We start from the raw sequence: 108379 nt of genomic DNA, 5'->3' as shown, positions 1-108379 counted from the left end.
CCTCAGTGACCATCAGACTTGTTGATGTTAAGAGATTAACTAACTTATTACCATATTAATATTGTCCTGCTGCTTCCCTGGAGAATTTCACTCAGAAAATGCTGCCTCAAGGTAAAAGCAATGATGTCTATCTATAATTGTTAAGTACTTTGAAAAAACAGCAGGAAGCAATATAGCAGGCAACACTCTGTCTAAAATAAAGTTATTTTAAATATTATTTAATATATCACATATACTGACCACTAACTACAAAAACGTGGCCTCGTTTTCTGAAAAATGTTCCCAAAGGTTTTGGGTTTTAAGGAAAATGAATACTTAATTCCTTAAAATGAGGTTGGTAGAGCTATTGTAGCAAACACTTTTCCAAATGGGGTAAAGTCCAATCAGCAGTTTTTTTTTTGAGTCTGCCGCTTGATCACTCAGCAAGTATTAAGAGGTTTCAAAGGTTGAAAGTTCAACCTCTTCTTCTTCTCCCTCTGCTAGTTCAAGATGTAGCAAATTGAAAGCCTCAGCAGAAATAAAAAAAAAAAGTTGGGGTAGAGTATAAAGGATTTTCAACAACATCAAAAAAAAAAAAAAAAAAAAAAACCCAGACAAAGCAGGGAATATATAGCCCAAAACTCCACAGGAGGAGATGAGTCACGAGAAATGAAAAATTTTTGAATCACCTCTGGCCTGTCCTGACAACCTTATTAAGCATAGAGGGAAAAACTTGATGGATTCATTTTTAAACATTCTGATCTGAAGACTTCTGCTCACATTTCAACATTAAGGTATAAAACAAATAATCTTTCTGCTTCTCAAATGTGAGTTCTTTCAGAAATGTTTTGTAGTTCTAATTTAAATGATTGAAGACTTAACATGGGATAAAACATGCATATGATGAATTTGAGGTCTCTTGACAAAACCAGTGCAAACTGACAACAATATGGTAAGCTTTAGCCCTCTCAATTTATGAACTAACAAGCAAAGCGGGGTTTATGGGATCAAATACATTCTTGAGATACAGGGTATTAAGTGTGCAAAATTGGAAAGAGTGGTTGAAGATTAAAATTTCTGTTTCTTTAGCGCTTGGAATTTACAAGTGGCTTATGACTATTAGTGGTGCGATGTAAAAGCTAGGAAAGGAATCTCCCTTCCTTCAGAGGGACTAGTATTCATATTAAGTACCATTTAGGTTGGGATCTTTTTGTGATATAAACTCGAAAGTGTGTCAAAATTTGACAGGACTAACATTTAACACAGGAAAGAAAGAAAAGTCTTGGTGTAATGTATGTTGAGAAAAATCTGCAGGAAATTATTAACTGAAGTTCATTAAATTTTGAGCACTTTTTAATGAATTATTTTTATTCATAACTCTATTCTACATTTACCTTCATATTTTTATTCTACTTCTTACATTTAAATAGTGCTTTACAGACTACAAACAGTTTCATGAACAATATCTCAATTTTTTCTCTCCTGAGTAAGTATCTTGGGTAGACAAGGCAGTTATTTTAAAGATTCTAAAGATTAGGAAGCTGAGGCTCAAAGAAGTGTTTTACCTGAGATCAAAGACACTTAATCTAGTCAAAGGCAAGTGGGAGATCAATGGCTTACACTCATCACTTACCAGGACGCTGTAGCTACTGGTCAAAGCCTGACTTTCTTTCACCTGAGGGAAACAGAGGACTTTGGATCATGGCCATGCCTCCGAATTTTTGTCAACCCCTTCACACAGTTCTCAGCGTGGCCACATCCCAGGTACTCTGTTTCCAATATCTGAACAACTGTTTCAGTTGTTTTGGGTGCTTAAGATAGGAAGAAATTGATTTCTTTAACCAGGGAGACGGTGGGTGAAAGGGTCGTTTTCTTACAAATATGGATTTAGCAATAGAAACGCTGTGTGTGGCTGACACCTACTGGACAAACGGGATATGGCATGGGGACTTGCTGCTTAAAATAGTTAAACCAAAACACTGTTATGTTCCAGTATTCCCTTTTCCGAACAATAGCTAAGAAGTGTCTGTTAACGCGAAGTAATAGAGCACAGAGCTCATCCACTCCTTTCCTGATTTTTTTTTCTGGATTCCAGTAGGCAGCGCCTTATTCTTGTTCTTTGTAACAGAGTTGTGAAGTCTGAGGTCACTAACAAAGGACCCACATCTCTCCCCAGAGTCAGCTCACAGTCCATGATCCCACATATCTACATGCCCAAGGTCAGAAGGAAACCCTGCTTTAAATTAAAGCAGAGTCCCAGGGACCACTGCCAATTAGATGGGGGTTTCCTGAGCCAGTGGTTCTAGAAACTTTTATTTCATTTAAAAATGGAAAGCAAATGAAAATTAACGAGAAAAGAGGAAGGAAATAAAAAATAAAAGGCCAAAACAGGTCAGAAAGGAAGGAAGATGAAATGAGGAGGCTCAGTCAGTTAATAAGCTCTTTTTAGTGCATGCTCTTTTTGTCTTTTGGACATATTCGTAAGTTCAAAGGAAGTTGTATATTCTAGGGTTTATGCAGTCCTGAGAATTTGGATGGAGCAGACTCTGCTTTGTTATGATGGTTAATTAAGTCATGCTCTTCTGGAGATAATGACGAATCTATGCTCTGACACTAGAGACAAAAATTCCAGCAGATTACTTACGCCCCGTCTGCTGCACTTGGTCAGATTCCATTGAGCCAGCCCAGTACTAGTGGGAAAGAAATGAAGATGCATTTCCTGTGGTAGCCTGCATTTCTTTGACTCTTTTTCTGGGCCCAATCTGTCAAGGAATTCTTTATTTCTATGGAATTATGCAACTCCTATTATGAGTACTTAAATATGGAAACTTCTACTTCCTAACTGGTTTTTCTTATGCTTACCAAGATGAGGGCTCAATGTCTTTCAAGATGTAGAAGATAAGTTCCCTGAGGGCAGAGATCTGCTTTGTTTACTGTAATAACTCCAGTACCTAAAATGGTGCCTGGCGCTCAATAGATATGATTGAATGAATGAATGTTGATGTACATTAATGCATAATAAATAAATAAAATAATTGCCAAATGCTGGTTAATGTACCAACTAATTGCAGTAAGATGTAGCCCTCAGTGCCTGGTCAGGGGCTAGACCATGGAAAGAGGAGAAAAACACAATCCAAGTTTTGACTTGGAAGATGATTTCATGTAGAGCACAGATCTCAAGCAGGCCCTCAAAACCGCCTAACAATACTACCACAATCTTGTGGTCAACTGAACCTTCCATTCACCTTCTCTTCTCTTCAAACCAACACCACCCCCCAAATCATCACTTCCAGTTGATGTTCTTGACTATTGTTTCATGAAGAAAATAGGACTAGGCAGAAGAGAACTTCCATACCCTCTGTCCACTAAATCTGTCCCTCTGCCTATAGCTTTACACATGTGCTCCACTTTCCCTCCCTCTGGATGGATGTGGTTGTGCTGTCAGTGCTCCTGGTATCTCCCCAACTTGTGCACTGGATCCCCGGTCCTAACTCCCTGCTCAGGGACTTTGCTCCTAGCATTATTCCTCTCTCTCCTGCATCATCAGGTTTTCATCTCTACTGAATTATTTCTATCAGCATACAAACATGCTGTAATAACTCCCATTAAAAAAACAAAACAACACAAACCAGAGCTTCTCTTGACTCCACACTCCTTTTCAGCTCACCCAACTTCCCTGCTCCCCTGTCTCCACTTCCTTGTCTCCATTCCTGCTTGCATTTACTACACCAAAGTTTTTGTCCCCATCGCCCCATGGAACCATTCTTGTCAAGGTCACCAATATCCACCATATCATTGATCATTTCCAATCTAATGATCATTTCTCGGTCTTCATCTTATTGATCTCACAGCAGCATATGGCCAGTCAGTGGCCCCAGAGCACCCACTCTCCTGGCTCTCCTCAACCTCACTGGTCTCTTCTTGGGCTCCTGGCTGGATCCTTTTCTCTTCCCACCTCTTCTCTCCTCTATCCTTCCTCATTACCTGGGTGATCTCATTCAGTCTCGTGGTTTTCAGCAGCATCTATATGCTGATATTTCCCAAATGTATAGATCCAGCCTTCATCTCTTTCATGAACTCTAGAGTCAGCTATCTAACTGCCTACCTGATGTCTCTGTTTGGATGTTTAATAGTCACTTCAAACTTAATATGTCCAAAAGAGAGTGCATGCTTCCCCTCCAAACCTGATCTTCCCCCAGTATTCCCCAAGTTAGTAAATGGCACTAATTGTTCAGGCCAAATATCTTGGAGTCACTCTTCACTTATCTTTTTCTCACATATCCTACATTTGCTTTGTCAGCCAATCCCATTAGCTATAGCTTTGAATCACATCTACAGACTGATCATTTCTTACCATTTCCACAGCTACCCCTGGTTCATGGCCACTTAACCATCAGCTCTCATCAAGCTATTTCAATAGCCTTCTAACTGGTCTCCCTGTTTGCACACCTTCCTCCTACAAATGTTTGTCTATATTCTATTCTCTACACGGCAGCCAGAATGATCCTTTGTAATCATAAATCACAAATAACCTGTTCAAAATCCTCCAATGGCTGCCCATCACACCTAATTAGAATCAACCTGAAATCTTTATCATGGTCTGGGTGACCACTGTAAACTCATGCCCTTCTCTTCTTCCTTTTCCTTAGTCCTCCAGTCTCCTAGGCCTCCTGGCTGGTCCTTAAACATTAAGCTCTGCTTCAGGGACACCCGTCCTGCAGACAGTCACAAGGGATGCCTTGCTCCCTCATGTCATGCACAATCCCTGGCAAATGTCACCTCCTCACAGGGTACTTCTCTGACCACCCAATAGAAAAGCAATCTCTCCATCACCTAGATCTTGCTTTTGATAACATCTATCATTACTTATCTGTTTGTTTGCTTGCTTATTTGTTCCTTGTCTCTCCTATTAAAATATAAGCTCCATTAGTTCAAAATAGGCACTGAAAAAAGTATTCATAAGCTCCAGATTATTTGTGGTTGTCAGTTTGTTTTTTAGGCAGGTTAATGATGTTGTGGTTATTGTTAAAGAGTATTTATCTTTTAGAGATATATGCCAACATGTTTATGGATGAAATAAGCTGACATCTTGGATTTGCTTTAAATAATATGGCAAGGGGAGTGAGTTATCAATAAGAGAAGGCTGAGTTTACACTGTCAAGCTGCGTGATGGGTTAACAGTCCATTATACTGTCTTCTCTACTTTTGCATATATTTAAATCTTTCCATAGTAAAAAACAAACAAACAAAACCCTTGCCTATTTCTTCACCATTATTTTCCTAATGCCTAGAGCAGTGCTTGGCATATAGGAGGCACTCAATAAATACATATTTATTCAATATTGATTGTATATTGAATCAGTTAGGAAAGCAGAGGTATATTTTCAAGATAAACATAATTTTAAAACTTTTTTATTTAAAAAACATTTTTTTTAGAGATAGGGTCTTGCTATGTTGCCCAGGCTGGGCTCAAACTTCTGGGCTCAAGCAATCCTCCTGCCTCAGCCTCCCGAGTAGCTGGGATTATAGGCACACACCACCACACCCAGCCCAAAGATAAATTTTAATCATGTATTTCCAATTATTGGAAATCAAAATTGTAGGTTCCAAATGAATATTTTACAAAGAGACTGCCCTTCCAGGCCACACATCCAAGAATATACTATTATTAATTGTGGGAATGCCAAAAATGTGGTCATAGCTATGCCTTTAATTGTTCTTTGTAAGACCAATTTTTAAATATATAGCTTTATTTTTCTTACCTCTTTCTCATCAAATCATGATAATTAACTGTACTCTCCTATACCTGAAATGTATGGCAAAGTTGGGAAGAAAACACAAAAGTCTAGTTAGGTGAAAATTTATGGACCCAGTCTCTTGAAAATTATTCCAGACTGTAGTTTAGAGGTCATTAATATAGAATATAAAATTCATGGTAAAAGAATGTGGTCTTCTAGGAGATTGCCAATGCTGCACAATTAGAGAAAGAAATTTTAATAGAAATTGGATTGTAAATACCTGGGTGTTGTCAATTAATTTCATTAGCATATTCAGTCATTAATGATCAACTATTTACTGTACTAGACAATGCGATATTGTGGTGAACAAGGACTGCCTTCCAGAAACTCACAGACCTTAAACACAAACAAGATCTTTCTCTTTCCTCCTGAAGTCCAGGTACAGCTTAGTTACCTGGAGTCACCAAAAAAGATCACTAGATATTTGAGGAAAGCTCCAGGATGAAAGCCAAAGATAATAGCAAACATAGATGATGCTAGGAGAAGAAGAAAACTTCCCCCAAATTATAACTGATATACTCAGAGACGTTAGAGAAGGTATTGCTTGTATGAAGCAAAAACAGAAATATCAGAAAACAATAGGGCCGGGCGTGGTGGCTAATGCCTGTAATCCTAGCACTCTGGGAGGCCGAGGCAGGAGGATCGCTCGAGGTCAGGAGTTCGAGACCAGCCTGAGCAAGAGCGAGACCCTGTCTGTACTAAAAATAGAAAGAAATTATATGGACAGCTAAAAATATGTATATAGAAAAATTAGCTGGGCATGGTGGCGCATGCCTGTAGTCACAGCTACTCAGGAGGCTGAGGCAGGAGGATCGCTTGAGCCCAGGAGTTTGAGGTTGCTGTGAGCTAGGCTGACACCACGGCATTCTAGACCGGGCAACAGAGCGAGACTCTGTCTCAAAAAAAAAAAAAAAAAGAAAAGAAAAGAAAAGAAAACAATAGAAGGTTCTCAGAAATTAGGCTGGGCATGGTGGCTCACGCCTGTAATCCTAACACTTTGTGAGGGATTACAAGGTGGGAGGATAGCTTGAGCCTAGGAGTTCAAAACCAGCCTGGGCAACATAGCAAGGCCCTGCCTCTAAAAAATATTTTTTAAAAAAATAGCTGGGTATGGTGGCCCACTCCTGTAGTTCCAACTACTTGTGAGGCTGAGGCAGGAGGATCACTTGACATCAGGAGTTAGAGGTTACAGTTAGCTATGATTGTGCCACTGCATTCCAGCTTGGGCAACAGAGTGAGACTCTGTCTCTATAAGAAAGAAAGAGAGAGGGAGGGAAGGAGGAAGGAAGGAAGGAAGGAATTAAAATATGATAACAGAAGTTAAAATATTCTATAGAAGGTTTAGAAAATAAAGTTGAGAAATCTCAATTTTAATTTAATCTCTTTTTTTAAAAGAGACAAAATATAAGAAAATTAAAGTAATTCAGGAATTCCCAACATCTGACTAATAAGAGTAAAATAAGAGAGAACAGGCCGGGCACAGTAGCTCACGCCTGTAATCCTAGCACTCTGAGAGGCCGACTCGGGAGGATCGCTCGAGGTCAGGAGTTCGAGACCAGCCTGAGCAAGAGCGAGACCTCATCTCTACTAAAAATAGAAATAAATGATCTGGACAGCTAAAAATATATATATAAAAATTAGCCAGGCATGGTGGTGCATGCCTGTAGTCCCAGCTACTGGGGAGGCTGAGGCAGGAGGATCGCTTAAGCCCAGGAGTTTGAGGTTGCTGTGAACTTGACACCATGGCACTCTAGCCTGGGCAACAGAGCGAGACTCTATCTCAAAAAAGAAAAGAGAACAGAGAAAATAGGGAGAAAAAATAACAAAGAAATAATGTAAATAATGCCAAAAAATTTCTTGGAACTGAAAAATATGAGTGTTCAGGCTGAAACAGCACAGTGAATGCCTAGAACAATAAAAAGATAAAAAAGAAAGTCCCACACCAAGGCACATTACGAGGAAAGTTTATAAAACTGAGGACCAAGGAGAAATTCTGAAAACTTCCAGAGAAGAAAAAAAGGATATATACAAAAAAATAAGTTATTGGCTGGGTGCGGTGGCTCATACTTATAATCCTAGCGCTCTGGGAGGCAGAGGCAGGAGAATTGCTTGAGGCCAGGAGTTGGAGACCAGCCTGAGCAAGAGCAAGACCCATCTCTACTACAAAAAATAGAAAAAGTAGCTGGGTGTGGTGGTGCACGCCTATAGTCTTAGCCACTCAGGAGGCTGAGGCCGGAGGACCGCTTGAGCTCAGGAGTTTGAGGTTGCTGTGACCCATGATGATGCCACTGCACTCTAGCCCAGGTGATAGAGTGAGACACTGTCTTAAAAAAAAAAAAAAAAGAAAAGTTATCAGAATGACATTGCCTTTCTCAATAGCAAATACTAGATGTTTGGATAGAACAATGTCTTCAGATTTTTTAAGGAAAGCGATTTTCAATTTACAAAATAATACATAGCCAAGTTATCAGTCAAGTGTGGGTATAGAATAAAATCTCTTTCAAAATACAAGATCTCAAATTTGCCTCCCTCACGTCCTTTCTCAGGAAGCTATTGGGGAATGTGCACCACCAAAACAAGGGAATAAAAAAAGGAGGAGGAAGATCCTTGGTTCAAGAACAAGGTATTCCAAACCAGAAACACTCAAAGGGAAGTCCCAGGATTAGAGTGTTTAGCAGGCCTAGACAGCCACTCCTCTAGAGATGGAGCAGAATGGAGGGAGGACACAAGAGGACGTCTCCTGGAAATGAAAAATGCAGCTGAGGATTACCTGGTGTTTTACAGCCTGCAGCATGGGATACAGAGGGTAGATTTATGTTTTGATCAAATGAGTCTAAGAAGAACTAGTGATAGTGGCATAGAAAACCAAGCAGATGAAAACATTAGGTGAGTATTAACTTCAAGAAGTTGAGTTTGACTCAGTAATGAACAATACTTAGCCATAATAATGTATACTGATAGAAGATTTAACAAAAAGTTAAGGAAAGATGAAAGGAGGGGAAGAATGGGGTAATTATTATAAGTTTTATAGTGTAATGTGACTTTTTGTACTGTCATTTAAAAATTAAAAAGAAAAGGGAAAAATAGATAGCAGACAAGTACGAAGCAAAAAACAATGGTATTAGCAGTCACATTGCAATTTAAACCAAAAAGCATCAATTTGTATAAAGGAGGCCAACATCAAATAATAAAAAGAACTATCAAGAAGATATAGCAATCTACACAAAAATTCAGCCCTCTGTATTATATATATAAAAAAATACAACAATCTTGAACTCCCATGAACCTAAAAATAAGACTTGAAATATATGAAGCAAAAATTGATAGAATTGTTTTTGATTGTCTAGTGGCTTGGGAAAAAAATGATAGAATCAGAAAACAAATTTGAAAAATTTGTAATCATTGGGAGAGATTTTAATATACCTCTGTTAGAAGCTGGTAAATCAAGCAGCAAAGAAAAATTAGTAAATATATAAAGCATTTGAACAACACAATTAGCAAGCTTGGTCTAATAGATCTCCAAAGAACCCTGCATGGAGAAAATAGAGAATATGCTTTATTTCCAAGTATGCATAGAATATTTACAAGCATTTTCTTTTCTTTTGTTTTTTTTTGAGACAGAGTTTCACTCTGTTGCCCAGGCTAGAGTGAGTGCCGTGGCGTCAGCCTCGCTCACAGCAACCTCAAACTCCTGGGCTTAAGCGATCCTACTGCCTCAGCCTCCCGAGTAGCTGGGACTACAGGCATGCGCCACCGTGCCTGGCTAATTTTTTCTATATATATTTTTAGTTGTCCAGCTAATTTCTTTATTATTATTATTTTTTTTAGTAGAGACAGGGTCTTGCTCTTGGTCAGGCTGGTCTCGAACTCCTGACCTCGAGCGATCCGCCCACCTCGGTCTCCCAGAGTGCTAGGATTACAGGCGTGAGCCACCGCGCCCGGCCAAGTATTTTCATTTATTGAGTCACAAAGGAACTCTTGAAATTTCAAAGACTTGGGAGCACACATCTATCACACAGATTCTTGGGTCACAATGCAATTAAATTAGAAATCAATAATTAAAATTAAAAAGGTAAAAAAACACATTTGGAAAATTTAAAAATGAGTTAAATAACTTGGTTAAATAATAATGCAAATTATGAAATAACTAGAAGTTAATCAACAATGAAAGTATTGCGTATAAAAACCTGTGAGATGAGGCCGGGTATGGTGGCTCACGCCTGTAATTCTAGCACTCTGGGAGGCTGAGGCGGGAGGATCGGGATCACTTGAGCTTAGGAGTTCAGACCAGCCTAAGCAAGAGCAACACCCTGACTCTATTAAAAAGAGAAATAATTAGCCGAGCATGATGGTGTGTGCCTGTAGTCCCAGCTTCTTGGGAGGCTGAGGCAGGAGGATCTCTTGAGCCCAGGACTCTGAGGTTGTAGTGAGCTATGATGATGCCACTGCACTCTAGCCAGGGCGACAGAGTGAGACTCTGTCTCCACAAAAATACCCAAAAGCCAAAAACAACAACAAAAACAAACAAATAAAAACCCTGTGAGTTGCAACTAAAGTAGTATTTTGAGGTAAATGTAAAGTCTTATTGATTTAGGAAACATGAAAGATTCAATGTAAATGAATTAGCCTATTGGGGAGCTGCTTTACTTGTAGCCCATCTTCACCATGTCTTCCTTGTCCACTGCTAAGCTTCCTGTCTCCTTGGTTCCTATCATTTACCATCACTACTCAGAGACTCAGTTGTTTTGTCTCTTCCTTCATCATGGTCTCATTTCTATTCAGTAATTCCATTTAGTGCTAATTCTTTCATTCTTCACACACTAATCTCATGTGCTCAGTATCTTCTTCCAACACTCCCTGGACCTCCACACCATAAATGAAACCTTACCCTCCCCTGACAGCAGCACCACCCTCCCAATACACTTAAGTAGAGGTGGGTCCTTGTCCTATTCTAATGAGGCCTGGATGGTGGAAGAGATTAAAGTGTATTGAGCAACCACCCGGGGCCAGACACTCCATGCAGCAAGGCACTTATTATGTTTTAATCTCATTTAACCTCCCAAACAACCTTTCAACGTAAACACTGTTGTTTTGCATTTTACAAATGAGGAACCCGGGGTTCAGAAAGGTTACATGACTTTCCAAGGACACACACAGTGGCAGAGCCATAATCTGACTCTAAATCTTAACTGATGCCAGTGCATTTGCTCTTTTCACTGTGCCATGGGAGAAAGATGGGGCAACATGCCTTTTCATCCCTGTCACTTTCAGACAATTGTCCCATTACTATATCTCAGTTCTTCCCTGGATACTTTGTACTGCTTGGTCACATCCTCAACTGCTGCTGTCTACTGACTTCTGAAAACTTCCTTAGGGACTTGACTACCTGACTTAGCATTTACTGGCCAGACCAGAGCCTACATACTTAGGCACTGTATAAAACTTCCTTTTGTCTGGGTGCAGGGGCTCATGCCTGTAATCCTAGCACTTTGAGAAGCCCAGGTGGAAGGATCACTTGAGACTAGCTTGGGCAATAGCAAGACCCTGTGTCTACAAAAAATAAAAAAACCCCAGCCGGGCATGGTAGCATGTACCTGTAGTCCCAGCTACTCAGGAAGCTGAGCCAGGAGGATCCTTGAGCCCAGGAGTCTGAGGTTGCGGTGAGATATGAGCACACCACTGCACTCCAGCATGGGAAACAGAGCAAGACCTGGTCTCAAAAACAAACACACACACACACATAAACAAACAAAAACCCCCAAAACAAACAAACAAAAAAAAAACTGCCTTTTACCAGGTGCTGAAGATTTTCTTATGATTGTAACTACCAATCCTTTGACTCTCCCATTGTCTCCTTTGTAATAAACCAGCTCTGCATCATCATTCTCTCTGCTCCCTTTTCAACACCCCTGATCCCACCTTCTTCACTGTGGCTTGAGTGATCATGCCAAAATGCATGGCCCAGCCTCTGGCTGGCTTCCAAGCCCACTCTGCGTCACAATGCTCTCTGCGCCACAGCGACACCAGCCTCCTCCCAGTCCTCAGAGGAACCTACCAAAGGGCTTTTGCCCATGCCCTTCTGCCTAGAGGCTTTTCTTCCCTCTTAGCCTGGCTCGCTGCTCTTCATCCTTCTGATCTAGCACAAATGTTACTTTCTCATAGAAGTCACCACCCTCCCCAACCCTGCCCTAGATTGTGTTCTTTGTTTCAGAGTACTCATTTATAATTATACATTAATTATACAGTGTTTGCATTAACTAGAGTTATTTTATAATTAATGCCTACCTCCCCACCTAGACTGCAAACTCCATGAGTGCAAGAACAATGGCTTTTTTTTTGGCCTACTAATGTCTCCAGAGCCCAGTACAGTGCCTGGGACAAAGTAGGCAGTCAATTAAAAATTGCTGAATGAATGAGAGTGAGAAGAATTTAGGATCCAGCTCCAAGCCCAGGACATCCTAGTCACTGGGTTCAAAGCCAAACTGGTCTCAGTTCCCTGGACAAAGCTGTTCTTCTTGTGCTCCCATTTCCAGCCATAGCCACAGCATTGTGCTCTAAATCACTGAGGCTGGAGACTTTCGTCTTTTTCCCTCCCTCTTCCCTTTTTAAGCTCTATATCCAATTAGTTACCAAGTCCTGTTGGTCCTACCTCTCAAAATTGTCTCACAGCTGTCCTTTTTCCCATCCCATAGCTGCCGCCCTGCCCTATTCCAGATCTGCTCATCTCTCTCCTGCCTCACTGCAATAGGCTACCAACTAATCTCCCTGTCTGCAGCCTTCCATCCCTTCATTCTGTCCCCAACATTATGCTTTATAACAGTGGTCCCCAACCTTTTTGGCACCAGGGACTGGTTTCATGGAAGACAATGTTTGCATGGACGGCGGTGCATTAGATTCTCATAAGGAGTGGGCAACCTAGATCTCTCACATGCACAGATTACAGTAGGCTTCACGCTTCTGTGAGAATCTCATGCTACTGCTGATCAGACAGGAGGTGGAGCTCAGGCAGTGATACCAGCGATGGGGAGCAACTGTAAATACAGGTGAACCTTTGCTGGCTAGCTCTCCTGCCGCTCACCTCCTGCTGTGCAGCCTGGTTCCTAACAGGCCACTGAACTATACTGATCAATGGCCCGGGGTTGGGGACTGCAGCTTTACAAAACATGGGGTTGATCATGTTTCTGTCCTATTTAAAAGCCTTTCCTGGCTCCCCATTGTACAAAGCAATGGTCCTAAGTTAGTTGGGTGAGCATCCCAAACAGCCAAAGAACTTTTAAAAATGTCCTTGGCCCAGGCAAGTGCTCAATAATTTCTCAGGTAGACCTTCTCCTGCCTCTGGTGGCAACTTCCTGCAATGGCCAATCTTCATTTTATCCACAAAATTCCCTCTGAGATTCAAGTCAGTGGATCTGCCTTTTGCTTGGGGGAACCACCAACTCAGAAAATAAAGCCTAAGCTTCTGTATGGAGGCTTTAATCCTTCTCTCCAGCTTTTGTCCCATAACATCTTCTCTCTACCATCCCTCTTGATGTTCCTTCAGCTACACTAGACCACCCTATCTTTGACCATATTAATGCTCTACTTATGCTGTTTCTCTGCCTGGAGTGCCCTTCCCCACCATCTCTGTGCGATGAAATTTTCACATTGTTTAAGGCTCATTCAAATACCTGTTCCTGTAGGAAATCTGCCCAAATAGACTTGATCTTTCTTTTCTCTGTGCTCTCACAGTATTCCATGCTTCCTCGGGGAAGTCTTCCCAAATTATATCCTCTCATAGTTCCTGGTGTTTTGTCTTTTATCACAGTGCCTAACATACTTAATGGTTACATATTTATTTGTAAGTTTTTTGAAAAAAGTCTTTCTGTTCTATTCTACTGGAAGTACCTTGAAAGCAAGAACCATATCTGTTACCATGTACAGTTGAAACATAATATAGAAGCACAGTATTTGTTGACTGGGTGAATTAATATTTCTGAAATTATCATATACTCTGTAGTATGTGAAATTGTAATGTACATTTGGATTCCCAATTAGGTAATAGGCTTTTTGAAGGGATAGATGATATTAATATTTTTTATGTCTTTGTACCCCACCCCCACCTAGCTTTGTGACTTGGAGACAGTGGGACCTTAGATAAAACTGCCCCACTAGAACCCTAGGAGAATGTAAACTCCAGGACAGCCAGGACTTTGCTTTCTTTCTTATATTCCCAGTGGTTAAAACAGTGCATGGTCAATGACATCTGCTCAGGAAATATTTGTTGAACGAATGGATTAATTGCTAGATGGATCCTTCTCCTAGGCTACCTAGTGGTGCAACTTTACATAACTGCCAATCTTCTTCATTTTATCCCTAAGCTTCTTTTTCCTCTTGAGATGTATTCCTGTTAGGGTATGCTAACGTGGGTCTGGAAATGGAGTAAGATCCTCCCTAGTCATTTCTTTTCATATTCCATCATTCACCAAATATTTACTGAGCATCTACTACATATCAAACACCATAGAAAGTCTGGTAATCCCAAAATGAAGATATAGTCTCAGTCTGGTTAGAGAGAGATTAATGAACAATTATAACACAGTGAGACAAGAGCTATGATAGAGAATGCAAAGGATATTTTTAGAGTACATCTCAGTTGGGCAGGTCAGAGTAGGCATATGGAGAAAGTGGTTTCTGAGCTGAGCCTGGAAGGAAAAATAGAAGTTAATAAGGGAGGCCAGGCTCAGTGGCTCACGCCAGTAATCCTAGAACTTTGGGAGGCTGAGGCGGGAGGATCGCTTGAGGTCAGGAGTTCAACACCAGCCTGAGCAACATAACAAGACCCCATGTCTACAAGAAATAGAAAAATTAGCTGAATGTGGTGGCAAGTGCCTGTAGTCCCAGAAACTCAGGAGGTTAAGGCAAGAGGATCACTGGAGCCCAGGAGTTGCCCTCATGCCCTGGCAACAGAGCGAGACCCTGTCTCCAAAAAAAAGTAGTTAATAAGGAGAATATGCCAAGCAAAGGAAACCACTTGTACATAGGCACACAGGTGAGAGAGTATGACTTAAATTCAATGTGACTAAAGTTTGGTAAAAGAAGCAAAAAGAAATGTAGATCGTGAAGAGTTTAGTGACATGGTCAATAAATTGTCTTTGAACTGTAGGGTAAGTTTAGGCGGAACAGTGATTAGATCTGGTAGCAGTGGTAGGATGGACTGGGGCTAGGCAATTCTAGGGGCAAGGAACAGTTAGGAGGCCATCAGAGGAATCAAAACAAGGCATAAAGAAGGACTAAAAGAAAGCAAGAGTTGTAAAAATGGAAAGAAGATGGATTCAAGATATATTTATAAAATGTGTATGATCAGTGAACAATTGTGCTTCTAGAAAATTACTTTTAGACATGATTGCATGAGTGCTCAAAGATAAATAAATAAATGTTTATTACAGCATTTTTTGCAATAGTTAAAAATTGGAAAAACTATGTACATCAATATGGGATTGATTAATTAAAGTAAGGTAATTAATCAAATCATGCAACCTGTAAAAAGAATGATGTATAAAGATAAAAATGAAATATTAGCTGTGAAAACAAAGTGTAAATATTATGTATAATATTATCACATTTTTGTTGAAGTGTGTATAACATATATGTATGTTATGTGTTGGTATATGATTGAAAGAATTTCTGAAAGGATTTATATAAAGGCTGTCTTTGGGGAATAGGATAGGGGCAATGGGCTTTCATTTTCTAATTTATGAATTTGTGATTTAATTTTTTTTAAACAACTAAGTGCAATGTGTGATCCTGGATAGAAAAACATTTTTTTTTCTTTCTTTTTCTATAAAGGATATTTATGGAACAATTGGCAAAATTTGAATAAGGTTTCTAGTTAGATAATAGTGAAATATCAATGTTAATTTCTGGATTTTGATAATTGAACTGTGTTTATGTAAGACAGTGTTCTTGTTTATAGGGAGTACACACTGATATATTTAGGGGTAAAGGGGCATTATGTCTGTAACTTAGATGGTACAGAAAAAACAATAATGGGCTGAGTGCAGTGGCTTACTCCTGTAATTCTAGCACTCTGGGATGCTGAGGTGGGAGCTGCTTGAGCTAAGGAGTTCGAGACAGCCTGAGCAAGAGAAAGAGCCGTGTCTCCTGAAAATAGAAAAATTAGCCGGACGTGGTGGCACGAGCCTATAATCCCAGCTACTCAGGAGGCTGAGATAGGAAGATTGCTTGAGCCCAGGAGTTTGAGGTTGCAGTGAGCTAAGATGATGTCACTGCACTCTACCTGGGGCAACTGAGCAAGACTCTGTCTTGAAAAAACAAAAACAAAACAAACAAACAAACGAATAAAATGATCATGGAGAGAGAATAACAAAGCAAGCATGGTAAAATGTTAGCATATGGGGACTGTGGATTAAGGTAAACAGGAATTCTTTGTTCCACATTTGCACTTTTCTGTACGTCTAAAATTATCAATTATATGTTTAAAAAAGGTATAGGACATATAAAGTACGCTATCAATTGTATGTGGGGGAAAATGGAATATAAGCATATATTTGTAACTATATAAATGACCTATAGAAAGATACACTAGAGCTTGTACTATTAATGGTCTTTGGAAATGATAATTTGGCACTGGGGGCAGTGGAAAAAGGAATACTAATTTTCATTGTATGCCCTTTGATATCTTTTGAATTTTCACTAAGTAAATAATTTGCCTATCAAAAATAAATATAATTTAAAAATAATAAACTTTTGTATAATGAATTTCAAACACACCCAAAAGTAGAAAGAATAATACAATGAACTCTTATATCTCAGGATCATCACCCAGATTCTATAATTATCAAGATTTTGCCACATTGATATATTCATTCTCCCCCATATTTCTTGTCTTCCTTCCTTCCTTTCTTCCATATTTTCAAGAAAATTACAGACATCATGCTATTTCATCCTCACATATCTCAGTAAACATTTCTGAGAAAAATCACGGACATTTTCTTGTATAACACAAGGCCATTATCACACCTAACAAGATTAACAATAATTAATTCCTTGGTATCCATTACTATCCAGTTTATAATCAAATTTCTTCAAATGTAAAAAAAGGTCCACATACTATTTATAAACACTGTACTCTACCTGGTAAATTTGTTTCTCATGGGATATGGGTTAACAATTCTCAAACTGCTTTACATGTATAATGTGATTCAACAAATAAGTAAATACATAGTGAACACTGGGAGGCAGGGTTCTCATGGTCAGAAAGAGAAAGTACATATAAGTAAGAAGGGAAGGGTAGAATGAACCCTGTTATACTGGATTAGAGTTGAAGACATTACTATGAACTCAAAATTTAGCTTAACATATATACAGATGTAGATCCTTGTATGTACATAGGTTGGTACATGGACATATACTCCCTCGCGCTATCCACTGAGAGGGCCTAGAAGCAATGATACCTCTGGAGCAATGAATACACTTTGTGCCAAGATTTTGGTTTCAGAATGCCATTCTCCAATAAAGACAACCAGGGCTCCTTAGAGAAATGTCTGATTTTGGAGCTGGAGCAAGGAAAATACAGTATGAGTCTGGAATATTTCAAAGAGGCATAGGCATCAACCTGAAAGTGCTCCCCAATGGCCAAAGCTGGAATAATTTAAGCAACAACAACAAAAAATTATATATCTCTAAAAGTATAAAATAAATAAACATGCATCCATACTGTATATATAAACAAATCATTGAATAAGTAACTAAATGGTGGAGCAGAGACAAATCTTTACAGAAGAATTCCAAATAATATATGTAGATACTTTTCCTTGCAGAAGGTGGTGCTTAACCACCCCTCCCTCACTTTGAGGGTGGGTTGGACTTAGAGTCTCTCTTCCAAAGAATAGATTATAGAAAGAGAAAAATAGTAACTTTACAGTGGAGAAACCTTGCAACACTCTCTTCACCAAGTGATCAAGATTAATATCACCAGTTTGTCCTATGGATAGCATGTACCACGTACCCTCTGAAATGACATATGAGAAGGGCATTTCACCTCTGTAGCATTCTTTTTAATTTTTTTTATTTTTTTTATTTTTTATTTTATTTATTTATTTTTTTTGAGACAGAGTGTCACTTTGTTGCCCTGGCTAGAGTGAGTGCCGTGGCATCAGCCTAGCTCACAGCAACCTCAAACTCCTGGGCTTAAGCAAACCTACTGCCTCAGCCTCCTGAGTAGCTGGGACTACAGGCATGCGCCACCATGCCCGGCTAATTTTTTCTATATATATTTTAGTTGGCCAGATAATTTCTTTCTACTTTTAGTAGAGACGGGGTCTTACTCTTGCTCAGGCTGGTCTCGAACTCCTGACCTCGAGCGATCCACCCGCCTCGGCCTCCCAGAGTGCTAGGATTACAGGCGTGAGCCACCGCTCCTGGCCTGTAGCATTCTTTTTAAAAAATCTGTGACTCAGTTGAACCATGACACAAATATCAGACAAGCCCAAATTGAGGAACATTCTACAAAGTATCCAAACAATTTTCCTCAAAACTGTCAAGGTCATGAAAACAATGAAAGATTGAGAAATTGTCCTTGACCAGAGAACACTAATGAAACATGACAGTGAAGTGCAATGTGGTCTACTGAATTATATTCTAGAATAAAAAAAAGACGTTAGTGGAAAAACTGGTGGAATCTGAATACATTTTGGAGTTTATTTAATAGTAATGTGCCAATTTTGGTTTTTCAGTTTTGACAAATGTATCACAGAAATGTAAGATGATAACATATGGGGAAATTGAAACTGGGTGAAGGGTATAGAAGAACTCTCTATACTACCTTTGCAACTTCTCTGTAAATCTAAAATCATTCCAAAATAAAGTTTATTTTATACAAAGATAATAAAGGAGTGTTATGAACAATTGTATACCAATGAATTGAACAACTTGGATAAAAATGGACAAAGCCCTTAAAAGACATAAACTACCAAAACTCAGGCAAGATGAATAGATAACCTGAATATACCCATAACTATTAAAGTAATTAAATTTGTAGCTCAAAAATCTTCCCACAAAGAAAACTCCAGGCCCAGATGACTTTACTGGTGGGCTCTACCAAACACTTAAGAAAGAAAGAATGCCAATTCTACACAAATTCTCCCAGAAAATTAAAGATGAAGGAAGGAATAGTTTCCAAATGATTCTTTGAGGCCAGCATTACTCAGATACCAAAACCAAAAAAATATGGTACAAGAGAACTACAGACCAATTCTTCTCATGAATATAAACACAAAAATTATAAACATAATTTTAGCAAATTAAATAAAATGATATATAGAAAGGATCATATATCATGAGCAAGTTTATCTCAGGAATACATAGTGGGTTAAACATTCAAAAACAATCAATGTAATTCACCATAGTGACACACTAAAAAAGAAAAATTATATCAACAGATACAGAAAAAGTATTTAACAAAATCCAATATCCAACCCTGATTTTTATTTTATGTTTATTTATCTATTTTAGAGACAGGGTCTCCCTTTGTTGCGTAGGCTGGAATGCAAGTGTGATCATAGTTCACTGAAGCTTTGAACTCCCTGGGCTCAAGTGATCCTCCTGCCTTAGCCTCCCAGGTAGCTGGGACTACAGGTACACATCACCATGCCTGGCTAATTTTTGTTATTTTTTGTACAGAATAGGTTTCACTATGTTGACCAGGCTGGTCTTGAACTCCTGGCCTCAAGCAATCCTCTCACCTTGGCCTCCCAAAATGCTATGATTATAGACATGAGCCACTGCCTCTGGTCCCAATCCTGATTTTTTAAAAAAACTCTCAGCAGGCCAGGCATGATGGCTCACGCCTGTAATCCTAGCACTCTGGGAGGCCGAGGCGGGTGGATCGCTCGAGGTCAGGAGCTCGAGACCAGCCTGAGCAAGAGCGAGACCCCATCTCCACTAAAAAAAAAAATAGAAAGAAATTATTTGGACAGCTAAAAATATGTATAGAAAAGAATTAGCCGGGCATGGTGGCACATGCCTGTAGTCCCAGCTACTCGGGAGGCTGAGGCAGAAGGATTGCTTAAGCCCAGGAGTTTGAGGTTGCTGTGAGCTAGGCTGACGCCATGGCACTCTAGCCAAGGCAAAAGAGTGAGACTCTGTATCAAAAAAACAAACAAACAAACAAAAAAAAACTCTCAGCAAATTAGAAATAGAAAAGAACTTCCTTGAAAAGACATTTATGAGAAAACTATAGCCAACGTTATACTTAACGGTGAAACACTGAATGATTTTTCTCTATGATGAAGAATATGACAAAGTTGTCTGTTTTCACCATTGCTTTTTTTTTTTTTTTTTGAGACAGAGTCTCACTTTGTTGTAGCTCACAGCAACCTCAAACTCCTGGGTTTAAGGGATCCTACTGCCTCAGCCTCCCGAGTAGCTGGGACTACAGGCATGTGCCACCATGCCCGGCTAATTTTTTCTATATGTATTTTTAATTGTCCAGATAATTTCTTTCTATTTTTAGTAGAGACGGGGTCTTGCTCAGGCTAGTCTCGAACTACTGACCTCGAGCGATCCACCCGCCTCAGCCTCCCAGAGAGCTAGGATTACAGGCTGAGCCACCACACCCGGCCTCACCACTTCTATTCAACATTGTACTGATGGTTATGGCCAGTGCAATTAAGCAAAAAAAAGAAATGAAGGTATCCAAATTGGAAAGGAAGAAGTAAAACTGTTTATACTTACAGATGGTATGATCATCTATGTAGAAAATCAAATGGAATCTGCAAAAAAGCTCCTAGAATTAATGAGGAAGTTTAACAAGGCTGTAGGATATATAAGATCAATATAAAAAAAATTGTATTCCTATCATAATAAGCAATCAGAAATTTAAATTTAAAAAAAATACCACTTATAATAGCACCAAAAAATATGAAATTCTTAGGGGATAAATCTGACAAAATATGTAAAAGACTATACACAAAAAATTATAAAACATTACTGAGAGAAATTAAAGAAGACTTAAATAGATGAAGAAATATACTTTGTTCATGGCATGGAAGACTCAGTATTGTTAAGAAGTCCATTCTTCCCAAATTGATCCATAGATTCAATTCATTTCCAACCAAAATTCCACCAGGAGCAAAAAATTAGAAAGAGGAAGTATCAAGGCAATTAATTCATATCCCCCATCTCTCTGGGTGTCAGCAGAGCCCAGTGGGGAGTTGAATTTCCATCCCCACTCAGCAGCAAGGAGGTAGTGGGAGTCAGTGCTCAGCTTTCCCTAGGGAGGTGTCAGTGGGACCCAGTGGGGAGTTGAAATTTTCTCTCTCCCAAGAACTGTGTGCTACACCTAAATAGGGTGACTTCATGTTTAAGATGGAGAGGGAGAGAGAGAGAGAAAGGGATGGAAGCGGGGAGAGAGAAAGGGTGTGAGAGAATATAATTCCGACTCTCACAACATAATACCTAAGATGTCCACTATATAATCAAAAAGCACTCATCATACAAGAACCAGGAAAATCTCAATTTAAACTAAAAAAAAAAAAATCAACAGACACTAACACTGTGGTGACACAGATGTTGGAATTATCTAACAAGAATTTTGTTTTGTTTTGGTTTTGGTTGTTAGAAACGGGGTCTCTCTGTCACTCAGGCTGGAGTGCAGTGGCACGATCATAGCTCACTGCAGCCTTGAACTCCTCGGGCTCAAGGGATCCTCCCGCCTCAGCCTCTGGAGTAGCTGGGACTACAGGATTGAGTCACTGTGCCCAGCAGCTAACAAGGATTTAAGAGGAGCCATCATAAAAATGCTTCAGTGAACAATTATGAAAATATTTGTAAAATAAAGAAAAGAAAGTCTCAGCAAACAAATAGAAAACATAAAGAAGAACCAAATGGAAATTTTAGACCTGGAAAATATGATAACCAAAACATTTTAAAAACCTCATTAGGTAGGATCAATAACAGGATGCATAAAATAGAGGGGAGAATCAGTGAACTTGAGGACAAAATAATAATATTCTCAACAGAGATAACGGGTCTAAAAAATGAGAAACCAGATCTAATGCTTGTGCCATTGTAGTCCTAGAAAGAGAGGAGAAAGAGTGTGGGACTGAAACATATTAGAAGAAATAATGGCTGAAACTTTTCTAAATCTGGTGAAAAAAATAAACCTATAGCCCAGGCACAGTGGCTCCTGCTTGTAATCATAGTACTTTGGGAGGCCGAGGTGGGTGAATCATTTGAGCTCAGGAGTTCGAGACCAGCCTAAGCAAGAGGGAGACCTCATCTTTACTAAAAAAAAATAGAAAGAAATTAGCTGGACAACTAAAAATATATAGAAAAAATTAGCCTGGCATGGTGGCACATGCCTGTAGTACCAGCTACTCAGGTGGCTGAGGCAGTAGGATCGCTTGAGCCCAGGAGTTTGAGGTTGCTGTGAGCTAGGCTGACCCCACAGCACTCTAGCCCAGGCAACAGAGTGAGACTCTGCCTCAAAAAACAAAAAAAAAAAAAAAAAAAAAAGAAAAGAAAAGAAAAAAATAGCTGAGTGAACTTGAAGAAAAATAAACTCAAAGAAATCCTTTCCAAGACACATCATAATCAATACTAATAATTTTCAGAAGAATTAAAGACAAAAAAAAAATCTTGATCGCTAGAGGGGAATGACACATTACCTACAGAGAAACAATGATTCAAATGACATTGCATTTCTCCTTAGAAACAATTGATGGCAAAAGGAAGTGGCACATTTTTCAAGTGCAGCAAGAAAAGAATTATCAACCCAGAATTCCATACCTTGCAAAACTATTCTTCAGGAGTAAGGTGAAATCAAGTCATTCTCAGATGAAGGAAAACCAAGAAAACGTGACATTAGCAGATGTACCCTGAAAGAATGGCTAACACAAATTCTTCTAATAGAAAGGTAGTGATAAAAGAAGGAAACTTGGAATACTAGTATTTAAAAAAGAACAGGAAGAGTAAAAATATGGATAAATATTGACTATCCTTCTCCTCTTGAGTTTTCTGATTATGTTTCATATCGCATTATGTTGCTACCATGAGACTGATAAGTTATGTATGTATAATGTAATATCTGGAGCAACCATTGAAATATCTAGACAAAAGACACACTCAAACATTGTAAATAAAAATGGAATTCTAAAAAATGTTCAAGTAACCCACAGGAAGGCAAGAAAAATGAAAAAGAGGAACAAACAAAACAAACAATAAAAGAGCATACTTAAGCCTTCACATATCACTAATTATATTACATTTAAATGTTCTCAACATATCAATTAAAAGACAGAAATTGACAAAATGGATTAAAAAAATAAACATGACTCAATTTATAATTTCCAAGCAAATACATTATGCTGAGTAACAAAATAAGGCCAATCTCAAAAAGTTACATATTGTATGATTCCACTTACACATTATTATTATTATTATTATTATTATTATTATTATTATTATTATTATTTTAGACAAGAGTCTCACTCTGTTGCCCAGGTTAGAGTGCCATGGCATCAACCTAGCTCACAGCAACCTCAAACTCCTGGGCTCAAGCAATCCTCCTGCCTCAGCTTCCTGAGTAGCTGGGACTACAGGCGCTTGTCACCATGCCTGGCTATTTTTTTCTATTTTTAGTAGAGATGGGGGTCTTGCTCTTGCTCAGGCTGGTCTCAAATTCCTGACCTCAAGTGATCCTCCTGCCTCGGCCTCCCAGAGTGCTAGCATTACGGGCATGAGCCACTGCACCCGGCTGGTACAAGAAATCTTTGAGGTGCTCGAACATTCTGTTTCTTGATTGTCGTGGTGGCTTCACAAACCTGTACATGTGCTAAAATTGTGAACACACACACACACACAAATGAATGCATATAAGACTGGTGAAACCTGAATAATGTCATGATGTCTGTGGATGGTACTAATGTCAATTTCTTGGTTTTGATATTGTATTATAGTTATATAAGAGGTTACCATTGGGAAAAACTGAGTGAAGGGTACATGAAACCTCTTTGCACTATTTTTTGCAATTTCCTATTAATCTATTATTATTTTAAAATAAAAAGTTAAAATCTATAGTATTAGAAATCAGGATGATGGTTACTTTAGGGGGGATAGTATGTAGAAGGGGGCACAAGGGATTTTCTGGGGGCAGGAAATGTTCTGATTCCTGATTTGGGTGCTGGTTACATGGGTGTGTTTGTGAAAATTTAGTGAGCTCTATGTGTATGACATATGCACACTTCTGTGTGTACATTATACATCAATGAAAAGTTTTAAAAATACAAAAGTTTTTAAAAAAATCTCATCAAGCCCCTTTAGAAATTGTTTATATGATTATAAAATTCACTTGGAAATGCAAAGGGCTTAGAATAGTCCAATCAATTCTGAAAAAGAATAAAGTTGAAGGCTCAAAACCATCTCATTTCAAGACTTATAATAAAGCTACAGTAATCAAGACAGTGTGGTACTGACATCAAGACAGACAAACATATTAATGGAACAGACCAGAGAGTCCAGAAATAAGGCTGCATGTGTATAGACAACTGATTTCCCTTTTTATTTTAGTAAAATATACACAACACTTGCCATTTTAACCATTAAGTGTACAATTCAGTGTCATTAGTTACACTCACAATGTTGTATAACCATCACCTCTATTTCCAAAATTTTTCATTACCTCAAACAAAAGGTCTGTAACTATTAAGCAATAACTCTCCAACTCTCTTTCCCCAGCCCCTGGTAACCTCTAATCTACTTTCTGTCTCTATGAACTTGACGGTTCTAGATATTTCATATCAGTGTAATCATACAATATTTGCCCTTTTGTGTCTGGATTATTTCACTTAGCATGTTTTCAGCGTTCATTCAGCTTGTAGCATGTATGAGAACTTCATTCCTTTACACGGCTGAGTAATATTCCATTGTATACATATACCACATTGTTTATCCATTCATCTGTTGGTGGACACTTGGGCTGTTTCTACATTTTGGCTAATGTGAATAATGCTGCTGTGAATATTGGTATACACATGTCTGTTTGAGTCTCTATTTTAAATTCTTTTAGTATACACCTAGGAGTGGAATTGGTGGGTAATATGGCAGGGTAGTTCTATGTTTAACTTTTTAGGGAATTACCAAACTGTTTCCCATAGCAGATGCACCATTGTACATTCCCACCAGCAATGTACAAGTGTTCTAATTTCTCCACATTCTCTATAACACTTAATATTTTCATTTTTAAAAAATTATAGCCATCATAATAGGTGTGAAAGGTTTTAATTTACATTTTCCTAATGACTAAGGATATTGAACATCCATCCTTTCATGTGTCTATTGGCCATTTGTGTAATATATCTTCTTTGTAGAAATGTTTATTCAAGTCTTTTGCCCATTTTTATTTTATTATTTTTTGTAGAGATCGGGTCTTGCTACATTGCTCAGGCTGGTCTCGAACTCCTGGCCTCAATCAATCCTCCTGTCTGGGCCTCCCAAAGTGCTGGGGTTCAGGTGTGAGCCACCACACTTGGCTAATGTTTTCATTTCATAAAAATTGTTCTGAAAGTTTCCTCCTTTTTCTATGACCCAGAACATTTCAGCAGAATTAAGATCATATTCAGGGCTAGGTTGCACCTGTAGTCCGAACAACTTGGCATCCTAAAGCAGGAGAATCACTTGAGGCCAGGAGTTTGAGGCTGCAGTGTGCTATGATGGTGCATGCGAATAGCCATTGCACTCCAGCCTGGGCAACGTAGCAAGACCTCATCTCTAATCGGAAAAAAAAAAAAAAAAGATCATATTGAGGAAAACCATTTTTGCAGTTGTTTGAGTTGTAAGCTGAACAAATCACTTTTTTTCATGGAACACCATTTTTACTTGAAAGAACAACTAATATACAAACCAGTCCTATTCAGACTTGGGTATATGGTAGACATTTTCTCCAAAATAAACAAAATGAGCTTGTCACTTCAAGAAAAACCAGTGATAGTATCTGTTGCCAATGATAAAATTCAAGTTTTCAGATGAAAATTAGAATTTTGGAAAACTTGTATCTGTGAGCTTGACAGCTTCCCAAGACTCAAAGATTTATCTGATATCTGATAAGATAGGTAGTGATATTAACAAAAGTGATTTTTATATTGTATAATGAAGTGTGTCAATACTTAATATTGTATAAGGAAATGCGTCTGTGCCTAACTCAGTGAACCAGTATTTTTCAAATGACCAGTTTTGTCTAAATCTAAATGTATGATGTTACAAAATCATGCATAGGCAAAAGCTCCATTTAAAGTGCAAGACAGACCAATAGGTTTCAATGTAACAGAGTATAAACAGTTCATTGATATGGTTTTAGTTGTGCCTCTCAGCAACTATTAACAGACTCACACTTCCTGAATTTTGGTGTAGTATCAAAGAAAAATGTTCGCAACTATCTGAAAACGCTATTAAAATATTACTCCCATTCCCAACTATATATTTGGCTGAATCCTAATCTTCTTCACACACTTCAACCAAAACAGCATATTGCAGCACAGTTAGTGCAGAAGGAAATACACAACTCCACCTGCTTTCTATTAACCTAGATAGTAAGAGATCATAAAAATGTAAAAACAATACCACACTTCTCACTAAATTATTTTTGTTTTGGAAAATATATTTCCCATAGGTTACTTATGTTAACATTTAATAGGTTTCTTATTGTTTCAAGTGAATTAATAAATAAATATTTTAAATGTTTCACTTTTAATTTCTAATATAGTAAATATTGATAGATAAAATCCACATAAACAAAAGCTCCTGGGGTGGGGGTCATGTTTTCAGCAACTTTTAAAATGTAAAGGAATCCTGAGACCAAAAAGATTGAGAACTACTACATTAGTGTGTGCCTCAGGAAAAGTTCATGTTCATATTTTTTGTCAGTGGCTTTTACACTTGAACACCATATGAGGGGATATAAAGTTCTTGAATCATGGTTTCTTTCCTTGAAAATCTTGAAATGTTTCAGTGTTTGTAGCATAAAATGCTGTTGTGAAGAAATCTGATGCCAATCTCACTTTCTTTTCCTTATAGGTGACTAGTAGTTTTTCTCTGGATGCTCAAAGGGATTTTTTTTTTCCAAGTCCAATAGTTTTACTAGAAAATGTCTTAGTTTTGAGTGCTCTGTGTCCATTTTTTCTTATACATGGTATGCTCTTTCAATGTGTAGAGCTAAAGTTTTATTTCAGTAAAATTTTCTCAAAATTCATGTTAAATATTTGTTCTGCTACCCGCTTCAGTTTTCTTAGGGGAAATGATTGTGTGTAAAATATCTTTTGCTTGTTTTCTATATTTCTCACTCTCTCTTAAAACCTTTTATCTTTCTCTTTTTAAAAACCTCTCTCAGCCCAGCATGATGGCCGGTGCCTAAAGTCCCAGCTACTCGGGAGGCTGAGGCAGGAGGATCGCTTGAGCCCAGGAGTTTGAGGGTGCTGTGAGCTAGGCTGATGCCACGACACTCTACCCAGGGCAACAGAGGGATACTGTCTCAAAAACAAAACAAAACAAAACTTCCCCCTTTCAGCCCTTATTTCCTTAACTGTGCTTCCCCTGCCCCCTCACTTTTTATTTCTGAAAAAAGTCTAAAATCTTTCTTGTAATTTTTGTTAGTTATCATTTAATAGCCAACTGTTCCCTATCATTTTTGACTTCTCTATTTCTGATTTATGCTGTTCTTTCAGAGCATCCATTATATTCTTCATTTCATTTTAGACTATTAGGTTAAAGTTTCTGTCTACTTTGTGACCAGATTTTCTAGTGTGTTGTCATCGTTTATTGGAACACTATTAGATTTATTTTCACCTTTTTGTTTCCACAGTAACATGTCTGGAATTAAATCGTAGTCCTTATTGGTCCCCAATCTTTAAATGAGGTGAATTTTCCTGGACTGACAGGAACAGGCTCCCTTATCTCTTGCAGACCACTGCCAGCAGTGTCCTCGCCCTCCCAACGCCTCTGCGAGCCCAGCTCACGCCCGCCCGTGCGCGTGGGCGTGCGAACGCCCCGGGGCCACGCCCACTCTTAGCACACCGCTCAGGCCCCGCCCCCGGCTCGCACACACCGCGGCTGGCCACGCCCGGCCTCTTGCCTCTCTCGCTTGTGCTGGGATCGCTATTTATTTTCCCGCCATTTCCAGCTCTTCGTGAGGAGAACTGGATGATTTCGGTGAGATCTGAGGCCTTCTGAGAATCACAGCAGCCAAACAGGTAAGGAAGGTAGGTAGAAAAACAACTGGGAAATTGGAGCCTGCTGAATTCCCATTACCCCAGGAAAGCAGGTGAGTTTTGCCCTCAGGGGGTCGTCTTAGCTAACCCTGTTAACTGCCTTTCTTATGTGGGGTTCATCTGGCCAACTCAGGTGATTAAATTGTTGTTGCTGCCCTTAAACCAGGGCAAATATGGTGGGGTCTTTCCAGTAAGTAGTTCTTAGATTCACTTCCTAATTGAAGGTAGCGTATCGTGAGCAACAAATAGAATTCTGAAGCTCATGGCTTGTGGGATACATTTGCGTTGCACTGTTTATTCACTACATTTTTATAGTAAATCTTGCTTCGTGTGACAAAAACGTTCCAGTGTGATGCAAACTACCCTTTATTCATTTAACCTCTCCATAAAACACTTAAAAACTTTTTTTAGGCTGGGTGCGGTGGCTCAGGCCTGTAATCCTAGCCCTCTGGGAGGCCGAGGCGGGAGGATCGCTCGAGGTCAGGAGTTCGAGACCAGCCTGAGCAAGAGCGAGACCCCCGTCTCTACTAAATATATAAAGAAATTAGCGGGCCAACTAAAAATATACAGAAAAACTTAGCCTGGCAAGGTGGCGCATGCCTGTAATCCCAGCTACTCTGGAGGCTGGGGCAGGAGGATCGCTTGAACCCAGGAGTTTGAGGTTGCTGTGAGCTAGGCTGACCCCACGGCACTCTAGCCCGGGCAACAGAGTGAGACTGTCTCAAAAAAAAAAAACACAAAACTTTTTTTTTAAAGGAGAAGACTTTAGCGGGGGAAAAAAATTACCTCCTGTTGGCAAGTGGCATTGTCACACAAAAAAAGAAAAAAAAGAAAAAAATTGCCTTCTGTTTTGATTATTTTCCCAATTTAATTTTAAGGTAAATCAAACCAATGAATATTCTATTCTTAAATAAAATAGTCATTAAATTAAACATGAGTTCATTAAACATATGAGCTAATTATAGCTCAGTTCTGTAGTTTTAATTTTGGGGGGGATCTTGCCATGTTTCCCAGACTAGTCTCGAACTCCTAGTCTCAAGCAATCCTCCCACCTCAGCCTCCCAAAGTGCTGGGATTACAGGCATGAGCCACCATATCTGGCTCAATTCTGTATTTTTTTTTTTTTTTTTTTGAGACAGAGTCTCACTTTGTTGCCCGGGCTAGAGTGAGTGCCGTGGCATCAGCCTAGCTCACTGCAACCTCAAACTCCTGGGTTTAAGCGATACTCCTGCCTCAGCCTCCCGAGTAGCTGGGACTACAGGCATGAGCCACCATGCCCGGCTAATTTTTTCTATATATACTTTTAGTTGCCCAGATTATTTATTTCTATTTTTAGTAGAGACGGGGTCTTGCTCAGGCTGGTCTTGAACTCCTGACCTCGAGCGATCCACCTGCCTCGGCCTCCCAGAGGGCTAGGATTACAGGCGTGAGCCACTGCGCCCGGCCTGTATTTTTGATATGTCAATTTCCTCATTTAAAAATCCTACAAAGTCACATTTACTTAGTTCTGTATTTAACAAATTTTATGAAACTGGTATTGGCAGAAAATACAGAGTGTATGGTTACTATGTCTAACATAAAGGCTATTTAATGTGGGAGCAAGAACTTTACACAGGAAATCAGGAGACTTAGGTTCTAATCCCAGAGCTACCACTAACTAAAGATGGAACTTTGGACAAGTCATTTAATTTCACTGAACATTGGGCATATCTTTTGAAAAATGGTAGAATTGGACAAAACATTAAATGATTTTCAAGGCCCCTTTCATTTCTATGATTCTGAGTTTCTGTAAAGTAGAAGGAAGGTGTACTACTAACAAAGATCATACAAATATTCAACCTGGCTTCTCTTAAATAAAATGTGTCCCAAGCAGCTAATATGTGATCTTCTGTATCTGGTCCACTGGTTCTTGGCTCCACTTCTGCCATATCACAGGAAACTGTTAAGAAAGAAATGGATGGTTTATTTTTTGTTTTTGATTTTTTTGAGGACTATATTTTCTAATTACAAATTGGTACATGAATTCATCCAGAAAAATTGGAAAATAAAGTGTAAAGGCAAAACACACACACACACACACACACACAAATACTCATAACCTCACCACTCAAAAAATCTCACCACTGTCCTCCTATTACTTTTACAGATGTGTGTGTGTGTGTATATAAATAATAGTATAATAGTCTGAAGTCTGCTTTTTTCACTTTATAGGTACTTGTACTTTCTTACAACCAATTACCCACAATGATGTGTCCACATCCCAATAAGCTATCAGAAACTAAATAAACACTGTTACATAGATTTTGGAACTATAATTATATTACCACCCAGGTTATTCTTACTCTTTTCTCTTTATCTGCTCCAGAATGGATTGGTTTCACTGCAATCAGTGTTTCCGAAAAGATGGGGCCCATTTCTTTGTCACCAGCTGTGGCCATATTTTCTGTAAAACGTGTGTGACCCTAGGTGAGTGACTTAACTGTTTTCAGATTCAGGCAAAAATGTTGCTACCTAGATATAATGATTAGCCATTTCTCTGTGTGACTTAGGATGAAAATCACTTAGTAGGCCAATGGTGGTGTGGATACTGTAGGAAACTGTTGATTTTGGAAATTGGAGGGATCCATTAATAAAGAATAGTGCTAAATGATTTAGCAAATCTATTACTTGAGCACCAAAGGTACTTGTTAGTGTTTTGAAGTCTGTGGCAGGGGAAGTAATAAGGGATCAGACTAATCAGGGAAAAGTGATAGAATAAGAATAATGGACAGCAACGTTGGCTGCTGTCAAGAGCTATTTCTAAAGGGAAGTGGTCTATCTTGTGAAATAAGTTTGATTAGAAATGATAATGATGATACCTTTGCAGTTAAAAAAGCATTTTCAGGTGTACCAATTTTATGTAATCCTCACCACAATCCCGGGTGGTAATTATTAGTAGAACCATTTTACAAATGAGGAAACTGGCTCAGAGAGGATTAGTGATTTGACCAAGTTCTTACAGCTATTAAGTCTTAAAAGGAGACTTGAATTTAAGGGTTTTTTTAAAAGCTAAAATAAATACATGGTGTGTAAATGCCCAGAAGAGAGACTTAGGATAGGGTGCTTTGATCAGGGAAGACTTCACAAAAGAGGTGCTGCTTCAATAGGGTTTCAAATAATAAACTGGAGTTTGCCAAGTGGATATGGCAGGGAAGATCATTCTAGTTTAAGAGAACAGCATGTATAAAGATATATTACATCATAAAGCCATAGTGCAGGGGACTACACATAGTTGGGATTGGTATAGTATAAAGAGCAAGGTAAGAAATGGTGAGAGATGAGGATAGTGAAGTAGGCAGTGGCTAGATGATGGAAGGCTGTGTATATCAGGCTAAAGAACCTGAACTTTATCTTCAGGTGATGGAGAGCTGTGGAAGTTTGTTTTGTCTTTTTCTTAAACAGAAGAATGATTTGCACTTGCTAGCTCACTCTGGCAACAGTATGGACAAGTAAAAACCTTTTCCCTGGCCCCAAGGAAAGAACAGTCAGGTTAAGTAGCCTCTGGAGAAGTTTTTTTCTCTGTAGGAACCCATGACCCTTATAAATTATCTGCTAATGTAACAAAGCTGTTTACTATGGTAATAGCAGCTCACTTTGGAGTGGTTTGTCTCTTGAAGCATATGCCATGTGATGTTTTCTCCTGACATGGTATTTATCTTAATAATCAGCACCACTACTAAAATTTCACTATACAAAGAAAGATTAGGAATTTTAATTTTTGCTTGCTTCATATTGGCTTAATTGGAGAATAAGAGTAGGAGAGCTTCAAAGCAAGATCCAGGAATATTGGCAAAGTGATAATAGGGCAGGAATAACTGGAGATTTTCTTAGAGTACCCAATGTATGCCTGCTGTCAGGTAGGTAGAATGAAAGAGAGTAACTTAAAGTTAAGATCATTGGTACTCTTGTTCTTTTCCGAATACTCTTATAAATGTACTCCAGTACTCCTCCTGGGAGTTTGGAATTGTTCCTTCTGACCCACAGAAGAAAACTGGGAATTTTAAAAAATGTACTTTATCATACTAGTTTGGAAATACTGGTTTAGAGAAGAAAGCTTAAGTTGTTGTCCTTTTATAGCACAATGATATTCTAAATTCAGTAAGAACCCTTTTCTTCTTCTTTTGACTATTACCGTATACTCTAAGGAAAATCTTACCTCATGCCCTTTAGAACCAAACTTGTTTTTTCCCCTTTACTTCCCAGAAAAATGTACTGTTTGTGGAACTGCCTGCAAGCATCTGGCTCTTTCTGATAATGTAAGTTTTTCTCCTCCTGCCACAAACCATCTCATCCCATTCCTGGACTGTAGGAAGTATATAAAAAATAGAGATGATGAATTTTTTTAAAAGAAAGAAAGAAAAGAGACAAATTTATAGATAGCAGTTGTAAAAAAGAGGATAAACAACAGAAGAATTATTTGTGACCACCGTTATAGAAACATGAGGCAAGGAGAATTTGGACATATAATCTACATCTCCTAGAGGAGTGGTGATCTCTCTCTTACTTATGCACAGTGGAAATAATACTAGATGCATTAGAAAGGGCGATACAACCTTTGTCATATTTGTCAGTATTTTATTTCATTCCACTGTGGATATTCTTACTACGTGTCTTACTCTCTTCATAGCTAAAACCTCAGGAGAAGATGTTCTTCAAAAGCCCTGTGGAGACAGCTTTGCAGTATTTTAGTCATATCTCTCAGGTATGAGAAACAATAGTGAAGAAAATCTGATTCTCCAGGCAAATCTAATTGCATGTAATTCCTTTAACAAAGATTCTCTTAGACTGCATTTATATACAACAGAGAGAAATTGACTGCTCTCTTTGCTTTCTTCCTTGATAATACAAATCTCAACCAGTTAACTTTTTATGATCCAGAATCTGTGATAGGCTATAAAAATCACCATGTAGCCAACATCTTGCCTTGTACTTCCTAGTTCTACCAAGTAATTTCTAAGACCAACTGATATTCTAGGGGGCTTTATCAGCTTTTTCTGCAGATTGATGCATCGTCTAAAAATTGTTTTGAATATATGGACCTGACTCTGCAAATAATAGATTTGGTGGTTTAACTCTCAACATTGCTTATAGACCTAGGTTCATGAAGGTATTTCTTGTTTCCCATTCTCATTTTTCAATAACCTTTCTAGTAATACTTAACTCTTCATTTAGAGCCCACAACTGGTTGCCTGAATTTTAGAAAATATTTATCTTTTCATGATGCATTATAAGTTGGAATACTATTGACTTGGTCAGGAGCAATAGGAATGCAGAAGAAGGTAGAGAGAAGGCAGGACAACCATTTGAGAGAGTTCCCAAGTTGTAAAAACTTTGGTTTTTTTCTTTGCACTCTCCAGTTCTCTCTCTTTTTTTTTTTTGAGACAGAGTCTTACTCTGTTGCCCGGGCTAGAGTGCCGTGGCATCAGCCTAGCTCACAGCAACCTCAAACTCCTGGGCTCAAGCGATCCTTCTGCCTCAGCCTCCCAAGTAGCTGGGACTACAGGCATGTGCCACCATGTCCGGCTAATTTTTTTCTATATATTTTTAGTTATCCAGCTAATTTCTTTTCTTTTTTTTTGAGACAGAGTCTCACTTTGTTGCCTGGGCTAGAGTGAGTGCCGTGGCGTCAGCCTAGCTCACAGCAACCTCAAACTCCCGGGCTTAAGCGATCCTACTGCCTCAGCCTCCTGAGTAGCTGGGACTATAGGCATGCGCCACCATGCCCAGCTAATTTTTTCTATATATATTTTTAGTTGTCCAGATAATTTCTTTCTATTTTTAGTAGAGATGAGGTCTCGCTCAGGCTGGTCTCGAACTCCTGACCTTGAGCGGTCCACCCTCCTCGGCCTCCCAGAGTGTTAGGATTACAGGCGTGAGCCACCGCTCCCGGCCTATCCAGCTAATTTCTTTCTATTTTTTTTAGTAGAGACGGGGCCTCACTTTTGCTCAGGCTAGTCTCAAACTCCTGAGCTCAAACGATTCACCCATCTCGGCCTCCCAGACTGCTAGGATTACAGGCGTGAGCCACCTCGCCTGGCCTCCAGTTCTCCACTGAGATTATTTTATAGCCTCATGGGATTCCTGTCTTGTCATTTCTTGAGATTTTATTACTGTTCCCTTTCTGTACTCATACGTATTTCTTATTTTTCTGAGAATATTCCTTTTGTAAACAAGAAGATGATCCTTAGTCATCTTCTGTTTGAAGATAGTAGATTTAATTTTTCTTTGGTGTCATACGCCTCAATCCTAACTCCGGAGTTAGAGTAAGGGGAATTGAGGCTTTGCCTTCATCCTGTCTTTAGCTGTTTGGGTGAGCCATCACATTTGAGATATTGTGTTTAACATTATAAGGAGATGAAATCTAACTGAGACTCAAGGAGAAATGTAAACAAGGTCACATGAGCAATAGAACGAGCAGAACTTTGGTTAATAAATAAACCCAGGGTTAGTTAATAATCAGTAGAGAAATCATGTAGTCTGAATCCTAACCTGCTTAATCATGGGACCAATTACACATGGTCAAATAACCAAGATAAAATAAACAGAAAGGGTCAGTTAATCATCACTTTAGTGAGGGGCCAATTTGGTGAAATCAGCAAAGTCTGAAAATGTATTTTCCTAATCTGTGAAGCTGATCCAAGTGATACCTAGATTGTTTCATTCAGGCTTCTGCTCAGAACTTCCTTCCTCAGTCAGGCCTTTACTGACTCTCATATCTCAAGTGATAGCCCTAATATTCTCTACTCTTTACTTTGCTTTATTTTTCTTCATAGCTCTTGTCTCTAACATCATATTATATATATTTGTTTATTGTCTGAATCCAACACTGGAATGTAAGCTCCATGAAGACAGAAATTTGGCCAATTTTGTTTATTGTTCTCTTTGAATAGTTCTTAATAAGTAGTGGGCACTCAAAACATTGTTGTTGAATGAATGAATGGAATGTTGCTCTAAATATTCATTTGTATTTTAACCATTCCCAATCTTTGTAATGACCTGACAAGGGAATTTTTCTGCTGCACTCTGTGCCAATAGTTGATCAACCTGCCCATTTTGAATTCTTTACTCACCTCTAGATAATTTTTCTGAGAGATTGGAAAGCCCCATATAAACCTGTTAACTTTCTTCTATTCCTAGGTCATAGACTGTACCGTTACCCACAACTAGCCATCTTTCAATTGCATGCCAGTAATTGTTCCTTCTTTGATTAAAGCCTTCCGTGATTCCTGTAGGCAGAGTCTTGCTCTGTCCTTCATACTCTTGTCCCACATTCTGTCTTTTTTTTTTTTTTTGAGACAGAGTCTAGCTCTGTTGCTCCAGCTAGAGTGCGGTGGCCTCATTATAGCTCATTGCAACCTCAAACTCCTGGGCTCAAGTGAGCTTCCTGCCTCAGCCTCTCGAGCAGCTGGGATTACAGGCATACGCCACTATGCCTGGCTAATTTTTCTATTTTTTGGAGAGACAAGGTCTCGCTCTTGCTTAGGCTGGTCTCAAAGTCCTGACCTCAAGCAATCCTCCTGCCTTATCCTCTGAGAGTGCTAGGATTACAGGCATGAGCCACCATGCCCAGCTCCACATTGCTCTTAACTCTGCAAAATATTTTACTCTGAACAAGTGTTGTATTTGTTCATATGTTTGTATCTCTCACTAAACTGTGAGCTTTTCAGACAGATTATCATCTTTCTATCACCTAGTGTCTAACTAGGTATCTGGCACAAATTAGGTGCATAAGACATGTTTGCTAAATGAATGAATGTATATTAAGCCTGGTTAAGAGAGAGGGTATTCAAAGTAAGATCAGAGAGGGAGGCTTGATCATATACATACTTATAAGCCGTGGTAAGGAGTTTAGATTTTCTTCTAAGTATAGTGGGGTACCGTTGAAGGGTTTTACACAAAGAAATGGCATTATCTGATATATAATTTTAAAAGAGAATCTGGCTGCTGAGTAGAGAATGGTAAAGTGATAATACAAGGAAAACTATTGGTATAGAAATCTAAAGAGGAAATACCTGCTAGCTTGTAACTTCGTTTGTTTGAACCAGTCGTACTCCTTCACATGTAATGTGAAATAATAATACTTATCCTACTTCTTGTAAAGATCTAATGAGATAATGTGTATGAAAGCTGTAAAGTACTTAGTTTAAAGAATAATGTGGAAAACTCATAAAAGGTTATGAATGATTACAAACCTACAGGAAAATAAATAAAGATCATAAAAGTAAAAAGAAGTTTGTATTTTTATATTGTTTTCAAAGAAAGTAAAAATACTCCATCTACTTTCTAAATAACAGCTTTATTGAGATATACTTTACATACCATAAATCCACCTTTTTAAAGTGTGCAATTCAGTGGTTTTTAATATATTCACAGAATTGTACAATCACTACTCCCTAATTTTAGAGCATTTTCATCACCCCCCAAAAGAAGCCCTGTACTTATACTTATTAACAGGTACTTCCCAAATCCTCCCCTCCCTCCCCATCCCCAGGCAATCACTAATTTACTTTCTGTCCCCATGGTTTTACCTATTCAGGACATTTCATAAATATGGAATCATACAATGTATGGTCTTTTTGTGACTGGGTTCTTTCACTAAGCATAATGTTTTTAAGTTTCATCTATCTTGTAGCATATTAGGACTTCATTAGTACTTCATTCCATTTTATGACCAAATATTATTCCATTATATAGATGGATATACATTTTATATATCCATTCATCAGTTGATAGACATTTGGGTTGTTTCCACTTTTTGACTATTATGAATAGGGCTGCTATGGAACATTCATGTACAAGTTTTTATATGGACATATATTTCATTCCTTTGGGTATATACCTAGGAGCAGAATTGCTGGGTCAAATAGTAACTTTGTTTAACTTTTTGAGGACCTGCCAGATTGTTCTCCCAAGTGGCCGCACCACTTTACATTCTTAACAGCTGTAATAGTCCATTCAGGCTGCTATAACAAAGTACCTTAGACTGGGTAATTTGTAACTAACAGAAATTTATTTCTCACAGTTCTGGAGACTGGGAAGTCCAAGATCAAGGCACCAGCAGATTCAGTGTTTGGGGAGGGCTCATTCTCTGCTTCCAAGGTGCCTTCTTGCTTCATACTCACATCGTAGAAGGGGAAAACAGGCTCCTTCAAGCTGCTTTTATAATGGCACTAATTCCATTCACAAGGGCAGAGCCCTTATGACCTAATCACCTCCTGAAGGCACCACCTCTTAATACTATTGCATTGGGAATTGGGTTTTAACATGAATTTTGGGGGGACAGAAGCATTCAGACCATATGAGGCCAGTAAATATTTTAGGCTTTGCAGGCCATATAATCTCTGTTGCAGCTACTCAACTCTGCTGTTGTAGCATGGAGGCAGCTACAGATAGTATGTAAACTAATGGATATAGTTATGTTCCAATAAAACTTCATTTACAAAAACAGACAGCTGGCCATGGTAAGTAGTTTGCTACCCCTGGTCTACTTTATGGATTTTAAAAACCTTTGAAATCATATGCTTTTGCTAACATATACATAAATAATTACTATATATACTGTTAGAATAAAATCAGGTCAAGACCTGATCTCATCAATAGACCAGAGCTTTTCCATTCCTCATTTGAATTAAAAATTTAAACAACTGAGATAATCAATGGTGCTTTTGAAGAAAATTTTTGTTAGTTTGAGATTATTTTACCTGAAAAGAAAAGGCTAATCTGTCAGTATTTAGGACTTTTGAAACAGTATAGTTGAGTTCTTCATCACTATTGAGCAAGGGGTTGAGGAAACTTAGGCCAGTGTGAGAGGTAATATTGCTTTGATCCCATAAACTGTGCAACCCAAACTATAACTCCCTACCTGGTGGGCCCCTGTGCCTCTCATTCAGAGTGGGGACTTCCGACATCTTATTAACAGTCCTCCAATTGTTTTCAATAAGGAAGCATTTTTAGAGGGTTTTTTTTGTTTAAATCTATTCTTTCTGAGCCACCATGATAATCTATTTAAGTTACAAATATGAACATATAACTCTTTTCAAAACCCTTTGGCAGCTTCCTATCACCTAAATTTCAGACTTCTTAGAGTTACATAGTTCCTTAATGCTCTGGTTCCTCATAACTTTTTTTGGTTTTTTTGAGACAGAGTCTCAGTTTGTTGCCCGGGCTAGAGTGAGTGCTGTGGCGTCAGCCTAGCTCACAGCAACCTCAAACTCCTGGGCTTAAGCGATCCTACTGCCTCAGCCTCCCGAGTAGCTGGACTACAGGGATGCGCCACCATGCCCGACTAATTTTTTCTATATATATTTTAATTAGCCAGATAATTTCTTTCTATTTTTAGTAGAGACGAGGTCTCGCTCTTGCTCAGGCTGGTCTCGAACTCCTGAGCTCGAACGATCCGCCTGCCTCGGCCTCCCAGATTGCTAGGATTACAGGCGTGAGCCACCGCATCCGGCCTGGTTCCTCATAACTTCTTCAATCTCAGTCACGACTACCACCTCACATCTGATGTACCAACACAAGTGATTATGTAGATTATATATTACCTAATCTGTTTGGCAGATTTAGTTCTTCCCAGTTCTTTTACAGACCATATAGTTTCATACCTCTCTGCCTGAAATACCTGACTTCTGTACTAGTTCTGTAATAGTTACCTCTTAATCATTATTTCTTTCTTTTTCTCTTTTTTAAAAAATAGAGACAGGGTGTTGCTCTGTCATCCAGGCTGGAGTGCAGTGGGGTGATCACAGCTCAATGTAACCCCGAACTCCTGGGCCCAAGGGATCTTCCCACCTCAGATTCCCAAGTACCTAGGACTACAGGTGCACACGAGCATGCCTGGCTAATTTTTTTATTTTTTGTAGAGACAGGGTCTTGCTATGTTGCCCAGGCTGATCTCGAACCCCTAGCCTCAAGCGATCCATTTGCCTCAGTCTCCCAAAGTGCTGGAATTACAGGCATGAGCCACCATGTCCAACCTGACTTAATCATTATTTCTATACCTTGTACATACTTTCCTGTTCTGCATACCACAGTTTGTTTTCTTTATTGGTTCACATGTTACAATGTCTTTTCTATTGTACTGTGATAAGATACTAGAGGACAAGAACCCATAGTATTAATGTTAGCATTTCTAGTTCTTGTACCTGGCATGAAGTATTCAATAAAGGTTTGTTAAATGAAAGGATGAATAATCTTCGCACTATAGATTATCTTTTCTGTCTGTGTGTGAGGTGTCTAATACCAATCAGTTCTCTGATACCAACTAGGTATCCAACAATTCAATGCAATTCTGACACTAACTCCACAGATCTAGGGTTCAGTCCAAGACTGCACCCACTTTGGACACCACCCACATTTCAGCCTGGCTAATTACAGACTTGAAGGTTCCTATAAACTCCTCCAAGCTTCGATAATTTGCTAAAATGACTCACAGGACTCAAGAAAGCACTTTACTTACTATTACCAGTTTATTATTAAGGATACACTCAGGAACAGCCAAATAGAAGAGATGCATAAGGCAAGGTATGAGGGGAGAGGTGCAGAGCTTCCATGTCCTCTCCAGGCATGCTACCCTCCCACCACCTCCGTGTGTTCACCAATCTGGAACCTCTCCAAATTCCCTTGTTTAGGGGTCTTTATGAAGGTTCTATTATGTAGGCATGGTTGATTAAATAATTGGTCATTCTTTATTTAACTGAATCTCCAGCCCTTCTCCCCTCTCGAGATGTAGTGGAGAAAGAGAAAGGTTAGGACTGAAGGTTCCTTTGACAACCAGCTCTCCTTTTGAAGCTATCTAGGGGCCCACCAAGAGTCACCTGATTAACAGAAACTCAGGTATGGTTGAAAGGGGCTTGTTATGAATAACAAAAAATACTCCTATCACTCAAGAAATTCCAGGGATTTTAGGAACTCTGTGCTAGGAATCAGGGATGAGGACCACATATTCTTTCTTTTCTTTCTTTCTTTCTTTCTTTTCTTTCTTTTCTTTCTTTCTTTCTTTTTTTTTTTGAGACAGAGTCTCACTTTGTTGCCCAGGCTAGAGTGAGTGCCGTGGCGTCAGTCTAGCTCACAGCAACTTCAAACTCCTTGGCTCAAGCGATCCTCCTGCCTCAGCCTCCCGAGTAGCTGGGACTACAGGCATGTGCCATCATGCCCGGCTAATTTTTTATATATATATTTTTAGTTGTCCAGCTAATTTCTTTATTATTATTATTATTTCTTTTTAGTAGAGACAGGGTCTCGCTCTTGGTCAGGCTGGTCTCGAACTCCTGAGCTCAAACTATCCTCCCCACTCGGTCTCCCAGAGCGCTAGAATTACAGGTGTGAGCCACCATGCCCAGCCTCATTTCTTTTTTAATTATTGTTGAAGAAAATGGTCTTTTGTCCTATAGAGTTGTTCACAATGTGGATTTTGCTGATTATACACTTGGAGTCATTGAATATGCTCCTCTGTCTTCTATTTCCTATAAGGTAGATTTAGGCTTAATCACCATCATTTGATTAGGGAGGAAGGTGGGGCAAGACTACTTTACAGCAGTGTTGTAGTCCACCAAGAGGTACATAAATAGCCTTCTGTCTCTGATTTTGTATGCCAGCAGCCATTGAACTTTGCAGAGATATTACTTTATCAGAAGTTGTAAAATGCTGCTTTTCTAATCCTGTTATTCCTTTCTCATTTTTTTAGTTGGAATATTTCTAAAGAAAAATTTCCTTTTGTCAGCCAAATGATTACCCCAAGATATAGTTCCAAAACATTAAGACCTGTAGATATTGTGAAATATGGGAGTCAGTTTCACAAAAGATAGATAAAGCAAACTATTAGGTTAATAAGTATGGAATATCTGATTTCCTTAAGTACTAAGTTTAACAGTTGATATCTCTGACATTTCACTTTGACACTTCTTTATTTTTTTATTTTATTTTTTTGAGACAGAGTCTCCCTCTGTTGCCCTGAGGAGAGTGCTGTGGTGTCAGCCTAGCTCACAGCAACCTCAAACTCTTGGGCTCAAGCGATCCTCCCGCCTCAGCCTCCCAGAGTGCTAGGATTACAGGCATGAGCCACCATGCCCGGCCCACTTTGACACTTCTTTTTTATTTTTTTTTTTTGAGACAGAGTCTCACTTTGTTGCCCGGGCTAGAGTGAGTGCCGTGGCGTCAGCCTAGCTCACAGCAACCTCAAACTCCTGGGCTTAAGCGATCCTACTGCCTCAGCCTCCCGAGTAGCTGGGACTACAGGCATGCGCCACTATGCCCGGTTAATTTTTTTCTATATATATTTTTAGTTGTCCAGATAATTTTTATTTCTATTTTTAGTAGAGACGGGGTCTCGCTCAGGCTGGTCTCGAACTCCTGACCTCGAGCGGTCCACCCTCCTCGGCCTCCCAGAGTGCTAGGATTACAGGAGTGAGCCCCGCGCCCGGCGACACTTCTTTTTTTTTTTTTAATGGTGAAGGTACATCCTCATTGTTTCAAATGCACATTTTAGCTTGTGATTATCTTTCAAAAAAAATTTTTAGAGCAATTTTTGTGAAACCATGGATAAGTCAAAAATTCTTGTTAGTTTTTAATATGACTTCTGTTGTACCAATGCAGTGCACACAGCTCGAAATATCAATGAAGTGTTTGGGAAGGATGTGGCTAATGAACACACAGTACATCAATGGTTTGAGAATATCCATTCTGGTGATTTTAATCTTGAAAATGAACCATGTGGGTGACCTGAGACCAAGGTGGATGATGAGCTGAAAGCTGTAGCAGCAAGGTTTGACATTACTGTTCCCACAGTATTGGACCCTTTGAAACAGATAAGCAAGGTAAAGAAGCTGGATAGATGGGTACCACATGAATTAAGCGTCAGAAAGGAAATCGTCTTGAAGTTTACCTTTCTTTGCTGTCATGACATAAAGGTGAACCATTTCTATACTGAATTGTTATATGTGATGAAAAATGGATTCTTTTTGACATTCACAAGCATTCGGCACAAAGGTTGGATAAAGATGAAGTGCCGAGGTCAGGCATGGTGGCTCATGCCTGTTATCCTAGTACTCTGGGAGGATCGCTTGAAGTCAAGAGTTCAAGACCAGCCTGAGCAAGAGCGAGACCCCCCCCCCTTGTCTCTACTAAAAAAATAGAAAGAAATTAGCTGGAGAACTAAAAAAATATATATATATGTATATAAAATTAGCTGGGCATGGTGGCGCATGCCTACAGTCCCAGCTACTTGGGAGGCTGAGGCAGAAGGATCGCTTGAGCCCAGGAGTTTGAGGTTGCTGTGAGCTAGGCTGATGCCACGGCACTCTAGCCCGGGCAACAGAATGAGACTCTGTCTCAAAAAAAAAGAAACAAAAGAAAGAAATTAGCCAGAAAACTAAAAATATATAGAAAAAAGTTAGCCGGGTATGATGGCGCATGCCTGTAGTTCCAGCTACTTGGGAGGCTGAGGCAGAAGGACTCCTTGAGCCCAGGAGTTTGAGGTTGCTGTGAGCTAGGCTGACGCCATGGCACTCTAGCCTGGGCAACAGAGAGAGACTGTTTCAAAAAAAAAAAAAAAAAGATGAAGTGCTGAAACACAGTCCAAAACTGAATATTCATCAAAAAAAGCTAATTTTGTCTTTTGACATGTGTTATCAATTCTAAAATGCATAGGAATCCAGAGCATGAAGAGCATGATACTCCTACCTGGTCCTAGTACAGAGATAAAGGAAAGGGATCTGGGGCCAGAAGTAGGTAGTTTCATATAATGTTCTGATAAAATAAACAATATTTAACACTTGCATTATCCAGACAGTATTTAGTGTTATCAACAGAACTACTTTTTATCTGCTCTTTGTTATTGTATTAACCAAATAATAACACCTTTAAAAAATAAGCAAGTGAGGTTGGGTAGGGTGGCTCACACCTGTAATCCTAATCCGTGGCCAAGGCAGGAGGATTGCTTGAGGCTAGGAATTAGACTAGCCTGGGCAACAGCCAGACCCATCTCTACAAAAAAATAAAAAAATTAGCCAGGTGTGGTGGCCTGGGCTCAGGAGGCTGAGGCAGGAGGATCACTTGAGCCCAGGAGTTTGAGGTTGCAGTGAGCTATGATGATACCACCACATTCTAACCCAGGCAACACAGCAAGACCCTGTCTCAAAAAAACAAAACAATAATAACAACAGGCCAGGCATGGTGGCTCACGCCTGTAATCCTAGCACTCTGCAAGGCCGAGGCGTGTGAATCGTTTGAGCTCAGGAGTTTGAGACCAGCCTGAGCAAGAGCAAGACCCCGTCTCTACTAAAAATAGAAATAAATTATATGGACAACTAAAAATATGCACAGAAAAAATTAGCCAGGCATGGTGGCACATGCCTGTAGTCCCAGCTACTCGGGAGGCTGAGGCAGGAGGATCGCTTGAGCCCAGGAATTTGAGGTTGCTGTGAGCTAGGCTGACCCCACGGCACTCTAGCCCGGGCAACAGAGTGAGACTCTGTCTCAAAAACAAACAAAAAAACAAACAAACAAAAAAAACCAATAACAACAATAGCAACAACAAAAAGAAAACACAAACAACAATAACAAGAAAGAGCAAAATTTATTTTTTGGCAAAAAAAAAAGAGGCCAACCTTTTCATAAAGCTGATGGATTTGAATGATTGCTAACTATTGGTATCTTTTTAAAGTGCTGTACTGAGATGCATTACTGAGTTAGGGTTTAGAATCTTCTTTGGTAGATGTGTCTGAAATAGGCTAAATATTTGAACGCTACTATCAGGCAAAATCACCTCTCCTCTAACACTACTAGCTCCTCTAACACTACTAGATTGGTCTTTCTTCTTGGAATGGTCAGATTTGCTATTTGGGTTTCAGTTTTGGAGAATAAGTAGACAGAGTAGGCCTGCTTAGGCCTAGGCAGAAGGCCCTCCAGTGGTCCAGTCTGGCTCCCTGGTGTTCCACAGTGGGGTCTATTCTTTGTGCACATATGACCCTTGGTGATATCAAAGGGATGAGTAACTGGTCTAGGGCAGAATTCGTGTTTTCTTGATGTTAGTTTGTTAAAAATTTAATTTCACTGCAGACTAATCCCAAGGGTAGGATTAGGATGTTTGGGATACTGTGTTTTGGCCATCTATTATATATACTTATAGTATCTATTTCTTCTCACCCCTAGCCCCACCATTTTAGGTAACTTCCAGGATTCTGAGTGAATTTTTTCCTACTTCAGTACTATTCAAATTTTCGAAAATAGACATGTTTTACTTTTATTAAAAACAGCAGCTGCCAGGTGCAGTTGCTCATACCTGTAGTCCTAGCTACTCAGGAGGCTGAGGCAGGAGGATCACTTGAGGCCAGGAGTTCGAGATCAGCCTGGTGATATAGGGAGACCTCATCTCTTAAAAAAACAAAGAAAAACAAAAAATCAGCTTTTTTTGAGAAATAAAGTAGACTACGATAAATTCTTATCTAGAACTAGTTTAGTTTGCCTTCAAGTAGAAAGGAAAGAGGCTATAGACTATATGAACTCTTAAGTACAATTCTGTGGTAAGGTGGCAAAGGCAATTTGCAAATTAAGTGAGAACAAAACGTTTATAAGAAGAGTACCAAGATCAAAGGAAGGACCCTAGACAAAAGGTTTATAGTCTGAGCAGGGAGGAAGCAGATGAGACATAAATACTGCTGTGTACTCAAAAGTAGAGCCTGACAAAGCTAAAATCCTTTCTAAATATTAACTTTTGGTCTGATTCAGCAATCCCATGATGGGCACATTAGTATAGCAAATAATAAAGTGAGGCAAAAGATAAAATTATTGTCCATACACAGAAATAAAATTCAGGAATAGATAATCTCTTTCTGTGCTTTTCAAAGGCCCTTTACTGCTGTAGCAGCATAAGCAGCCTGCAAGTGACTCTGTGTGTGTTTTTAGGGAAAGTAAATTGGTCGCCAGTGCTCTGTAATAGCTAGGAATGTGGAAGCAGGGTCCAAACTAATAGCAGACAAGTTAGAACCAATTCTAAGCCTGAAGAACAGTTTTTTTAGGTATCAGTCTTCTTGCTCAGGATGAAAGATTATATTTTTAAAGGGCCATTCTTCTATGGCCCTTTTCTGTGAACATTCTCATTAAGATGTTAGAAAGCCAGTGTCCTAGAAATGAAAAGCTTCAGCTTTCCCTAGTGCTGAGCTCTTTAGTTTTGGGGCATTATTAATTAGGTCAGGTGTTCCAGAAGAAAATAAGCAGTAATAAAGTATGGATTGATGGATTTCCCTTTGTTACCAGAAGTGAGGGGAAAGGAGTCATGGGAGTGTATGTCAAAGACCTGTTTTTTCCCTAGTAGGTGTGGAGTTTTCAGAAGAAACAAACAAATCTCCTCATCGCCTTTTATAAACATAGAATTACAAAGTTAGAAGCAGCCATGCAGGAGGCACAGCAAACACTGGTCAGCCAGCACAAGTAAGTGACAAATCGAATCCCCAGATAGCTTTTTTCTTTTTTCTTTCAGAGCAGCTGTGGTCCTTATTTCCTGTGGTTGCAAAGCCTGAAAATTGTTCCATATGTATTTGTTTGTCTTGGGAAAATCAGGTCCCCAATTTTTGAATTTTTAGTTCCCTCAATCTCCATTTTATTTTTCTCTTTCTTCCCTCTAGGGGCCCTCCTCAGTGTACAGCTTTCCTCTTCTACTTCCCTGTGTCAAAAACTACTTCTTCTGAGAAATCAGATACAGCTGATTCACACTGATAAAAATGAGAGATAACATTAAAAAAATATTACCTCTGGGAGGGTATATTTTGGAAATCTTAAGCTAAAAGATGGAATCCTTGATGAAAAATTTTAGACATCAGCAGAGCAATGGTGTGTATGGTGGTGGTGGGGGAGGGAATGAAATTCTTTGCAAACTCGCCTGAAATCATACCAAGTAACTGTTTATTTTGTCCACCTGATTGTTCTCACCATCAAAAACCTGCCATTGTCTCCTTGAATCATTAGATCCCTGATAGAAATACCTTGTATAGCTGCAAGCATCTCTCAGTAAGCATTAGCTAGATGTTGATAACAGTAATAATAAAAATCAGGGTTTTTTATCCCACTGACCTGCTGGAGCTGATTGTTTCCATCTTTTGCCTAGAGAGTTGTCAGTCTTAAGGAAGGAGAATGGAGAACTGAAGAAATTTCTAGCCATCCTAAAGGTGAATGAAATATATTTTCCTTACTATTATTTTCTCTCATACTTTTCCCATCTATCTAGCTGACTGTATAGAATAGTGTTTCCTAACCTTTTCCACATCGTGGCACACATAGAAACTGATAATATTTGTACAATAAGCATGCTATAGTAAAGGGATGAGGCCACAGAAGACCTTGGAGGCCTGAAGGATCAATATTTAGCACATTTGTAACCCATTCTCAAACATCAGTGAGTCATGACGTACCAGTTGGGAAGCTCTCTTATAAAAGAGATATCTGTTACAACTTAAAATTTCTCCTCAAAAAACCCAAGACACCTCACAACCCTTCCCTTCCCTCACATTCCATTTCCTAAACATTTTTTTCTTCCTAACAATGGTCTATGTATTTATATAATTTTCTTATTGATCCCAGTCCTGTATCTATTCCAGCACATTATAATCATGTTATTTTCTTTTTTCTCTCCAGAGACTCCATATTTCCCCACATATATTAGTCTACAGGATTCCTACTTGTGCTCTTATGAAGAGGAACTGAAAGTTTATTCCTTCAAAGCTAATAATTTCCTAAGGAAACACTGCTGCTATTTTTTCTCCCACTGGGAATCTTAACAACCATAACTAGGGGGCATTGCAGTTTAGTTATCTAAGAAGACTGAGCCATTGATTAGGGACCTTGATTTGCAATTTCCTTCACTTCCCCCACCTTTTTTTATTTTTTTCACCTCCAGGAATCTCCAAGTCGGTACCAAGGAAGCAGGTCAGTTTTATCAGCTCCCATACTAGTCTCACCCCCTGAAAATTTCTGCTCTTTCTTGACTCCTGGCTGTATGGACTCTGAGATGGACCAAAGGTTGATGAATTTATCTTTTACCTCTCTCAGAAAGTGTTACTCACTGAAAAGTGCTGAAGTAAAATCTTGATTGTAATGCTCACCCTGGATTGTCATCTTATGAAATCCCACTCATCCTTCAAATTTCAACTCATGTCATTTGCATTAGGCATAGTTAGATCTTCTATTCATTCTTTCAATAAATATTAAGTGCCTACTGCTTATCAGGTACTATGTTAGGTGCTGGATGTACAGCACTAGTCCTTTCTGATTACTGATGGCTGTGCTCTACCAACTGTTGCATATTCTTTATACCAGCCCTGCATTGGTGGATTAAAAAGACATGGCCCCTACACTCAAAGAGGTTACAGTCTAGTGTTCTTTTGTACTTCTGTACTTCTGATACACCCATTATAACATATTTAAACATTGCTCTGATTTTTTTGTCTCTCCCAGCAGCCTGTGAGCCAGTTATCTTTATAGTCTCAGAATCTAGGACATGTGGACGCTAAATAAATGCATGTTAGATGGGTAGATGAGAGGGTGGAGGAATGTATGAATAAGTGGACAGATGTAAGGTTGAAAGTACTTGGTAAGACACCAAAGGAAGGAGGAAAGGAGTATTTCAGAACTTCTGTTATGGACAATAGAGAAGTGGAGGTTTCACTTAGGGAGTTGGAGAGCAAAGTCTCATATGTAAAACGTGCTTCCATATTTTGGGGTGATGCCTGTAGTACATGAGAGTAAGCAATTTGTGCTCAGAGAGGAAGCTGTTATTTCCATAAACAATGATCTGATTGATCCTTTAAAGTGGCACTTCTGCTTAGCAAGATTAGAGCTGACTCTTTTTCTTTTCTTGCAGATCGACCACACCTCGACCAGTGGGCATTACTTCCCCATCACAGTCAGGTAGAGAGCATCTTTTTGCCCAAATACCTGTGTGAAATGAATAAATATCTCTCCCCATATGGAAGATGGTTTCCTTTTGGAAACCATAATGTGATTTTCCTAATTTTATGTATGATATGAAAACATCAGACAACCAGATAACCACTTGCAACCAATTGGCTAGGCAAGGCAGGGGGCACCACTGATGGCAGCTTTTTCTTGGGCACTTTATTTTCTTTCAGTTACCCCACGACCCAGTTCCCAGCATAGCAGCCAAGTGGTTAGGTGAGTAAAAGCCTACGCAGCAACATTAAAGCTGTTGGCAAAAGTTGCAAGATGAAAGAAATGTCTAGATGTGGCTCAAATTGGGACTAAAGAGACTTTAAGTCTATGTAAAAGTTTAACACCAGGTTTTTTGCCTTTTTGTCTCTTTGTCTCACCTTATACAGTCGATCCTCCTCAGTGGAGTCTATCCCTTATAGAATGACTGGCTTTGGTAGCTTGGGACAGGTAAGTAGTATTCTTCTCTTTCCAGATTGAGGTTTCTACTGTTAAATGAAAACAAAAATTTAAGTCAAGAATCTTAAATTTATATTGGTTTTGGCATAAATTATCTGATGCTATGCTGGAACCTATTTTCTTTTGGCAATGGAAACTTGATGTTAGAAGCTGACATAGGGAATAAATACGGGTGGAAATAGTGGAAGTGTTCAAGGACCGAATTAACAGTGTCCATTGTGTTCATTTTGAAAGTCTTAAAGTATGGATCCTTCTTAGACCAGTATGTCCACTCTGGGAGAACAATATATATTTGAATATGTAGAACAGAGAAATAGCAGGAGATAGGGAAGCCAGAAAAAAAAGGATATACTTATTAATTGATGTTTATTATTTGTCCATCAGGGAGGCAGAGGCCTGCAGGGAAGGAATACTCCAAGAAACTCTTACACTGGTGAGAGGGGGGGGAAAAGGTGTCAGAAGTAAACAAATTCTGTGCAGAGACCAGCAGATTTCTGGCTTTCTATGTATTGAAAATCTCTGGTCAAAAGATTTAACTCTTGAGTAAAATAATTGACTTGGATTTTTAAATAGCCACAAGATGGCAGTAGAAGTTAGGTATAAAAGGAAGGTTAAGAGAATGCTGTTGTCAGTCTGAAGGGCATCTGACTTCTTCACTGTGTATTCTTTTTTTTTTCTCTTGACAATTGGTAAAGGAAGTTCACTGTGTATTAAACATAAACATATTCCAGTGAAGATATATTTTGGTTCTACTCACTTAATTTCTTATCTATATCCTCTTAGAACTACTACTGTTACTATTTTCAAGAGCATTAGCCAGTCCCTATAGAATACCTGTCAGAGATTTCTCTTTCTTTCACAAGAAGGCAAATTTGAAATTCCCAAATCTCTTTCATTTTTTAAACTCACCAAATAGTGTCCCTCCAATTCTTCCACATGCATCTCTTTGAAAAATGTAGATGTTCTACCCAATTTATTTCTATCAGATTGGTAATAATGTTCCCTCTTTTATTCCTAATTTTAATAATTTGAGTGTTTTCCTCCTTTTTTCTTGGTCAGTCATTTCGAAGAAGCAACTTTTAGTTTTGTTGATTTTCTTTATTGTTTTTCTATTCTCTATTTCATTTATTTCTGGTTCAATCTTATTTCCTTCCGTATGTTTGTTTTGGGTTTAGTTTTTCTTTTTCTAGTTTCTTAAGGTAAAAGTTTAGATTATGTTTTTTTAAGAGAAAAATTACCAAACTTCTTTTGACATGTGTATGCTACTCGGGAACCCTCAGAAAATGAAGATTCTGGATTAGATTGTTGATTTGAGATCTTTTTTAATATAGACATTCCCAGTGAAAAATTTTACTCTAGCATTGCTTTCACTGCATTGTATAAGATTTGGTATGTTGTATTTTGTTTTTATCATCTCAAATTATTTTCTAAAGTCTCTTGTGATTTTTTTTAACCCATTAGTTATTTAGCACTGTGTTGTTTAATATCCACATATTTGTGAATTTTCCAAATTTCCTCCTGTGATTTTGTTTTGTTTTGTTTTACATTTTTTGTAGAGATGGGGTCTTGCTATGTTGCCTAGGTCTCAAATTCCTGGCCTCAAGTGATCCTCCTACGTCAGCCTCCCAAAGTGCTGGAATTATAGGCATGAGCCACTGTGCCTAGCCCTGTTATTGTTTTTCCTTTCTTTTCTTTTTTTTTTTTTGTTGTTACTTATTCTTTTTTCTTCTTTTCCATATAAATTACTAACCCCAGGACCTGTTATTGATTTTGAATTCCATTTCATTGTGGTTGGACATACAATTTTCAAATTTATGGCTTAACATATGGTCTATCCTGGAGAATGCTCCCTGTGTACTTGGGAAGAATATATATTGTGCTATTGTTGGGTGTAGTATTCTATAGAGTAAGTTTAGTTGGTATATTAAATATAATGTGCAATTGGTATGTGTCTGTTTCTGTTTCCTTGCTGATCTGCTGTCTAGTTGTTCTGTCCATTATTAAAAGTGGGGTACTGAAGTCTCCAACTGTCATTGTTAAATTGTCTCATTTTTCTCTTCAATTCTGTAAGTTTTTGCTTCATGTGTTTTAGGACTCTGTTAGGTGCATATATTAGTGTTATATCTTTTTGATGGATTGACCCTTTTATCATTATATATTGCCCTTCTTTGCTCTAGTAACAATTTTGTCTTAAAGTCTATTTTGACTGGTACTAGTATAGCCACTCTTTTGTTCACCGTTTGCTTGGAATATCTTTTCCCATTCTACTTTCAACCTATATGCATCTTTGAATCTAAAGTGAGTCTCTTATAGATTATTGTATAGTTGGACCTGTTTTTTTAATCCATTCTGCCAGACTTTAATCTGTTTACATTTAATGTAATTACAGATAAGGAAGGACTTACCTCTATTATTTTGCTATTTGTTTTCTATATAGATCTTATGGTTTTTGGTTAGCCTATTGTTTGCCCCAACTGATATTTATCTCCTTAGGTAGCCAAACAAGTATTTCTTTTTTTTTTTTTTGAGACAGAGTTTCGCTTTGTTGCCCGGGCTAGAGTGAGTGCTGTGGCGTCAGCTTAGCTCACAGCAACCTCAAACTCCTGGGCTTAAGCGATCCTACTGCCTCAGCCTCCCAAGTAGCTGGGACTACAGGCATGCGCCACCATGCCCGGCTAATTTTTTTTCTATATATATATTTTAGTTGGCCAGATAATTTCTTTCTATTTTTAGTAGAGACGGGGTCTCGCTCTTGCTCAGGCTGGTCTCCAACTCCTGAGCTCAACCAGTCCATCCACCTCGGCCTCCCAGAGTGCAAGGATTACAGGCGTGAGCCACCGTGCCCGGCCTAAACAAGTACTTCTAATTGTTTTCAACATACACTCTTGGGGAAAAGGTTTTTCTGCACTTAGTGAACTCTGAGCTCTAAGTCCTTGGAACCTGGTAAATTCCAAGTCAAGTCAAATTATGATAGCCTTGCAAGTGGGGTCTTCCAAGGAACCACCAGACAGGTCAAATAATGACAATTTTCTGGGAATGAGACTTTGAAGGAACTCTAACCCCATTCCATTCCCTCCAGTGACTGACAGAGTATTTTCACTCTGAGTGTGGCCTATTGGTTTTCAAGACTACCATGGAGCTTAGGAAGGAGAAATGGAAATAGAGCAAGTTAAAATGCCACAAAGTTTGCTGTTTTTCTTGAATAAACATTCTTTTTTTTCCTTTTTTTCTGTCATTTTTCTCTGTATTGAATAAATATTCTCTAGATTGCTACAAGCCCTTTATTAGCTTCCAGAGTTCTAAAAAAGTTGATTCTGACCATTTTGCCAATTTTCTCATTGCTTTTATGGAGGAGAGAATTTTTGGAGGTCTTTGCTCTATCATTTTTGCTGATGTCACTTCTAGCCAATTTAATGACCATTTGTCTATACCTATTCTTTCTGGTAATCTCCATCTTAGATGGGAAGCCAAGGCACAGATACATTAAAGCACATCAAGGCAGTGATGGATCCTGGTCCACAGACTCATGAAAAGGAGAGGAAAGCACCTTTTCAAATACTGCTAGGTGATTTGTGAGCTATTAGTTCCCAAGCCTAATGTATATACTAAAAATCTTTGATCCCCATTTACTTTGCCCTGGGCCCCAGTATACCTAAATCTCTTTTCCAATTCATGGATTATTTCATGGGATCATTTTTATGCTTTTCAGAAACCCCTTCACCAGCTTCAACTCACAGCCTATCTTATAGGTGAGTAACACTCTGCTTCCTTTCTCTTGGGATCTGTTCACACTCTGCCAGCAGCCCTGGGATTACTTCTCCACTGGTCTGTATCACTGAAGTTTACTGTAAACAAAAGAGAAGGTTGAATACCACTGTGTTTAATATACATATGAATCATTTTATTCTCAGTTGCAAGCAGGGGATTTTTTTCCCTCTCTGTTCTAAATGTATAGGCCCTTCATATGCTTTTTACCTTTACCTTTCCTTTTCTGTGCTGATGCTTTTATTTCCCTTCCTTAGATCTTCATCTGCCTCCTCTGGACAGGGGATTTTTTCTTTCAGACCAACCCTAAATGGGGATTCAGGCCACACAAGAGTCCTCACCCCCAACAATTCTGGTAAGTTAAATAACATTCCCAAAGGAGTGGAGCTTCACTCATTGATACATATATTAAAATGAAGGTCTTTTTCTTTTCTTTTCTTTTCTTCTTTCTTTTCTTTCTATTGTCTTAAGAGAAAAGGTCTTGTTCTGTCACCCAGGCTGGAGTGCAGTGGTGTAGTTCATCGCTCATTGCAGCCTCAAACTCCTAGGCTCAAGTGATCCTCCTACTGTAACCTCTTAAGTAGCTGGGACTGCAGGCACACGCGACCACGCCTGGCTAATGTTTTATTTTTTGTGGAGATGGGGTCTTGTTTTGTTGTCCTGGCAGGTCTTGAACTCCTGGCCTCGAGCCATCCTCTGGCCTCGGCCTTCCAAAGTGCTGGGATTGTACAGGCATGAGCCACTGTGCCTAGCCTAAAATGAAGATTTTCAAGGTGACAAGAAGTTGGGATATGCTCCCCAAAGAGCACTGTCTCCAGTTTGGCTCCTTAATATTCTTTAAGAGTCATTTGATTTCCTTTACAGTGAAGGGAAGCTCTGAATTTTGCCTGGATAGCACTCATCTTGTCACGAGTTGAGTCCTATTATTTAGCTACAAGCTTTGCCTATAGCATTAAACTGGCTTTTTTTTTTTTTTTTTTTTTGAGACAGGGTCTCACTCTGTTGCCCAGGCTAGAGTGCAGTTGCATCATCATAGCTCATTGCAACTTCAAATTCCTGGGCTCAGGAGATCCTCCTGCCTCAGCCTCCTGAATATCTGGGGACTACAGACATGTGCCACCATGCCTGGCTAATTTTTTCAGAGATGGAGTCTCACTGTGATGTTCAGGCTGGTGAACTGGCTTTTTTTGGTCCCTTTGTTGCATATGTTGTGAGCTCAATTCTGAGGATTATAAAACCAATATCCTTTCTCTTCCCCATCTTTTTCAGTAAAGGTACCTTGGCTACCAGTCCTCTTGGTAAGGGGCTGCCATCTTCCATACCTCACCTAAATCTTTATATTGCCTATCTTTCCACTTATAGTTAAACTCAAATCTCAGAATTCTCTGCCAGCACCCTGTCCTCATAGGAAAATAATGGACTTTGTAATCCACCTCTTAAATTGCTTAGCTAATAGTTTTTTCCCTTTTGAGTAGTGTTCCTTTGATTAAGAACTACCTAGTTTCCCTGACCCAAAAGTATCACTGCTAAGAAACTGCCCAACTAAGTTATCTTTCATCATTCCATTCTATCCATCAGGTCAGAGGGAGAGCAGAACCACACCAGAGAGTCTTCCTGGTTTTCAACTACCAGTCCTGCAGGTGAGGTCTGGTTTGTCTAACTTGACTGTGCATAAAAACTCACACGGTTAGGCCTGCATACCAAATGCTTCATTCTGGTCTCGTGTTGGGATGGTGGAATCTAACTAGTGCAAAATGACATGAGTTTCAACCGTGGTAATTATATGGTCACAATTTTCCAGAATAGTCTCAATTTTAAAGTTTCTGTCCTTTCAGATTAGCTTCCTGCTTTGGGGTTTTAAAATTAAGTCATATGGCAGTGAAAGGCTTTAAGCTGAGATGTCTTGGCCAGGATAAAATAAGCGTGGACACACTGGCAATCCCAGTAGTTCTACATCAAAGTATTTTCAATGGAACATATCTTTTTAGTGGAAGTACTGCTTGAACTAGGAAAAAAACATGTTTACTTCTTCAGAGATAGCTAGAATAATATGTATATATATATTTTTGAAACAGAGTCTCGCTCTATTGTCTGGGCTAGAGTGCCGTGGCATTAGCCTAGCTCACAGCAACCTCAAACTCCTGGGCTCAAGTGACCCTCCTGCCTCAGCCTCCAGAGTAGCTGGGACTACAGGCATGTGCCACACTACACCCAACTAATTTTTTCTATTTTTAGTTGTCTGGCTAATTTCTTTCTATTTTTAGTAGAGACGGGGTCTTGCTCTTGCTGAGGCTGGTCTCGAACTCCTGACCTCAAGTGATCCTCCCACTTGGCCTCCCAGAGTATTAGGATTACAGGCGTGAGCCACTGCTCTAGGCCTAGAATAATGTTTTGTAAATTAATGGAACTATCATTCTGATCCAAGCAAGAAAAAGGAAAAGGGCATGGTAAGAAGGAGAGGTTTGATAAGGAGCTCTATTAAATAAAAAGTCTGGTCTTGCTTTTTAAGTTAACTTTTTGGCTTGGGTATTGAGGATATTCAGGACCCTTTTTCCACTCCAATATCCTCATGACCCAGGGACAGTTCCTTCATACTAAAGTGAATATATGTTTTGCTCCCAAAAATGCCCTTTATTTCATCAGCAAATATTCCAAAATGCCCTTTATTTTATCAGCAAGAAATTAAGGTCTGAGCCTTAAGAGCCAGCACTGGGGAAATAATATCCCTCCCTAAGATTCTCACAAATGGAGAGATTAACCTACAGATAAAAAATGATCTATAAACCATCCACAAATATATGGCCCCTAATTGGATCTTGCTTTAAACAAGGTATTAAAAAAACCATTTACGAGACAGTTGAGGAAAATCAAATATCTATTGGACATTTGATATTAAATAATTGTTAATGTTGGGATTATTTTAGGTATGATATTGATTATACTTCTAAAAATAGCTTTTATCTTTTGTAAATACATACTGAAATATTTATGGACAGGAAAATAAATGATATCTGGGTTTTGCTTTAGTACAATTTAGTAGAGAGGGGTAGTGAAAAAGTAGAAATAAAAGCTTGGCCATGAGTTATTTGTTGAAGTTGGGTGATGGGTATGTAAGTTCATTATACTATTCTATGTATTTTTTTTAAATGTGAAAGTTTAAAAAACCAGTTATTGAAGAAAGTGCCATTTCCCCAGAGGCATAAGAATTCTGCCTCCCTGGTAATCATCTCTGGGTATGATAGTCATATATTCCAGACCTTCCAAAATAGTTTGATTTTCAAATAGTCAACCTCATTATCACCACAAACAACTGAAATGCTCTAGAGAGTTTCATAAGTAACAATAAAGCCTTTGCACTAAATATATCAAATTTCAGTTTGGAAAAGTTAGTTATCATGCAATGGGGAAAACTAGCAACAGCGGTGGTTAACTTCATATAATGGCTTGAGAGGGACTTGCCCATTTTGTTTTTATAAACATCCATATCTACCTTCCTGTCTTCTGCTGCAGACTCTCTACCAACAACAGAGGCAGATGGGCTTAGCCAGGGGGAGTGAAGCATGGACCACTTCCAGATAGACCTCTTCAAGGTCTGATCTATACATACTGCTGAAGGATGGACTATAGCATCTAGTACCCATCAGGGGTGATAGCCTTGAATAATGTACCCCTTTTTATTCCCTGGTTTTACTCTGTACCTTATTCTCTCTGGATGTTTATTTACCCTGTATTACCTCCCAGGGAAGTAGTCAGGTCTTATGTAAGGCTAGTGCTTCAGGAAGATGTTTATATCTTTCCCAAAACACCATGTAGCTCCCCTCATCTCCTACAATTTGAAACAAAGATTGTAAAAATAATTCTTGGTGTCATGCTTGGGAGTGGGGGAGGTTGGGGGAAGGATAATATACTCATCAACTATGTTTCATTTCTGGATTTCATTTTTTAGCTTTGGATATATTGTCCCATTGCCAATGTCAACAACCAACAACTCTGTTTCTTGTTCTAATTTATTATACTTTTTCTATTTGCCTATAGTTTCTTCTATGCCTAGTTACTATTAAATATGTTGATTTTCCTTTCTGTCAAAATAACAAGTGGAGACACTGACTTTCAGCTTACCAAAGTGTACAGATAATAAAATAAAGATGCCCTTTTATTGTTACTGCAATTCTATTGCCATTACAAACTCCAGAATGGTGGAATAGGCAAAGAACACTACCACTGAAATCAAACATTTATTTTACTCTGGGCACTAAAAGGTAGAAATGAGGAATTAAATAGGTGGGCCATTCACAGGAAGGCCTTTAGCAAAAATATTGGAAAAACATAAACATAGTAGGCATCTGCCAGAAATAAATTAGTTCTTAGGAATGATCTTATATCTGAACTAGGATCCTGCTGCCCTTTCTGGTAGTCTGAATTTATTTTTAAAGGCATTTCTAGACATTTTCTTTTTTGCCCAAGAGCCTATGCTGTAGCAAGCAGAGTTATCTCCAAGACTGTTGTATCCCTGGTCACACATGAAGCTTCAGGAATTTTAATCATTTGATTGCTGGGAAACAATCTGCCTGGTCATAAATGCTGACCTACTGCCTTGTACAGTTTTTGTTCTTCTTTTAACTTAACCCAATAAGCCCTGACCTTTCAAAAAATAAATAAAAAGTATACTAAATCAGAATGTTAATCGATTTGGCTCCATTAGTTTCCTAAACCATAGGAAGTGGCAAAATGGAGGAAAAAGAACCAGTTTTTTTTTTTGGCCTTTTTATTATTGTTTTAGCAATTTGGGGCTTCCATGCTTTTATGGTTAACCCATTGATGATATTTATTTGCTTTATATCTGACCCCAACTGATGAAAACCATTCTAAAACATCAATAATTAATTCAGTTAAAGACCATGGTCCCTCTGTCCCCAAGACAGATCCTATAAAGAGAGGGGAAAATCTCTTTTCTGGACACAGATTGACAGCAAAAAGATGAAAAATTAGTCTCTGTCAGCTGGACAGGTGATAGTGTCAGGTTTGTAAAACCAAGCCTAGAACCTACCTCCACTGCCCTTCGACCAGGAGAAACCATTCCCTCTCCTCTACCCCTCTGTAACATAATTCTACTTTTTAAAAGGACATCTCCCCTAATTCCCACCTCCAATAAATATCCAGTCTAAATTATTCTCCACCTAATTATTAAAACTTGTTCACAAGCTCTGTGGGGAAGATTTACCCTGAGACAAACAGTGAACAGTGTGGGGATTTAAAAAAAAAATTAAAAAAAAAAAATACAAGGCAAAGTGGTCCCAGTAGCAGACATGAAAACATTTTGCTTCAGGTGTGGTTCAATAATGAAGCAGGTGAAATATATAAAGTCAAGCTGGTATGAGGAAGAGGAAGTATTTGTGATGAGACTGGGACACATTGAGATTCCAAGTTGCATTATGCATAGACTTGTGCTCAGATAAGAAGGGGTGCAAGGCAGCCTTATATCCCAGGGAAAATGGTGGGATTGGGGATGCACTGGCATCATCAAGTGAATCAGAATTCTTTGTTCCTCCTTTCAATTCCTTCTGTAGATGTGGGGCCAAGGTCTGGCCTCTCTGTAATACACTGAGGGAAAAGAACAGTGGATGTGAGGAGAGCAAGAGCCATCCCAGCCCATAGTTTGCCCAGATCCTTAGCGCTCTTCACATTAAGACTACAGGCCTGGATTTCTGCTGATCCACTCCCAGCCTTAACTTTGCATCCTATCATCATCTTCCCTGGTCCACCCTCACTATATCCCCATCATCTACCCTGAAGAACACAAAGCTTTTTAGTTCTTTGCCATAAGGTAATTTTTAAAAATGTGGTTTCTTTGTTTCAACAGTTAATAAGTTGGTTCATCTTTTAGTAATAGATCTCCCCTCCCCTAGCCCCCCACTCAGTCTTGTATGATCACGTCAGCATCGTCATCATCTTCCTCCTCCTCCTCCTCTTCTTCCTCATCATCTGGCAGTTCTTCCTCCTCCTCTTCCTCTTCTTCATCTAGACAAACTACCACCTCAGCTGGCTCAGGTAGTCGAGAGTCAAACCAATCCAGTACCTGCTGGGTGCTAAGCCTTGATGCCTTACTGAGTTGAGGGATATCAGTTTCCCGTAGCTGTTGGTGGGCTGCCCAGTACCTCTCCAAGGGCTGTATATCTGGTGGGGGTGGAGGGATCGGCAGAGGTGGTGTCTCAGCCCATTCATTCAAGGAGCGGGTTGACGGTGATGGTGTGGGAATTGCTGGGTCTTGGAAACCAGGGGCACCAGGAACTGTGTTGTCCCGAAACCATTTTAGTTGCCCATGCTTCAAAGCATAGCGTGTGTCACCAAACCACTGAATGATCTCAGGCCGAGGTAAACCCGTGATCTGTTCCAATTTATGGTAATCCTCACGCCGTGCCCATTGACATTGTAAAAAAAAGGATTTGAGGATAGCCAGCTGCTCTTTGGTTTTGCGCTTGGTCTTTCGCTGGCGCTGGGTATCTGAGGAAAAATACTCTGCAGGGCCAACCCTACCTGGTACTGAGTTGTGCCGTAGCCTTTGGGGCCAGGCTGGCTCCAGCTGTGGGGGTAGTGCCTGTTCATTGGGTGACAGAGACTGTGGAATACAGCCTTGTGGCTGGAGGGGTTTAGAGGTGGCAGTAGCTCCATTAGCCAGTACCTGGAAAGAGGAAGAAGAGGTAGAGGAAGAAGAAGGAGTCATACTAGGTGCTGACTCCTCCTTACAACTACTGGCAAGTAATGAGATTGGTGGGGGCTTATCCCGAGCACATGACTGGTGGACAGCTTTGGAGTGGTTCCAGGAAGCAGCACCTATGCCATGTGACTGGTTGGGACCCCTGCCTGCCTGCTCCTTAGAGTGGCCACTGCTTTGATGATCCTGCCAAAAATCTGGTTGCTGGGGGAATGCTCCACTGCCCGTTGTCATCAGGGGATCCTTTGCTTTCTGGTGACTCAGTGGCAGTGGTGGTAAATGAGAGGACTCCTCAGGCTCTACCTTCAATCCTTTCATCTGGGTAGGCTCACTAAGAGTCAGAGGACCTATTCCAAGACCAGCTTGTTCTTGAGGTGGCATTGGAGAAGGAGGCACCTCCTCTGGGGGCCGCCCTGCATGGTGAGTAAAAGATAGAAGGGATTTGAAATGAAGTTGGTCTCGGTGGTAGACCACTCGGGCTCGAGTCTCTTCTATTTCTTCTGATGACCAGCTAATGCCACAGCGGAGGCGCTGGGCCATGAACCAAGTCTTGACTTTCTCCATCTGTAGCCCATAACGTAGGCAGAGAAGGGCAATGTCTGCTAGGCTGGGATAGGGAAAGTAGCTGAAGGTTTGTAGCAAGTGTTCATTGCCATCTAGCTCACTGGTCTGGGCTGCTTGGGTCCACACAAGCTGTAGCTCCTCAGAGATTGGAGGGAGGCAGATGAGCCCCGCTGGTGAGCTATTAAGACTGCTGGCCTCCTTATTAGGAGGCATGGTGCTTTCTGATTTGTGCCCTTCAGAGATAGCTGTAATAAGAAGAGAAACAGCTCAATCACTGGGGCTCTTCTTTTGGCACATCATTCAATTTCTACCAAAGTAACTGTTGGACACCGAAACCAATTTCTTTTTGTTTTGTGTTGTATTGTTTTTAAAGTGCTTCAACAATTCCTCATTTAATTTTCATAACCTTGTGAAGTCATCAGAGCCTGCTATCATTCCTGTTTTAGGTATGAAAAAACTAAAATTCATAGAAGTTAAATTACTCCAAGTCACATGGCTAGTGAGTGTTGTCACCAAGTCAAAAAATCTGTCTTTAAAGGTTAAGAAGGAAAACTAATCCTTATATAGTCTTTATCATTCCAATTCAAACTCACTTCTGGAAGCTGTCCCCTAACTCTCACCCTCTAAATTCAAGGGACAAGAATCAAAAAATGAAGACTCAACCTCAAAAACAAGAGGAACAATCATCTCAGAACTGTTACTCTTTCATTTTCTTTCTTTTGGAGACAACAAGGTCTTGCTCTGTCACCCAGGCTGGAGTGCAATAGTGCCATTATAGCTCACTGCAACTTCTAATTCCTGGGCTTAAGTGATCCTCCTGCCTCAGCCTCCCAAGTAGCTGGGATTACAGGCATGTGTCACTGTGCCTAGTTTGTTACTAATCCTTTAACTCTTAACAATTTATGATTATCTTTAGAATTATGGAGAGATAGGTTGGGAACACAACCAGTGAATATCTGGAAGGTAGGACAGCACTGTCCTCTGCCCAACCCCCAACCCCCTTTCTTTCTCTTCTTGGTGGTGGAGCGCTGGGGGAGGGGAATGATAGTACCTTTAAACCCTAAGCACAAAACCGATAGCTGTATTTTTTCCTTCTCTCAGTAGGATGGGAGATATGGGTCAAGGATCTGGGATAAATGAGGCTCACTCCCCCTGGGTTTAGGTCATGTGAAAGCGGAGAAGGGAATGTTTCCTCCCCCAAGTCTGCCTGGGAACAAAGGTTATTCCCTCCCCCAGCCTTTGTCTTTTCCAACAACTAGCCTCTCTCCAGGGAGCCCAGAGAGCTCCCTCAGACACTAACAGCCCCCTCCACAGAGGGCAGAAGGCCTCCTGCTCTTATCTTTTCAGCACAGCTTTCTCAAGACCAGGTGGATGGGCTCATTAGAAATTGTAACCAGCTCTGCAAGCTACCCAGCAGCACCGCTGCTCCACGGTTATGGGTGTGGGGACTGCAGGGATAGCCCCTGACTGTGCTCCATCCCTGAAATACCTGTTCAAGTTATTTCCCAGAATATTCTGTAGACAATTTTAATTCAGCTCCCTATGTGGGCATTAAAGACCCTTTAACACATCTGTCACCCTTAACTCTTACGGGAATCCCATCTGTGTTTATAAATATTACTAATGATTTGATAAGGATAGGATTTCTATTAATATGTAAATACTACATGAATTGAGAAAATAAATGTCAAATCCATAAATTTAGAGCAATGAAATATCAGGAATTTTACACTATGATTAAAAAATTCAGAAGTGGGCTGGACACAGTGGTGCAGTGGCTCATGCCTGTAATCCTAACACTTTGTGAGGCTGAGTTGGAGGATCACTTGAGGCCGGGAGTTCAAGACCAGCCTGGGCAACAGATGAAACCACATCTCTACAAAAACTTAAAAGAAAAATTAGCCAGGCATGGTGGCACGCACTTGTAGTCCTAGCTACATGGGAGGCTGAGGTGAAAGATCACTTGAGCCGAGGAGTTAGAGGTTGCAGTTTGCTATGATTATGCTACTGCACTCCAGCCTGGGTGACAGAACAAGAACCTGTCTCAAAAAAAAAAAAAAATTAAAAGAAATTCAGAAGCATTTTAATGCACATCACCATTGTCTTTTAACAAGCAAACCTAACAAATGGAAGGCCATGCAGATCCTAAAAGCAACGCATCTTGAAGAATGCCTTAAAAGGGTAAATGGAAGCAGCATAGCATGGTGGGTAGAAATATGAATTCTTGAGTAAGGCCAACCTGTGAGTTTGAATCCCAGTTCTGCCACTTACCAGCTATGTGAATCTCAGGCAAAAATGACTGAAATTATATGAGCCTCAGTTTCCTCATGTGTAAAAAATGGAGACAGTGCTGAGTGTATGTAAACAGTTATATATTTTTACCAAGCACCTACTATGTGCTAGGTATTATGCACAGGCAGGGCATAAAGCAGCTGTTAGAAGTCCTGGTTGAGGCAGATTAGAGATTAATTGTAGCTCCACCACTTTCTAGAATGCTGCTTGTCCTTGGGCAAGTTATTTAACTTCTCTAAGCCTTAGCAGAAAGAAAAGCACCCACCTAGCAAGTTGACTAAATAAAAAAATGCAAAAATGCACTTGACATTATGCCTAGAACAAAGTAAAGGCTCAATAAATAGCAATCATTATTACTTGAGCTTTATGGAATGATTCTGATATAAGGTAATGCTCCTCCTAGACAATGGGGGAAGTAGAGCAAAGACTGAATCCTTTAAAAAGCAGTCCCCAACCTTTTTGGCACCAGGGACCGTTTTCATGGAGGACAGTTATTCCTTGGACCAGGAATGGGGGGATGGTTTTGGGATGATTCAAGCGCATTACATTTATTGTGCACTATATTTCTATTATTATTACATTGTAATCTATGATGAAATAATTATATAACTCACCATATGTTGGGGACCCCTGCTAACACATTGACTGCCACACTAGAAAAAAAAATGTTTCCCTGGGACCACAGTGTTTTATTACAAAAATAGAATAAAAACTTTAAAAACGAAAGCAGTCATTTCTAATTTAATGAAAAATTTGTTTTTTATTGTTTTCTATGTATGAGTTTTATGCAACTTGAAAAATAGTTCTTGTGGCTCCCAAAGTAAAGAGATGTGTGAGTTACATTGTTTCACAAGGCCCCGGGCTCAAAACTAGCGTATGTGGCAGTTAATGTGTTAAAGTCACTGTTTTCAATCTGGTTTTGCGGAGCTGTAATTCTAGCTAGCAGTGGAAGAAACCAGGCTATCTATGATTTTATACTTTTTTTTTTTTTTTGAGACAGAGTCTTACTCTGTTGCCCGGGCTAGAGTGCCATGGCGTCAGCCTAGCTCACAGCAACCTCAAACTCCTGGGCTCAAGCGATCCTCCTGCCTCAGCCTCCCAAGTAGCTGGAACTACAGGCGCGAGCCACACACCTGGCTAATTTTTTGTTTCTGTTTTTAATTGTCTAGCTAATTTTTTTTCTGTTTTTAGTAGAGACGGGGTCTTGCTCTTGCTCAGGCTGGTCTCAAACTCCTAAGCTCAAGCAATCCACCCGCCTCAGCCTTCCAAAGTGCTAGGATTATCACAAGCATGAGCCACCATGCCTGGCTATGATTTTATACTTTTTATATTTTGGGGTTTGGATACAATTTCAGAATGGATTTTGCTGCCTTAAAAATGTATGAAAACCACTGCTTTCAGAGAATTGTATAAAAAATTTGGACCCTTTTTGATTGCTACATCAATTTCCAATGTGATCATTCCACCTTTCCCCTCCCAGGTTCATCCCGTACACTGCTGAGTGGCCTGTGAGGCACTGCTTGCATGGCCAGGTGCTAAACCACCATTTAGAAACTGTGGTTCACGAGGAACACCACCAAATCCACGCTGGAGAATACTTTATGATGGCAACACTTGACATCTACTCAACCTCATTTGTCCTGTTATATAAAGATACAATAACACTTCATATATGAGGAAAATGTACCATAAGGAATAAAGCAGTCCAATATGAGGGTGAAGACTGCCAGATGGAAATATAAGGCAGGCACAGCTATAAGCCTACAAGGAAGCACTTTGCTTTCATTCATATGGTTTGACATCCTTCAGATTCTCAGCATCAGCTTGATATTTCAGTGTAACATGCAAAACTGCAAATGACATATTTGGTGTACTGTATACATCCAGTTTTCACTTACACAAAACACAAGTCATGGAAAACTTCCTGAAACAGAATGGTGGCTTAAATCAAGGCACAGCTGTATAACTGGTACTTCCCTGGAAGAATCTGGCTTTGAACTGAACTAGAGAGAACTACAGCCAGAGTGGCTCATGAGAATTGTAACAAGTAGGATAAACCCTGTGGTAATCAAAACTGTAATGAAGATACTAGTGTCTTGTGTTCTTGTGTCTCCATTTTGGATTAGGTAAAAAAAGAAGGGAATCAAAGCTGGAGAAGTAAGGAGTCCTAGGGCAGAGGTAGTAGTGATGGTGGTGAGCATCCATTCTGAATAATTACTAAATTTGTATCCCTATATATCCATATTTAGCATATGCCAGATATGCCCTCCTCCTACTTAAAGTCACTAATAAAAATATAGTCAGTATAACATGCTTCTTTCCCATATCCCTCGGGGGATGGCAGAGAATGGGCTGCCTTAAACTTCCAGTTTCAGTGTTTACACAGTCCTAGAAAAAAGAGGACTTTAGAACTTTAGGCTTGAACCTAGGTTTATGTTTAAAGTGGGAGACTAGATATAATCCTGCTGATTCCTTAAATCTTTATTTAAAAATTTGAAGTACTACTGCCTGTGTTTGGTGATACAGTTTTAAGGGCCTTAAGGAATTTTAGTTATATTCAACTTAGATGCTTCTTAACTTTTTGGATCATGAACCTCTTTGAGAATCAGATAAAAGTTAAAGACCCTCAGAAAGTTATGACTCTCCCCCCACACACAAACATTCACACTTACACAATGAACTCGGGATTTACTGACTGCCAAAAAAGTAGGTTAAGAACCTCTGCCTTATATCTTCCCAATTTATAAACGTAATGGTGGTAATTGCTTAAACATGAACAAACAGCTTGATGTGAAGGAACAGAAAGAGTGGACGGAAGACTTGAGAATTCGAATAAGTCTAGATGGGACAGGGTAATCATGATCTTAATTGGAAAGAGCGGAAGGGATGGGTGCTCAACTGGGCCAGGAGCCTGGCTTAATTGACCCACTGAATTACATGACCCATACCCACAGTGTACTGGATACTAGAGGTTAGTAGGCTACCCTCTAGTTTGCCAAAATCATCTGCTTAATTCAGTTGTCCTGTGTGCTTGGGCCAGTTTTGTGTGATTCCAAACCCGAGTATCCCACGGTTTTTCTGTATCTATATAATTAAACGTCACATAAACCTATGAAAAATTACTGCATTAAAAAGTGTCCCTATGAAAACTAAGTCAAATGCTTTGGAGAGACATGATACAAAGGAGAGTATACAAAAACTGTTTTGAGTTGGGTGTGGGCAAGACAACTGGAAAAGACTTAGGGGTGGGAATGAGAAATCTCAAAAAGTATTTTGCACTTAGATTGCTTCAAAAGTGTCTAAATTCTCACTTCATTTTAAAGAACCCCAAACGGAAATCATAGATGATCAAGTGTCTTGAGTAGCTCTCATCTTAAGACTGCACACTTTCCGAATTACCTCGGAAACTTAAAAATCAGGCCATCCTCCTCCCCATTCTGATTTAATTCATCTGGACTAGGGCCCAGGCATTCATAGTTTTAAAAAGTTCTCAGGGTGCAGCCAGGTTTGAGACTCCCTTGTGTAGTTAATACTAGAAAGACAATTGGGAACTCCAGTCAGCAGACTTACACACACAAAAAGTCTCACCACTACACCAAAGGATTGGTGAAATGAACATACTTTTAATTATAATGTTTCAGATAGGTATGCGTTATTTTTAAAGTCCCTAACTTTGGCTTTTTCAATTACTGCCGTCTACCTATCCTAATCACATAATATAAAAGGGCTTCAAATGTATGGTGAGGAGGTTCACATGATAAAAAAGATCTTCCGATCTGGGCCCACATTACCAAACAGGTCTCAGCTTGAGTCTTCTTTCAGTTTAGAAGTCTCAGATTAGGACGCAACACCAGGAACCTCTGAGGACTTGGGTTCTCAATTTCCTGGTTGATTTTCTGAGTATGACGGGGTATGGGAGACAGAAGGGGCAGTTTCTTCTAAACCTTTCGTTCCCAAAGGCCACTACTCCCCAGAAGTAAGGCCAGGTTCTGTAGGTGTGTTGAGGTCGCCAGAAGGTAGTGAAGGGAGTGGGGCAGAGATGGGGGGGGGAGGCCTGGGAAGGAAACGTTTCTCCTATCCTCCATTTCACAGGCAGACTAGAAGGCTCTGAACTGGGTCAGGCAACAAAAAGTTGCTGCACTTGGGGCGATGAGCCCCAGGAGGCAAGCGAATCTCAATCCTCCCCTCGCCAAGGGCGCCCCAACCCGACCTTCCCCTCCTCCTCCCTACACAGCCACTCACCCTCCCTCCCCCCAGTTCCAACAGGGAACCGAAAAGTCCGGAGGAGAAAAGAGAGAGAACCGGGTGACTTCGAACCCAGAATTCTCCTCCCCTCAGAGCGGGGATGGGGCTCTGGAGATCGGAGATCGTACACTGGCACGGAGGGGAAGTCCAAGGGGCTGGGGATCACTCACCGCGGTCTGGCCCGGGCGGCGGCTCCCAGCCTCGCACCATGGGCCGGGGGGGAAAGGGGGAAGAGGGCAGGGGGCCTCCGGGTGGTAGTGGGGTTGCTGCCCGGTGCGGCCTGCTCCGAGCCCACCCGCGCGGCCGAGACCAGGACTGCCCCCCCAGCCCCCGACAGCGCTCCCGCCAGCCCAGCCCTGCTCGAGCGAGTTGGAGGCGGGGCGGATGGGTGGGGCGGGCGTCCAGGGGCGGTGCCAAGGTGGCCCGAATCCTGATTGGTGGACGCAGGCAGGCAGGCACCGGGGAAACGCTTTGGGCCGGCCATTGGCTGCGTGGGTCTTGGCCGAAGCCGGTTATTGGCTGCGTGGGCCTCAGCTGGGGTCATCTATTGGCTGCGTGGGGCAGGGGAAGATGTCCCCCGGGGCCAAGTTGCCGTGAATGGTACCTCCCACTACCCTCGACCTATTGGCACCAGACCTTTGCAGTACGCCGGACCCTGTTCCTTCCGAAATTCCCCAAGGAGAGACACAGCACTTTGCTGAAGTGTCTGGACCTCCAGCAACTCATTTGTTTCCTCCTGAAGGAAGCCCTCCAGGAAGACCTTTTCAGAGTCCCCGCCTCAGCCTTATACAAACTGCGCCTTCCCAAGCGAGAGCCCAATCGGCACCAGCAGCGTCAGCTGTAACGATGCGCCTAAAGCAACCGGGAACTTGTTCTCGAGATGGATCAGAAGTCTTGTCACCCGGAAGGCGAGGATCTCAGGAGCCCGGCGCCTTTGGCCTCTTCCCGGGTCAAACTGGCACCAGATAGATGTTCTCATAGACGAAGTGCTGGAGCAGTCACCTCGTTGGGACCTACTAGACTCCCCGCCCTAGTAAAGAGGACCTGGAGCTCTGCCTAATACAGGGACCTTAGTTTTCGCTGTCAAGAAAGGGATGAAGGCTGTGGGGCTGGGGTAGGTGGGGAGGAGGATCGCTTGAGCCCAGGAGTTTGAAGCCAGCCTGGGCAACATAGCCTCTGCCCTGTCCCTTAAAAAAAAAAAATTGTTTTAATTAAAAAAAAAAAAAAAACGATAACAGTAAAATGGACTTTCCTCCAAAGCAGTATCCAACATACTGTGAGGATCTGGGCCAAAATTTGTATATTTAGGATTCTCTATCTTCTAATTAAAATTTGGGCACAATACTTTCTGAAATGACTCTTCTCATTTTGGTCTTTGAAAAAGTCTCTTCTTGCATATTTGGATCACGTAGCTTATATAGCTACAATAGTTTATAAAACAATTTTAGACTTTGCCCTGTATTCTCAGACTTCATCATTCCCTTTCCTTACATACCCACAAACCAATCATCATAACTCCTACTTTTTATTTTTCATTGCTACACTCTAAGGTCTAGAGCTCTTTCAAGATTGCCAAACATCTTAACTATCTCTATTTCAGTGCTGAGCCCTATTTTCAGTTGCTAGCCTTGTATTTTCCCCATGTCTCCCCCCTCTCTCATTACATTTAGTAACAATCTCAACTCCTAAGAGCCAGTCTCAACATCCTTCAAACTAACATCTGGCAAAAACATCATAGGAGTAAACAATGGAAAGACATATATACTCAGCGTTAAGCTTAGAAACTTTTGATCCTTCAGGGTTTGAGCTAAGGCTGATGGTATTTTATAAACCTCCTAAATCATGACCATTACAATGGCCCATTGGTTTGTGTGTAATGAAGGAAGGGAAAAGTGAAATATTTTAGGCGGCAGCAGCCCTCAGTTGCCAGTGGAGAGAGAGGCCATTCCCTCATAATCCAAGCAATTAATGAGACTGCATTGACTGGGAAGAATTCATGCTTGTTCGTCTGGAAAGCCAGGCAAGAACTGTCTGTGGGAACTAAACACCTGATCCTGGAGGGTTCAGTGAGTCATTTCGGGTGTCCCTGATCCTGGGCTTGGAATTACAAAAGGTGGACGACTCAGTCACCTTTCTTGTCTCAGAAAGGCACTCATTCCCAAGAGTCAGGAACTGGGGGAAGAATGAAGACAGATTTAGGAAAAGGGGGAATCCAAGGAAAGGAGAAGAAACTCTCCTGCTCCAATTCTAGAGTATGGGCTGAAGCCTTCTCCTTCCATGTGGGTTTCCCTCTATAGTTTTAGAAGATGGAGTGGACAGGGGAGGGGAAGTTAAGGTGAGAGGGAGAGGTCAAGGCTGACAATATAAAGGGAGAGTCCCACCTTTAGCAGGACAATAACCCTCTGAGCTCTTCGAGGAACCAGTGCTAAAGAATGGAGACTCATGCCATCCTCAATATAGAAATGTTAATGCTCCATCTTCGGTGAAAACTTTCTCTCCCTTTGCATTGCTGAATTAGCAGGGCTGACCAGAGGCACATTTACTCTATAGCTAAGGACCCTGAAGTTTCAGGGCTCTCCCTTGCACAGACCGCTTCAAAGGCAGTGGAGGAGGCCCAGCAAGGTGTTAGTTAACTGGATCGTAGGTTTCTGTAAAATTTGAAAAAATATATTTAAACTGTAACTGGTTAAGGTTGATGTTTCTTTCCTTTCTGACTTTTCCATCACATTTCCCCTTTTGTCAGGTAGCAGTGGAGAGGCCATGGACATTTGGGGATTGGCTAAGGAAGTTGACTTGGGGATACATTTAGTGTGGGTTTAGAAAGTATACCTATGTGGTTTGCAGTTAATTCTGTGAATAAATTATCCCTGTGTAGGTATGGTGTTATGGACTGAACTATGTCCCCCCATACTCCCAACATTCAATGTTAAAGTCTTAACCCCCAGTACACTTTAGAATATAACTGTATTTGGAGATAAGGTCTTTAAAGAGGTAATAAGTTAAAATCAGGTTTCTAGGGTGGGTTCTAATACAATATGACTGATATCCTCTTTTCCCCTTTTTATTATTTTTAGCTGTCCAGATCATTTCTTTCTATTTTTTTTAGTAGAGACGGAGTCTCCCTCTTGTTCAGGCTGGTCTCGAACTCCTGACCTTGAGCCATCCTCCAGCCTCAGCCTCCCAAAGTGCTAGGATCACAGGCGTGAGCCACCGCGCCCGGCCTGATATCCTTATAAGAGGAAATTTGGACACAGATGTGTGTGTGAACAGAGGAAAGACCACGTGAAGGCATAGGGAGAAGACGGCTGTCTACAAGCCAAGGAGAGAGGACTCAGAATGAAAGCAACTTTCCTGACACTTTGATCTTGAACTTCTAGCTTCCAGAATTGAGAAATTAAATTTCTGTTGCTCAAGTCACCCAGTCTGTGATATTTTGTTATAGTAGCCTTATCAAACTAATATATATATAGCTTTCAGGAATACTACTAATGTCACCAATTCAAAGTGCTTATGACATTAATCATTGCAAATTTGAAAGACTCCAAAATCTTATACCACATATAATAAAGAAATTTGATACAGGTTTTTCCAAGTTTGACAAAAATCCTAAAAATTTATGTGACATTATCACTTACAAGATGTGAAGGTGAAATTTTTCTAAATTATCAAGAATTTTAAAAATGTGATCAATCATGCCAGAAGACTGTTACCTTTCTTACTCTTTATAGAAAACATATATAATCATAATATGAAAAGGCTATCAAAGAGCATGCAACCAAAATATTGTAGGAAAAAAACACATAGGTTTGTCAGGCAGGTAACTTTTTCACAGCGTTTTAAAAATTGTACTTTGTTGATATCTCTTCTTATTTCAAAACAAATATTCACTTTTGTGCCTGATTCTGTATTTGTAATTTTGTACTTATTTTCCTAAAAAGGGGCTCCAAAAGTTGTATGCTTCAGGTACGAAAAAACCTAGGTCTACCTGGGACCAACCAAATGGATATGGTGCGTTTCTGTGCCATTTAGGGGAACGATACTCCAGCATTCTGTGCCGTCTCCTAATACCAGAGCTGGAGGGAGGGAGAAGGCCGATTAGTCAGAGCTGCAAGTGTTGAGGATTTGGGATAGATTGGCATAGCAAAAGCTGCATTGAAGGTGTTTGTATGTGAAAGCAAGAGTTCAGACAAACCTACCACCAAGATGTGAGAGGTCTGCAGAGCTCAGGGCCACAGAGACACTAGGCTATAAGCCATAGAGAGAACCCTTGGAAAACCCCACCTACCTCTCTTTGTGCTCCTCATGCTGACTCTACCCTTCAGCATGTCTGGCTTTGCCCACAACACATACTGAAGAGAGGGTGCTCTGTGGTGACATCATAACTTGGCCTTTATGATGTAATGAGGAGCCATCTGATTATTCTCAGTCTAGGGCTTCCCTATTAGGAACGTCCTCATTTTTTCTGGTAATTAGTTTTTCATCATTCAAGTGATGTGGGAGGCACTCCTGCTAGAACTTAATCTTTTTCAAGGACCCCTTCCCTTTATTATCTATTTCTATCACTCCATTCTGGATTAGACAGAAGTCTTTGCTTTCCCTCTCCGTATTTCTTGTCCTCTGCTTTAGGGTTGCCCTTGATAAGGAAAAGGCTTTGTTCTTCCCTCCAGTGCTTTAAGGAGGAGAATGTAACTCAGATGGTCCCCTTAAGGAAGGAGTCCCCCACCCCAGGGGAAACACAGGGCTTTCCCCAAGCTGTTCCCTTTAACTGCACGAGCAATTAATGCTGGATGCCAGGTAATGAAGAGCTGAGCCCTGGTGACTCTTCTACTACCCAAAATAGCGGTAGGGTCCTGCTGAAGTGTCTTATAACTGGGCTGCCTGACTCCTCCATAGCGCCTTCCTTCCCAACTTTTGCATAACCAGAGGACTCCAGCAGAAAGCGAATAGGACTTTTAAGAAATAAGATGATCAAGAAATGGAGGGGGTCAAAGAGGGAATCTTGCCTTTGGGTCTCTTGTCACCCTCAGCCTAAAACAAAGAATACTTCTGGATATCTTATGACATACTTTCTTTTTATATTTCAACTTTACTTCAAATATGAGGTTTTATATACACAAGGGAGGGTGGTTGCATGAGGAAGCTGAAGTGAGGCCCCATACTAGTGGGTTTGGGGTCCAGTGCACAGGGATATACTATGAAGGAACTGGGGAGGCTCTGGCAGGACCTAGTGAAAACAGTGGCTTAGGGGGAAATTCACATAGGAAACTTTCATTTCCTCCCCAAGTTAGCTATTCAAAAGGTCGATCATTTGGTCTTTTTAGCAGTCACTGCTCTTTGGCAGCATCAACAAAAGAAGTGTCAAGGCCGGGGACACAGAAAAAACTATCAGTCCCTTTTGTTTCTCTTTATGCCTGGATGGGGAAGGGAATGGATGGAAACTAGTAGAAGAAAATGAAACATTTCTGATGTTATCCCTTGCTATGAAAAATCATGGGTCTGTATAGAGACCTGTCTGTTTCTTAGTCTGGGAATGGGGTGTGGCCAAGAGGCCTGGGTTTAAGCCCTATCTTAAGCTGCACAAATTCTCTGACTCTGCTGGAGTCATTTCTCATCTCTGGACCTGTGTCCTCATCTGTAGAGGAGCCTAGACCAAATAATCTCTAAAGACAAGCTTTTTCAGGTCTCTGATTCTAGGACTTGTGAACTGCAAGAATCCAAATGAGCTCCAGAAAAACACAGGAGTTAGAAGTAAGAGGATGTGGGAATTAGATTGGAAAACTGAAGACTTAGGGTTTGTAACAAAGAAAAAGCATGAGCTACATTCATATAGAAAAAAGAACAGAAGGAAGGCAGGCTATGGAACAGGTAAGTGCAGGAAGACATCTGAGGTCTGGATGACAGGAAAGAGCAAGAGTTCCTGCTGTGCTGCCTCAAGGACCCAAGCCCCTGACCATGCTAGTGTTTTCTCTTACGGCACTTCTCAGTCCATGGCTGTTACACCCCAAATTGCTCCTATTCATATAGTCATCAGCCTTTAGAAGAAGTTTACAGTTTACACCAAAATGCTTAACCTATAATAGGACCCCTAAAGATTCTGCCAAACTCTTAGTGTTTCCTGGGTCAGATTAGACTGAACCATTTGGGAGAAACCAGTGAGTGGAGTTGTCTATGTGTACTTTTCTTTGCTTTCTGGGGCTGTAAGAAATATGGATGGAAATGTTGCAGAGAGCAATGCATGAAGGAAAGGGCATATTGCCTAATCTTGGTTGATTTGCAGATGGTGGGGTTTGTGGTGGTGCTGCACCTGCTCAGCCCAAGGTGAGGACAAACCAGGGGCTGGGGAGAATCTCAGTGCTTGTCATGGGAGAGGAGTGCACACCAAAAGCATCAGGGCAAAGAATCCCTCCTGAGAATCTCAAAAGGACCAGGCACACAAAAGCCATTCAAGAAATACTAGTTTATTGCCTATTTTACAAGGCTTGGTGGCACTGCTAGTTTGTAAGCCCAGGTTCAAAGAGAGAGGCACCCAGTATTTGTGTGTGCAAGAAGGCTGCTCAGCCCAGGCTGAGGGGGAACTATCAGCTTACCCCCAAGCCCTGGGGCAGCTCAATATGGCAAAAACCAGAAGACTCAGGAGTTGTTCTATAAAGCTGAGAATGGGGATATGGGTGAGAATGGGAATATGGTACTTCTTGCACAGAAAGAGCTCAGGGAACAGGATTATCCTTAGCTCTCTGCCCCCAGTCAGAGTTTGCATTTACCCACCCAGTATCATCAGGGCTCCCAGAGAGGACCCGACAAGCACAGACCATCCAGCAGTTTTCCTAGTTGGGGACCCTTCTAGTGGAAACATTAGAGAACTTGCCTGTTCAAGACTAGTGCAGGAAGGAGGAGGGGGGTGGCACACCAACAGGTATAGAGGGTTGGCTAGGGCTGGGAGAGAATCCCAATGCATGGAAAGCCTAGAGTTTTATTAGGTTCCCAAGTTCTCTAGAAGGCAGGTGGGGTGGTCCCTTGCGGATCCTACAGAGCTGGGACACTGGTGCAGGAGACAACAGCAAGCTCCCGCAAGGGACTGATGAAGCCTGGGGCCCCCTTGCCTTCCCCAGTTCAGGAGACTGGGAGGATGAGAAGGCAGAGCAGTCAGAAACTATGGGAAATGATATATTGCAAGATTTTAAATTTTGTTTTTAAAGGGGAAAAAATACAACATCATGGCTATGCAGAGGCTTGGGAGATTTCCTGGGTTCATTGTCTTAGTTCTGCCATTTACTAGCTATATGATCTTGAACAAATAACAGCTTCTCTGAGCCTGTTTCCTCATCTCTAAAACAGAGATAATGATAATGTTCAACTCAGGGTTGTCTTGAGCATGCATGCTAGACAGATTTCAGCAGATAAGTGTTAAGTGAATGTGAGCTATCACTATTGTTAATATGACACAACAGTAATTCATACACATTAGGCAAGAGATTATTACACACTGAGCATCAACCCGGTCTCCCTGTTATCCTCCCTTGGTTATAATAATTGATGAATAAACAGTGTATTGCTTGGTGGCTTCCAGTACAATTTCTCTCTTCACTTTGCTGGAACTTTGACCTGAAGGTGATCCATAAGATGCATGAAATTCTTCCTGTTTTCTTCACAAGGTAAGGATGATGTTTAAATGGGCATTTGTTTGAGGAATGACCTGGGGGCTCCTCTCCTTCTATCTTCAAAGGATTAAGGCTGTGGACAGGAGGGGCATGGTAACAAGCCCCATGCTTTCTTCTGAATGCATGTGTGGGCACATGTGCATGACCCACCTCCTTCACTTAGGAAGGGGGGATCCAGAAATTTTTCTCTGAGAAATCAGTAACAGAAATGGGTTTGGGAAGCTGGTTACCTGGGAGCTCTTTGTTCATCTGTAGCATCAGGAACTTCTTCTTTTCCTTCTTCTTCCTTCTAGAAGATTATCAAGGAGCCTGAGGGAGGAAGGTGGAGCAACCATGGTCTTGGAGAAAAAGAAGGAGGTTCTCCACTCCTTCTGGAGGGAGAAGGAATAGCAGAGATCAAGGATGAAGAGAGAGGCAAATGGAAGCAGACAAAATGAAGGTAAACACCCTATATATTAAGAGGAAAAGTGATGAGAAGGGAAGACAACGAAAGAAAGAGAAAAGCAAAGAGGTTAGGAATAGGGTGAGAGAAAAGGAACAACAAGCAACCAGCAAAGGAATGATTCCCAAGTTCAGTTAATCAGGAGGAGACACAGGCATGAATGTGAATGGGTGGAAGACTCCAGCTTTCCCATTTCACTTGCTAAGGGCATGGCGCGGACTGCCATCTTCTGGTGCATTTAATATTCAAGTTGCTTTGATTCTTGATTTGGAATGATTTCTATTCCTTATACCCATAATTTTTCATCCCCAAGAGAACCCTCAACATTGTTTCCTTTCATCTTTGGAGCTCTCACACATCATTTTCCCCCAACACTCTGAGACACTTCCCCAAAGTTGTCTCAGAGCACCGAGGGTGGAAGTCTGTGGGAGCAAAAGCAAAAAAGGGCAGAGTTTGAACTGTGGTTTGGAAGAGGCTCTGGAATATCCTGGGGCTGCAGGCTGCTTATGGGATGTTTCCTGGGCCCTGGAACATCTGTGCCAAAAACTAGAGGACCCATCCTCAGCCCTAACTGGACACTCAGGTGCTGTGAGTTCTCAACTGTAGCACTAATGTGGCTTCTAATCTACACTCTGCCAAGCACAGGTCATAAAATGTCAAACAAAGAGCCTTAAGAGATCATCTAACCGAATACTATATTCCAAGGGGCACAAAGAGGTGAAGTAGCTTGCCCAAAGTTTTACAGCTAGTCAGTGACTTCCTTTTCTTCTGAGGCAGAAAGAAAAAATTGGAATAGTGATTCTCGTGGTTCACCGTCCTTTAACAAACACAGTCCATAAAGTGCTTAGAGGTTATTAAAAGGCACCCCAGAAAGGTAAGGCTGGAATTCTTCTGGAAGCCCCTGAGTGTACCAACCGCTTAGGCACATCATTATTTGGCTACAAGGACAGCCCTGGAGTTGCTTTACCTCCATTTTAATCCCTAAGGCTGCCTGGAGGCTGGAGGAAGGAGCTCTGACTGCTGTCATCACTCGCCAGCCAGTCTATGGAGACTGAAGCTAGGAACTGTCAGGGGTGACGAGAATCCTGTCATAATGCCAAGGTCCAGGGCAATGGCCAAGCTCCTGGGATTAAGCAAGGCAATTATGGCTGAGTTAAAGCTAGGATGGGCAGGACTGGGGGACCTGAGGTGGCAAAGGCGGGTAAGAAGAAGGAATGAGCTAGCAATCAAAATGACTTCAACTGGGGTGGGCTACTTCACATAATACCTCCTCAATTCCAAAAAGGTTCCTTTGCCTTCAACTGTCTAGGCCGGATGGGCCTACTTACTTAAGAGAACCTCACCATCTTCCGCATTTTTCCGCTTTTTTCTAATCCCTGCAGCGCCCTCTTGGGTCCCCTTTCTCCCCTATGCCGTGGGTTCCTTCCACTCACATCCAACCAGCGTTTTCCACCCCAATGTCCCCGAGCTTCGTTGATTCCGCCCACCCCCTGCGCACCCCTTTGATTTCTCCCCTCCTCCTCGCCCTCCCCGACTTGACTCTCTCTGACGGCTTCCCGCCAATCTTGGTTTCTCCCATTCCTCCCCGCCACATCGGGTTCCCCTCGCCCCCGGGTGCCTTTGGTTTTTTCTGCCGTGGGCCGCAGGCGCCTGGTCTCAGATAAAGTGGATCCAGCCCTGGGACTCCGGGGCTCCGCCACTGCCCGGGTGCTCGGGCCCACGTAGAGCATAGTCACGGCCGCCGTTGTTGTCCCAGAACTCGCGACCCGTCACACGGTAGCGCAGGGCGAAGAGCAGGGCGCCCCCAATGGGCGGCGCCGGCAGGCGGAAGGCGAAGCGGTCGGCGCGCGGCGGGGGCGGGGCCGGGCCGGCGTAGGCGGCGGGCGCCTCCCGTTGGCTGCGCCAGCCGTCGGCGCTCCAGCGCACGCTCACGCGCTTCTCGTAGGCCAGGTCCAGCACGCGCGCGCTCCCGGCCACGCCCAGCGGGCCCGCCTCGGCGCGTTCCAGGCAGATTCGCTGCGCCTGCAAGCGGGCGGCGAAGCCGGGCTCGCTGGCCGGCTCCAGGGCGGCGAGCGCCTCCTGGGGGAAAGAGAGAAGGGGGAGAAGAGAGCACAGGGCGAAGAGGGGGAGGGGCAGGGAGCGGGTCAGAGCGAGGCACTGGACCAATCAGAGGCCGACCCCGGCGTCCGGGCCGGCGGAGGGGGGGCGCAGCTGGAGGGCTGCCCCAGAGCCACAGGCCAATGGGGGCACCGAGGGGGATGAGCAAGCCCAAACCCAGGGATGGGGATGGAGACGGGTGTTCCTTGACAAAGCCACGCCCGCCGCGGCCGGCTGGGGGAGGTCCCCCGGAAGGGGCGTGCCCCTGCCGCCTACCTGGAGGCCGCGGGCGCGGGGCTGGCACGGCGCGAAGTGGCGGAGGGCGTCCCTCTGCAGTTGGACCTGCACGTGGCGGGGCACCCGGGGCAGCTCTCCCGGGCGGAAGCGGCGCACGGCGGCCAGCTCCAGCCCCAGTGCGTCGGCGAAACGCACTCTCTTGCGGGTGTCCGGACTACGGCTGCGGGGCGCCCGGGCCCCGCCGCCTCCAGCGGGTGCAGAGCGGGCCCGGCGACCCCGACTCGGAGCGTGAGCGCGGGATCGGGCCCCGAGCCGCGTCCCGCCCTCGCCTTGCTCCTCCGGCTCCTCCTCGAGGCTGGGCCGCTGGCTGCGGTAGTAGGCGCGCTCTGTCAGCGCAGCGATAAAGCTCAGGTTGCGAGGGATGTCGGTGCGGGGGGGCCGCTCGCGGGACATGGTACCCCCGCACCGGCGGGGCCAGCCCGAAGCGCCACCGCACTGCCCTCCCTTCCTCTCTCCCTCCCGCCTCGCGTTGGTGCAGAAGTCGCAGGGCCCGCTTCAGCAGCCCCTCGCCCTTGTGTGCTCTCCTTGCTGTCACCTCCAGGATCCTCCACCTCCGTTCGCTCTGCCTCGCCTCCGTGACCACTTTCCCTCCCTAGGGCGGTCAGCTCCTAGGGTCTTTAGACCATCACATCCTGCCTCCTGCGAGCTGTCTGCTCTGAGCGTGCGCTCAACGGCGCTCACCCTCGGGTTCCGCGGTCCTCATGGCTCTGGCCCCCGCCCACAGCCCTGTGACAGGTGGCTCCGCATCTGTCTTTGCTGCTGCACCAGGGGGCGGGGACTCCACTTCTTGGGTCCCGACTGAGGCCACTCAGCCTTTTTTCAAAAAGTCCTCAACTTTGCCCGCATGACACGGGAAGGGTTAACGCAGGAAGGAAAGAATAACCTTCCTTTTTCTTGCAGGGGAAGGTTCAAAACACCCAGCATGTGACTTTATCTAAAGGGCTCACCGTTTTCTTTTCTTAAACCTAGGCTCCAGATTAGGGAGGGGGTCGCGGTGGGTGCAAAGAAGGAAAGGTCTTGAAAGCTGGGTGGAGTCTTTGAAAGAGAAGGTGAGATGTGGCACTTAAAAGGGGCAGGGGACGGGGGGCGGGGGTGGCTGAACACTGCCCATTGGAAAGAGTCCAGAACTGAGAATTGTGGAAAGACCTAGCTTCTAGATCCACGTCTGGTGTTATTTAGCTGTATGACCTCGAGCAAGGAACAACTTCTTTGGACCTCAGCTCTCTTATCTGTAAAAAGTGGGTTAGGCCAGGCGCTGTGGCTCAGGCCTGTACTAGCACTTTGAGAGGCCGAGGCCGGAGAATCGCTTGAGGCCAGGAGTTAGAGACCAGCCTGAGCAAGATCAAGACCCCATCTCTAGAAAAAATAGAAAAATTAGTCAGGTGGGTGGCGCATGCTTGTAGTCACAGTTCCTTGGGAGGCTGAGGCAACAGGATCTCTTGAGCCCAGGAGTTAAAGGCTGCAGTGAGCTATGATGATGCCACTGCACTCTAGCTCAGGTGACAGAGTGAGACCCTGCCTCAAAAAAACAACAAAAACAAAAAGTGAGTTAGAGTTCTGATTTCTAATCCAACTGTAAGCCCTTTGAGGACAGGGCTGTCTGATTCATGGTGAGTTTTAGTACATGGTAGGCCCTCAAATGATTGAATGAATGAGCACTTAACAACTCTTAGAGCTGGGACTGTGAGCTTCCAAGAAGGGCAAAGAGGTGGCTTTTTGCCCATTCATTTTTTTCTGCATTAGTAAAAAAAGTATTTTTAGTTTTTTCGAACCTTCCTACTGATCTTATATAGCACTTACAATGTCCTGGGTACCATTGTAAGAGTTTTACAAATATTAACTCTTGTAATACAACCATCATAGGAATAGGGAGTTTTATTATGCCTGTTTAACATACGAGAAAATCTATAGAGGGGATAGGACTCTTGCCCAGGGTCACATAGTTAATAATTGGGGAGCTGGGATTAGGACCTCAGCAAGTCCAGCACTGAGGTCCACCCTCTTATCGCCTTGGTTACATAAGATTAAAACATTAATGCTAATTGTTAACATCTTCAGAGTATTAAAATGGGGACACTTAGAGCAGAAATGAAATCTCTGAATTTAAAGCATCAGGATACTTTAATTGTAAAATCACAAGTGACTTAAATAGGAAATAAACTGTGACACATATATTAACACTATTTTATTATTCATTCTTGTTTGCATCACACTAGTATTAACCATAGCAATGCTATTTAGCCAGGACTCATTTTTAAAGCAACATTTTTATTTTCTTATTTTAAACATATATATATATATAAAATCCATGGACATATTCTCTTCATATCTTAGGCTGTAAAGTAATCATACATTAATTTATGTTACAGTCAAGGAGTTTAAAACAGTCTTCCTTGCTCTGGTAAAATATGAATCACTGAATTACCTATTGGGTACAATGTACACTATTTGGGTGACCGTTACACTAAAAGCCCAGATTTCACCACTATACAATTCATCCATGTAACAAAAAAACCATTTGTACCCCCCAAATCTACTGAAAGTTTTTTAAAAAGCCAAGAAGAAAAAAATATGTATCACTGAAATAAAATAGATGAAGTTCAAGACCAGCCTATATGACCACAAGCTTTCTGGTAAAGGCCCTGTTGCCTTGTCCACAGGCTGAGTTGCCATCCCTAGGCTCTGGGGTGTTGGTCTGAGAAGATCCTTGAGGTGCATAGCTTCGAACCAGGTATAAGCTGTGTTGGTCCAGCAGCTCTGTTTGCCTGGCTACTCAGACTGACACTGAACCTTTATTCCAAATCAGTCTTTATTTCTTAAACAGCTACTGTAGTAATCTTCAAACGTCTAGCTGGGACTGCTCAATAACTGGCCAGAGGCATTGATTGATTGCTTCAGTCAACATTTGCTGAGGGCCTATTAGGCTATGAGGACACAAAAGTGAGTACAACCCAGTTCCTGCTTTTAAGGAGCTTATAAATAAATGGGCAGACAGAAATATTAACATATGTGGATCTTCTAAGACATTTACTTGAAATATGTTTTTTATTTCAAGTAAATGTCTTAGAAGAAACAAGGATTGCAAATAAAGGCCTTTAGAGAACTTTATTCTCTAAAGAAAATGGCAGCCTTGCTGGTGGCAGCTGGAATGATCAGCCTAAGGGCAAAGAAGAAATGAGGATGGTTGAAAGGATATAACCATAAAGGAATGGAATAGGCTGTGTTTAGACTAGAGGAGAGAACTGAGTGTGGACTTGTAAATGGTGTGGATTCAGACTGTTAGAACAACATTGATTACCTGAAGGGAAGAGGTGATCTTTTTTTTTTTTTTGAGACAGAGTCTCACTTTGTTGCCCAGGCTAGAGTGAGTGCTGTGGCGTCAGCCTAGCTCACAGCAACCTCACACTCCTGGGCTTAAGTGATCCTACTGCCTCAGCCTCCCGAGTAGCTGGGACTACAGGCATGTGCCACCATGCCCGGCTAATTTTTTTTTTTTTTTTGCTATATATATTTTTAATTGGCCAGATAATTTCTTTCTATTTTTAGTAGAGACGGGGGTCTCACTCAGACTGGTCTCGAACTCCTGACCTTGAGTGATCCACCTGCCTTGGCCTCCCAGAGGGCTAGGATTACAGGCGTGAGCCACCGCGCCCGGCCCCTGGAAGAGGTGATCTTGAAGCAAGAGTGTCAACGTTGAGACAAACTTTTAGGTGAGATAGAAGGAGATGGGAGTCCCAGCTTCTTGTCAATATATGGCTTTGGGCAAATTACTTAACCTCTCCAAACCTCAGTACACTCTTAAAGAAAGCACTTAGCACCTAGTCAGTCCTCAAAACGTGTTAGCTGTTACTATTATTGTTGCAGGGAAAACCTTGCTTCTCTAGTGACCATAAGGGCAAATGGGAATGCCAAGGCTTGGATTGGAGGTAGAAACAAAGGAAACCAGCAGGAATGGAGGAGAATTCGGTTGCCTCTTTCTGGCCTTTGGGGCTCTCTCCAATAAAGCTGAAGGAAGTGCCAGCTCCAAGAGCCCAGGGGCATGCCCAGTCAGATATGCCTGTGCGTGCCCTCATGTGCATCCACTGTGGTCAGACTGTGAACTGCCCTGTATGAATATACTGCCATTTATGAATAATAGAGATATGAATGTAATCTGGAAAGATAAACATCAACCTTAACATTGGCAAGCTACGGGGAGGGAGGTGCAATTGGGCATGTGTGTGTGTGTGTGTGTGTGTGTGTGTATTTGAGAACTTGTATTTTATTACTGTGTACCTCTTATTTTTTTACGTGTCACTGACTTGAAGGCCATGAACCTCTATATTGTTTGATTTTTTTCATAAAGAGAATGAATTCATATGTTGGGTAAAAAATTAAAATAAAATCAATCTGATTACAAAAGAAGAGGAGGAGGAAGAGGAGGGTGGGGGGTTGGAAGAAGAAGAGAAGAAAGAAAAGTACCTGCAACAACTGCTTGTAATCCAAGTCCTGGTTCCCTGATGTCTGGCTGAAGTCCCAGCCCACAAAGAGGCCACTGGATTAAAGGTCTTAGGGAAAAGAGAATGGGAAAGGTTTAGTGTCCCTGTGGTGTCTGTTAGTCCCACAATGGTAAGGCACCTGGCAGACAGTTCCCAGTGTAATGGGAGCTACTCCTCTTTTCCAGGCACACAGGCCAGAGCTGGAAAAGTTCAACAAGTGCATGGAACATCAGAGACATTCCAGAAATGCCGAATTTGCTCCTAGATGTCCTGAGGCCCAGTGCTCTTCTCTGGGCAGCCTCGAGGCTCAGGAGCCATGGTGCCCTCTCAGTCCAGCCCTGCTTTGCCTTCGGCAGCCCTCTCTCTTCCCGAGTTGTGGCCCTTCCCAGGCCTGCGTCCCAGCCCCGCCCCTCTCTCTGGACGCATCTCTGGGCCCCATCATCACCCGGCGCCGGGCCCTCCCTCTTGCCCCCCCTTTCTCCTCCCTCCTTCCTTCCCTCCCTTCCTCCCTCTCTCCCTCCCTCCCAGCTCCTGCACCAGGAAACGGCCCGGATCCCGGCAGCGGCCTGACCCGTGAGATCCCTAACCTGGCAGGCGGGCGGGGTTGGAGACAGGCTGAGGTCGGGGGTAAGGGAGGAACTGGGCCTTTGGGCTGCACTCGGGGGAGCTGGGAGTAGAGATGGTGTGGCAGGAAGCCCTTGGCCCTGGGTTTCCCGGGAGGACAGTCATTAAACATGGATTCGGCCACACAGCTGGTAGAGCATTGGGGGCAGGGACCCAGGCCCAAGAGCTGCAACCCTAGCCCTTCTCAGGGCAGACCCTGATCCCTGGGCTTTCTTGCTTAGTTCTGATCACCTCCTCCCCTTCCCAGGGCTCCAGGCTGGCCGGGAGGATGAAAGGCCCCAGCTGGGGGCTCCTTGCCACCAGTGCTGGGTCCTAAGAGCTGCCATCCAGGCTGGGTGAGTGAGTGACCCCTTCCTTTCTCTGTCCTGGGCAACCCTTTGCTTCTCCCACCTTTCTCTTTAGTCTCTGTCACCTCCCCATCTTGTGCCTCTGCCAAAATCTTTACATCTTGCTTCTAGGGAGGGCCTAAGCCCCTTCCTCTAGCCAAGAAGGTGTGGACTGTGGTGGGGATGGGGTGCGTAGGGGTGTTGTAGAGCTGGTGTTGTCTTATTATAAAAAGAACCTAAAGTATTTGAAACATAAAATCTACTTGTTTTACGTTTAATTTGGCATATCATGAATTTAATGGCCAGCCCCTCTTGTCCTGGTCCCACACCATGGCTTAATTCCCTTGTTCTTGATCCTTCCTGCCCAGTGGTCTTGGAGCATTTCCTCCCCTCTCCCTGTCTCACTGGGTTAGACAAACCGGAAATGCCCCTTCTGTGTCTCTGTCCCTATACTAGTCATGTGTTTATGCCAGTCTTTCATCCTTGCCTCTTACAGCCGCCCGGATGGCGACCCCAGCCTCAGCCCCAGACACACGGGCTCTGGTGGCAGATTTTGTAGGCTATAAGCTGAGGCAGAAGGGTTATGTCTGTGGAGCTGGCCCCGGGGAGGGCCCAGCAGCTGACCCGCTGCACCAAGCCATGCGGGCAGCTGGGGATGAGTTTGAGACCCGCTTCCGGCGTACCTTCTCTGATCTGGCGGCTCAGCTGCATGTGACCCCGGGCTCAGCCCAGCAGCGCTTCACCCAGGTCTCCGATGAACTTTTCCAAGGGGGCCCCAACTGGGGCCGCCTTGTGGCCTTCTTCGTCTTTGGGGCCGCACTGTGTGCTGAGAGCGTCAACAAGGAGATGGAGCCACTGGTGGGACAAGTGCAGGAGTGGATGGTGACCTACCTGGACACACGGCTGGCCGACTGGATCCACAGCAGCGGGGGCTGGGTAAGAAGCTTCTCAGTTGCCGCTCTGCACATCCCTCCGCAAAGCTGTCTCCAGGGGGAAGGTGCGGGCTGTGATTGGAGGCTGGGGCAGCTGTGCTGGGAACGAAGCATGAGAGCTGAGTCTCCCTGTTTGGGTGGAATCAGACGGAGAGATGCTTCACTGTAGGCATCACACTGGACTCTGCACTCCAGAGCTGCCATGCAGTGATCACTGGATGGGCTCATTGTCCCAAGCAGAGGACAGATACACAGTCCTGGAGGAGTGCCTGCAGGGAAATGGTGTCAGGAACTTTTTACACCTGAGTACATGGCATGCAAGGTGGGGAGGATCAGGGATGGGTGGTGGTCAGGAAAGCCTTGGCAAAGGATGCCAGTTCTGAGCAGAATATTTTAGCAAGGAAAGGATGGGTTTCACTTGAGGCAGAGAAAGCAAATGAACCCAGAGTTTGGGGCGAGGGGGGTGCACCCCAGGGGATCAGAGGGGCTTGCAGCCAGCAGAGCTTTGGCTGGAGAGGGACTGGGTATGGATGGGGTAGTGCTTGCAGTGGATGGAACTGGAACTCTTCCTCTCCTCTTCTCTCCACTCTTTCCTCTCCTGATATCCCTTTCTCCTTTCTCTCCTACTTCCCTTCTCTCCCACAGGCGGAGTTCACAGCTCTATACGGGGACGGGGCCCTGGAGGAGGCGCGGCGTCTGCGGGAGGGGAACTGGGCATCAGTGAGGACAGTGCTGACGGGGGCTGTGGCACTGGGGGCCCTGGTAACTGTAGGGGCCTTTTTCGCTAGCAAGTGAGAAAGTCCCAGGGCCAGGTGGGGCTAGGTATGGCTGGGGGCCAGGAGAGCAGGAACAGAACAGAGAATTGCCCTTGGAAGAAGTGGAGTGAATGGATGGGCGGGCATGGAACAGGGATGGGCGGGGGAAAGGTAGTGTGTGAGGGAGCTGAGTATGCCAGGCAGGCGATTGGAAGAGTGAGCTGGAGACACTGGGGAATGTTTTGGGAAGGTCAGGGGAGCAGGAGATGGAGTCATTCCAGGGTTGGGGGGAGGTGGGAGGGATCATGCCTATAGGTGTGGGCCCATGAAACTACCTGGAGCCTGGTTTGCAGCCCTGAGGAAAGTGGACTTTCATAAGGGGTTACGTCTCCACTGGATGACTGGGATTTGGGGAACGCAGAAGGCACATCCCTTTGGAATGGAAACTCAAGGTTCTCAGGTGATAGGGAGAGGTGGCTGTGACAGTGGGCTGCTTGGACACACATGTGCATGTGCACGCGTGCTCATGTGCATGCTGGGCTGCTTGTCTAATCTAACCTGGTGGTGGTAGGATTCCTCAAGGAGAAAACATTCCTTCTTGCAATGGCAAGAAAAAGGGGCAGTTCTCTGTCCCTCCTCCCAACCTTCCCCCCACCCCCACATTTTCCCTCCCCTTGCCCTGATGCCAGAAAGTCGTTAGCAGGACTTTGGAGACAAGAACGGTTTTGCAGCTGGCCTTGTTCCTTCATCATCCCCCTTCCTTGTGCATCTCACACTTGCTGCTGCCTCCCGGGCACTGACAGAAGGACAGGGCTGTGGAGACTCGGTGGGTGGCGGCTTAGGTAGCTGGACTTGCCTGCCACCCTCCCCTCCCACTGGGGCACAATGGTGCCTGGAGTGTACCCTATCTCTGGGACCTCTGTATCCAAACTGAAACTCTAAATTGGGGCCCTAATTTTCGTTTTGAGGGGGTGGACGTAAATGCCAATCTAGAATACACTCTGAGTCCTGCACTGTGTCTCAGTGAGACTGTTGATGCCTTGAGAGGACCATTCCAGCTCTGAACCCATGGGTGTGAGGGTGATGGGTACTCCGTGACTGGCCTGTTCTGTGTGGTGGGCTTTGGTGCTGCTTTATCAGGGGCCAGGAATATGGGTTCTAGAGTACCTACCATGACCTAGAAGCATTTCTGTTTTCTTTGAAACCACGCTGTTTGCATGGGTGTTACTTGTCTGTACCTCAGAGTCTGAGGATAACTTTAGAACTCACAGTCCTCTAGAACAGATTCAGATTATAGCTTTTTCTTTTAAGGAAGAAATGATTCACTCCAGTTGCATGCCCTGAGCCAGACCTCACTGCTGCACTTTCCAAGGTGCTAAAATTGCTGCTCTCCAATGCTGACTTTCAGAAACAGTGCTCTAGACCCCTGACCGTGATCCTGAGCACTGATCAGCGTAGCTAGACCATGGTTGACTCTTCTTGGAGATTTTCACTTGGTCCCAGAATGTGGCAACATAGTTGTACTCGCTAGAATGGGGGACCAAATTGGCCTCAGGGGTTTAGTCCAGACTTTTGCTTTTGAGAGAGGGCTGCACTTTTTAATGGTATTTATAGGGGAGGTGGTTGACTGCATGTGCTACTTGGTCTGTTGTGAGTATGCTGATACCAGAAACTCAGAGCTGGTCTGTGGCAAGCAGTGGGGTGGGGGGTCTCTGACTTGCTCAGGACAAACTAGGCCAGTGGTTTTCAAACTGCTTGGCAGAGCCCCAAAGTTTCCTAGGGGTTGCCTCAGGAGTCCTTGGGGAGATGAAGGGGGTAGGGGGGCTGAGCGGGCTGGGCGACTTGCCCTCAAACAGAACAGCTCCCCTTGTAGCTGTCTTACATATCGGGGTTCAGGGTAAGATTTTGTTTGCATTAAGGGGTTTGTTGCTAAAAAAAGTTGGAAAACCACTGACTAGATCATCAGCTCCAAATTGGAGCCTGTGCTCCCTCAGGTTTGGGGCAGACTCTTCACCGTACCCTCTACCACAGGACGCCATCCCGGTTAGCATCCCTGCGGGCCTTTAGCAAACAGGGGCAGCAGGGACCATGGCCAAATTACCAAAATGTTTTGCTCTGAGGCCCTCATACCTGGGTGGAAGGAGAGGCTATTTTCTGAAAGGGTAAAGGGCTCGGTCTGGATTCCCAGAAGTATAGCTTGGATGGGACCACAGTGGGTAGTTTTGACCTGTCCTACCCTTCTTAGTTTGAGGGGCAATGGAAACCCCAGAGACTCTTCTGTCAGGGAAAACTAGGGACTCTCTTCTAGAGCCATATAGTTGCTTGGGATTAGCTCTTGGCCAAGACGGCTGAGTATGGCTCCCAATTTTTAAATCCATTTCATTTTTTAAAAAAATAAGGGAAATAAATATAATTGCCATTTTTCAAAGATGAAATAGGTGGAGAGGGTGTTTCTTGCTCTCCAGAGCCCAAAGGGACAAATAGGGACTTTGCTTAGGCCAAGGAAGGAGCGGAAATAGGGCAACTCAGTCCTGAGATTATTAATCCTACTCTCCCACTCCCCACTTATTCTAGGGCATACATACACTATTTTACTTTTTTAAATCATAAAACAACAGAACAGATTTGGTTAGTTTAGAAGAAAAGAAGAAGCTCTATAAATATAAATATATATTCCTGTATTTTTATTTAATAATTTATAAATACCAAGTTCATTTGACTTTTATTTTTGTGTAATATGTAATTGTCGTATTAAAAAAATAAATAAAGCCCAGAGTTTAATGAGAAGGACTGAACAGGGTTTGTGACTTCTACACTGTATAGCCTGGGGTCAGGATATTCCTTGATCTAATTATCTCTTCATGACCTTGTTAAGGGCAAGAATTAGATTAACAGGGATTTGGGAAAGTGTTGGGATAATTAAAAAAAATATCAGAGTTGTTCCCCCATCCTCTTCACCCTACTCCCACCCTGGCCAAATGCCCAAAGCCAAGAACTCTATCTAACCCAACCCAAGCCTCAAGAGGGTGTATATATATGGTATGCGATATTTAAGACTGCCACAAACAAGAAACAAAAGAAAACCTACCAAAAATCTTTGTGTGATAGTGATCAAGTTCCCAGTTGTGGTTCAACTTCTAATCAGAAGTGTGTGGTAATGAGCATTTCCCCATGATGCCCTGCTACCTACTTCAGACTTAAAATAGGTCTGGCAAAAATGGAGCCCCTGCTTCCTTTCTGGGTCCCCTGAGACATTTGGTTTCAGCCATTTTAATGCAAACTGCTAAATTGGATGGAATCTCCAGGAATATTCAGCCCATCCCTTTGTACCTCTAGTCCAGGACCACACCAAAATCATATCTGGCAGGAATAGTGATCCTAATTTTAAATTTCAAGTGGGAATTCCTAGTCTTTCTATAATCCAGTGCAATAAATTGGGTATTTGGGTTTATATGTCAAATTGTGAGAATTGTAATTGTTCAGAGGAATCCAGTGTTGCCTCTCTATTCTCTCCCTACACAAAAATCTATGAGGGAAGCCATATTAAAATCAGAGAGTGGTTTGATGAATTTGGCACTAGGGGAAAGGGAATTAGATGTTCTTAATAGTTAATATCGGCCGGGCGTGGTGGCTCACGCCTGTAATCCTAGCACTCTGGGAGGCCGAGGTGGGCGGATCGTTTGAACTCAGGAGTTCGAGACCAGCCTGAGCAAGAGTGAGACCCCATCTCTACTAAAAAAAAAATATATATATATAGAAATTAGCTGGAAAATATATATAGAAAAAATTAGCCGGGCATGGTGGTGCATGCCTGTAGTCCCAGCTCCTCGGTAGGCTGAGGCAGAAAGATTGCTTGAGCCCAGGAGTTTGAGGTTGCTGTGAGCTAGGCTGACACCACGGCACTCTAGCCCGGGCAACAGAGTGAGACTCTGTCTCAAAAAAAAAAAAAAAAAGAAAAAAAAATTGTTAATATCATCAGGTATGATAGCTAGCGCATTTATCTCCACTGCAATGCGATTGATTTGATGATTGATTTGCCTAGTTCCAAAAAGCATTTGCAACATCTTTCTATAATACAAAAGACAAAACAATAGGCAAATGTAGATTTTTAAAGTATAGAGGTAAAGGGAAAATTGAAATATTACAGTCAGATGACAGCAAAAGGAATATTAATGCACAGAAAAACATTCTATAGGTAGTGTTCCCAAATACTAAAGCTAGGCTATGAATTCAGCTCTGTGCTTCTTGGCAGCTAAAGCAAAATGAAAAACACAGTGAAATTCACAGTCCTCTTAGGATTTATAAAAGCCTACCAGTTACTCAAGAGGGGCAAAACATTTTTTTGTGAGTGTGGCTTTTCTGAGAAGACAGTGATATAGTGGACACTACCCTCTGTGACACCTAATAGCAAATATGATGTTGAGTTTTGTACCACTGTTTCTGCTAAAAACACCAAATGGGGATTCAGAAGGTCCTAAGCTTATTCTATCAGGCCCATTACAATTTAGCCCAAATATGCTGCTCTGTCATGGTTTGGTTTAATTAGGTATAAACTTTAGACTATGTAAAGGGACAGATGGGTTACGTTTACTTCAGGCAGTTAGTTCTCCATGAATGTTATTTCTTCAAATGACACTTCTGATAAAGTCGGGCAACATTTAGTTATAATTTCTTGCAAATGGATGGATTGTAGATATTCTGTGCTTTTACTTAATAGGAGATCCTTTGAAAACTTTAAAAGCTGCCTTAAATGTGGATATAGAGAAATAAATTATTTTAAAACTCAACCAGGAAACATAATAGAATGCTACGTAGTTGTTTATCATTCAATCATTCATTTATGCAGTAAATACTCAAGCATCATCTGTGTGCCAAGCACACTTCTAGGCACTGAGATAAAGTGAACAGACACAGATCCCTGTCCACGTGCTGTTGACATTAGTAAGGGAAACAAACAAAAAATAAATACATTTCATAATGTGTTAGAAGGTGATGAATAAATACTATAGAAGAAAGTAATTCATTGAAGGGGGATGTGTGTATACACACACATATATGTACATGGATTTCAATTTTAAGTTGAGTGGTCAGGGAAGGCATGAAAAATTATATTAGAAAAATATATTTGTTGACATGGAAAGATGCTTCTATATATTGAAAATTCAGGAAGGGTATATGCCAAAATATCATTAGTGATTATCTCTGGGTGGTAGACTTTATGGGTGATTTTATTTTATTCTTTTTGCTGTCAGTATTTTTTGATTTTTTGATAATGAACACATATTTCAATATATTAAAATAAGTTTTTCAGTTACAAAGTTTTTAAAAAGTTAACCAAGCAGAATGGAAATTAAGCAGCCCAACAGAGCTCCTTCACATTAAAATGGCCATCCTACTTCTGTGCAAGGGCAGACCTAGGGAGTTAAGGTTAAGGTAGGCAGGGCCAGACCACATTAAAAGATAATTGTGGTCTGCTCCAAAATAGAGGTGAGTAAACGAGAAAGGCTCCAAGGTTCTTTTTTTTCCCTTTTTTTGAGACAGAGTCTCACTCTGTTGCTCAGGCTAGAGTGAGTGTCGTGGCATCAGCCTAGCTCACAGCAACCTCAAACTCCTAGGCTCAAGCAATCCTCCTGCCTCAGCCTCCCAAAAAGCTGGGACTACAGGCATGTGCCACTATGGCCAGCTAATTTTTTATATATATATATTTTTAGTTGTCCAGCTAATTTCTATTTTTTTAGTAGAGATGGGGTCTTGCTCTTGCTCAGGCTGGTCTCGAACTCCTGAGGTCAAATGATCCTCCCGCCTCGGCCTCCCATAGTGCTAGGATTATAGGCGTGAGCCACCACGTCTGGCTGGCTCCAAGGTTCTTTATCAGCACTGTCCAATAGGAATATAACGTAAGCCACATATGTAGTTTTACATTTTCTAGCAACTTCATTAAAAAAGCAAAAAGAAAGAGATAAAACTAATTTTTATATTTTATTTAGCCCAGTATATAAAAAATTATGATTTCAACACATTATTAATATTAAACAGTTATTAATGAGTTATGTCAAATTCTTTTTTTCCTACTAAGTCTTCAAAATTTGGTGTGTATTAAATACTTTCAGCACATCTCAAAATGGACTACTCATGTTTCAAGTGTTCAATAGCCACGTGTGACTAGTGCCTATCATATTAAACAGTGTAGTTCTAGATCATAGATAATTATTGAAGCCTGTAAAAATTCACAGCAGGAGTTGGCCAGGTGTGGTAACTCACGCCTGTAATCCTAGCACTCTCAGGCCGAAATGGGAGGATCACTTGAGGTCAGAAGTTCGAGACCAGCCTCAGCAAGAGCAAGACTATCTCTACAAAGAAAGAAAACACCCATGCATGGTGTCTGCGCACCTGTAGTCCCAGCTTCCCCCGAGGCTGAGGCAGGATTGCTTGAGCCCAGGAGTTTGAGGTTGCAGTGAGCTAAGATAATACCACTGCACTCTAGCCAAGGTGACAGAGCAAGACAATGTCTTAAAAAAAAAAAAAGCAGAAGTTAAAAATGGGGATGAAACTACCAAGAGGCCAAATACTTATATTGTTTAGTGAGACAACTTTTTCCTTCTAGGCAGAACTGACTAGAGATGCCCTCACCCATTTTTACTGCTTACTTCTTTTCTCAACTCCACTGATCATTCCCTTCTATTAACATATTTTTCCCTCTTCTGGGGCACAACATCATTGGAGTTTCAGTTTTTCCAAAACTCCATAGTCCTCTATTTATAAGTTATTACTTAAAGAGAATCATACTCAAAATGGGTCAATCTCACACCAGTACATACTAATTTAAAAAAAATTCATTCTCAGGAAAATTTATCTCTTTGTTCTCTATGCACCACCAACAGGCAAGATATTAACATTAAATAAGATCATTCATTCAGTTAGCACTTATTGAGCACAGAGTAATAGTCAAAGGGAATACATATATAATTAAGATGGTGTCCTTGCCTTTTTCAGTTTATAGCCCAATAGAGAAGGATCTTAATTTACAAGCCATCATTCAAATATATGTATACTTTTTAAGAGACAGAGTCTTGCTCTGTCACCCAGGCTGGAGTGTAATGGTGTGATCATGGCTCACTGCAACCTCGAACTCCTGGGCTCAAGCAATCCTCATGCCTTGGCCTCCCAAAGTGCTGGGATTATAGCAGTGAGCCACCATGCCCAGCTCAAATATCTTTTTTTTTTTTTTTTTTTTGAGACAGAGTCTCACTCTGTTGCCCGGGCTAGAGTGCCATGGCATCAGCCTAGCTCACAGCAACCTCAAACTTCTGGGCTCAAGCAATCCTTCTGCCTCAGCCTCCCGAGTAGCTGGGACTACAGGCATGCACCACCATGCCTGGCTAATTTTTTCTATATATTTTTAGTTGTCCAGTTAATTTCTATTTTTTAGTAGAGAGGGTGTCTCACTCTTGCTCAGGCTGGTCTTGAACTCCTGACCTCAAGCAATCCTCCCACCTCAGCCTCCCAGAGTGCTAGGATTACAGGTGTGAGCCACCACGCCCGGCCTTCAAATATCTTTTTAAATGTGCTTGTTTTTTTGAGAAACTTGGGAAGGTTGGGGTGATTTTAAAAAAAAATTTGTAGTGACTGTGGAGAATTTGTAGAACATAAAAGTTTTCTTAATGCTTACATTTGCCTTTTATTGCTAGATTTCTCTACTTGGCCTATTAGGAGAACATAGAAATTATGAAGAAACAAATTAATCATGATCCTACTACCCGGAGAAAACTACTATTAACATTTTAGCATATTTCTTTCCAGTCTTTTATCTGTGCTTTTATGATCATACTGTACATACAATTTTGTCTACCGCAATTCTGCTTACCATTATATTGCAAGCACTTTTCCTTGTCATTAAAATGTTTTAAAGACATAATGATTATAAAAATTAAACCTATGTCTATACAGTAATTTTAATGCCCACTTGGACATCTGGGTTGTTTCTATTTTTCACTTTGATAAACATCTTTATTACAAATGTTTTTCACTTTTTAGCTTACTTCTTTACAAAAGATTATAAGAAATAGTATTACTGGGTTAAAAATCTAAAAATTTTAAAAGCTTTTGGTATATATTGCCAAAGACTAGAAAATTTGTACTGGTTCTTATTCCTTTTTTCCCCCATGCTCATTTAAAAAAAGAACAATCGGCCGGGTGCGGTGGCTCACGCCTGTAATCCTAGCACTCTGGGAGGCCGAGGCGGGTGGATCGCTCGAGGTCAGGAGTTCGAGACCAGCCTAAGCAAGAGTGAGACCCCCCCCCCCCCCCCCCGTCTCTACTAAAAATAGAAAGAAATTATATGGCCAACTAAAAATCTATATACAAAAAATTAGCCGGGCATGGTGGCGCATGTCTGTAGTCCCAGCTACTCGGGAGGCTGAGGCAGTAGGATCGCTTAAGCCCAGGAGTTTGAGGTTGCTGTGAGCTAGGCTGACACCACGGCACTCACTCTAGCCCGGGCAACAGAGTGAGACTCTGTCTCAAAAATAAAATAAAATAAAATAAAAAAATAAAAATAAAAAAAGAACAATCAAATATATACAGCTGGGAAGAGTTGGGTAAAAGAAATATAAAAGAAAGAAAGAAAAAGATCAGATATACATAGTTGTAATCATACTTTATATACAATTTTACATTCCACTTCTTTGGCTTAACAAAATTATTTCTGCATTTTTATCACAAACTGTGTAAACCTTTTAATAGGTACATAATAATCTTTGATTTGATGTAATTATAGTTTTCTTAAACTTTTGTCTATTATTAGAAGTTAGTCTTTTTCCAGTTTTCAGGATCATACATAATATAATTTTTGTGTATTAAAGCAAACTTTACAGTAGTTTTGATCTGAGTTTGGAAAGCTAGGTTTGAATTCCCTATTCAAGTCTAATTAGCCCAATGACTTAGGCAAGTTACTTCACTTCATTAAGCCTTTTTCTTCTTTTCTAAAAAAGGTTATGGTTTTGGAAATATTTTCTTCATAGGGTTGTGAGAATTCAATGAGATAATAAGGAGTGGTGCCTGTTACAAAATCAAGTGCTCAATAAAATTAGGATTCAAAGGTATTTTTTAAAAGTCACATTTCCTTAATTGGATTATTTAAATTAGGTACCAACAAGACACCCAAATCTTAATTAGGTTAAGATCAGTATAAAAGACCTTTCTTCCAGGAAACACACTCATTCAGAGTTTATCTTCAGCGCTCAACTTTAGTTCTCCCAGATCACTGAAGCTGACATGGCTGAAATAATTTCCAGTGAAATTTTAAACGACTGTGACTCTGCTCCAAGTTCCTCTGAGGTAAGAAATTGTGAGAAAACGCGGGGGTGAGGGGAAGAAGGGGGTATAATGAGTTTCCTTTGATTTTTCGGTTTGCTAGTAGGTATCTCCTCTTGTCAAGATCCCCTATCCCAATCGTGCTTAACTTTTTGGTTGAGCTCTTGTGATTCTGGCTTTTGTTTTTTTGTTTTTTTTTTTGAGACAGTCTCACTTTGTTGCCCAGGCTAGAGTGAGTGCCGTGGCGTCAGCCTAGCTCACAGCAACCTCAGACTCCTGGGCTCAAGTGATCCTCCTGCCTCAGCCTCCTGAGTAGCTGGGACTACAGGCATCCGCCACCATACCCGGCTAATATTTTCTATATATTTTTAGTTATCCAACTAATTTCTTTCTATTTTTAGTAGAGATGGGGTTCTCGCTCTTGCTCAGGCTGGTCTTGAACTCCTGAGCTCGAGCGATCCTCCCGCCTCGGCCTCCCAGTAGTGCTAGGATTACAGGCGTGAGCCACTGCGCCTGGTGATTCTGGCTTTTGAAACTGTAGCTTGGTCTGCCTACAGAAATTCCTCTTGCAGACTTAGCACCGCCATTCTTCCAAGTGTGTAGGATTGCTACTAAAAGGTGGCAACAGTGCCTCCCAGGGCTAGGTCTCATTGGCATCTCCAAGTACAGAGGCATGGTGGGAACCTACCCAGAGAAATTCTGGGATCTGAAGGAGGACTTGGGGGCTGGGAAAGCGCTGAAGATGAAGGGTGGCACCCACACTCCCAATCTGTGCATCTTTTGGTCAAGGAACATTCAATGGGACACATACTATATGCTAGGCATATTGCCACGAGGTGGAGATGCGAATATAAACAGGATCCAGCCCCTCATCTGCAGGTGCTCACAAACCTCGTTAGAAAAGCAGCACAAAGCACAGTGGAGGTAGGCCCACTTGTTATGGGAAAGAAGGGGAGGCTAGTGGAAGGCTTTGCAGGAGGTGATGCTGGGCATTGCAATTGTCTGTGTATGTAGAGGCATGGATTAGGTGCCGGTATACCCTCTGTAACGAGGAGTGTGGAAGTAAACATTTGCGAAGTAGCCAGAACCTGGGGTGTCTAAGGCCACCACAAGGGGTCTTGAGACTTTACTTGACCAGCAAAGGGGAGCCAGTCTGGTAGTAGTGCACATTGGGGGGGTCACACTGGAAGCTAGAGACCCCCTTAGGGGTCTGTAGCAAACAGTTCAGGCAAGAGTATAGACAGGCTGAAACTGGGTAGCTAGGAGCAGAGATCCTGTAAAGAGGGCCTGTGCAGGAGGAGAGGACAGACAGGACTCGTGCCTGGTAGCTCTGAAGTGAGGATTCCTCCCTGCTTTCTGTTATGGGAGACCTGGTGGATGATGGTGCCAAAAACCTGGATTATGAAAAGTGAACTCCCTCTTCGAATGCTTCATTTCCGGCAACATCGCATCTACGGGTGCCTTCCTGGTCAGGAGACCAGTTTCCAGAAACCGCCTCTGCCTTGGAACTGCTCACTAGTTGGCCTGCAGTAGTATCAAGATGGCGGCCCCCTAAAGACTGACTAGTCACGTGACCTCGGGTTTCCCTAGTTTGAAGTCCAGCTGTCTGTTCAGAGGCAAGGTTCACCTGTCGGGAAAAGGGTGTCAGCCTTCGAAACTCGCGAGCCAATTGGCATCTGCGACTGGGCCAGTGCGGTGAGGCCAACGGAAGATTGGTTCTTTCCCTTCGCCTAGCCAGGGGCCAATCACAGAGCGTCCTATGCTTCGTGGGCCCGCCCGTACGCCGGGGGAAGCGGGAATGTCGTCACAGCGTGGCGGTATTGTTACCTAAGGACTCGAGAGGAGGTGGGACGTATGTTGATTGACAGACAGATTTCCCCTACCGGGATTTGAGAATTTGGCGCAGTATCCCCGCCTTAGAGGTGGGGTCTTATTTGATTGCCAAGTAATATTCCCCAATGGAGTTCTAGCTCGTGGTGACGGGCAGGCTGCTTAGCTAATGAATCCTCGGCGTGGCCGGCGCAGTTCTCCAATCGCCGAGCGGCGGGCCCCAGTCTGAGCGGCGATGGCGGCGGCGGCGGCGGCGGCAGCAGCAGCGGGGGCTGCGGGCGGTCGGGGCTCCGGGCCGGGGCGGCGGCGCCATCTTGTGCCCGGGGCCGGTGGGGAGGCCGGGGAGGGGGCCCCGGGGGGCGCAGGGGACTACGGGAACGGCCTGGAGTCTGAGGAACTGGAGCCTGGGGAGCTGCTGCTGGAGCCCGAGCCGGAGCCCGAGCCCGAAGAGGAGCCGCCCCGGCCCCGCGCCCCCCCGGGAGCTCCGGGCCCTGGGCCTGGCTCGGGAGCCCCCGGCAGCCAGGAGGAGGAGGAGGAGCCGGGACTGGTCGAGGGCGACCCGGGGGACGGCGCCATTGAGGACCCGGTGAGGGAAGGAGGGCGAGCGAGAAGGCCGCCAGCCGGCGGGCCGGGTCACGGGAGGCCCGGAGCTCGAGCAAGCGGGAGGCAGGCGGGGGGTGGGGTTGGGCGGGGAATAACGTGGCTGGGGCCGGGCCGTGGATGGGTCCGCGATCACTACAAGGGGCCCGGTCGGGTTGATTCGGGCGTCATGGGTGCCTAGTGGTGTTCTAGAGACGGTGGCTTGCTTTTCTTTTCATCACGACCCTCGCGTGGGTCGAGAGAAATGGCCGAGCATGTCTGGGGCCGCGCGTCGACCGAGAGCAGGGCACAGCCCCTGCATTGGTTCCTCTTAAGCTCTTCTCCATACCCTCCCCACTTATTGTAGGAGCTGGAAGCCATCAAAGCTCGGGTCAGGGAGATGGAGGAAGAAGCTGAGAAGCTAAAGGAGCTACAGAACGAGGTAGAGAAGCAGATGAATATGAGTCCACCTCCAGGCAATGGTGAGTAACTGGCGGTTGCACGCGGAGCCCGGGTTCTCGGGTTGTAGGGACACAGAGAATGTGGGAATGGATGCTCGGCACCCTGGAGTTGCTTGTCTGGGCAGTTACTGGGCAGGTGCTGCTGTCATAGTCCATTGTGTGTTCTCCTGACCTTTGTGAAACAGAACCTGTGTTTCGGTGGTGGTAGTCTTGTGTCTGCCTTTGTCCCTGTTATATATGTGCTGCTCTTTGTTCTTAGTCTACCTCTGACCTTCTTTGTGGAGGTTGCCAGCTTGCATTTGACCTTCAAATCTAATAGTTTTTCCTTCAGTTGGAGACCTTTTAGTTAGGATTCCTAAGAGAAAGAATGCTGCAAGGGGCTTCCCCTTTAATCCAGCAATGTCGAGTCTCAGCCCACTTAATTTTGTTTGCTCTTCAGGGCATTTCAACCTAAGCTATTCAGTGGGGATTTGATTTGGGGGCAGGGGGATTCCTACACATTTCTCTGTGATTTTTTTAAGGATGTATTTGTTTTTTAATTTGTGAAATATTTAGTACTAGGCACCTATGTACCAGGTACTATTCTAGGGAATTGGTAAAGCAAGGAACAGAACAGACCAAAATCTTTGCGTTTAGTGAGCTTATAGTATAGTGCGGGTGCCAGAAGTGCATATATGGGTTAAGTAAAACAACTGTTTTTTGCTTTTTTTTTTTTTTTTCTCCACTTAGCTGGCCCAGTGATCATGTCCATTGAAGAGAAAATGGAGGCTGATGCCCGTTCCATCTACGTTGGCAATGTATGTGCTAGGGCTTTGGTAGGGGTTTGGGGCAAATTCTCATGTGGGGGGAACTGTTAATTGTCTTGAAAGGAACATCTCCAGGATACATGATGGTTTTGGGTGTGGAGGGAGTGTTGGGAAAAGGTAAAAGGTACTAGAGTGATTAATATAGGCTCCGGAGTTAGAAGGAGTAGGGATCAGTTCCTTTGAGAAGCAGATTTGATTTGCCTTGATGTGTATAGATGGCCCAGACCAAAGGCTAGGAACCTGTTGAGACAGGAGTTTGCCCAGTACCTGTGAAATGTCTCCTCTCCTGTCAGGTGGACTACGGTGCAACAGCAGAAGAGCTGGAAGCTCACTTTCATGGTTGTGGCTCAGTCAACCGTGTTACCATACTGTGTGACAAATTTAGTGGCCATCCCAAAGGGTAAGTAGTGGAGTAAGTTGAGATCATTTAAATCACAGTTTAAAAGTAGATAAATATTTTATATTAAGCAGTAAGTTGCTGTTAAAACAAGTGGTCCTTGTCTTCTAAGATCATCACATTAATGGTAGGTATGTATTAGGAGTTGCACATAAATGCCTTCAGTGGCCAGACAGGTGACAAAAATGAAGGCTAGGTGTGGGTGGGATTATGAACTAGAAGTGGGGGGAGGGGCTGCTTCTACTTGGTCCCAGCTGGTTAAGGCCATATGGAAATGCGGGGCCTGTGTGTCTTATTTTTTTTTTTTTTATGTTTTTCTTTTATCACAAGATAAGTAAGTGTCCCATATTTTAAAATTCAAAGAGTAGCTGGAAATTTCTCTTAAAATCTTTTGTTTAAAACAATTTTTTAAAATAATTAAAAATGTAAACATATTGTACCGAAAGCATGCCTGCGAGCTGAATTTGACCTATGAGCTATTTGCAACTTCAGAGGGAGAAAGTGACAATTACTCTTTTTAGGTTTGCATATATAGAGTTCTCAGACAAAGAGTCAGTGAGGACTTCCCTGGCCTTAGATGAGTCCCTATTTAGAGGAAGACAAATCAAGGTAAGCCTGTGCCCATTGCTGTTCTGGTTCTAATGGCGAACTCTCCAGGTTGACTCTTAAGGCTTTCAATTGTACATCCTTTACTCTCAGGTGATCCCAAAACGAACCAACAGACCAGGCATCAGCACAACAGACCGGGGTTTCCCACGAGCCCGCTACCGTGCCCGGACTACCAACTACAACAGTTCCCGCTCTCGATTCTACAGTGGTTTTAACAGCAGGCCCCGGGGTCGCGTCTACAGGTCAGGATAGATGGGCTGCTCCTCTCCCCCGCCTCCCATGAGCCCTGTATACTTCCTTCTCTCCTGATGTGAGGAACCTCCCTCCCTTCCCCTCCCCTTGGTCTCCAGGGACTTGGTCTCCTGCCTGTGCAGGGTGAGGAAGGTAGTTGCAGGCCCCACCAGGAGGCCAGTCTTATCATCTTTTCTGAGGCAGGAATTGGTGATAAGGGCTGGATCTCTATCTAGTGTGAAAGATACTTTCTCCCCCAGCCTTTTTTTTCTTGGGAGTTGGTGGCAGTGAAGGTGTTTACACTGAAAGCCAGGAAGAACGGGGCCTCAGGGCAGTGAAAGCACCGCTTGGACATTGGCTACTTTTCCCAGACTTAGGGAGAGGTTGAAGTTTGAACTTCCCTTGGAAGAATACCAGAGGCTAGTTGATCCTCCGCAGCAGCTATGTGGGAGGATTTTGAGATATTTACTCTTTATTTCAGCCAGTCTTGCAAGGTTAACTTTTTCACTGGGTCTAGTGTGGTACCCATGTTTTTGCTTTGCTTTACTTTCTCTTTGCATTTAAATAGACAAGTTAGGCATGTAAACCTTGGCTTTTCATACCTGTCTGCTCCCAGGAGTTAGGGAGGATCTGTTGGTGAGGGCCTAGGGTTTAAGAGCTGTGAAGAACTGAAAACTGGACAAACAGAGGTCCTTTCTCTTGCCTCTGTATCTCAGATGCACTTTATTGCTACTATTTGGTAAAGTGTTCTGTTAAACACTCCCCACTCTCAAATTTGCTGGGCGTGTTGCTATTTCTGGGATTGTGGGGTCAGTTTTAGGACACTTGAAAACTTCTTTTCCCCTCTCCCCTTCACAGTAACTGGGGCAAGGGCCCACGGGGAGGGGCTTGTACTGAACTCTCTAGTGATCATGTTAACACCTAACTCTCCTTCTTTCTTCCAGGGGCCGGGCTAGAGCGACATCATGGTATTCCCCTTACTAAAAAAAGTGTGTATTAGGAGGAGAGAGAGGAAAAAAAGAGGAAAGAAGGAAAAAAAAAAAGAATTAAAAAAAAAAAAAGAAAAACAGAAGATGACCTTGATGGAAAAAAAAATATTTAAAAAAAAAAAAAGATATACTGTGGAAGGGGGGAGAATCCCATAACTAACTGCTGAGGAGGGACCTGCTTTGGGGAGTAGGGGAAGGCCCAGCCCAGGGAGCGGGGCAGGGGGCTGCTCATTCATTCTGGGGATTCGCCATGGACACGTCTCAACTGCGCAAGCTGCTTCCCATGTTTCCCTGCCCCACTTCACCCCCTTGGGGGCTGCTCAAGGGTAGGTGGGCATGGGTGGTAGGAGGGCTTTTTTTTTACCCAGGGCTCTGGAAGGACACCAAACTGTTCTGCTTGTTTCGTTCCCTCCGTCTTCTCCCCATCTTTCACAGTCCCCTCCTGCCTGCTCCTGTCCTGCCAGGTCTACCACCCACCCCACCCCTCTTTTCCGGCTCCCTGCCCCTCCAGATTGCCTGGTGATCTATTTTGTTTCCTTTTGTGTTTCTTTTTCTGTTTTGAGTGTCTTTCTTTGCAGGTTTCTGTAGCCGGAAGATCTTCGTTCCGCTCCCAGCGGCTCCAGTGTAAATTCCCCTTCCCCTTGGGGAAATGCACTACCTTGTTTTGGGGGGTTTTGGGGTGTTTTTGTTTTTCAGTTTTTTGTTTTGTTTTTTTTCCTTTGCTTTTTTTTCCCTTTTATTTGGAGGGAATGGGAGGAAGTGGGAACAGGGAGGTGGGAGGTGGATTTTGTTTATTTTTTTAGCTCATTTCCAGGGGGAGGGAATTTTTTTTTAATATGTGTCATGAATAAAGTTGTTTTTGAAAAAATAAAAATTGTTCGGCCTTTTGAGTGTAAGGATTATTTATCTTGCTATTTTCTTAGATCGCAGATGGGTGTTAATTCTACTTTGTGGAAATACTGGTGGTGTGGAGGGGAAGTTCCTACTTGTGAATTAAAGAGTAGGGGTTAAATTACAATGAGCAGGAACATTATGTGTTTAGTTGGGGATCCTGGGTTTTTTCTGGATAGCATGTAACCCCGATTGACGTTTGAGAGGTAAGTAAAATGAGCTCGCAAAAGTAAAGGGGTAGCCCTAGTAATAGTGCCACTGTGTGCTTCTGATACAACTTAAGTGCAAATGAACTATTTGCACCAGCAGCCCTAGATTCCTAGATTTGGGTCTGGGTAACCTTGTCTTTCCTACCTCAACGTGGGCTCAAGAAATACAAAAATAGGCCCAGTGCTCAGGCCTATAATCCTAACATTTGGGAAGCCAAGGCGGGAGGATTGAGGCTAGGAGTTCATGACTGGCCTGAGCAACAGATACCATTTCTACAAAAAACAAGAAAAATTAGCCAGGTGTATTGTGCACCTGTAGTTCTAGCTGCTTGAGAGGCTGAGGGAAGAGGATCATCGAGCCCAGGAGTTCTAGGTTGCAGTGAGCTATGCTCATGCCACTGCACCGTAGTCTGGACAACAGTGAGACCCTGTCTACAAAAACAAAAACGAGGCATGTAGAACAATTGCAAACCTTACGTTTTCTCCATACCTGCAGTGACAACATGGTAAGCTAACATTTTGGATCATTTTGTTAATTAGGACTTTACAACTGGCTCTCACTGTTTCTGTGTGTTTTTAATTTTGCTGTGTAGTTGCTTGGCCATCTAATAACCCAATTTCTCTGTTTCCCATTCTAATGTTGGATTGGTCTTAACATTCTTGAACACTATGTCACTCCCAGCTAAAGCCTTCATAGACTATTACCTACAGAATTTCTTAATATTTCAACCTCTTTATACTTTTTTTTTTTTTAGCTCTGTGGCCCAGGCTAGAGTGTGGTGGGGTGATCATAGCTCACTGTAACCTCAAAACTCCTGGCCTCAACTGATCTTTCTGCTTGGCCTCCCAAAGTGTTGGCACTACAAGCTAGTTGCTGCACCCAGCCCCTTCATACTCTTTTTTGCCATTCACTTCTGTTCTCAGGATGTTTTTGTTCATGATTGCTTCTGACCTGGATGCTCTTTTCTTCAAAAGTCTTAGGTTAAAGAAATGACTCATATCCATGAAGCCTTGACCCACCTCTCAAGTTACATTGTATTCTCAGATCAGTGTTGACCGCCACTTATTTTAGTATTTGGTTATTTATTGTACTACCTCCTGTTGTGGATTAGTTAGGCATTTGAGGTCTATCTTTTCTCCTAACTCGGTAACATAATGCCTGGTGGTCTCAGTGTGGAGACTTCTGCAGAGGCTGATGAACAAGAGGCTGTTCAATATTCTGTTGGAAGAATGAAAACACCCTAAGTGACTTGATGTTAATGATATGAAGGTCTCATTTATCCACTAGGGGGCACTAAATGGCTAGCTGTAAAAGATCCCTATAAATCCTTAGATCTTGGAGGATGTCTGTCATTTTTTAACCCTTTTCTGGTTTTGATTTTTGGTGTTCAGTCAATTCTATCTTGTCAATTCTTTCCATTTCTTTCACTGCTTGAGCAACTCCCTGTCATTGCAGTGGGGTCCTGGCAGATGTATGTAGCTCCAAACTGTACTTTGCCAGAAATCCTCCTACGATGCCACCAATAAATACAAAGTACACACTCAAGTGTGGAACTAAGGCCTTTCCCAATTTAATCCTGATTATATTTCCCTGCCACATCCTGCCCTAAATCCTATGTACTATGCATTCCAGTTGAGTTACTTTATTTTTGTTTATAGCTCATGCTTTTCCCTCCAGCCTGCTATGCCCATCCCAACTTCTCTAACAAAATCATGCACATCCTTCAAAGTGTACCACAGACATGAAGCCTTTCCTGATTTCGTAGTCAGAATTAATCAGCCATGCACTTGGGACAAATTGTTCCTATTTCTCTTTAGCATTTACTTTATGGTTTTACAATTAAAATAATTATATTCCTGTTTCCCCAATAGACTGTAAGCTCCTTGAAGGCATAGATTGTGTTTTTGTGTCTACCTCAAAAGATGTTAATTCATCTTGGGGTTGCTTTTCCTGTCCTGGACAAGGCAGTAACAACAGCAGTGTTCCCTTTATCTTGGACCTCCTAGTTCCTGTCCTTATAGGAGTCAGACTTCCTACTTTACCTGGCCTCTCATCATTTTTCCTGTATTATCCTCTGGTTTTAGAGGAAGAAGCACGGAAAGGAAGTTGCTCCTGGTCCAGCTTGGTTATTTTTGGTAGATGTTTTCTGTTAATCACTTTGGATGAGCTCCCTGTTAAGTGAGGGGCAGGAATGAGCACAACCTCACTGGGGTTCAGTGGGAGGGAAGTATCGTTAAGGAAGAGAGATTAGGCGAGGCTGTGTACAAAATTTGTTACAGGAAACTTTAATTTTATTTACTGAAGAAAGGTGTCAGTTTGCCATATCTCTGATTTGCATCCCACCAAAAGTTCCATTAATTTTTTTAAATTGAGATATAATTAATATACCATAAAATTTGCCTTTTTTTTTTTTGGAGACAGAGTCTTACTCTGTCGCCTGGGCTAGAGTGCCATGACGTCAGCCTAGCTCACAGCAATCTCAAACTTCTGGCCTTAAGCAATCCTCCTGCCTCAGCCTCCTGAGTAGCTGGGACTATAGGCATGCACCACAATGCCCGGCTAATTTTTTCTATACATTTTTAGTTGTCCAAATAATTTCTTTCTATTGTTTAGTAGAGATGGGGTCTCGCTCTTGCTCAGGCTGGTCTCGAACTCCTGACCTCGAGCGATCCACCCGCCTCAGCCTCCCAGAGTGCTAGGATTACAGGCATGAGCCACCATACCTGGCCAAAATTTGCCTTTTAAGTATATAATTTAGTGGCTTTTAATATATTCTATTTAGGTATTTAGTATATATTACTAGTAAATATATAGTAACCATCACCAGTACCTAATTTTATGGCATTTTCATCATCCCCCAAAGAAATTCCATACCCATTAACAAGCTTCCAATTAACCTCCTACCCCAGCCCCTGGTAACCACTAGTCTACTTTCTGTCTATGGATTTACTTATTCTGGTTGTTTCATATAAATGGAAACATATAATATGTGGCCTTTTGTATCTGGCTTCTTTCACTTAGCATAATGTCTTCAGGGTTCATCCATGTTGTAGCATATATCAGTATTCCTTTTTATGGTTCAATAATATTTCATTATATAGATATAACACATTTTGTTTATCCATAATCAACTGATAGACATTTAGGGTATTTCTGCTTTTTGGCTATTTCAAATAGTGCTACTACAAACATCTGTGTGTAAGTTTTTTGTGTGAACATATATTGTCATTTCTCTCGGGTATATACTTAGGAGTGGAGTTGCTGGGTCATATGGTGCTTTTTTTTTTGAGACAGAGTCTCGCTCTTTTGCCCTGGCTAGAGTGCTGTGGTGTCAGCCTAGCTCACAGCAACCTCAAACTTCTGGGCTTAAGCAATCCTTCTGCCTCAGCCTCCCAAGTAGCTGGGACTACAGGCATGTGCCACCATGCCCAGCTGATTTTTTCTATATATTTTTAGTTGTCCAGATAATTTCTTTCTATTTTTCAGTAGAGATGGGATCTCACTCTTGCTCAGGCTGGTCTCGAACTCCTGATCTCGAGCAATCCTCCTGCCTCGGCCTCCCAGAGTGCTAGGATTACAGGTGTGAGCCACCACGCCCGGCCAGCTTTGTAGTAAGTTTTGAAAATTTGAAAGCGTGAATCCTCCAACTGTGTTCTTTTTTCAAGATTGTTTGGCTACTCTGGGTCTTTTGTATTTCTATTTGAATGTTAGAATCAGCTTGTCAATTTCTGCAAAAAAGATAGCTGGGATTTTAATAGTGATTACATTGAATCTGTAGATCGATTTAGGGAGTATTGCCATATTAACAACATTAACATGGCAGTCCACGAACACAGAATGTCTTTTCATTTATTTACGTCTTTAATTTCTTTCAACAGTGTTTCATAGTTTTCAGTGTACAAATCTTGCATTTGTTTTGTTTAATTTATTCCTAAATATTTTGGTTTTTTGCTATTGTAAATGGAATTGCTTTCTTAATTTCATTTTCAGATTGTTCATAGCTATTGTATAAAAGTACAGTTACACTGCTTCATAAAGGAGGGAAAGAAAAAAAATATATTTAAAAAAGTACAATTGATTTTTTTTAATATTGATCTTATATCCTGCAAGTTCAGCAACCTTGTTGAACTTATTTATTTTTAATAGTTTTTTTGGTGGATTCCTTAGGATGCTCTTTATACGTGATATGTCATCTGCAAATACAGAGAGTTTTAGTTCTTCCTTTCTATTCTGGGTGTCTTATATTTCATTTTCCATCTTCATTTCCCTGGCTAGAATCTCCAGTGCAATGTTGAATAAAAGTGGCAAAAGCAGATATCCCTCTCTTGTTCCTGATCTTAGGGGAAAAGCTTTCAGTTTTTCATGGAATATGATGTTAGTTATGGTTTTTTTTTTGTAGATGTCTTTATTCCATAGATGTTTAAAACAAACACTTGCAGTTCTCCAAGCACACTATATTTTGTCATGCCTTTGTATTGTTTCCTCCTTCTCCTTTCTGCTCCTGGCAAACTCAGGACTTTTAAGCTTCAATCCAAATTATCTGAGAAGCTTTACTTTTCTTTTCTTCTCTCATCTCACCTTCCCTTGCCTTCCCTTCCCTTGCCTTCCCTTCCCTTGCCTTCCCTTGCCTTCCCTTCTCTTCCTTTGCCTTCCCTTCCCTTGCCTTCCCTTCCCTTCCCTTGCCTTGCCTTGCCTTGCCTTCCCTTCCCTTCCCTTCCCTTCCCTTCCCTTCCCTTCCCTTGCCTTCCTTTGCCTTCCCTTGCCTTCCCTTGCCTTCCCTTCCCTTCCCTTCCCTTGCCTTCCCTTGCCTTCCTTTGCCTTCCCTTCCCTTCCCTTGCCTTCCCTTCCCTTCCCTTGCCTTGCCTTGCCTTCCCTTGCCTTCCCTTCCCTTCCCTTCCCTTCCCTTGCCTTGCCTTGCCTTGCCTTGCCTTGCCTTGCCTTGCCTTGCCTTGCCTTCCCTTCCCTTCCCTTCCCTTGCCTTGCCTTGCCTTGCCTTGCCTTCCCTTGCCTTCCCTTCCCTTGCCTTCCCTTGCCTTCCCTTGCCTTCCCTTGCCTTCCCTTCCCTTCCCTTCCCTTGCCTTCCCTTCCCTTCCCTTCCCTTCCCTTGCCTTGCCTTGCCTTGCCTTGCCTTCCCTTCCCTTCCCTTCCCTTGCCTTGCCTTGCCTTGCCTTGCCTTCCCTTGCCTTCCCTTCCCTTCCCTTCCCTTCCCTTGCCTTCCCTTGCCTTCCCTTGCCTTCCCTTCCCTTCCCTTCCCTTGCCTTCCCTTCCCTTCCCTTGCCTTGCCTTGCCTTGCCTTGCCTTGCCTTCCCTTCCCTTCCCTTCCCTTCCCTTCCCTTCCCTTCCCTTCCCTTGCCTTCCCTTGCCTTCCCTTCCCTTCCCTTCCCTTGCCTTCCCTTCCCTTCCCTTGCCTTGCCTTGCCTTCCCTTCCCTTCCCTTCCCTTGCCTTCCCTTCCCTTCCCTTCCCTTGCCTTCCCTTCCCTTGCCTTCCCTTGCCTTCCCTTCCCTTCCCTTCCCTTCCCTTCCCTTGCCTTGCCTTGCCTTGCCTTGCCTTCCCTTCCCTTCCCTTCCCTTCCCTTGCCTTGCCTTCCCTTGCCTTCCCTTCCCTTCCCTTGCCTTGCTTTGCCTTGCCTTGCCTTGCCTTGCCTTCCCTTGCCTTCCCTTCCCTTCCCTTCCCTTCCCTTCCCTTCCCTTCCCTTCCCTTCCCTTCCCTTCCAACAGAGTCTCACTCTGTCACCTAGGCTAGAGTGCAGTGGCATCATCCTAGCTCATTGCAACCTCAAACTCCTGGGCTCAAGCAGTCCTCCTTCCTCAGCCTCCTGAGTAGCTGGGTCTGCAGGCATGTGTCACCACACCTGGCTAATTTTTCTATTTTTTTTAGTAGAGACAGGGTCTTGCTCTTGCTCAGGCTGGTCTCAGACTCCTGACCTCAAGTGATCCTCCTGCCTGGGCCTCCCAGAGTGCTAGAATTGCAGGCGTGAGCCATGGCATCCAGCCCTGAGAAGCTTTTCTTGACTGCCTCCAAAAGAGGGTATCCTGCTATGGCCTGAATGTTTGTGTCCCTCAAAATTCATATGTTGAAACCTAATCGCCCATGTGATGGTATTAGGAGGTGGAGCCTTTGGGAGATAACTAGATCATGAGGGCTGTGCCCTTATAAATGCCCCCAGAAAGCTGTCTTGTGCCCTTCCACCATGTGAGGAAGCAGCTATGAGGTGCCATCTATGAAGCAGAAAGTGAGTCCTTCCCAGACAGCAAATCTGCCAACACCTTGATTTTGAACTTCACAGCCTCCAGAACTGCAAGAGATTAATTCCTATTGTTTTTAAGCCGCCCAGTCTATGGTATTTTGGTATAGCAGCCCAAATAGACTAAGACATCTTTCTTCCTCAAGGCTGCCACGGCACATTTTACATTTCTCTGCATTTTCCATACAGGATTGTAATTATTTGCCTCACAGTCTTCACCCCGACTGAGCTCTTGCAGGTGAGGACCATGTGTGCCTCTTTCTCCAGACTGAGCCTGCACCAGACAGCAGTGGCTAATCACTAACAGGTGGCTCCATGGTGGCCAACCTAGGCTGACTGAATGAGAAGGCATGGAAGTGACCTTTATGTCACTTCATATAACTTTTTAAAAAAATTTTTTTTTTTGAGACAGAGTCTTGCTCTGTTGCCCGGGCTGCCATGGCATCAGCCTAGCTCACAACAACCTCAAACTCCTGGGCTTAAGCAATCCTTCTGCCTCAGCCTTCTGAGTAGCTGGGACTACAGGCATGTGCCACCATGCTCGGCTAATTTATTTCTATATATATTTCTATTTTTATTTATTTATTTATTTATTTTTGAGACAGAGTCTCACTTTGTTGCCCGGGCTAGAGTGAGTGCCGTGGCATCAGCCTAGCTCACAGCAACCTCAAACTCCTGGGCTCAAGTGATCTTCCTGCCTCAGCCTCCGAAGTAGCTGAAACTACAGGCATGCACCACCATGCCTGGCTAATTTTTTCTATATATTTTTAGTTGTTCATCTAATTTCTTTTTATTTTTAGTAGAGACGGGGTCTCGTTCTTGCTCAGGCTGGTCTCGAACTCCTGAGCTCAAATGATCCGCCCGCCTCGGCCTCCCAGAGTGCTATACAGGTGTGAGCCACCGCGCCCGGCCTATATTTTTAGCTGTCCAGATCATTTCTTTCTATTTTCAGTAGAGACGGGGGTCTCGCTCTTGCTCAGGCTGGTCTCGAACTCCTGACCTTGGGCAATCCTCCCACCTTGGCCTCCCAGAGTGCTAGGATTACAGGCGTGAGCCACCGTGCCTGACCCATATAACTTTTTAAGGTTAGAAATATACCCTGTGTATTCTTTTAATCTTCCCCTCAATAATCCATATGGTTCTTAATTGTGAAACTAAACTAAAATCCATGTTTCAATCAGTATAATCTCTTAAGAAAAGTAGTCGTTTTTCTTATTTTTCTGAAAACTATCTCCTTCAAGTTCCTGGGATACCTTCTGAACTCATATTAATGGATGAGAAATACTTTCTCTCATGGTATTTAGAAACATTTCCTATCTGGCATGCAGGAATAAGATTGCAGGCTCTCAGTTCTCAAAATGTGGCTACTCTAACTACCAGTCACATACTTTGAATAAGTTACCTCTCCAAGTCTCTCTCTCCCCATCTGTAAAAGCCTAAAAACTAATGACCATTTTTCATGGGGTTATTGATCAGGATTCAATGAGATCACATGGATGGTGAATTTTAGAGCAGCTGACAAGATGTGAGTTGTTTCAGCTGCACACATTGACCCTTTTCCCTAGCCTCTGGGTTGCCTGAGGATGAAGGTCGTATCTTCCACTGGGCTTCACTGGTACTTCTTGAATGCTTCCATTTTCTTTGCCTTTACCTGTTTGCTTGAAATCAGAGAATCTTGCTTAGTTTTGCCTACCTCCAGCAGGAGCTTCTCTAGCTTTCCAATTGTTTTTGCTTTCCTTCCCTAAACCTTTCTCCAGTGCTTATCCAGAGTGCGTTTCTTGAAATTCTCCTTTGACACATTTCTCACAGAGTGTACTGGACTGGGCAGTGGCATTAGCGTACAAATAACTCTTTGGCTTTACGTGGTCTCTTAGAAAAGGTAAAAGAACTTTCTTGTCTACCATCTGGTTGGTTCTCACAGAATCTCTGGAGGTAGATAGTGGAGTATGATCTCTCTTGTTTTATTATTGACGATCCAAAGCTAAAAAGTCAACATTGGAGTCAGTTACAGTCCCATGGACATTGTTCTACAAAATATGTGGTGCAGAGGGTATAACCATGAAGGAATGGGAGTGAGGTATAAACAGAAACAGCCAGAAGCCCTGGGTTTGAATCCTGGCTCTGCCACTTAGTGACAAACCCCTTACTTTCTCTCATTTT

The 108379-nt window shown here is 42.2% G+C and overlaps 4 protein-coding genes and 1 long non-coding RNA gene across 10 annotated transcripts; 2 read left to right on the top strand and 3 right to left on the bottom strand.

Annotated features, from left to right (window-relative positions):
• The first annotated feature begins 27872 nt into the window (after positions 1-27872).
• On the top strand, positions 27873-64162 carry RNF212B (ring finger protein 212B). 2 transcript variants are annotated; one of them, XM_045525528.1, is made up of 15 exons: positions 27873-28018; positions 30402-30502; positions 32279-32331; positions 32703-32777; positions 45387-45502; positions 46176-46236; positions 46965-46993; positions 47928-47974; positions 48196-48238; positions 48403-48463; positions 48857-48905; positions 52182-52221; positions 52495-52592; positions 53816-53877; positions 55748-56094. In XM_045525528.1, exons 2-15 carry the CDS (start codon positions 30403-30405, stop codon positions 55814-55816), a joined length of 903 nt encoding a protein of 300 aa, XP_045381484.1. In that variant the 5' UTR covers positions 27873-28018; position 30402; the 3' UTR covers positions 55817-56094. The 2 variants fall into 2 exon arrangements, with proteins under 2 accessions (XP_045381484.1, XP_045381494.1); XM_045525538.1 differs by lacking the exon at positions 55748-56094 and adding an exon at positions 63286-64162 and having other exon boundaries at positions 27893-28018.
• On the bottom strand, positions 29477-48407 carry LOC123620370. Its single transcript, XR_006728820.1, has 3 exons — positions 48394-48407; positions 46142-46230; positions 29477-29975 (listed from the first exon to the last, which is right to left on the bottom strand). It is a non-coding gene; the product is annotated as an uncharacterized LOC123620370 (long non-coding RNA).
• Positions 58067-66416, bottom strand: HOMEZ (homeobox and leucine zipper encoding). The gene is made up of 2 exons (XM_045525520.1): positions 66221-66416; positions 58067-59758 (listed from the first exon to the last, which is right to left on the bottom strand). Exons 1-2 carry the CDS (start codon positions 66258-66260, stop codon positions 58152-58154), a joined length of 1647 nt encoding a protein of 548 aa, XP_045381476.1. The 5' UTR covers positions 66261-66416; the 3' UTR covers positions 58067-58151.
• A 6076-nt stretch (positions 66417-72492) lies between these two features.
• Positions 72493-77232, bottom strand: PPP1R3E (protein phosphatase 1 regulatory subunit 3E). Its single transcript, XM_045525507.1, has 2 exons — positions 76524-77232; positions 72493-76229 (listed from the first exon to the last, which is right to left on the bottom strand). Exons 1-2 carry the CDS (start codon positions 76935-76937, stop codon positions 75807-75809), a joined length of 837 nt encoding a protein of 278 aa, XP_045381463.1. The 5' UTR covers positions 76938-77232; the 3' UTR covers positions 72493-75806.
• Positions 76545-98896, top strand: LOC123620320 (polyadenylate-binding protein 2). Of its 5 annotated transcripts, XM_045525495.1 has the most exons (10): positions 81468-81595; positions 81894-81981; positions 82469-82908; positions 92909-92995; positions 95748-95862; positions 96571-96638; positions 96941-97047; positions 97566-97653; positions 97744-97895; positions 98829-98896. In XM_045525495.1, the coding sequence occupies exons 3-10, from the start codon at positions 82477-82479 to the stop codon at positions 98866-98868; spliced, it is 1089 nt and encodes a 362-aa protein (XP_045381451.1). In that variant the 5' UTR covers positions 81468-81595; positions 81894-81981; positions 82469-82476; the 3' UTR covers positions 98869-98896. The 5 variants fall into 5 exon arrangements, with proteins under 5 accessions (XP_045381428.1, XP_045381434.1, XP_045381444.1 ...); XM_045525463.1 differs by lacking the exons at positions 81468-81595; positions 81894-81981; positions 82469-82908; positions 92909-92995 and adding an exon at positions 94860-95387; XM_045525472.1 differs by lacking the exons at positions 92909-92995; positions 95748-95862; positions 96571-96638; ... (2 more) ...; positions 97744-97895; positions 98829-98896 and adding exons at positions 76545-77593; positions 83550-86446 and having other exon boundaries at positions 81208-81595.
• Positions 98897-108379: the final 9483 nt, after the last annotated feature.

The sequence above is a fragment of the Lemur catta genome, chromosome 1 (assembly GCF_020740605.2).
Source record: "Lemur catta isolate mLemCat1 chromosome 1, mLemCat1.pri, whole genome shotgun sequence".
NCBI lineage: Eukaryota > Metazoa > Chordata > Mammalia > Primates > Lemuridae > Lemur > Lemur catta.
This window is presented reverse-complemented; position numbering and strand designations above follow the sequence as displayed.

What these genes read in the sequence shown, in the direction of transcription:
- LOC123620320 (XM_045525495.1), top strand. Translation starts at nt 82,477, where the DNA reads ATGGCGACCCCAGCCTCAGCCCCAGACACACGGGCTCTGGTGGCAGAT. An exon ending in CTGCTCCAAGTTCCTCTGAG is followed by an intron (nt 92,996 to 95,747) that starts GTAAGAAATTGT and finishes CACTTATTGTAG; the next exon opens with GAGCTGGAAGCCATCAAAGC. An exon ending in CCCCGGGGTCGCGTCTACAG is followed by an intron (nt 97,896 to 98,828) that starts GTCAGGATAGAT and finishes TCTTTCTTCCAG; the next exon opens with GGGCCGGGCTAGAGCGACAT.
- PPP1R3E (XM_045525507.1), bottom strand. Translation starts at nt 76,937, where the DNA reads ATGTCCCGCGAGCGGCCCCCCCGCACCGACATCCCTCGCAACCTGAGC. An exon ending in CCCGCGCCCGCGGCCTCCAG is followed by an intron (nt 76,230 to 76,523) that starts GTAGGCGGCAGG and finishes TCTTTCCCCCAG; the next exon opens with GAGGCGCTCGCCGCCCTGGA.
- HOMEZ (XM_045525520.1), bottom strand. Translation starts at nt 66,260, where the DNA reads ATGGTGCGAGGCTGGGAGCCGCCGCCCGGGCCAGACCGCG. An exon ending in GCCGCCCGGGCCAGACCGCG is followed by an intron (nt 59,759 to 66,220) that starts GTGAGTGATCCC and finishes TTCTTATTACAG; the next exon opens with CTATCTCTGAAGGGCACAAA.
- RNF212B (XM_045525528.1), top strand. Translation starts at nt 30,403, where the DNA reads ATGGATTGGTTTCACTGCAATCAGTGTTTCCGAAAAGATGGGGCCCAT. An exon ending in TCCAAGAAACTCTTACACTG is followed by an intron (nt 48,906 to 52,181) that starts GTGAGAGGGGGG and finishes TATGCTTTTCAG; the next exon opens with AAACCCCTTCACCAGCTTCA. An exon ending in TTCAACTACCAGTCCTGCAG is followed by an intron (nt 53,878 to 55,747) that starts GTGAGGTCTGGT and finishes CTTCTGCTGCAG; the next exon opens with ACTCTCTACCAACAACAGAG.